This window comes from Pongo pygmaeus, chromosome 12 (genome assembly GCF_028885625.2).
Source record: "Pongo pygmaeus isolate AG05252 chromosome 12, NHGRI_mPonPyg2-v2.0_pri, whole genome shotgun sequence".
In the NCBI taxonomy this organism is placed as follows: domain Eukaryota; kingdom Metazoa; phylum Chordata; class Mammalia; order Primates; family Hominidae; genus Pongo; species Pongo pygmaeus.
In genome coordinates, this window is record NC_072385.2 from 37778943 (window position 1) to 37923121 (window position 144179).

Consider the following 144179-nt stretch of genomic DNA (forward strand, 5'->3'; position numbering starts at 1 on the left):
AGTTTGGTCCTTCCATGATCTCTAATTGGATGGTTCATTTGTTCTGTCATTTCAAGTGTACTATAGGCTTCTAGAGGTCAGGGATGTTTTCATGGTGCTCATTCCAGGGCTGTGGGAAACCCCAGTGCTAAAGCCAGACATCTGACTGCCAAGCCTTTCCTGTGTACCAGGCTTTGGGCAGGCATCCCACCCTGTGCCCCATTCACAATGTAACATATATGCACTGCACTGTCCTTTCTTAAGGAAATGCTGATGGTACTACAATTCCTTTCACTCCTCTGGAGTAGGAACCATTCATTCCCCAAGAGTAGGAACCATTGCTTTCCATCTACCAGCCCACCTCTTCTCCTAACTGACTCTGGGTGGTTAACAGAGCATGCCACTCTTCAGTGTGCTGGATATACTGTGTTCTCTTACTTCCCTTGGATCCATGTTATTAACTAGTGTGGGGTAAACAAGAGAGAGAACAAGCACTGGTGTCCATTGGACAACTATTTGCACATACTTGTATCTCTCCTATGAGATGCCCAAAGAGCAGAGATCTTGTGTTTCTCTTCTTTGAATGTGCCACCTGCTAGAATAGTACCTGATACACAGTACATACTATTTGAAGGCATCACACCAAAATCCACATAAAATTTTTCAGATGAATTCAGTGCTGATTATTTTCCTTTTCTGATATTTTCTTTCTTCTTTGTGAGTGATGAAAACTAGTATACTATTCAATAATTATTTTAAGAGTGTAGTTAGAATGAAATGATCAAAAATGAATTCAAGACTGATGGTCTTAATCGGGGCACATTTCATAAACAACAGCAAATAAAATCTCCATGGCAATTTTTAATATTTTTTCTCCTAGTGTTAAAAATTGTGGCATGTCTTAATAGGCATGCATAGATGCAATAAGTGCTCATATGAATGCAAAGCTTGCTCTGATAATTACATATTACTGAGTCACAGTGATTAGTGAAGTGCACAGAAAGAACACTAAGAACAATGCTATTTCATAATAGAGACTAAAGCTGCTGAACTTTTGCTATAGAACTTCTGATAAATGATGAATGATATGAATAGAATTGTAGCAATAAACTAAGCCGAGATTCTAGTTTGAGTCTTACTTTAAAACTCAATACATGACAAAAAGCACACATTGTGTACCTTTTGTGTGCCAGGCACTGAAGATACAAAGTCAATGAAACACACAAAAGCTAATAAAAAACTCAGAATACTTAGATCTTTGACTTTCCATGATCAGGCTGGAGTTATGTAAAATAAAAGAGATAACTGTTTGAACACAGCTCCTTTGGAAACAGCCAGGGCAGTGGTATTGTCTTAGTCAGTTTTGGGCTGCTATTACAAAATATCACAAATCAGGTAACTTACAAACAATAGAAATTTATTTCTTACAGTTTTGGAGGCTGGAAAGTCTAAAAACAAGGTGCCAAAAATTTGGTATCTGGTGAGGGCCCATTTCCTGGCTCACAGAAGGCATTTTTTTGCTGTGTCCTCACATTGTGGAAGGGGCAGGGGGTCTTTCTTAGGCTTCTTTTATAAGGTCCTTAATCCTGTTCACAGTGATAATTAGGAATTTGTGGGAAGGCACAAACATTCAGGCCACAGCAGGCATTTATATGCAAGTAAAGGAGTCAATTTCAATTTCTTTCTGATACTCGGCTTTGTAGGAGCTGGGAGATAATTCTCCAGGGGCAAGGATCTTTTCAAATGTTCTTTAAAAACATGGAGGAAAAAACAAATGAACATTTATTGAGCATCTACTATTGCATAGACAAATAGCTCACAAATGCTAGTGATAAAGATCACTAAAAGACTTGTTAACAATACAGATTTCTGGGCTCCACAGCCAGAGGTTCTGACTCAGGAGTTCTAGGAATGTGGCCTAAGAACCTGTATTATAATATGAGTGGCCTGAGGGTGGCATTATGAAAAAATAGATCTTGGTGGAGATGAGAAAGATGAATCTGAAGCAAATGTCTGCTATTTCTGGGCTCTGTGAAGCTTGGCTGAGATCAACAAAATGTGGCTTTTCATTACAAACTAGATAGATGTCTGGTCTCAGACTTCTGTTTCTGGCAATGTGGGGCAATAGGTACCCTGGGAACTCTCACTCTACAAAATGCCTCTAAATACTAGGTAAAATAGAACAAACACCACCTACTCGTCTTTTATATGAATATTTAGCTCTTCTCAGTATTGTGTAATACTAATGTAGCTTCCAACCTGATTACTGCTCCCAAGCCATTCTTATTTTAAAATTTTAGAGATTCTGGAACCACCTGTAGTAGGCCTTTTTGCCTGACTTGACTGGCTGACTTACTGACTGGCTTGGTTCTACCTCAGATGTCACCTCTGACTGTCTCCCACACTCCTTCACTGAGCTTACATGGGTCTTGTTCTGGCTTTAGTCAAAGAACAAACACAGGTTTGTCCCAAGAGAGTGGCTCCCGAGTCTCTAGGTTCCCACAGCTTAGTTATTTGCTTTTTAAACTGTTTTCTCCCACATCCCTGCTACTTCTTTATGATTCTGTTTATTCCCAAACCTAGTTTTCTCATCCCCTCAGCTACCAGATGTCTGCTTCAGATGAAGATCAACTGTTAGAAATGACTACTGCCTCACCCCTAACTGGCTCTGCCATTGGATCCTACCATAGGTGCTTTTGCTGTGGTGTTCCCAGGCCCTCTCCTGAGTGACAGGTTCAATTCCATGTCTGCTTCTTTAACCAAAACTCTCCCCATCTGGGTCCCCAGCTAGTCTTAAGTTTTCCATTCAAGCATGATGGAATCACACCCTTTTCACCCTTTGAAGGGTGAATTCAGACCAGTGGTATTTTCAAATGAATATGGTCTCTTTAAGACAACAATAACAGTCACATTTACTGAACATACAGAGAATACACTGAACACATATGGAGAGGTCCAGAGTACGCCACTTCAAAATATGCTACTTTGGCATGAGGACTATTGTGAGCTAAAGGCAGTTGAGAATCAACACGTGTAAGAAAGGTTCTCTGCCTTCCCCTTTCCTTTCTTTCCTTCTTTCTTTCTTTTTTCTTTCTTTCTTTATTATTATTATGCTTTAGGTTTTAGGGTACATGGATGAAATTGGAAATCATCATTCTCAGTAAACTATCGCAAGAACAAAAAACCAAACACCGCATATTCTCACTCATATGTGGGAATTGAACAATGAGAACACATGGACACAGGAAGGGGAACATCACATCTGCCTTCCCCTTTTCTGCCTAAAAGCAGAGCATAAATTTCCCTTTGTGCAAGTGGCCTAAAACACCCCCAAGCCCAGTCCCCACACCAGGATGGGGAGAGCGACTCTTATCACCACAAACGGAGAACTAGAGCTAAGTTTACATAATTGAACCTTACTAAAATAACTCTTATCTTCCATTAGTTTTCCCCCACATATTCCCTAGTTCTCTTCCCATAATTTATTGACCCTAGAAGCCCAAACCCTCCTTCCTTTTTCTAGTCACTTCTCCACAATTTCTCACCCTTTCTTAAAATTTTATAGTAGCCCTCAATTCTAACATTCTTTGGGTTTTTACTTCTTTTCTGTGAAGCCTCTCAGCACATAACAATATTATAAATACTGTATGTCTTTTCTATTATTAATCTTTTGTCAGTTAATTTACAGTCTACAGGTTTGAACCTAAGACGGCAGAGAAAAAGCTTTTCCCCATTACACGTATTGCGTATCAGGCACTGTGCTCAATATGGGCTAGATTTTATTTTAGCCATTCCTCACATAGCCATGTAAGGCATTTCTGCTATTAACCCCCATGGTTTTGAGACTCAGGAGCTTAACTGCTTTGCATGAGATCAACAAGAAAGTAAACTGAAGAAATACCCAACAGAGGAGCTTTGGGTAATGGAGCACAAAGGGGCTATGTGGAGGAGAGAGAGGCCATACAATTATTGGTAAAATTGTAATTAAATGCATATTTATAAGTTCAGTCTTGATTAGTGGCCTAGGGAATTGGGAAACTGGGAAAACAGAAGGGGACAATCAGTGTATCATTTAGAGTAATGTTAGTTGGTTAGTTGGAATAATACATCAACCCCAAAATACACATTGGGTTAAGACAAGCTTGCTTCCTGCTCATATTGCAGTTCTTAGTAGTTCAGGTCATTTGGGGAGCTTGGCTCCATGCAGCCATTCAGGAAAGAACCTGGAGCCTCATCACACATGAGAAGTGTTTATAGACCAGCCCAGTAATTGGTACCTATCACTTTCAGTCACATTCCATTGGCTAAAACTCAGTCATGTTGCCTCATCTAATTGTAAAGGAGACTGGGAGATACTGTCTAGCTAAGTATACAAAAGGCAGAATAGAACATGAAGTCTGGGGTGATGCCAGAAGCCTTGGTCCTAGTCCATCATTCTGCTCCCCAAATATCCATTCATATCCTTATTTCCATCTCTGCTCACATTCTACTGGCTAAACACAGTCATGTGACTACTGACAGTTGCAAGGAAGGCTGGGAAATGAAGGCTTTGTGTGTACCTTGAGTCAAGGCTCCTGGGAAGAAGGTAGAGAAGATACCTTCTTCTCTCCCTAGAGGAGACAATTTAAGACCTATCCTGATACTACATCAAGTTTAAAGTCCAGGTTCTCCTGGTTATGTGCAGTCTACTCTATCAGGTCTGAAGGTAGCTTTGTATGGTTTGACAAACTAAAAGACAAGTTATCCTCTTCCTACCCTGCTGGGCATCCTCCATTACACTCACTCCTAATGCTGAAGCAGGAATAAGATAACCACAACAAAAATGTCTCTATTGAAAAAGGGAATGAATGGTTTTGCACACACAGCAGTCGTTGGTCCATAGCAATAATAAAATCCTCACAGGCAGGAATTGCAAGCCTCTGCCCTGGCATGGGGCAAAGTTCTTGATACAATCCTGTTTCTATGTAGCGGAACTTCCCTATCCATCAATTTTTGTGCTTCTGTCCTCTGGGAGGGCTTTCTTGTTCATTATTTTATGTGTTCACAGCAGAAGGGAACTTCAGAGTATTAGAGAGGATATCCTTTTAGGGACCATGAACTTTCACTGCCCACTTTTTGCTCATGTGAGTTTGAGGAGCCAAGGTTGCAGTAAGACTCAAACCATCACAGGCGTTTGTTTTTGTTTTCATTTTGTCCGGCCTTCTTGGCAAGGTAGTTCTTTCAAACATCTGAAGCCTTCTGTCTAATCTGTGTGATTCCACTCTGTTCTGTGCAGGAACATAAGACTTTTCCTAGATGTAATTATCAAGTCTGAATTTATTTTCTTCCTGGACTCCATTATAGCCTCAATGTAATGGCAGCTGCTATGAGGCCATTTGAACCACTGGTAAGGGTAGGGGAGAAAAAGCCCCACCCTTGATCTGATACTTGCCACAGGACAAGCCACTTAACTGAGAAAATTTAATGGGTCATTATTGCTGGAAGCCTTTTTTAGTCTTTTTCCTAAAAATGTGTGATCCAGCTATTTTCTGCTCCTTTTAACCCTGCTAGACCCTAAATTTATGCACATTCTCTATTCTCTCTGATTTTTTTTTTTTTTTTTTTGCTTACAAACTTGCCAGAATTTCCCAAATTCATCTCTTTCTTGCATCATGTTAAGTGCACTAGCAGGCAGCATTTTAGCTGATTTCCCTCCTTTCCAAGTTGTGTTAAGCAACCATTTTACCAAAGTTTTTGTCCGACCTAACGGGGATGTATATCGCTGTAGAGCTCAGGCTGATGGAAGATCTGTCATTTTCAAAGAGTGGCTTCCCAAGGTCACATGGCCTTTGTCACTTGGTTGCAGAAGGGGAAAGAACTTGGACATGCAATGTGGCAGGTTTGTAGAGGCTATGGGCGGATATGGTGTGCACCATCTCTGCTCACATTCTATTGGCTAAACTCAGTCATGTGACTACTGACAGCTGCAAGGAAGGCTGGGAAATGAAGTCTTTGTGTGTATCTTGAGTCAAGGCTCCTGGGAAACTACTCATGCCCAGTAACTTCCCACTCACTCTCGTAAAACCCGAGGCTGACTGCTTTTTAGCCCCAGGAACACATCCTTCTATTGGAGGATTCTCTCCATCCTTGCCCATTCCCCAATCTGAATGTCTCATACTGACCTACTTGCTGGCCTCAGACATGTGAAACTCTATGAGAGCTCTGAGCTCTCACAACCCAGATTACCCAAAGTTCCCATACAATCCCCTCCACTCAGCATTTTCCTTCCTCTAGGATGTAACACCTTGCACATAAAGACTGAAACGTATGTTTTAGCCTCAGAATAAAATTATTTTGTACTCCAAAAGAAAATAACCTGGATTTTGGAGAGCACTAACAATGCTGACCACAATTAGAAAGAGAAGCTTGTTCTCAGCACTTTTGGGTAGGGCACAGGATATCAAAGAAGATATTTTTGATCTCCTGTAGCCTTGGAGTTTTGCTTTTGTTATTTTTCTTTGTGGAGTAAGGACTGGGAAGGGGAGGCTTTTCTCCATCAAGGCTGTTCACATATATCCAGGTATTCCTCTCTGCCATTGAAGTACTGTCTGCAAGTAAAGCTTGGGGAATATAATACACTATCTGCTCACTCCTTTGGGAAAGGAATTATAGACTTGACATTTGGGCTCATGAAGTTTTTAATCTCAAATGCTGCCTTTTAGAAACTCCAGGGTCAGCTGTCCATGTCACTACTATGCTAAGTCCCCCAGGAGCTGTAGCAGTACATTAACTCTTAACCTTCCCAGAGCTCCTTTCCACGGCCGCTAGCTAGCAAAGATATAAATCAAAATGTCGAGGCTTGATCCTGCATACACATCCCATTAGCACCTGCATCATTCTTGATAAGCATTTAATTGAGCACAATAAATGGTTTAGCACTGAATCATGGCAGATTGTACACTTGCGGTCTCCTGTAAGGTATCTGGGGAGGGAAGGAACATGGGCAAGGCATGGGTAGTGGTTACAAGCCTGAAAGATCTTCAGTCACTTCTCAGTAATGTGCTAGAATCCACTGCCAGACTCTCACTTAAGGAGGAAACATCAAATCCAAATGGAGATTTGGGTGAATCATCTAGGCTTCTTTTGGTTGTAAGAATAAAGCTTCAGTAACAAAAAAATTAATTTGTGGCCTTTCCTTTAAATGCAAAATGTCTTTCATCAACAAAAAAATAAGGTTAGAAAAATGCATGACTTGACATAGGCACATCTATTCATGCTCCATTGGCATCAGGAGTCCCATAACCAACGTCCAAGATCAATGAGGTGGAAATGGGGAGCCAATATTTTGTTGGCGGTTTATGGGAAGTTGCTTGATCCATGTATTCTAGTTGCAGGCAAAAATGACAACATATGTTGATCTCTGGTCACATTGCTGTTAGCTTGTTGATGCTACAAGTTGTAGTGATAAGGTGTATGGTAAAACCAGTGGATTCCATAGGTATAAGCTCATCACACACTTCCTGAATTATAAAATGAGTTACCTGGTCAGAAGACTTGTCCTGTGGATGGATGAGGACGAGGCCTTCTAAAAGTCCAATAGAGGCACCAGCAGAGGTACTTCAGGCAGAGAATGTGAATCCATATTCAGAGGAAGTGATAATTCCAGTGAAGGCACATAGCTTCCTCTGCCTTGTGAAGGCACAAGAGGTAGGGACCTCTTGTGATGGGGGAGGGGGTCCAATGTATCCAACCAGCTGGCCAGCTGACTGCCAGAAAGAAAGCTGCTAAATTAGAGGGCTTGGTGTCACCCTCTAATGTGGTCAGGGTCAGCACTCAGGAGATGCTATGGCCAGGTCAGCCTTGGTGGGGGAAAGCCCATATTGTTGAGCTCACACTTGACCATCAAACCTGCCAGTATGATCACTTCACATGCAAGTCTAGTGGGCCCACTTTGGGGAGGTGGCAAAAAGAGTGACTGATAGCCACTCATCAGGTTACCTTATTCTGCTGTTTGATAAGAGCCACCTCTACGATAGTTGGGAAGAATTTCCAAGGGGCCCAAGTCCTCATGCTCTGTGACTTCAGAAAGGTCCATTCAAACACTGTTTTCCCAGAGCATTGATTTTTCACTTCCAAGTCCCTGAACATCCAGTGATGCCATTGTGCGTGACCTCTCACTCAATGTGGTTCCATACCTCTGGCCCCTCTCCTTGCAGGTATAGTGAACAAACCTGGGAGGTCCCCCCTTTCCACTGCCCTTGAGGTCACTCCCCTGTGGTGCTGTAGAGCTGCAGCTGCTGGCTTTCAAAGATGCCAGCAGAACCATATGAAAATGAAGTCAAGGTTTTTTTTCTTCTTCTTCAATCCCCTGGTCACTGGGAACTTCCTGTTGGGCCACAGGTGTGAGTTGAGGTAAAGGTATCAGTGCAAGAGCAGGAGGTGCACAGAAGTTGAAGCCACTTGTTTAAGCAACTTACTTGTGCCTTTAAGCCCAATTTCCCACACAGCAGTTCAACTTGATGATGGACAGCAGCTACCATGCCCAGCTTTGTGGCTCAGTGACTTACAGCAGGGCTTCCCAATCCTTGGGCCATGGACTGCTACTGGTCCGTGGCCTGTTAGGAACCAGGTCTCACAGCAGGAGGTGAGTGGTGGGTGAATGAGCTCTATCACCTGAGCTCTGCCTCCTGTCAGATCAGCATCATCACTAAATTCTCATAGGAGCAGGAACCCTATTGTGAACCATGCAAACGAGGTATCTAGGTTGTGTGCTCCTTATAAGAATCTAATGCCTGATGATCTGAGGTGAAACAGTTTGATCCTGAAACCATCCTACCCCCTCTCAACCACTGTTTGTGGGAAAATTGTTTTCAACAAAACCAGTACCTGGTGCCAAAAATGTTGGGGACCACTGACTTCGAGAAGACGCAACTCTCAATGTTCATCTTGAGCTACCTAGATGCTACCAGGGTCCAGAAGCAAGTTAGGAGCCATTTCTTAAAAGGAGAGGAGTTATATGAAGGAGTGGATGATCTTATTCCAAAATTTTAAGGGATTTTCCACATGTAATCTTCTATCAGGGTCTGCTAATGCCCACCGTGGACCTGCTAGACATATGGCTCCCAAGTAAGGCATCTTGCCCAGTAGGCTAGATCAGCTACAGAGCCTTCTGTAACTATGGCACCCATTCAAATCTGGCAACCTGATGGGTAACTCGGGAAACAGGTTGGAACAGTATGGTCAAATAGAGATTTGACCAGGAATCTATTTCAGAATCTATTTCTATACGTAGTCCTCAGGTTACACTCAATGTAAACCAATAAAATTTTGCAATTATTTTGTTGCATATTGTATTAGTCCATTCTCACACTGCTATAAAGAACTATATGAGACTGAGTAATTCATAAAGCAAAGAGGTTTAATTGACTCACAGTTCCACACACTGCACAGGAAGCATGGCTGGGGAAACCTCAGGAAACTTACAATCATGGTGGCAGGTTGAAGGGGAAGCAAGCACATTTTCACATGGTGGCAGGAGACAGAGAGAGTGAAGAGGGAAGGGCTACATACTTAAATGACACGAGATTTGGGTGGCGACACAGAGCCAAACCATATCACATATAGAATCTCTTTTGAGATCACATTTTATACCTCTCCCCTTATGGTCCACAGTGAATCCATAGCTGTTATTAGACTCTACTTACAGATGTGAAAATATTGAGAGTTGGTGAGGTGGGTCTGAGGGAGAATTGTCACTCCTTGACAGCTAACTACTTCAGATGCAGTTATTATACAGTCTTCAAGTAAGAGGAGGCTCACCTACTCTGCTTGGGGAGAAAGGGTTACTCTGGAAGGTGGGGCTTGCTGGGACATGGGATTCAAGGTCCTCAGAATGATAGGAATAGGATCATACTGATCCCATTCTAATCTCAGGGATGTTCTTTCCTGATTAACACTTTAACTTTACATAAGATACCAGACAACACTGCAATTTCAATTTGTATTATAATTTAGCTACTCTTAGGATTCAATTTTGGCCTGGTTAGTTTCCCTGAGTCCTGGTTGTTTGGCTATGAGAAATAAGAGATTTCTTGAGGACAGCCATAGAACCTCTGTATGCATGCCTTAAGATGAGCATTTAAAGTGACAAGCATCTCACTGCCTTTTCCCCAAATCTTCAGTCCAGTGAGAAATAACCATTAAGCCCCACAATAAACCTTGGACTCTTCATTTCCATCAGAACATTCCATGTAGCAGCTGCTCAATTTCCCATATTTGGCCTTCTATAGGCACTTGGTTCCAGGCAACTAACTGCATTTGAGAACTTCAATGGCTTTGCCACAACATGTCATGGGTGGTAAACATCCCATTTTCCACTGGCAATAAAGTCTCCACTACGTTCATATTTGGTCAGATCTGAGGAATCCTCTGGTAAGAAAAACTGTATCCTTCAACATTCAGACAGGGAACAGAAGCCACGCTATGCTCTCAAGGTTTAGAGGTTTTAATGTAAGGAAATAGTGGCTTGCACAAACAGTTGGAAGAACGATGAGTGAAGGTTAGGGAAGCTGCCACCAGTGATCTCAAGCTGGCACACCCGAGGGAGATTCTTAGGTGCACCCCAGGAAGACCCCATAATTCTCCAGAACTTCTAGCAAGCTCCTACCATTCTCCCCGTAGAAGCAATGAAATAGGGGGGTCTCCAGACGTTGCTGGGAAGCCACTGTGAATCACGCATCTGCTCACACCTTTGCCACCAGTTGCCTCTAGAAACTCCTGGCCCTTCACTCTCTTTTATCTTTGAAATCTCCTCTGAGTGCCTCTGATTGACAGTCTTACCCAAACCCACATGGAGTGAGGATTCTGGGGAGATGGGGTGCACAGCTTCTTTACTGCAGAGTAGAGGGGACCCCAGGGTGCAGCATTGGCAATAGCTAGTCAACTGCAGACTGTCATGTGCGAGAACATCTCTCTGCTTTTCTACGGGTGGGGAATCTTGCTCCCAACTTGGATAAAGTCATGGGAAAATGGAAATACAGTGACTTGGGCAAGGAGCAGTTGGCTTGCAATGGAAGAACTGAGGGCCACACTCAAGTGTGGTGAGCTGCTCTACAGCCACAGATCATTCCATCCTGACGCATGTCCCTTTTCTGAGGTCATTTTGCCACCTTCTCCCTTTTACCCTCTTAGGGCTCTACCTCGAGGTCTGCTGGAAGGGAGCCACTCTGGCTCACTGGAGCCTGGGCATCTCCATGGAGGAGAAAGGAGGGAACCCAGGCGATGGCCAATGCCACCTGTTGGACAGGTGAATGTGACCATCTTGAACCGTCCAGCTCGGCTGCCTTTCCAGCTGAACATAGCTCCTGGAGTGTGCCAGGAGAAGCAAGCAGAGAAACTGCCCAGCAAAACCTTGGAAGCATGAGGAATGACACATCCTTCTTGTTTTGAGCCACTATGGTCTGTTGTGCTGCAAGATAACCAATATACCACAGTGGGAAAGCTCCAATACAGTGCGAAACTGGAAAGAAGAGAATGCAGAGGGTAGCTGTACTGTTTACAACGCTCCCTCTGTTTGCTAGTTTCATTTTGTTTAGTGAGTGTGCATATTTTGACAAGGATCATTTAGACATGTTTGACCCCGTCCTTGGAGCCATGAATCGGAGACCTCTTGACAGCAGGCACAGATCCTCTATATGGAAAAAACAAAACAAAACAAAACAGAATGAAACAAAACAAACAAAAAAACACAGGACAAGAAAAAATGTTGAAAAACATATTTACCTATATTTCTCGTTTCATGAAAAAGGATTCCTGCAGTTTTGTTTAGAGAGCCTTGAAAACAAATCATCACCGCAAAGACTTGGTTTTATTTCACTTTTAAAATTTAAGCAGATGAATCTTCCCTGAAAAAGCAACCATCTGCAACATCTAGCATTCATCAGTGTTCTCCTCTATTAATTATTTAGATATACGGGACTGGGGAGATCGAAATATAATAATAATAATACCACCAACAATTCATATTGACTAGGTGTCAGACTGTGTTAAATAATTTACATGCTGTGTCTAAATTAATAATTGCAATAATTCAATGAGTAGGTACTGTCATTATCTCTATTTTACACATGACGAAACCAAACTCAGAGAAAATAGGTAATATACACAAGGTCACATAGCTAGTTTGGGAGGCATGGACTGACCCATGACTTTCAAATCAATAATGTGATCCCAGGTGCTTGCCCCAAGGGCTTGGATATAGATGCAATTCTGGTCACTGGGTGTTATGCAGTCTGTGTTGCTGTGGACATTTGGGGCTCTGGCCCTCATCACACTTGGATTAAAACAATGAATAAACCAAAATCAGGATGCGGATTTTTCTTTCTGATCACTCACACCATTTATCAGAGCCCAGTTTCTTTTCACTAGACCCAAAGTCTTCCCTAATATTTTTTAAACTTGCTTTTTAAAATTTGTGATTATATTTACTGTCCTTTTAAAAATGTGCATAATATAAGGTATTAGGACAAGACAGAAAGTACCCTTTTTCCCCACTGCCCAAAGATAATTATTGTTACAATTATTTTGGCATCTTTAAAGATTTTTTTTGTTTGTTTGTTTGTTTTGAGACGGAGTCTAGCTCTGTCGCCCAGGCTGGAGTGCAGTGGCCCGAGCTTGGCTCACTGCAACCTCTGCCTCCTGGGTTCAAGTGATTCTCCTGCCTCAGCCTCCTGAGTAGCTGGGACTACAGGCGCCTGCCACCACGCCTGGCTAATGTTTGTATTTTTAGTAGAGACAGGTTTCACCATGTTGCCCAGGCTGGTCTCAAACTCCTGACCTCAGGTGATCTGCCTGTCTTGGCCTCCCAAAGTGCTGGGATTACAGACATGAGCCACTGCACCTGGCCACCTTTAAAGAAAGATTTTTAAGTCATAGAAGTATATAGGTATGACTCATATACATATATCTGTGTATAAATTTATAAGAAATATGTGTGTCTATATGAATGAGAAAGAGATTACAACATAGATACAGTTTTCTATCCTACTTGTTTCCCTTAACATTACATCATATTAGTTCCCGCATCATGCACTTTTGTTTAGACATGGCTTTAATGGCTGCATGGAACTCCCTAAGGCTTTGTTGCAGTCATTCTGTGATGTTTTCTCTGAGATAGGACATAAAAGAGCTAGAGTCTAAGACAATCTTCTTGGAAATCCCATTCACGGTGGATGTCCCCATGTTTTTGACACAGGCAAGCCCCCATCTTTATACCTGTATTCACTTTGTTCCTTACGCAAAGAAGTGGGGGGCGAACATATTACAGACTTGAGCAAAAGGACCTGGGCTCATATCCTGCCCTGCCACAGTGAACTTGATCAAGGAAGAGAGCCTCCTAGAGCCTCTATTTCCTTGTATATCAAATGGGGGTGATGATATCTATCTTCCAAGGATGTTGTGAGAATTAATCAGGTAATGTTGGTGCAGCATCTGCTACATAGTGGGTGTTCAGTCTCAACATGTATGTTATTTTCTACTTTCCAGGCTTATTTTCCTTGGGGAACGGAGACAGAGGCTAATTTTTGAAAGCAAATTATTTGTCTCATATTGTCCATTAAGTATGGCTGTTTAGTATGTCTGGTGGCTAATAGGGCTTTGTGGCAGGCTCCTTTTAACAGTCGATAACACAGTAATAGCACAACAAAGGGATCAAGGGCTATAGAGCCAGCTACCTGGATTGGCTCTGTCCCTTACCAGCTCTGTAACCTAGGTTATTTCTCCATGTCTCAGTTTTCTCGTTTGTCAAATGCAAAATCAATGGTACTTTGTCTATAAGATTAAATACATCATTTCATGTGGTGTGATATGGCAGGACACTGGGCAGCATGAAGTGCTTAATAAATATTAGCTCTTACTATTCAACATCATATTCCAAATCCGGTAATATACACAAGGTCACATAGCTAGCATGTGATTGATTTCAGCAGTGTGCAGAAGTCCTGCATACCATCCCAGGTTAGGCCTGAAAGTGTCCACGAGGTCCTGCTACTCTCTCTCCATCTGGTGGCTCATGCAGAGGCTGCAGTGGGGGGCGCTGCAGCCCTCAGGCAGGGGGAATAGCCTCAAGGTGTAGAACCTGTATCCGCATTCCCCATGTGGAAGGATGTTGGCCAAACACCCTATTGAACTATCATGGATGCACAACCCAAATCTTATACTTGGGAGTTGTTACAACAACAACTTGCTTTATTAATATAGCAATCATTTCCTCATTTGCAGGGGTAAAAACTATGATAATTGCTAAATTTTTCTCAATGTAAAGTATACCGTCCATATTTTTCTCTTAAGCGGTTGGCCCCTCCTGTTGTCTGCTAATGATGCCAGCAAATGACAAAACTATTAAGTCATGAATGAAGATAAATTATAACTCGAGGAATTAATTATCATTCTTAGCTCAGAAATTTGCTTTGTTGATCTTCAGGCATACTCATGGTTATAATTACAGAATGTACCAGTAAGTTTAAAAGAAAATCCTGGAAACAGTCGTGGAGTGCTCTTTAAAACTAGTGCATTGCTATTGCTTCTGATGGTGGAGAAGACAATTTGGGATAGAAAAAAATCATAGAAATTGGCCAGGCGCAGTGTCTCACGCCTGTAATCCCAGCACTTTGGGAAGCTGAGGTAGGTGGATCACTTGAGGTCAGGAGTTCAAGACCAGCCTGACCAACATGGTGAAACCCCGTTTCTACTAAAAATACAAAATTAGCCGGGCGTGGTGGCGCAAGCCTGTAATCCCAGCTACTTAGCCGGCTGAGGCAGGAGAATCGCTTGAACCCGGGAGGCGGAGGTTGTACTGAGCCAAGATCGCACCATTGCCCTCCAGCCTGGGCAACAGGAGAGAAACTCTGACTCAAAAAAAGAAAGAAAAAAAGGAAAAAAATCATAGAAATTAATGACTCATTCAAAAAGTGATTCAGAAGAGAAATACTGTAAGTATAAATGTTTTAAGAATAATTTAAATGATCAGTTTCACACATATTGTGCTTTCCTTTATATCCCTTGGTGATACGTAATGAAAAATCTATGCCTAAATAAGTCTAAAATGCTTTTTTGACAAAGTTCGAAGTTACTATTGTTTACTGGAAATACATTGTGAGCAAACAATTTTAAATCTTCTAGTAAGCATGTTCAAAGATATAAAAAGGAACATCAGGCCAGACGCGGTGGCTCACGCCTGTAATCCCAGCACTTTGGGAGGCCGAGGCAGGTGGATCACGAGATCAGGAGATCGAGACCACCCTGGCTAACATGGTGAAACCCCGTCTCTACTAAAAATACAAAAAAATTAGCCGGGCATGGTATCGGGTGCCTGTAGTCCCAGCTACTCTGGAGGCTGAGGCAGCAGAATGGCGTGAACCCAGGAGGCGGAGCTTGCAGTGAGCTGAGATTGCGCCACTGCACTCCAGCCTGGGTGAGAGTGAGACTCATTCTCAAAAAAAAAAAAAAAAAAAAAAGAAACATCAAAATTAATCTCAGTAACATGTTTTTATTTGAAGAAATATATTGAAAATATCAGTTCAACATGTACTCAATATAACAAAGTTATTAAGGTATTTTACATTCACCTTTTCATACTAAGTCTTGAAAGTCCAGCCTGTATTTTCCACTTCACACCTCAATTCAGGACTGGCCACATTTCAGCTATGCCAAATTCACACGTGGCTCATGGCTACTGTGCTTCACAGTGCACAGCTAAGTGGGACAGGAGACTCATGTTCCAGTTTGATTACGTTTTTCTTTGTACTGGGGTGCAAAAGAATGGTGCATTTTATACTTAGTGATGTCTTAGATTAGATGAAATAGGGTAGTTTTTACCTTGCATTGAAAAGGGGATTCAAGGTAAGAAATAAATTAAGTTAGGGAAAAATATTTGTTTCTCACACACACCTACTATGTAGTTTTTAGAAGAAAAGTTGTCTGAGAATGCAATTGCTTGCACAATATTCCTAAAAATGAGTTCTGTGAGTCACCATCACTGCTGGCTCTTCCTCTACTTGGGCCCACGTGGGTGGCTGAGGTCCCTGAATGCCTTCTTCTAGGTTTTTTAGCACCCTCCTGGGCTCTCCCATACCCTCTTTAACCTCTTCATGCCAGCATTGTTTTAAAAACTAAAGGGCATGTTGCTGTTTCTATCTCCTTTTTTTCCCTTCCTTGGGATGGTAAGCCAGCAATAACAAGAGAAGACATATTTTCCAAAGTCATTGATTTTTCTTTTGCTTTGACTTTTCTGATCAGTTTCTCAGGGGGTTCCTCATTCTTAAGTACTGCTTGTTTCTCCAGCATGATGCAATGAACTAAGAGAGTGGCTGGGCATAGAGCTTGTAGAATGTCAATCCTTCCTGGTTGCTTTCTCTACACCACATCAGAGGCACTCTTTATATTAGGCTGTGACAATCATAGAGGCTACCTTCTTATAACAAAGTAATTGTACTTGACTGATACATACAGTTCAGAAAGATTCCAGGGCTCTGGGGATTTAGAAGACTGGAAAAGCCTCTGGAAAAGCCCAGTGTTAGTCTCCATAAATTTGAAAGCACAGTTTCTCACAATATTCAAAGTGCAATGATCCTCTGTAGAATTTTTTAGTGTTAGGGCAGCATCCCAGGGCAAGGCTGCTGTTAGAAGACTAACACAATGCTCCTGACCAAAGGCTTTGAAGCCAGTCAGAGATTGCGTGCCTGGCTCTGTCATTTCCTGGCTGTGTGTCACAGGCTGACACCTAAATGCTCTGACTTCAACTTTCCTGGGCTAATACACTACCTATTTTAGAAGGTGGTCTTATGAGGATTACATATACATCGTCTGCCACAAGACCAGCCTAAAGAGTTTTCCACAGATTGTATTCATGATCAGGGGTCAGCAAACTGTTTCTGTAAAGGGCCAGGTAGGCATGGTGGCTGCAAAGTCTCTGTTGCAACTACTCAACTCTACCCTTGTAAGGTGAAAGCAACAACAGACATGTGAATGAATGAGCATGGCTGCGTTCCAATAAAACTTTATTTACAAAAGTAGGCTGTGGGCCAGCCCATGCTCTAGGCAATGAGGGGCTTGCAGAGATCTAGTGCAGGAGGACCTTCTCCCTGCCACATTTTGTGCACCAGGGTCTCTTGAACATAGCACTTCAGTGCATTCAGTGGGGTTGACTGGGTATGCCTTTGGTTGTGAGGTAGTTCTGTTTCTGAGTTCATGATTTTGATATGCAAATGGCATCTGGGACCCCTGGACTTACTTTTCACTCCCTCTCACTTTAGCCTTCTCTCTCTCTACCCTGCTGTTCACTTCACCTCCTTCCCCTAGCTCCTGCTGTCTCTGAGGGCAACGTATCTTACACAATTCCTTTCTCTTCCTCTGAATCCTCCCAGCAGCATCTAGTCCTAATGGACACCAAGTCTCCTGTGTGTGCCCCTCAGAGTCCCTGGGGTTTGCGCATGCCTGGCTTCTCCGAGAGCATGGAACAGTATCCTTCCAGTGATCCACTCCAGCTCTTCCCGATCAGGGCTGGTGCAGCCATGTCTACCTTTTAATTAGCTGGAAGAAACTGGTCATCTTGTGGGGAAAGAAATACAACAACAGCACAAAGGTGGTGAGAGTCCTCTCTGATTCAGCACAGCTGTTTGAGGTGATGGATGACTCTGAATTTCCTACCTGCTCACATTGTCCTCACATCAAAAACCCCAAAGACTTCCTTGGTTTGAGGATTTCCTCACATTCTAAACAGAAAGCGCAAATGACCGAGAATTTCTTTCCAGGAGCCTAATTAACTGATTTTCCCTTCACGTCACAAGTATGAAAATACCAAGGCTAATTTGACATCGTGGTGGGTTGTAGGTGACTCAGCTGTCTTTAGGCTTTCCTCGAATAACTTATTTATGTTTTCCAAGACTTAATGCCCTGTCAAGCTGAGGAAGAGTCTCCCAAAGCCATGCATTCATCAAAATCTTGGGTTATTAAGTCAACATCAAGATTTGTTAGCCTAAATATGCCTTTTCCACTTGATTTCGCCACTTTCATTCTCCGGCATGTAGCAATTAATCCCTGGAAGAAAAAAACCCGCCCACCTGTGGTTTCAGGCCCAGCCTGCGTCCATATTCATGGCTGAAGGCCTGCTGCTGTTCCTTCTGTTGCCACTCAGTCTTCTAATCAGATTTCAGCTTTGCCATTTGTTTTCCTAGGGATGGATTGTTATTTTGCCACTTGCTCATTTGTATGTGTAACTTCTACGAATTAAAACAAGAAACTTCTAGACAAATGAAAACATGTTTTATTTACAAGAAAAAAGTCTGTACATTGTGTATACATAAAAATATACAAAACCAAAATAGAAAATATCAAAGTGTTAAAATGTGTACAAACACTTTTAAAATGCGACTCCTGGAAAACTTCAAGCCTTAATTAGTTTGAAGAGTACACATTTTATTTTAAAAATTATCATACAAAAGAATTCTCAAAGCTGTTAAAAAAGTTCACTGGTTTCCACTGGAAGAATTGTCTAAGTATTTCATCTAGAGTAAAACAGGATTTGTTATAAATGTTAGATTTTAACACCATCAATGCAATTTCTTTGTTTCAAATCTACCTAGCAAGAAGACTATTTTCCATAGAACCAGTAAATGTTTCTTCTAATCCTTGAAAGCCATGAGCTATAGCTAAGCTTCCCTTCAAAGTTCAGTGTTAAATCAGGCTTCTGACTAGGATAAAATATTAAGGTAGTGTTCTACCTTCATAGTGCCTTTTAAATAATTCTGTCAGACCATTTTAACGTAGCCAAGACGTGCAGAGTATGAGTGTGTGGGAAGCGGTTGGTGGAGGACTGAATTTTTTTTTCTTTTAACAGAAGGACATATATAACATTTGCTTCCTTCTCTCAAAATATTAGTGGTTACATAATTAAAATAAAATTTATTGTAAAGGTTTCAGTCAAAAATATTGATGAAAAAGCAATATAAAACCAACCATGTGTGTAGATATGTATATACACAATTATATAACTATATCTACTACATGTACACTTTTTATACTAAGAACTAGATCAATGTCTTTAATTCTTTAAATGTCATTAGCTCAAATTTGAACAGAAACATATTAGATTACTTTTTTTTTTAACTAAAAGGCTTCATTCATTTAATAAAACAAGAACTTACATTTTATTTCCTTGAACGGACAGAGAAATACCTTTCATTTATCAAGTGTGTAAATAATGCCCATGTGACAGAAACATGCATAATAATCTCATAAGAGAATATCCAGGGTATAAAAGACAAGTTGAAACTCAGGGACATTTTACCTAAGCAATTAATTTCCAGATGGAGTTGCCTTGATCAGTCATGAAACCACTGGGTAAGAGTTCTAAACTATCAGAAAGAGTTCTAAACTATCAGAATCAAAACAGACAATACAATAGAACATACTTGGAAGCTACCTGGCCAACAGGTTCGCTCATGTCTCTCTGATAATTCCCCTGGTCCCACCTCACTCCCTTTCTCTGTCTCTTACCACAGCTAAGCAGAAATTCAACCAAGTCACTGACCACATGTACTGTGTGTTGATCTATAAGAAAAACTGGAGAGAGAACTTGAATCACGGCATTTGTGTGTATGAAATTCTTCTATCACATACTGGCACTCATCTAAGACTGATCCCACTTAATGCACCCAAACGGGACCTACCTAATTAATTCAGGAGATGTGTTACTGCTCAGAAGAGTCAATCAGCAGCATAAGTATGATCTGTCCCAACAGAATGAACTGGCTCATACACATGTAAGAGAGTGACCCAGCTACTTTGATTTCCTAATTTTGAAAATGCTAATGATTATTTTAGCATTTCTTTTTTTGCAGATGCTATGGCTACAATGACTGAGGACTACTGGAGAGTCCAGGATTGATTAAGTGTCTGGCTGAGAGACCAAGAGGACCAGACACATGGGAAGTGCTGTTTCTCAAAGCTCTGCCTTCAGACAGACAAGGAAAGACCTGGTCATTCAAAGATGTATAAAAGCCCTCCCTTGCCCATTTTAATGCACAAGCCTGATGCTTACATGCAACTTTTAATTGACCATCCCTTGGTCCTGAGCACAAAGTTCTCTGTAAGAGCAGCTCTATAAGGACATAGTGGGAAAGGCCAGCTCCCTGGGATGAGCATTGGCATTCCATGAGAACACCAGGTCTGTTAAAGGTTACCTGCCTGCCTGGTGTGACTGGCTGGAGAAATAAGTTAGGGAGAATCTAGATGTGGTTGAATTGTCATTGCTGCTCAAAATTTGTTTCTTTGTGATAACAACAACAACAACAACAACAACAACGGGTGAAATTATCTTGAAATACAAAAGAATGTTTGTTGGTCCTGAGAGTGAAAAAAGGAATCCTTAACAGCTTCAGCTTGCACCAAGAGGATTTTTTTTTTTTTTTTTTATCAGCTTCCCTTCATAAGAGAGGATGGAGGATTTTGGAAGAGACAGAACCTGGGAGAAATTCAGTGAGCTGCCACTTATTGTTAACTACTCCACAGAAGAACTGTGTGTTTATTGGAATTCAGTAAATGTGGCATGTAAGGATTTAGTCAATGTCTGGCAAAATACTGCCACTTAGGACCCATTTGGCTAATACCAGAAGTAGTCATCACGTTAACTATAACTGCCTAACATTTTCTTAGAAGCTAAATAACTTAAACTTTTATAGAAGAATGCCCAGTCAGCACTATATTAATATGTGTATTACATTTATTGACTGTTGAACAGACCCTGATTCCCAAGAGTCTTTAAGGCCATAATAAATGCAAAAATTGTAATTAAATTTCCTTTGTACTCTTCAGTCTTTCTTGCAACCTCAATGAAACTGCAAGTACTATTTTAAAAGCACAATGATTACAACAAAATTCTATTTAAAAATCTTTAAAGTGTGGGGTTCTGAGGCTTTTGAACTTGAATTTTTACACTGACCCCAATAAATTCTCCTCTAACCAAGTTCTCATGTCAGCCAAGGGGGATTGTGCTGGATAGTAAGGATGTCTACAAGTAAATCCACTCGCAAAACTATAAAAGGAGCTTCAATAGTCAGGGGCATTTAATGGCCTGGAAGATCTAGAAAGATCCAAGGAGGGTAGGGAGTAATATTCATCCACCAGAGCCACCTCACCCACATTCCAGAGTTGCTGAACTTATTACACACATATAAACATAAGGACAAGACCAAGTTCTTTCAAGAAATTAGAAAGGAACAGCCAGGCGCGGTGATTCATGCCTATAATCCCATCACTCTGGGAGGCCGAGGTGGGCAGATCACGAGGTCAGAAGATGGAGACCATCCTGGCTAACACGGTGAAACCCCGTCTCTATTGAAAATACAAAAAATTAGCTGGGCGTGGTGGCAGATGCCTGTAGTCCCAGCTACTCAGGAGGCTGAGGCAGGAGAATGGCGTGAACCTGGGAGTCGGAGCTGGCAGTGAACTGAGATCGCGCCACTGCACTCTAGCCTGGGTGACAGAGAGAGAGACTGTCTCAAAAAAAAAAAAAAAAAGAAAAATTAGAAAGGAACATGGCTTAACCATGTCTATTTAGACATAAGTTAATATATAGGACAAAGTTACCTATCCCTTCTCATTGACTTAATAACAAAACTCTCAAAATGGGCTTTTATTGGATATTATCGTGATTAAAACTTTCCAATTTCTCCTTCACTATTATAACAAGCTATAGGAGATGTCTTGTTATCCAGCTCCATATCTGCTGAATAGACTAACCAAACAGAAGCCTTCAGTCTCTGTAAGCCATTCTTGCTCAAGAAAGTAGTCCTGAGAACAGTCTAGAAGAAACCAATCCTGAAACAAAGAAAACTTTTCCACTAAACTCTCCTGACGTTCATACACTTTGCAAGGGAGAACACATTTAATTAAGCTGCTATTGTCATTGCAACAAGTCTTAACTGTACCATGGAGATATGTTTTGGTTATACACTGAAATAATAGCATGTTTAATTAAGGTATTACAAAATGTTTCTGTTTCACTATATTCATAGCAAAAATTTTTCAATGTATTAGTGACAGTTGAGATTAAAAAAAAAAATCAACCCTGAATATAGCTAACATATTGGGATGAAAATTTCCCTCTAGCTGCCTTTCCCTCTGAAGCATCTACATATTTTCCTTGTTAATAAGCAATGCTTTCACATAAATTATTTAATTATATGGCTTCGTCATGCTGCTGACATAAAACATATCTGCAAAAGCAAGGACTGGATTCCTAAATGTCTGTAGGAAGATTTAGTGAAGATTCAGTGCTCATCACTGTGGAGTTCCCACTGGCTGATAAAAACCTACAAGAAACCTGTATAATAAAGACAGGCGTGCATCCCTAGAAGCACAGGGTGATGGCTCCAAAATCTTTCCTTCTAGTTTGGAAGGAGCAAGGTGTCTCCTGTCTTCCCCAGCACAGCTGTGCCAATTGTCAAGTGTGTCACTGACTATGCAAAAGCTGCAGGGTAGATCTGCAGGCAAGGAGGTACAAGGCAGAAAAGCCAGAACCGGGGAGTGTCCAGGGGCACCTGCAGCCCTGTGATTCTATGTTACTTGCCAGTGATGTGCCTCCTGGTGGATGTGATACTAATGCTCCTGGTTGAAATACTGCAGGGAAACAAAGGGCCTCCTCTGTGGTGCTATATGGAATTTGGCTTTTTCTTGGACCTTTCAAGATGGATGTTTTCTGGTTTTAGAACTCTGTCTTGATGCACAGAAAGCAAAGCATTCAGTGGGCAATGGGAGGCAGAGATGAAGAACCCAACGGTTGGAAACACAAGCCTTTGCCAGGATGTGCTGGGAATTTTTGCTGTTAAACACATCTGAGTGATAATTTCAATGTCTGTCATAAAACCCAGGATATTTAATGATGAATGCATGTATAACTGACACACTCGATGCTGTAAATGATGTCCCTCAATTTGAATGTTTCTAAACATAAACCACTTCATATGGTCAGGAACATCACCAAAACCTGTCATTGAAACCAACCCTGATGAGGGGTGCTCATAGCAGAAGAATAAGTTGTTATCATTTCTGGAGGTATCATACTCATGGTCATACACGTGTTTTCTTTCTAGCTATCCTTTGTTTTGCATCTTTCTTGAGCCTTATTTTTTTAAAAATCCATTTCTATGTTCAAAGCAGTAATACATACTCAATGGCTTAGAAAGAGAAGAATCCTCACGACCACCACTAAATTACAGTTTAAAGACTCAAAACTACATTGTCTAAAATCTATCTTCAAGTATTCTTTTGTGATTTTGAGTACAACAGTAGTACCTTATTGCACATTGATTCCCAAGAAACCATTTTTAAGAGTGTGGAATGACTGGACTTGGTGCAGGGCAGTGCACCGCCTGGAAGCCAGGCAGAACCACCTTGCCCTTGCGATGCAAATCCCCCTGCGTGCCCGTGTTCAGGCGCTGCACCAGGAGCTTCTCATAGAGTAGTGGGTGGTACGCCCCGAGGGTGCAGGCTGCGTCGTAGTACAGCTCGTGGTAGTGGCACAGCTCCGTCTGCCGCACAGATGGGATGTATTCATACACGTGCACCTCTCTGCACATGGACATCATGATGAGGATTCCTGACATGAAAACCAAAAATTAGAACCTAATGAACAACTCCACGTGAGAGGGATGAGTTTTTTGGGGGAGGGGTGGTGGTGATGGGATATGACTGTGGCAAGAGACACTTGCTTTGCACTCACTTTTTTGTTGTTGCTGCATTTGCAATGTTATAACTTCCATTAAGTGGTGTGTATGCAGTTCATGGAGTATGGGGGCATATTAAAATGTAATACTATATATATATCTATTCACTCATTCAAATTATCACTGTGGGCCTGGTAAGGAGAGATGAAAAGAAGTCAGTGAAGTTAAGGGAACCACACTCTAGTGAAGGACAGATTTGCAACCCCCAAATTAGAGTTTCCTGTATCACATTCTATACACATGTCCCGTCTGGTTTGCAATGATGGGACAGTTATGTTCCAAAGAAACAAATGCCATAAAAACTAAATTATAAAATAGTTGCTTGCTTATAAATTGACTATAATACAGTTGTTTGAGAAGTTGTAACATAAAACTGTACAATGGATCAGCTCTTATAAAATACTATAGTTGTCTGAATGGAAAGAAATGGAGTTAAAGGGACAGAGCTTAAGATTCATATTAACAAAATTATTTTTCTCACTGCACTATCAGTGTTAAACTTTTAATTTTTTAATGTTTTAAATAATCAGCTATAACAGCTAATCATCACTGAGTACATTTTACTCTTCATTTTTTTTTGAGATGGAGTCTCACTGTGTCGCTCAAGCTGGAGTGCAGTGGTACGATCTCCTCTCACTGCAAGCTCCGCCTCCCGGATTCATGCCATTCTTCTGCCTCAGCCTCCCAAGTAGCTGGGACTACAGGTGTCCACCACACGCCTGGCTAATATTTTGTATTTTTAGTAGAGACAGGGTTTCGCCGTGTTAGCCAGGATGGTCTCAATCTCCTGACCTTGTGATCCCCCCACCTCGGCCTCTCAAAGTGCTGGGATTACAGGCATGAGCCACCGTGCCTGGCCTGAGTACATTTTATTCTTTATCTAGACTAATGGCTTTCTTTCTTTTCTCAACACCACCATGCCACTATTAACTTGAAAGTTAAAAAAAGGCTTATCACTTTTCTGAAAGGGATATCCCTTGTTAGAAAAAACATAAAGCAGCACAGTTATTCTTGTTATAGCCAATATTTATCTGAAGATGACAGTAATATTCCCTATTTAACCAACCATGTGTGCAACACAAAAATCCCATACCAGAGGAGTCCTGTATAAGGGACACTGGGAGAGAAGAGAGAAGGGGCCTAATTTTGCCGAGGGGATCCGGAAAGGCTGCCCAAAGGTGGAGAAGTGTGAAGCTCAAGGGGCTACCTGGTGGACAAGGGGTAGAAGGAAACAGGAGAAGGGATACTGCTCCAGAGTCAGCAAGGATAGCTTGTGTAGAAGATGTCAGAGTCATGATACGGTATCATAGTTGAGAGTAAAACACACTCCTAACAAAGACAAGGGGATTATGCACTTCACATTCTATGCAGTCAAGTTGCTCTCAAGAGCGATGGTCAGAACCTCAAGTTACTGGGTCAATTCCTCTTGTTTTTCTCCCAGGTCCTTCTACAGTTTCCTTCCTTCTTCCACGGCTGCCTGGCTGCTGCCCCTCCCTTAGATCAGCCTAAAGCACTGTGATTCAGGCATTCCGGTGGCACCAATTGAAGAAAAGGAAGCAGTACCCCATAGATGCTCGAAGTGTCTGCACCCGTGGAGAAACACGAGTGCAGGTGGTCAAAAGTCTGCCTCCTGATTAGTAACGACTGCTCTCAAACATTTTTTCTCCCCTGTATAAAATCATATACAAGGAATTCACATGGTGAATGACATCTGCCCATGGAGAATTAAATTCTTTTATTTCAAGTCACTTGCTGACATGGTGAAATCCTGTCTCTACTAAAAATACAAAAAACTAGCTGGGCACGGTGGCATGTACCTGTAATCTTAGCTACTTGAGAGACTGAGGCAGGAGAATCACTTGAGCTTGGGAGGCGGAGGATGCAGTGAGCCAAGATTGCACCACTGGACTCCAACCTGGGCGACACAGCGAGACTCTGTCTCAAAACAAAACAAAACAACCCACAAACAAACCTAAACAAACAAGAAATGCTCTGGTGTGAATGTTCTCTGGTGGCTGAAGTTTTCCCAGAGCCTGTGTCTGTGGAGCTGAGGATGGCTTCATGTTTTCTAACCAGGGGCTACAGACCAAGTTGCTGTGCACTGCCCAACACTGGGGGCTCCCCCTCTCCTGGGCATGACATCTGCTCAGCCAGCTCTGCACAAGAAACCACATTAAAGGGGGTGGACTTCATCATGGGCATCATTAATCAATATGTTTATTACAACACTTTCCTTGTACATGGCAGGGGGGTGGCTTCAAGGGTGTCTTTTGCACAAAGTCACTGTATAACCTAGCAGTGGAACTGTACCCAGAAACCACAGTTCTTTGGTACTTGGGCATTTCTATGAGCTAATAACACAATGGCATCCATAAGGACTGGAGTCAATTGTGTTGGAGTTGTGACCTTTGCAACTCTGGTTCTTAAACTGGATGGTTTTCAAAAGCCAATCTTATACTTAGGGGAGTATGTTAGCCATGCAGTTGGTCCTCCCCATAAAGCAGTAGTCCTCAAAGTTCAGCATGGAAAAGAATGACACAGGCAGCTTGATCAAATGCAGGTTCCTGGGACTTGTCTTCATTTCCAGAAATTCAGGTTCTATTGGTTTGTGCTGGGGTCCAGGAATCTGAACTTTTAACAAGCATTCCCTTTAGGTGAAAGGCCAGTTAGAGAAAAGTTCCAACCTATCACAGACCAATGCTTTTGTAAAATACCATAATGAGGAACTACGAGAACAATGATCAACTATTTGGATGCCATGGCTATGTGAAATTGCTATAAGGTGTCTAAATCCTTCCATTTTCTACACTAATCTAGTTGTAGACCAGTAACACACGTTCCTGGACCAGTGTTGGTCTATTCTCCATGCTTGAAGGACCAGGTTGTTTTAACACACATATTTTTTGAAAACTGCTGAGGAATCCCTAAGTTGTCTCATAGGTAGCAAGACATTCTGCATGTTGACAGCTAATCTAGATTTGAACTGCTACCAAATCCAAGTAACTCTGGGGAGCTTCCCTATACATCCTTGCTATCCTCTTGGACTCGAAGAGCTATCAGATGCTTGAATCTGATTGTTTTTCCAGAGAAAAATTTTACCCTTGCTGCTAGTTAACCATTATATCTTAAATCATGTTATCTGCTAAATATACAATATAGATTTTGTCATAGACTATGCAAATAGTTATGCTTTCAATATATGTAAATAGGTACACTTTTAGTATTTTCTTATATAAGTACTCTATATTTAAAAAGAACTTCTTCAGCTTCAGAAATAGAGGGATTTGTCAGTTAGCTCATGGCAGTCCAAACTGAAAACCAATAGATGCTATGAGAGTGGGTGTTTGTCCTGAGTTTTCTGCACAGTTCTTCCTGATCTTTGCCTATCGGATAGAGATTTAGCAACAATGATTTCTCCATCTTGTTTTGTAGTCTCACAAACTTGTGGCTTCCTGAAACTATGAACCATGGCTTGGAGCATCCTAAAATTAAAGTAACAGTAGAATCTACCCTGAGTGTTTAGGTGGCAGCCAGCTGCAGCCACTGATATGGAATTGGTATGGAGGCATCTTCAAAAAAAAGGAAAAAATTAATTTAAAACTCGCTGTGGAGTAGGACGTGCAGTGGCTCACGCCTGTAATCCCAGTACTTTGGGAGGTCAAGGCAGGTGGATCACTCAAACCCAGGAGTTTGAGACCAGCCTGGACAACATGGTGAAACCCTGTCTCTACAAAAATACACAAAATATCAGCCAGGCGTGGTGGCTTGTGCCTGTGGTCCCAGCTACTCAAGATGCTGAGGTGGCAGGATCACCTTAGCCCACAGGTTGAGGCTGCAGTGAGCCATGACTGTGCCACTGCACTCCAGCCTGAGTGACAGAGTGGCATCCTGTCAAAAAAAAAAATAAATGGAAATTAGTAATAATAAAACTGTGTAATGTGAAAGGTAGACAAGGAGATTTATGGTGCCAAAGATGTAGAATATTCTTTAACATTTTAACTTTTTTTTTCAGGCAGCATCATCAATTCATTTAGCATATGCATACTTTGCCTTTTAATTTTCTTTAAGGCTGTTTTTATACATAAATTTGAGTTTAGATTCAGACTCTGTCATATAATAAATAGTGAAAATTATTAGTATTAAATTTGATTCCATCTACATATCAATTTTCCTAAGAGTTAATAATAGTACTTAGCAATACACAAACACCTGAAGAATAAATTTCTTCATACTTTGCAAAAAAGAACTAGGTAGATGTCAATGTTTGGACATATACAATAATATGTGGGCATGTGGGGAGTAGATACTACAGGCAGGCAGGACGGGGACAGGATTAGGGAAGAATAGAGTCTTTAAGTGCTGTTTGAGGCCTCCTCAATTAAATTCAACATCTATCAAGCTGACCACAGTACTAATCATGGGCAATTTAGAGCACCTTTCTTTAAAAACGTAACAAAATTAAATAAAACTAAAGATTTCACCTTTAAATTTAAAGACAGGTAGAAGGCCCATGACCATTCTTAGGATGGCTTGAAGAAAGTATCCTAAACGTCATACTGAGAAAAATGTTTATGAACTACCACCAGATCTCTCTGCAATGCCCCAATGCTGGGCCTTGTCATTCACAAATGACTACCAATAGCACACAGCTCTCAAATGAACTCTGAGTCACCACCATTAAGGTACTGTGTCAGTTCCCAACATACCCCTAGGTTCAATGATTCAGTAGGAAGACCCAGAATCTAGCATAGGGTTTTACTCACGATGATGATTTACACAAAATGATACAAAGCAAAATCAGCACAAGGAAGAAGTGCACAAGGTAAAAAGTACAGGGGGAACCAGGTGCGAGCTTCAAGAATCCTCTCCCAGGGAGTGGCACAGGGACTGAATTCCCCCAGCAATAAGTTGTGATCACTGCTACGAACTGAATGTGTCTCTATCCCCACTCACAGGTTGAGATCCTTCCCAATCCTTAATGTGATCGTATTAGGAAGTGACGCCTTGGGAAGTGATTAGGTCATGTGAGTGGAGCCCTCATGAATGGGATTAGCGCCTTTGTAAGAAGAGATGTCGTGGAGGTGATTTCTCTCTGCAACAACACCATCTGTGGAACCAGCAAGAAGGCTCTGTCTCTGAATCAGGAAGAGGGTCCACACCAGGAGCCAAATTGACCAGCGCCTGCTCTCTAACTTCTCACCTCCAGAACCATGAGAAATTTCTGCTGTTTAAGACATCCAGTCTATGGTATTTGTTATAGCAGCCAGAAATAATGGAGACAACACCACAAATGAAATGTTGCCAACCAGGGAAGCTTTTGAGAGACTCAGTACTCAGTGTTTCTATTTGAAACTGGTCATGTCAGCAGTCTCTGCCTGGCATGTACTAAAATTCCAGACTCTCGGAAGGAAAGCAAGTATCCAGCATAAACCACATTTCTTGCATAAACAGTACACACATAGTGAACCACGCTTATCAATTAGAGGGGTGGGAACCTTCCCAAAAAATCCAAGTTCCCAGACATCAGCCAAGGGCCAGTCTTATAAGCAGGCCTTCCTGAGGATAAGCAGTCAAGCTGGCAGTGTTGTCTTTTCTGCCAGATACCATATATGCATAAATTCAAAGTATCACATTACTTCATAATCATTTCCCCATGCCAGACTGATGTGGGGAATTCACATCTGGTTATGCTAAAAATGTTATTGATTCTTTTTTTATTTCCTCTCTTATGTGTGCTCAGGACTACATAAAATGCAAGAAGAATACAAATCATCTAATAATATGCAATTCAGCAAAGGACAGCTTTTAAAAAGCATTTAAGAAACTTTTATGTTAAGTAATTTTGTTTAAGAACTACGAAAAATTAACAACTTTAATCACTAATAGAAGTTTTACTGCTTTCAACATGAGGCTGGACTTTTTGATAGGCAGATCAAGATTTAGACACTTTTTAATGTATTTTTCCAAGCCAATCAAATGGGTATGGGGCCAGCTGTTTTGAATCTTTAAACAGTATGAATGTTAAGTTTCTTATATGGCCAGTTTTTTTTTGTTTTTTTGTTTTTTTTTTTTTTTGAGATGGAGTCTCGCTCTGTCATCCAGGCTGGAGTGCAGTGGCGTGATCTCGGCTCACTGCAAGCTCTGATATGGCCAGATTTTACAAATGAGTCTATATGAAGGATTCATTTGAAGAAAATAAGTATTAGTATTTTCTAGGCAATTATGACTCAAGAGGCATTCATTTGCTGAACTGTAGGCTTTTAAACGTCATATAATGCAAGATAATTATCAAACCAATTAAAAAGCATTTCTACTGGTCTTGATAAAATGTCATGTTATATGATTCAGCATAGTAAGCAGAATGGGCACTTATTTATTTGCTACAAAACCTGAATAAAAGGCAAACTTTAACACATGCTCAGATTATCACAAATTCTAGATGACTGAGGTTTCCTTTATACATCTTTAATTGGCATATACAGATATATTTGATGTGTTATCAGAGTCTAGTATAATCATTTAGCATTTAGCTTAATTGTGGTTGTGCCAAAACTATCTTGTTTTTCACTTGGCAGAATATTTAAAATAACATCCCAAATCATTGAGAAAAATAAAATTTTCTCCTTGATGAAAACAGCCTTTCATTAAATAGCAAAAATGAGCTCTGGATATAAAACAGAACATAATACAAGTAACAAGAAAACTACCAGTTTAAATCAATTCTAATAAACACTTGAACATAACTCACACATGAAGTAAATTAGCAGTTTCTAAGAGTCACCAATAGAACACTGCAGAACACTTTTCTGAATGAGGGGTGAGGGTGAAAGGCTAAGTGTATTAAATATGCCAGGCTAACAGAACTCTAGCAGCTGTTTTGTGGTTTCTCCTTAAATTCAATCATAAAATGGAAAATAATGACAGCTACACTTGAGATTCTTAAAGAGATAAAAGTGACTTTTTAAGTGGTGGTTCTAGAAAATATTTGTAACTAAAAGATGGTTTGGAAATTTGAACCTGATGTAATTTAAGAAGACTCTACCACCCTAAACAAAATAGTATAATGCAAGAATAATACTGGAAGGTCAATTTTTAGCTCATTTACACTGCATTATTTGTTGTTATCACACACTCAGGATTCATTATTTACAGGAAAATACAAAAAGTTGTTCCTAACCAACAAAACTGTGACACATTTGACACGATCCTAAATATAGATGTTAAGTAGCTTATTATTTTGTGTTAATGTTCTGAGTTTGGGTGACACATTAAAAAATGAGATTCCAAAAGCCAATATAAAATGGAAAAGAAAGAAGTTATGACATGTTTCTAAGCCTATTATTCTTGTGCATCTATAAATTAGCCTGAAATTACAGTGTTTGCACCTGTAAACTTCAGAACTATTAGTTATAATATTATGAGTAGTGGTTGCATTCCAAAAAAAAAAAAAGGCAGGGTGGGGGTGTTGCTGGCTTCTGCAATAAAAAGAATTGGCAATTGTACCTTAAAAAGGAGTTCCACGTCTGTGTGTATGTTGGGCAGAGGCCCTGGCTACAAGGCCTGTCTGCCTGTCAACACTCAGGCTGGGAGCCGGGGTGGGTGAGGCTGGTGCCTGCTGGTGTGCCTGGATGCCCTACTGCATGCAGGTGGCAAACCCATCCAGCTATGCATAAAGATCCCAGGTGAGATCACTCACCTATAAAAATATGTCATTACGTGGGCAAAATAAAAGCTACAGGACTCCAAGTAAATTATTCCTTATCCTCAGTCAGGCACAGTCAAAATGACTTCATTGCACTGAATAACAAGATAAAATCTCTAGTATCTGACTAGGGATGAAAGAGAGAAATGCTCTTCATATGTGAACAAGTAGCTCCCAATGGGCTGAGTGTAAGGAAGCTAATGAGATGGAGAAGTTGTTCCAAAGAAACGAGTCCTTATGGATCATCTAAATTACCCTGATTCATGTTACATCTTTTTAGTTTTAAAAATACATGTGCAGTCCAATAATAGGTGTATGAATTCCTTTATTGCTTCTCTAGAGAAGGAGATAGTACATGTAATACAATCCAATATATCTACTAGTGTACTTTCTTCTGTGAACCCAGAGGACAAATATGGAGTCTAATTAGAAACTCAACTACATAATTATTGGGAAAGCAATATATCAGTTCTTATCAATAATCACCAGAATGCTATACCCTTTGCACTGGCACTAATACTCCTGGGAATTTATCTTAAGGAAATAGTTTAAAGAAAAGTCTATATATAGTCACTTACTGCACATAATTTGTATGAATACATACATATAGTAATGACTTGTCAACATAATTGTTTGATAATATCAAGCACTATGAAACAACCAGAATATCAACAACTAAACAAAGGCATACATTATGATACACCTGTTTGATGTAATTATATGATCTCTGTAATAGCAAGGAAAACCAAAGTCTATTTTCACCTTGATTATAGATCTTAATGAAAGAACAGTCCTTTTCTGTTTGGGGAAGAGTCTTATTTGACATAGCATAAATTTTTAGATGACACACATTACAATAACAGCAAATAGTAAACATTAGTTATTGTGCTTAGGCACATGATAATTCAAAGTTAAAGGTACTATCAGTATTGTCATTTTACAGATGAAGGAACTGGGGTTTAGAGATGCTAAGTAACTTGTTCAAGGTCATATAGCTATTCAGTGGTAGGGCCAAGATTTGATTCTGATCTCTGTAGAATCTAAGGTCTTAGCCACAGTGCACACATAAAATGACAGGCCAGGAGTGTGGCCACCCTTCTACATATGAGACCAGTGAAATCAAAGGTGAGAGTCTATAAGATGACATGAATCACAGCCTCCCATTCATTCATTTTTTCAATCATTTTTTCAACACCATGCACTGTGCTGTGGTGCTTCACAGTAAGGGAGCCTTGTTCATTACAACAATGTTAAAATCTGGATGTGGTCAAGATTTGGAAGGGTATACACTAAAATAAAGTCAGGATGGCAGTACCAGAAAGTGAGGTGGAGTTATTTGGTGTTTTTAAAAATGTGTAAACATTTAGTTACATTATTATTTTGTTTCTTTCTATAAGGACTGCAAAGTTCTAGGAGATTATCCCAAAAGTTGCAGAGAAAAACTAATAAAGTAAGGCAGAATCATTCTCTTCCTTAAGGTTTGGTGAAAGCTTTGGACACATACTTATGTGAGGATAAATAGTAATTCTAAACCTACTCAGCCTTACATATGTTAATAAAATGGGATTTGTTAAAAAGCTAGTCAGGCTTTTACTGAATTCCAAGTAATAACCTTGATACAAAAAGTCAAAACGTATTTGCAAAGTTATGGTTTAAATGTTTTGAAAAATAATTATCAATAATTGGTATGCAACTTTGAGTCAGGTTTCCATGATTAATTGCAGTAAATAATCAACTCCAATAATGATTCTTCAGAATATTTTGTTAGGTGGAGTTGCTCAGTAATAACAAAAATCCGATGTTAAAAACATAGAAAACAAGATTTAAAAATATAATTTAGAAATTTGAGAGGGCTAACTTCAGTATACATTAGTTTTAAAACTTTAATAAGGATATAGGGAGGCAGAGCAAGATGGCCGAATAGAAGCCTCCACCAATTAATTGTCCAGCCAGCAGGAACACCAAAGTCAACAACTATCCACACAAAAAAGCATCTTTGTAAGAACCAAAAACCAGGTGAGTGATCACAGTACCTGGTTTTAATTTTCTATCACTGAAAGGAGCACTGAAGAGAGTCGGAAACTCAGTCTTACATTGCCAACACTGTGCCTCCTCCATCCCCCAGCAGGGAGGAGAATCTGTGCACTTGTGGGGAGGGAAAGTGCAGTGACTGGGAGACTTTGCAATGGAACTCGGTGCTGCCCTGTTACAGCAGAAAGCAATACCGGGCAGAACTCAGCCAGAACCTATGGAAGGAGCATTTAGACCAGCCCTGGCCAAAGGCAAATCATCCATCCCAGTGGTCACAACCTGAGTTCTGGCAAGCCTTGCCACCAGGGGCTAAAGTGCTCCTGTGTCCTAAATAAACATCAATGGCAGTCTAGGCCACAAGGACTTCCATTCCTGGGCATGTCCTAGTGCTGTGCTGGGCTCAGAGCCAGTGGACTTGGAGGCATGTGACCTGGCGAGACACAAGCTAGGGCAGCCAAGGGAGTGCTTGCACCACTCTTCCCTCAACTCCAGGCAGCACAGGTTGCAGCTCTGGAAGAGACTCCTTCCTTTCTTGTCAGGAGAGGAAAAAGAAGAGTAAAGAGAATTTTGTCTTGCAACTTGGATACCAGCTCAGCCACAGTAGGATAGGGCACCAGATAGAGTCCTGAGGCCCCCATTCCAGGCCCTAGCTCCTGGCTGACATTTCTAGACACACCAGAGCCAGAAGGGAACCTGCTTCATGGAGAGAAGGACTCAGTCCTGGCAGGATCCATCATCTGCTGACTAAAGAGCTGCTGGGTCTTGAATAATCAACAGTGGTACTCAGGCAGTACTCACTGTTGGCCTTGGGTGAGACTCAGAGCCATGTTGGCTTCAGGTGACACTCAGCATTTTCCCAGTGGTGGTGGCTACAGGGAGGGACTCCCGCTTGAAAAAAGGAAAAGGAGGAGTAAAGGGCACTTTGTCTTGCAGCAAAGGTACCAGCTTGGGCAAAGTGGGTTAGAGCACCAAGCAGGCTCCTGGGGTGCCAGATTCCAGGCCTTGGCTCTCACCCAGCACTTCTTCACCTGCCCTGGGCCAGAGGGGAGCCCCCTGCCTTGAAAGGAGAATCCCAGGTCTGGTAGCATTTACCATAAGCTGACTGAAGAGTCCTTGGGCCTTAAATGTACATTGGTGGAAGCCAGGCAATACTCACTGTGAGCTGGGCTGGTAGTGGCCATGGGAGACACCCCTCTGCTTGTGAAAGGGGGAAAGAACAGTGGGGAGGACTCTGTCTTGTGCCTTGGGTGCCAGGTCAGCTGCACTAAATACAATACCAGGTAGAATCCTAAGTTTCTGACTCTAGGCCCTGGCTTCCACATGGCATCTCAAGACCCACCTGGGGCCAGGGGGAACTCACTATCCTGAAGGGAAGGACACAAGTTGACTGGCTTCATCATTTGCTGATTGTAGAGCCCTAGGACATTGAGTGAACATAGGCAGTAGCCAGGCAGTGGTTACCATGGTCCTTAGGTGAGACCCAGTGCTATGCTGGCTTCAAATCTTATCCAGTACCGTCCCAGTGATGGTGGTCACAGAGGTGCTTTTGTCCCCTCTTCTCCACTCTAGGCAGCTCAGCACAGAGGGAAAGACTCTGTTTGTTTGAGAGAAAGTGAGGGAAGAGAACAAGTCTCTGACTGGCAATCCAGAGAATTCATCTGGATCTTATCCAAGACCACCAAGGCAGTACCTCTACAAGTCTGCAAGGGTCACAGTGCATTGGGGTGCCCCTTAATGCAGATACAGCTGAAGTAACCAAAAACTTAGATCATAATATCATACCCAACTCCTTTCAAAAACCTAGAAAGCCTTCTCAAAAAGGCTGGATACAAACAAGCCCAGACTGTGAAGACTACAATAATACCTAACACTTGAATGCCCAGACACCAGAAAACATCCACAAGTCTCAAAACCATCCAGGAAAATGACCTCATCAAACAAATTAAATAGGGCACCAGTGACCAGTCCCACAGAGAAAGAGATATGTGACCTTTGAACAGAAAATTCAAAACAGCTGTTCTGAAGAAACTCAGTGAAATTCAAGATAACAGAGAGAAGAAATTCAGAATCCTATCAGATAAATTTAACAAAGAGATTGAAATAATTAAATACAATCAGGCAGAAATTCCAGAGTTGAAAAATGCAATTGACATACCGAGGAATGCATCAGGGTCTCTTAATAGCAAAATTATTCAAGCAGAAGAAAGAATTCATGAGCTTGAAGACAGGCTATTTGAAAATATATAGTCAGAAGGGACAAAAGTAAAAAGAATAAGAAAGAATAAAGTACACCTGCAGGATCTAGAAAATACCCTCAAAAGGACAAATCTAAGAGCTATTGGTCTTAAAGAGGAGGTAGAACAAGATATAGGGGTAGAAGGTTTATTCAAAGGGATAATAACAGAAAACTTCCAAAACCTAGAGAAATATACCAATATTCAAGTACAAGATTATAGAACACCAAGCAGATTTAACTTGAAAAAGAATACCTCAAGAAATTTAATAACCAAACTACCAAAGGTCAAGGATAAAGAAAGGATCCTAAAAGCAGCAAGAGAAAAAAAAACAAATATTAATAACATATAATGGAGCTCCAATATGTTTGGTAGCAGACTTCTTAGCGGAAACCTTACAGGCCAGGAGACAGCAGCATGACATATTTAAAGTGCAGAAGGAAAAACAAATACACTTTTATCCTAGAATAGTATATCCAGCAAAAATATCCTTCAAACATAAAGGAGAAATAAAGACTTTCCAAGACACCCAAAAACTGAGGGATTTCAACAAAACTAGATATATCCAACAAGAAATGATAAAGGGAATTCTTCAATTTGAAAGAAAAGAATGTTAATGAGCAATAAGAAATCTGAAGGTACAAAAGGTACTCACTATAGTAAGTACATAGAATATTATAATAATTATAGCCTGTAAACTATTCATATATTGAGTAGAAAGACTGAAAAATGATCAAAAATAATAACTATAACAACTTTTCAAGACAGACGTTAAAAAAAGGTATAAAGAGAAACAACAAAAACTTAAAAAGTGGGAGGATGACATTAAAGTGTAGAATTTTTATTGGTTTTCTCTTTATTTATGCAATCAGTTTAAAATAATGAATTGAAGATATTATTTGCCAACCTCATGGTAACCTCAAATTGAAAAACGCACAACAGGTACACAAAAAGTAAAAAGCAAGAAATTAAAATACCACCAGAGAAAATCACCTTCACTAAAAGGAAGACAAGAAGGAAGGAAAGAAGGAAGAGGAGACGGCAAAACAATCAGAAAACAACAAAATGGCAGGAGTAAGTCCTTACTTATCAATATTAACACTGAATGTAAATGGACTAAACTCTCCAGTCAAAAGACACAGAGTGGCTGAATGGATAAAAAAACAAGACCCAATGATCCATTGCCTACAAGAAATACACTTCACCAATAAAGACACACATAGACTGAAAATAAGGAGATAGAAAAAGACATTCCATGCTAATGGAACCCACCTCCCAACTAAAAGCAGGAGTAGCTATACTTCTGTCAGATAAAATAGATTTCCAGCCAAAAACCTATAAAAAAAAGACAAAGTAGGTCATTATATAATGATAAAGGGGTCAATTCAGTAAGAAGATATAGCAATTGTAAATATATTTTGGACCCAACACTGGAGCACTCAGATCCATAAAACAAATATTACTAGAGCTAAAGAGAGAGATAGACCCCAAAACAATAAAGGCTGGAGACGTTAACACCCTACTTTCAGCAATGGACAGGTCATACAGACAGAAAATCAACAAAGAAACATTAGACTTAATCTGTATCACAGACCAAATGGACCTATAATTATTTACAAAACATTTCATCCAATGGCTGCAGAATACACGTTCTTTTCCTCAGCACCTGGATCATTCTCAAGGGTAGACCATATGTTAGGTCACAAAACAAGTCTTAAAAAATTTGAAAAAACTGAAATTCTATCAAGTGTCTTCTCTGACCACCATAGAATAAAACTAGAATTAACAAGAGGAATTTTGGAATTAAAAAGATGAATTTTGGAAACTATATAAACCCATGAAAATAAAATGGTATGTTCCTGAATGACCAGTGGTCCAGTGAAAAAATTTAGAAAAAAAAATTTAAAAGTTCCTTGAAACAAATGATAATGAAAACACAACATATCAAAACCTATGAGATAAAGCAAAAGTAGTACCAAGAGGAAAGTTTATAGCTATAAGCATCTACATAAAAAAGTAGAACAACTTCAAGTAAACAACCAAATGATGTATCTCTAAAAACCAGAAAAGCAAGAGCAAACCAAAACCAAAATTAGTAGAAGAAACAATAGAGATCAAGCAAAATAAATGAAATTGAAATGAAGAAAATGATACAAAGGTCAATGGAACATAAAGTTGGCTTTTTGAAAAGATAAGCAAAATTGAAAAATATTTAGCCAGATAAAGATAAAAAGAAAGAAGACCCAGATAAACAAAGTTAGAGATGAAAAAGGAGACATAATACAACTGATGTCACAAAAATCCAAAGGGTCATTAGAGGCTACTATGAGCAACTATAATAGTATATATGAAATTGTATATATATTAATAGTATATAATAAATTGGAAAACCTAGAAAAAATGAATACATTCCTAGACACATATAATCTAGTAAGATTGAGTTATAAAGAAATCCAAAACCTGAACAGACCAGTAACAATTAATGAGATCAAAACTGTAATAAAGTTTCCCAGCAAAGAAAGTCCAGGACTCAATGGCTTTACTGCTGAATTTTACCAAACATTTAAAGAAGAACTAATACCAATCTTACTCAAACCATTCTTAAAAATAAAGGAGGAGGGAATACTTCCAACCTCATTCTACAAGCCATCCTGATACCAAAACCAGACAAAGACACATCAAAAAAGAAAACTACGGGCCAATATCTTTGATGAATATTGCTTTAAAAAATCCTCAATAAAATACTAGTAAATTGAATTCAACAACACATTAAAAAACCATTCATCACAACCAAGTGGGATTTATCCCTGGGACGCAACGATGGTTCAACATATGCAAATCAATCAATGTGATACATTAACAAAATGAAGGACAAAAAACATATAATCATTTCAACCGATGCTGATAAAGCATTTGATAAAATTCAACATCGTTTCATGATAAAAACCTTCAAAATAGTGGGAATAAAAGGAACATAATTCAACACAATAAAAGCCATATATGACAGACCCATAGCTAGTATCATACTGAATGGAGAAAAATTGAAAATTTTCCTCTAAGATCTGGAATATGGCAAGGATGCCCACTTTCATCACTGTTATTCAACATAGTACTAAAAGTCCTAGCTAGAACAATCAGACAAGAGGAAGAAGTAAAGGGCATCCAAATTCGAATGGAAGCAGTCAAATGATCCTTGTTTGCAGATGACATGATCTTATATTTGAAAAAACCTAAAGACTCTGCCAAAAAACTATTAGAACTGATAAACATTCAGGAAAGTTGCAGGATACAAAATCAACATAGAAAAATCAGTAGCATTTCTATATGCCAACAATGAACAATCTGAAAAAGAAATCAAGAAGGTAATCCCATTTACAATAACTACAAATAAAATACATGGGAATTAACCAAAGAAGTGAAAGATCTCTATAATGAAAATTATAAAACATCCATGAAAGAAGTTGAAGAGGCCACAAAAATATGGAAATATATTCCATGTTCATGGATTGGAAGAATCAATACTGTTCAAATGTCCATACTACCCAAAGCAATCCACAGATTAAATACAATCCCTATCAAAATACCAATGACATTCTTCACAGAAACAGAAAAAAAATCTTAAAATTTATATGTAATCACAAAAGACTCATTCAATAGAATGACCCAGAGTAGCCAAAACTATCCTGAGTGAAAAGAACAAAACTGGGGAAATCACATGACCTGACTTCAAATTATACTAGGTTGGTACAAAAGTAATTGTGGTTTTTGCCATTTTTGCCATGCAGTTTCTCCATTAATAAGAATCTTATTAATATTGAAGTAAGCTTGTAATGAAAGCATAGTTTAATTTCATATTAAAATGTATTTATATTATGTCAATAATATAATTGTTCGCATGTTTTAGAATTCATTTATTGTAAGGAAAACAGAATCACTGTTATCTTTGATAAATTTTCTATGTACGTTAATTGCAAACTTCTGAAATCAGGTGTTTTTCCAACAATAAAATGACTTTTGGTGAAGAGGTTCTTAGAGTTTGCTTTCTTCAATGCTAGGTCAATGTGTTCTTCAAATTTTGAAACTTATTGTTCTTTCTCTTGAAGCAGAAAAGGAAGCCCTGTTATTTTCAGATAAAACAGGAAGAATTTATCTGGTTGCAAACTAAGTATTTCTGTCCAAATCTGATTTCACTAGGAAATCTGATTTTCTTCTCCATAGGAAATAATGCACAGATCTTACAGCAGCAAAGAAGCTCAGCCGTGCCTATGGGGTACTAGATGAATGACAATTCTGATGTCACAATATCTCCAGGCCTACTAACCAAGAAACATTCAGACTGGTGCACTGAACAGAAGTTGTTTCTATACTCCTTTTCCCTTTAATATTTATTGCTTTCCTTTTCCCAGCAGAAAACACACGCGCGCGCACACACACACACACACACACACACACACACACACACAGAGAGAGAGAGAGATTTCCTAATCCAATAAGGCAAGAGCACATGATGTATGAGCCATCAAAAAGACTACAGGTACTGGGCTAGGGGTTGCTAATGAAAGTGCCAAAAATATGTTATGCTTTTTGAGAGGAAGGTGTTGGCTGAATGTCTTATTCCATTTGGGCTGCTGTTCCAAAGTGCAATAAACTGGGCGGTTTATAAATGACAAGAATTTATTTCTCATAGTTTTAGGGGCCTGAAATTCCGAGAACAATATGCAGCAGATTCAATGTCTCGTGAGGGCCCACTTACTGGTTCATTGATGGCCATCTTTCTGCTGTGTCTTCACACAGTGGAAGAGGCAAATGAGCTGCCTGGGGTTTCTTTTACAAGGGCACTAATCCTGTCCATGAGGGCAGCTTCACCTTCATGACCTAATCACCTCCCAATGGTCCCACCTCCTAATATCATCACCTTGAGGGTTAGAATTTCAACATATAAATTTTACAGGAAGAAACATTCAAGTCGACCACACCAAATGCATCTGCCCAAATGTTAGTGAGAGAATGCCTTCCTGAAATCAATGAGAGTTGGAACTTTGCTTGCTTTTTACAAACTTATACCCCACTAATCAGCATATTCAAGAATCTGGGTCCCCATTTGATAGGAACAAACACAAATCCACTTTTAAGAAAAGGATTTACAGTTCACATTGTAATGTATGTCATTTCATAAGAAGTTTTAAGGACCAAAACTGAGTTCATTAGTAAAGCAAGTAAATTTTATAGTTATGTCTTCCAAAGAGACAAAAAGAATAATTGTATTTGTAGTTAAAACATCCAATAATGCTGGAATAGGCCAGGCACGGTGACTCACGCCTGTAATCCCAGCACTTTGGGAGGCCAAGGTAGGCGGATCACGAGGTCAGGAGATCGAGACCATCCTGGCTAACATGGTGAAACCCCATCTCTTCTAAGAATACAAAAAATTAGCTGGGCACGGTGGCATTCGCCTATAGTCCCAGCTACTCGGGGGAATGAGGGAGGAGAATTGCTTGAACCCAGGAGGTGGAGGTTGCAGTGAGCCGAGATGGCGCCACTGCACTCCAGCCTGGATGACAGAGCGAGAGTCCGTCTCAAAACAAACAAACAAACAAACAAACAGAAACATCCAATAATGCTGGAATATAGGATTTAATGTTACGGAATTTCAAAAGACGAAAATATATAAAAATGTTATATTTTTAGTAATACATTACATTGTTTTAACTAAACACAAATAAAAATAATTATCCCACTTGGGATTAAAGATTGCAATAAGTACATGATTAGTAGTTATTCAAGATTCCTGTGTCCTCCTACTGAGCCACATGCATATCACCTTGCTGGTACCTCCATCAGTACAGAGCCTGTGGACTAGACTTCTAAAGTACTTAAGATTCCAAAAAGCTAAAAGAATGGTTCTCAAAGCGTGGCCCCAGGACCAACAGTGTCAGTATCACTTGAGAACTTGTTCCAAATGCAAATTCTCACAACCTCTGGCAACTCAAAAACACTAGTGGTGGGCCCGGTAATCTGGTTTACAAAACTGTGACAGCCACCCTCCAAACTGACTCCATAATGATTCATGCCTGCTATTCATGCCTTTGTATAGTTCCCTCCCATAACAATGGTGCTGACTTGTGTATAACAAAAATAATGGAGCAGATTTGTTAGCTTATGACATCATAAAAACATTGGGCCTTCCTCGTTGCTCTTTCTCAGATCCCCTGTTCTCTGGAAGCCAGCTGCCATGTTGTGAGGATGCCCAAGCAGTGCTATGGAGAGAGGTTCATGCGGTAAGGAACTGAGGCCTCCTGTGCTCAGCTATGCAAGTGAGTCATCTTGGAAACACATTATCCAGCCTGAATCCAGACAGTTCCATTGTAACCTTATGAGACACTGTGAGCCAGAATCATCCAACCAATCTTCTCCCAGATTACTGACCCATGGAAATTGTGTGAGAGAATAAATGCTTATTAATCTTTTTAGTATCTAACTTTTGCTTTGCAGCAATGGTTTACTAGCATACAAACCTTTTGTGTGATTCTGACACATGCTAAATTTTGAAAAACATTGAGCTAAAACATGCATTCATTCACAAAGTAATTATTATTTGTATCTACTATGTACCAGGCTAACAGCAGAAATACAATGATGAGCAAAACAGACACTGACCATTCCTTGATGCATCCTTTTCTTTTCCTTCATTGGACTTATCATACTTTATAATAATTTTATTTATGTCTGTCCTGCAAGTTTTGGGTGGGCAGGACCCTTGTCTGGTTTCTTCACCACCAGGTTTCTGGGGCCCAGTCCTGTGTCTGGCACACAGGAAGTGTGCAATTAATATCCACTTGACAGTGACCCTTACCTTCCTTGTTCACCACCTTTCGCCTATATGAAGGATTCAGGCCCCAGTAACAAGGACTTGAATAGCACTAATAGCACTACATTTAAGGGGCTGGTAACATCTCCTTGGGAATCTAACTGCCGCTGGATAATCTCCATACAAAGAAATGTCTTTTGTGTTCAAAATAGTCAACTTTTAGAGTCTCTCTATTTCAAACATGCAGATTCCTAAGCATGTATAAAGAAAATGTATGCAGTGGATGTGTTAGTCTGTTCTTGCACTGCTATAATAAAATACCTGAGACTGGGTAAATTATAAAGAAAAGAGGTTTAATTGGCTCATAGTTCTGCAAGCTGTACAGGAAGCATAGTGCTGGCATCTGCTTCTGAGGAGGCCTCAGGAAGCTTTTACTCTTGGTGGAAGGCAAAGTCAGCGTTGGCACTTCACATGTTGAAAGCAGGGGCAAGAGACAGAGTGGGCGGGAGGTGGTGCCACCTGCTCTCAAATAACCAAATCTGTAGTCCCAGCTATTTGGGAGGATGAGGCAGGAGAATTGCTTGAACCTGGGAGGCAGAGGTTGCAGTGAGCTGAGATCGTGCCACTGCACTCCAGCCTGGGTGACACAGCGAGACTCTGTCTCAAAAACAAAAAAAAAATCAGAAAACAACCAAATCTCACAAGAACTCACCATCATGAAGACAGCACCAAGCCATGAAGGATCTGTCCCCATGATCCAAACACCTCCCACCAGGCCCAGGTGAATTGGGGATTACAATTCAACATGAGATCTAGGTGGGGGAAAATATCCAAACTATGTCAGAGGGTTTAGAAATATAAGTAATTGCATGGGAGACTATAAGGATGAACATATCAGTAAAGGTTTCAGCCAAAAATATTGGAAAATAAAAGCACTATGAAGCCAACCATGGGTACAGCTATGTGTATATATATGTATCTAATGAGCACATCAGTATAGGAAGTGGGGCACACTGTTTCACCTCCAGTGCAGCCCCTTGTGGATCAGAACAACCGGAGGCCAGGGACACTGCCAGGGTGACCTCTTGTGATGGTGACTGTCCTGCTGACCAGTGTACCCAGGGCTGAAGATGGGACTATGCAAACTGAAATGTTCTAATCCCTTCTAACAGCTCTTCAATGAGTTCTTTTGTTCAGGAGCTGATGTTAGAGGTTAGAGCACTTGGAAACAATGAGGTGCTGAGACAACAAGTCAATACCTTCTCAACATGACCTCAGAGCATGAAGGGGGCATTTGGAGAACACTTTTTGATAGCAAAAAAAAAACCAGTCACTGATTTTTAAAATTCTTATAGCAGACAGATTGAGACGTGGGTGACATCATTTTACTGCTATTTAAGGATGTTGGATAAATTATAAAACAGATTCTGGCTCTCAGCCTATTTATGATCAAGATCAAAGAAGAGGGGCAGAGACTACTGCAGTCTCGTGGGTCATCAGAAGGTGCTGGAGTTTTTCTGAGCAGAACTCATCCAAGCTGTCTCCACTGCCCATCCTTGGTGAGGGTTCTCACATGCTTCACCATGACAAGGCACAAGGGCCACAAATAAATTTAACAACGCCAGACCACATCTTCTGTTGCCTCTTCTATCCTCGCCCACCCCCAACCCTTACTCACAGAGCACAGCCTGCCCAGTGGGAACTGAGGGATTTCTTATCAACTTACTGTTTTTCATTCTTTTGTGACTAGCAAAACATAACAGTGCTGTCCTATATAACTTTCTGGGACAATGGAATTGTTCTCTCTCTGCACTGTCCAATATGGTAGCCATCAGGAGCACGTGGTGACTCAGAATTTGAGATGGGGATAGTGAGATTGAGAAACAAAAGGTTTCCTCTTATTTAGTTTGAAGTAATTGAAACGTAAGTAGCCATATTGCTCAGTACAGTCTTAGAAAATAATAATGATTATTAGTATTTCCATTTCTCATCTGTGAATATTCAGGGTCAGAGGATTAAGTAACTTGCCCAAGGTCAGAAAGCTAGGAAGCAGCAGAGGGGAATTCAAACTCAACCCACCCTGCACAACCTCAACTTCTTGCATGAAACTGCAGCCACTTCCTCATGTCAAAGAAGCCTTAAAGATAATCTTCAGCTTCTGAAACTTTAAATTCTCAGTAAATAGCTTTAAAAGGAAGCTGGCTATATATGGCATGATTTCTTTTAACAAAAACAACATAGGAAAGTACTTTTTTTCAGTTATGACTATCTAACTTGAATTTTTTAAACCCCATGTTGATAATAAGTGTATCTGACAGGCCCCTCTAACTGTGCTTTAAAACTTTTGCTCTAATCAAATATTAGCCACATGAATTCATGAGAGGGTGATGATATGAAAAAGACTTTATTAAACTTCTGTCACATCCTATTTTGCTGTCTAGGCATTATTCTATCCTGTTTATCCTTTGCTGACAAACTAGATTATACTTTCTTTCCTAAATCAACAAGATCCTATGAAACCACACAAAAGATAAAGAACTTAGGATTTCAAAAGAGTGATTTGGAAACAAAGAGTGTCAAAGGCACGAGTTTAAAAAGCAGAAAAAAAGCTGAGCTTAAGGAAAATAATATGCAGTCATATTGTAAATTTTGTTCTTAAATTATAAGTAAAATATTTCACATTATTACGATACCAAAACCCACTCTAAAATCTGCAAGCTTCAATTCAGGATACCTGTGTGTTCCGAATTCATAACCAAACCAGTGTTATATCCACAAATCTTTCCTTTATTCATGGGGAACCACTGTGCAGCCCAAGAAAGGAAAAGAGGTATAAATTCATTGAAATTGGGGAAGAGAACATTACAGTTCTTTAAAGACAAAACCAATACCCTTTGGTTCTTGTATAGGTTTTAATTTTGCCAAAAGGGTCTAGGATATTCCTTAATATTACCCTACTCAGGTAATATCAAAGAGACAATGGGGTGATAAGCTAAAACACAGATAAAGAAATGGGGTAAAACCCAAAAACTCTGAGGATCAAAGCTAGACTGGAAAACAACGTAGGCCCAGTGTGATGCTCTTGTTATATAAAACCATCTGTAGATGAAAGATGGTGTACTCTTCAGTTAAGAGAGCTAAATGAGGTACTGGAACTAGTCTCATCAAAGCCCGTACCTACTCATAATCTTGAAACACAACACACTATCCTGTTGTCACAGATTCAGCTCCACAACCAAGTATGGCATAAGCTATGTGAACAGGCATGGATGGTGGATTCACAATGCCGCACATTCCTGGACATGCTTCCTTCACTTCCCTCAAGAGGCGGGGGTCTATGTTCTGTCCCCTGGAATCAAGTGAGCCCTGCAGTGACTCTGGCCAATAGAATTGCACACGTGATGCCGTACCAGTCCCTAGGTGTTGGCCTTAAGATACTGGCAGTGGCAGAGAATTCAAATTCTTGAAATTCAAATTCTTGATTTTCTGTGTTTTCAAACATTCTCCCTAAGATCCATAAGCTGCCATTTAAGAAGTCTAATTACTTTGAGACCACCATGCAACAGAGACCATGTGCAGGCCCATGGTCAACTGTCCCAGCTGAGTTGGGCCTTTAGCCATCCCTGCGAAGGGACTGGATGGATGTGGGAGTGAAGTCATCCTACAAAGCAGCTGAATACACCAGATAACCCCCAGGGATGCCATATGGAACAGAAAGAACTGCCCAGACAGGCCCGTCCTGACCCATAAAACCATGAGAAAAATAAAACAGTTCTTGCTTTTACACCTTGGAATTTCAGAGTAGTCTGTTACACGAGTGTTTCTTTTTTCCTTAGTTAACCTACCCTCCCTCCAAAACACCTGTTAATGGCTCTTACTATACAGGTGGAACATGCCTAATCTGAATAACCAAAAGTTCCAGTGCTCCAAAATCCACAACTTTTTTGTGTGCCTACATGGCACTCAAAGCAAAGGCTCATTGAAGCATTTTGGATTTTTGGATTAGAGATGCTCAACCGGTTAAATATCTGCAAATATTCTGAAATCCGGAAAAAAAAAATCCAAAATTAGAAACACTTCTGGTTCCAGGCATTTCAGATAAGGTATTCTCAACCTGTATAACACGACTGTATATTTGTTAAATATTAGATCTCATCCTGTCTGCCCCCCAGTCATTCCAATTTTTAACATAACACCTACCAATGAAACCAGAAGATGGTGGGTTTGGTTGAATCTTCTCTTTAGTGTTCTCCTGGATAATATCCCACAGCTGCCATATAAATTTAGGATGAAGAATGTAAAATGGCTGATTTGGGTTTCTCTGACGATGCTGAATATATGGAGTGAACAGGTTGTAATCCGGCTTTTTGTACCACTAAGGAAAAAAAAATCAATGCAGTCAAGTAGAAAGAACTAAACTGTGAAAGGAGACAGGGCATGGCTGGTTGATTCGAGGCAGAGGGGCCAGGCCGGGGCTAGAGGATGGGGAAAGATCATGACTCATGACATCTACAGACACTTCCTCATTGGGATGAGGCGACAAGAAGAAAGAGAGACCAGGGCGCTAGCCCTAGCAGAGATAATGCTTTGTGCTTTAGTAAAATAAGGAAAATGGACTAGATCATCGATCACCATACTTCTTCTACAAAGGGCCAGATAATCAACACCTTGGGTTTTGCAGGCCATAGAGTCGGCCGTCTCTACTCAATGGTACCATTGTAGCATGGAAGCAGTCATGGACAATAAATACTGAATGGGCGTGCTGTGTTCTAATAAAACACTATTTATGAAAACAGGTGGTGGCTAGATTTGGCCCGTGGGTGTAGTTTGTTGACCCCTGGGGACTGGATCACTGTATTTCAAATATAAGTTTTCCAAATTTCATCTATAGTGACAGAAATTGTATCGTTGCTGCCTGGGCCAGAGTTGGGGCTGGGAAGATTGACTAGGATTGATTAACAAAGGAACTTTCTAGGGTGATGGAAATATTCCAGTTTTTCATTGTGATGGCAGATATATGAGTGTATAAATTTATCATTCATCAAAATGTACACTTATATTTGTTTACACAATGTATGTTATTGTATGAAAAATCAATAAGGATACTTCTTAAAAAGGAAGTTTTCAGAAGCATCTCAGCTGTAACCATGACATGGATTTGGAGAGGGTAGGGAGAAGGTTAGCTCATTGAACTCCCTTTAAACAGACATCAGGGATATATAATGGGTATATATTAAGATCACAGGAAATATTCCACTAATGAAACGGCGCTGTCACTTTAAAAGCTTTGAGAATGACTGGACCAGAGTATCTTTCATAAATGAAGCCCTAAGCCATGTGGCACTGGCAAGGGAGAAAGAGGAATGTGGGGCCAGAGGGAGAGTCGCTCCTTTACCCTCCCTCCTCTTGGGGCCTCACATGGCAGCAAAGGCCTTACAGAAAGTGGCCTTGTCACTGGGATTTTAGCACTGCTGGGTGGCCAGCTCTGTGCCCTGGGCTGGGCTGCTTTCAACAGAGGAAGAAATAAGGTCCAATAGCTAGAAACTCTCAAGTCTGTTCACAAATAGCAAGAGAGCTGTGAGAGCTTCAAACCAGGGAACCTCAGGCTGGAAAGGAAGTTGAAAAGTTCAAACACCCATCTGATGCTTGATTCTCAGTGGACGGTACATATGAGAATCAAAGAGCCCTCCCAAAAAATATACATTGAGGCTATATATATCGTACATTTCTGGAGATGGGGCTCTGACAGATTTTGAAAAATACTCTCCAGGTGATTTTGACTTGCCGGCCTGGTCAAGAATTGTAAGTAATCATACGAGGTAAACGTCCAGCCTTTGTCTCAAGGTCAACAGTGACCAAAATGCTCCTTCTCCAGGAGCCGCTTCTATCTTGGGAGGTTACCTCTCGGAGAAGCAAAGATCTTTCCCTGACACTGATCTTAAGAAGGTTGCATCCTCTCTGGTCTTGACTAAACAAGTCAAAGGCACTCATTTACAGAACTGACAGCATCTCTTACTAGGCTAAATACTATCCACCTTTTCCAGTCCTCATTGAAAAACAAGCATGCTGGCTTTTCATGAAAGGTTTCACCAAAAGTAGCTGGCTGCTTGTTTAGACAGGTAATGATTTACCAGAATTTCCCAAATATAACCTGTTTGTGTTTTTATGGCTAGTAATAAACTTGTTTCAGCCCTATTGCATAAAATTAAACAGATTCAGAAGCAGAGGCCAAAGAGGAACACACTCAAGAAGAGCCTGGAACAGGCCCCATTTAAATAAAAATGAGCTGTGGATTCACAAAGTTGAGATTTTCATGCCATCACTTTCAATTTATTTCAAAAGGTCTTCCAACTACTTGAAAGGTAATGTAGCCCTATCACAATGAAACAATTCTGAGTTTAATCAGTCAACCCTTTAGTGTAACTAGAAATTTCTGAATATTTAGATATTCTACATTTCCCCCACCCGGCTGCCCTGCCCACCAATTCTGCACAAAAGCACTTTGGCATTAGATGACTACTGCTGCTGTAACTGGGTATCAACGTGGTGTTCACAAACATGCATTAAATTGATATTGATGGGTACTTTCATTGTCTGTCAAAGCTTAATTAATCCTTGCCTTGCTCTTAGGATTAATTAGTCAAAGCCATTGTCTGACCGTTGGGGTGGGCGAATCCAGGGAAACACTTACCAGGTTAAGATTTGCGGAATATGGGGCAGGGTCCCAGGCCACCAAAATGACGTCTTTATACAGGGAACTGTCAATGAAGTGATGGCTGGGGTTGGTCAGAATCTGCAAACACACAGAAAAACCATTTCAAAGCCAGGGTTTGGTTTTTAAAAATTGCATTTTAAAAAGAGGTGAAAACTAAAAAGAACTAAGGCAAGAAAAAGGTGGCTCAGACATTGTATTTTCTTCTGGGGGAGGGAGAGAGACAGGCATTGCATGCAGAAGCACTTAAAGAATGTTTGAGGAAATTACTTTTTTAATAAAAAAACACAAGTTCTGACATTTTCACCAGCAATGTACTCATGTCTAGTGGTATTGAATCCAGATCCTGAAGGATGCAACTCCCTAGCTAATTCAAGCCTCACAATCTCCTCTACAATTGCCTTCACATATAATTTGGAGACAGACTTGCAGGTGTGGATGAAGTGAGTTCAGAAGGAGCCTCCAGGGTGCCAACCGCATCCTTCCCTCTGTGGCCCTACCTAGTTCTAAATGAGTTCTTCAATCTCAGCTGCCAATCATCTTTTTAAAATTATTATTTCAGGAAAAAACAACGTATTATTTTCCCTCAGTTTTAAGATCCTTTTTTTTTTTAACCATTATTACGATGTACTTTTTTCCTTTACATGTTAAAGTTTCTTAGAATGTATGTTACAGATGATATGTATTCTAATTTGGTGGCATTTACCTCCTCCTTTGTAAAAAGTTGTTATTAAATGAATGGCAGATTTTACAGTCAAATGACATCTCTGAATTAAGGAAATATGGTAATTGTTTCTTACCTTGCGGCAGGCTGCCTGGTGCAGTGAACTGTGCAGAAAGCTAATCTTTTGTTCTGTAAGCAACTCACCATAAATCACTCATCACCTCACTTTTTTCTACATATTTTGAAACTCCAGAAATTGTTGTGGTTTGTTCTGAGGATAATTTTGCTATAAATTTGCAAGGCATTCTTATTAAGAACGTGAAGAAATGAGGTATTTTCATTTCCAATTAAACAATTCCTTTTCATTTTTTAAAATTTCCAAATGGCAGACTAAAGTTGCAAAGATCTCCTATGAACTCTCAGATTTTATACTTTGCTTTTCTCCCCTTTATCCTCTGCTTTCTTTATTGCCATTTCTTCTAAGTTTAACTTTTGTCAGTTCACAAAATGCAACATGCTAAGTCTATGATTATAAATATATATATATTTCTATTTCTACTGATTTTTCCTTTTAATCTTATTCATTTCCTCCTATTCATGTCATGTCTAAATTCCCATTTCTCTGCAGTTTTCTTCATTAATTTCTATTAATTATAAGATTGATACAAATAAACAAGTACCATGGTCATAATTAACCAGGTAACTTCTCTTCACTCATCCAGTTAAACTCATTTCTGTTCACTCATCCAGTTAAACCTAAGAAACATACATCCATGAAAACACTCAATCTGTCTTACCTGCGAATTAATGATGCGTACGGTGGTTTTATTCCCAACATCTTTCTCATAACCACGTGTAGGAGCAGAGTTAAATCTCAAAACTGCATCATGAGAATCTAAGGGCACATAAGTGACAAGCTTACTTTTGTTCTCTGTAGAATCACATAATCTAGGAAAAAATGTTAAAGCAAATCTTTCAATACCTGAAGCTAATTATACACCATCAACAAAGTTAAGATATCTCCACATGATTTTCAGAGAATTTACTCTTCACTGAGAATGAGATCTTGGCTACAGGAAACATCAATATGGATATATATATATATAAAATCTGTTCAATTATGGGCGACATTGTATTATCTAAGTGATATTTAGATACTTGCTACCTTTTCAACATTCTTTACAAGTGACACGCTTGATGCAGCCATTCTCCCACAGCTTCCAATACATCTTGAGGGAGACTGTACTGGAGCAGATAAAGACACTAGAAGGCAAGGGCTGCTTTTTGGTGCTGGTGTATGCTTAAAAAGAAAGCCAGCCCTTAAGCAGAGATTCTGCATGTAATGTTGAAGAAAGAAAGAAAGTCAGCGCTGACTTCGACGCAGCCTTACGTACTGCTGCCGATGTCAAGAAGACCTGTGTGAGAGCAACCTTAAGAGCATTCTGCGTTAGCAGCAATAGCCTGCCAGACCACCGTAGCCCCGAGGATAGATGAGATGGAGAGACCACCAATGCCACCAGCTGCCAGGGCTCTTATGTTCTATAACCACACACCGTGCTTCACCAAACTTGAACTATGAATGCAACATAAATTTACATCTCACTTCATTCAACTTGACCGCCCAACTTGCCCAAGTTCTCTGAATGCTGGGCTGGGAGGTCCTGGATGAAAACAAGGTACCCCTATCCTGGAGGCTGACAAGGAGGTGAACAGTGGGAGGTACAGGAAAGTGGGTTCACCTGATTTAGCATTGGGACTAGGGGATATGTTCCCTTTACAGAAGGCAGCCTATAAACATACATGCTTCTTGAAATTCCTAGAAACCAGCCTGAAGCCAGAGTCAATGAGCAAGAAAGCAATTTTCTAAGGGCCATCTTTAGCTTTAAATATCTCATGCAGATTCCAAGCTCGGCCTGGAGCAAGGACAGTGCCTGTCTGTGAGGGAGAGGTGAAAAGAGGTATTTCTGTCATGCCCAAGGGGAGCTGCATTTATAGTCCCCGAGCCCGCACAAGTGCCTAAGGCAGCCGCCTTCTTCCCTGAGTCCCTGCTATCAGCTCCTTTGGAGTTGTCTTCTTGCTCCCCAAATAGCAGAAACTCACCATGCATGCCCCCACTAAAACAATGTTTAAAAAGGTGCCTTCACTGACAAACCCTAAACTTAAAAAATTCAAATTCCAGCTTCAGCACCAAAATTAATTCACTTTTGGAACACGTGAATGCGTAAAGTGTAGGTGGCTATGTCATCAAAACCCCGCAATGTTCTTTTAGGGGAAATTTTGCAGGAGTTGGCAAACTATGACCTTCTGGCCAAATCTGGCCTGCCACTTGTTTTAGTAAATCAAGTTCCACCATAACATAGACACACTCATTGTACACGCTGTCTATAACTGCAAAGTTGAGTTGTTGAGACAGAGACAGAGATGCAGTTCACAAATCAAAAAATATTTACTATCAGGCTCTGTAAAAAAGTCTGCCAATCTCTAGATTCAAGGGGATCTATTCTTTGTGTAAATGATGCCAAAATACATGAATGCCTCCAAATTAAAACCAGTTCTTTACTTCACAATTTAAGGATTTGTTCATACTTTATTGAGGTAATGGATTTCTTATTTATTTTTATTGAATAATGTTTTGTCAAAAAATTCAAATAATATTTGAGGTAGAAAAACCAGATTACCCAAAACAGTAGACTCTTGAAATTTATTGATAATCCAAACACTTTTTAGGCATATGGAATATATCTACTGATATTTGCCATACTAAAAAGTAAAATAGGGAATTTAAAAATGTTTATTAATTTATTTTAAAATAGCTTTTTTTCAATTTAAAAAACCCCTATATTTTCAAAAACCAAAAGAATACTGAGAAGACTGCCACCGTTTTAAATGTTTTCAAGTCTCTTTAAGGTCTGGTTTTTTAGAAAGTTGTTTTCTCATATCTGCTTTTGAATTCAACTTGTTGTAATATGTTGTTTTATTTGAAGTATATGAAGGCTCAGACACATTGTTGAATTGAGAGAGCTATTTAAAGAATCCTTCCAAAGAACTGTGAATATTCTTCTTTGATACGAGGGCTAGTTTCTTAGGGTTGGTTATAATTTGGAATCTGAAACCTATCAATGAACTTTTTGTGCTCTGTTACATTAAAACTTGTGGTCTATTTTTCTCTTAAGATGGATCTTTCACTCATGCATAATTGTATAATATTGTACAATGATCAGCTGGAAACTATCAGCTAGGCATAGTTATATATAAGTCTTATATATATATATATGTATGTTCGTCAGATCTTCCAACTAGTGATGCATTTTGTTATAAAGAGTTGAAACACTGGCTGGGCATGGTGGCTCATGCCTGTAATCCCAACACTTTGAGAGGCACAGGTGGGCGGATCATCTGAGGTTGGGAGTTCGAGACCAGCCTGACCACTATGGAGAAACCCCGTCTCCACTAAAACTACAAAAAAAAAAAAAAATTAGCCAGGCGTGGTGGTGCATGCCTGTAATCCCAGCTACTCAGGAGGCTGAGGTAGTAGAATTGCTTGAACCCAGGGGGCAGAGGTTGCAGTGAGCCAAGATTGCACCATTGCACTACAACCTGAGCAACAGGAGCACAACTCCATCTCAAAAAAAAAAAAAAAAAAAAAGAATTGAAACACCACATTGATTAGTATCACCATGGAGTTCACCAGTTTTTAAAGTCTGGAAAACTTCCAAGTTCATGGTTCAAAGCTTGAATTTTATCATCAGCAACAAATACTATTAGTTATTTTCCTAAAAGTGACAGGTTCACTTGATTCCTTTTTGAGAATATATCTGCCAAATATCCAAGTCTGAATAAACTTTTTTTTCAAGTTAAAATTGTATTTCATGAAAAAAGTGGCTAGTTCGGCTCACAGTACAATTACCCAAGGGCTTTTCCTTTGTGAACTGGCACACATAAGTGCTTTTCTCCTGTTTCCCCATGTGCCCCACTGAATCTGAAAAACACGTGTATTCAAAAGTTGAGCTTTGGGTTCTGCTGCCCTGACTTGTGCTAAGAAGCCCCAGTCTCATGCATTATTCATTGTGTTTGTACCACCACTGCAAATGTCAACAACTGAAAGGAAAAGAACTCTGAGTATACTTACCACAATAGTTTTTTCTCATGGACCCTCGAAAGGGCCTTGCAAAGGCTAAGGGTAAGCTTAGATCTCACTGTTCCCACTGCTAAGCTAGGGGGACCCTGTGGTTGCAGACAGTGAGAGGAGACTCCACCAGCGAGGTGACTGCAGGTGCTGGGAGGGAATCGGCCCTAAGCCAGAGAGGAAGTGTGATGCCAACAATACTCAATCTCAGTTCTGTCCAAACCACGCTGCCCACCCCTCAGACACAGCCTACCCAAGGGCCTCAAGCAGTGGGTGCATTTCTATTATTTGACTAATAAATCTGAATTAATTTCATCACCCTTGAAAACATCCCAGCATTTAAATGCCCATTGTCTTATTGTGGAGCTGTGCTCTAAACCATCCAAGGACTTCACGAGGCACAGGGCACAGAAAGATAATGCAGTGTAATTCCTTTGGAGGTGGTATTAGTCTGCAGAGTTAAAAGGCCACCTCCGTGGAGAGGGCAAGGAGGCAGGGTCATGTAGGCTTGTGGCTAGGCCCAGTGCAAGCCCTCTATGAACAGCCTCTATGAGCAGCGTGGGGTTGGGATGAAGGGGAGGGTGAGCTGAGACTGTCTGTCACACAGACATGTTTTGTAAACATACACCTGGGTGTGCATTCCTTGATAATGCACTGTGAGGATAGAAGCTGTCCATTCATATTTAGAAAAAAAGGAATAGGTCAGACAGCAAATACAAGGGGAAGAAAGTCAAGTTTCATTTCTGGAGAAGGCATTTCCAGGCCAGAACCATGCTGTGTTGACCTTGAGAATGGAGCCAGACAAGTGCATCCATGGAAGGAAAATTAAAGCCCTTCAAGGAGCTGCTGGGCCAGCACCCGGTCACTGCCCTGCCCCAGGCCCCATTCACCACATCACCCCCCTCTCCTACGCTGATGAGAAAATTCAAACAGCAGGAGAGCAAGCCTCCAGTCACTAGAGAATGGCCTGCCTAGGATTGGACAAAGCATTGCTTTGGGAGCTCCATCACCCTGGGAGCCCTGTTTCTCCCCAGGACCTGTAACCCTCACCTCTTGACGTACTTCCCTCGCACCCTCAAGTCCAGGCTCTGGAGTGATCTCTCTACAGTGACTATCTGCAATGGCTGCACATCATGGGCACAGGGGTGAGAGCTAGTGTTTCTGGAGACCCAGACTGGGGTTTGAATCCAGACTCTGCACATGTGACTGGAGGTACCTTCATTTCCTTATCTGTAAAATGGGAACAAAGTTATCTATCACTTAGGGTTGTAAGGTTTACAACAGTTAGCATATAAAAAGCATTTTGGGTTGGGCACGGTGGCTCACACCCGTAATTCCAGCACTTTGGGAGGCCGAGGTGAGCAGATCACTTGAGGTCACAAGTTCAATACCAGCCTGGCCAACATGGTGAAACCCCATCTCTACTAAAAACACAAAAATTAGCTGGGTATGGTGGCGTATGCCTGTAATCCCAGCTACTCGGGAGGCTGACACAGGAGAATCTCTTGAGCCTGGGAAGTGGAGGTTGCAGTGAGCCAAGATTGTGCCACTACACTCCAGCCTGGGCAACAGCGGGAGACTCCATATCAAAAAAACTAAAAAACAAACAAAAAAAAAACAAGAGCATTTTGAACAGGGCCTTCTCTGTACTATAAATGGTACCTATGATTTCAATGAAGTGAAGTCTAATTTTCATAGAGTGGCTTGCAAGGGCATCCAGGAAGATGATCTGCCTTCCAAGCCTGCTTCTCTCTTCTGTCCCTACGAGCCCAGGTACTCCCTGTAGCTCTCACCACCTGCACAACATGCTGTTTCTCACTTCCATATGATGCTGGGCCTTCAGCTTGGTCTCTTCTCCCTGGAGAAGAGATTTACAAATCTCTTCTCTCTACCAGCCCTCAGGGGAGTTAGGAATCCATTGTCATTTCTGCCTTGTCAGCCTACATATCTCTCTGTCCTTCTCCAACCCATAACACTGGAATTGTCTGTTTACCACTGAAGTGTGCCGGTATGGATAGTTGAGCCTGTGACCTATTCATTTTTTGTCTAGCACAGGATCTGGTGGAGAGTTGGTGATCAATAAATAATGCTAATTGGATGGGTATATGGACTACTTTCTTCTTTCTTGCTTTTTTAAAAGGTAACAGGACATGTCAAATCTCAAGCCCTCTCCACCACTCTATGCATCCCACCCCCAGTCTCTCCCTCCATGTCCCATTTCCCATGCACTTGCCAGAATTCGAGTTTCAAGTACACAGATCTTGGTTTCCCACATGAAGCCTATTACTGGTGGTTCAGAGCAGACCTTTCTCCTCTGTAACATGTTTCCACATGAATGCTAGTGGCACTGCATAGAAGCAAATTATTATTGCTTATATGCATGGGTGAGAACAGATCATCTTATGGCTCTAGGAAAGAATGATCCAGGTTTCCAAAACAATTAGTTTGTTTTTCAATAACATATTTATAGTGGAAGTGTTTACAACTGCTCTACTTTTCTAACCAAAACCAATTCCATTGTGTGACTCAATTCCAACAGAAGGGTAGGGGGATGGGGGCTACACTGCCAGTGGAGCAAACACCAGGGGGAGCGAAAGGGCAGCCAGTAAGCAAACCTGAGACTGACTGGGTCTCCCTTTGACATCAGCGTGGAGAGGGGTCCTCCAGGCAGAGCGTAGGTAGGGCTGATAAGCACTGATCATCTGAGATACTTTCTAGCTCTGCCTTCAATTTTTCATAAGATCGTGATCTTTGGTAAGTCTTTTGATCTTCATTTAGCCAATTCACAAGTAGATACTTAGGGGCCAACATGAATGTAGCTACAGCATGCCCCCAATATTCTAAGGCCTGAAGGAATTTGCTGCCAGAGTTTGTATTCTGCAAGCCATTCATAACTACATGGGTTTGCTTGCATATATTCAGGTGAACAGGAAGGAGCGAGGTTGGCACCTGGCATGTACACTGCTGATGCTGAGATACCAACTTATACAAATGAAACTTTTTGTTTATACAAATTGAGCCATGCTATGGTTACATGTTCTTAAAATAGTAGATACACAATCTGATCCAAAGGACCCTAGACAAAACAATAAAGAGAATTTTAAAGAAATTTCCAGGCATGTTCTTCAGTTGTGATTCTACAGTTCTAATCATAAAGACTTACACAAGTGCATGCCAAATAAATTAGATTTGGATACTAGAAATTAACAAAGATATAACCGGCATTTCAAGTTTCCCAGAAACATGGACTTCTCAGAGTCTTTCACACTCTCTTCCAAATTCTCAACAGAGTTTACAAGATTCTGGTCAGGGATATTTACGCAGAAATAAAGAACAAGGGACTGCTCACTGACATGCAAGAGCAATCCAGATCTTCACCTCTGATGCAGAGGTGTTTAAAACAAAACCAAACCGGAAGCAAGTTACTGCCTGCTTCAAGCATAATACTTAAATTCCTTCTCCACATTATTAATATTGGCTCTCAGAAATGAGAAAGAACTGTGGTGTTATTTCACCCCGGGGACCTCTAAACCACTGCTTCTTCTTAATAAATTGCAGGCTGCTCTGCTCTGGCTTTGGCTACAAGCTTATGTGACACATGGACTGTGTTATTATGAGCCTGCTGTAATGTCAGCACAGGGACACAGGGACCCCAGACCTTGATTCCAGACTCACTATCTTGTTTTTTTTTTAACTTTAAAAATATTTCTCATTCAGCCTCATGCCCAAGGACTTCTGCTGAGCTGAGGTCTGGGCTTCTGAGCCTGCCTACAGTGTGGCTTCACCCTATTCCAAGAGAACTCTGGAACATGGGCCACTATTCAAGGACACAGAACAACTAATGGATCCGCTTAAAATGAAGACAACAAAGATTACTTATTTGCAAAGAGGGAGCAACACTCCCTGAATGTCACTTCCAGACCAGTTATGCCCTAACACCGCCTACTGTGAGAGTGTACAGGACATGAATGTTTTATATCTGGACTTGAGGCTGATGCTGTATTTGATTCACATTTGTTTTACTGCTCCTAGTACAGAATCAAGCACATATTAGGGGCTAAACACATATTTGTCAAATGAATGAGCCTAAAGGGCCAAGCTGCTTGCTGACTGGTGTAGCAATGGAATTAGCCTGGGAATGGGGGGAGTTCTGGGAGCAAAGGGATCTGAAACTGCTGAGGGAGAGGCCAGCTACGGCAACACAAGAGCCTGGGTATCTCTGGCAAGACAGGGTGAGAGTCTGGGGCAGGTGGGGAAATGAATGTGATCCAGTGAAGAAGGGGAATTCTGAGGAGAGCCAGTGCAGGCCCATCTGGTGCAGAACCTACACCACTTTGCAGGAGGAAAATGTATTTGAACCCTGCCATGCCCCCATCAATCAAAAAAGATTAGAACTGGTATTTTACTTGAAAACTAGGAAGAAATAGTGATGGCTAATGTTGTGTGCCATCTTGGCTAGGCCACAGTGCCCAGCTGGTTGGTCAAATACTAGTCTAGATGTTGCTTGGAAGGTGTTTTTAAGATGTGATTAACAGTTAAATCACTAGACTTTGAGAAAAGCAGACGACTCTCAAAACGCAGGTGCACTTCCTCAAGCCAGGTGAATGCATTAAGAACAAAGACTGAAGTTTCCTAAACAAGAAACAACTCTGCCTCAAGACAGCAACACAGAAACTCTGCCTGAGTTTCCCATCTGCTGGGCTGCACTACCTATTTCAGACTTGCCAGCCTTCACGATCATGAGACTCAAGTCCTTAAAATAAATCTTTCTGTCTCTGTATAGACACATATCCTCCTGGTGTGAGTCTCTGGAGAATCCTGACTCATACAGGAGCTGGGAAACAGATGTGCTCCAGGGCTCTTGACAGGGATGTGAAGACAGAGCCTGGCAGGGAGGGAGGAAGCCCAGGTGTTGCATGTTATTTACCATCTTGGAGAAGGTCCCTGGTAGGTGCACTGGCAGTGCCCCAAAGGTTGGATTTGCGCCAACAGTTGAGAGGCCAGAACTTATTCTCCCATGGAAAAGATGTTCCCAACAGCAGCTGGGCTCTTCTCAAAGCCCACAGGAACCAACATTATCTTCATGCACCCTGCTCTTTGGAGCTGACGCCCTGATTGGGCAGCTCCTGCTTTCTTGCCTCCTCCTCTTGTTCCCTTCCCTTATTCCCACTGCAGGAAGGGTTCACCGGGCTTTCAGGGGCCACAGCCTGGGGGCATATCCATGTAGACTGCGGTTTCTATGGGATACAAAGTCTGAACAGTGAGAAGGACGCCGGGGGCAAAGGGCGGTGCTTTCCTTCCACTGCCTACTGGCATCAGCTGTGGGGAGGACCCTTCCTGCTCCCTAGCATTCCCCAAATCCCTGCTCTAAGAGTCTCCCGAAGAGTACTTCTGCTGTGACCCCAGACAGACTCATTCTGTGCCAGCAATGGGAAAGCACCTGAACAATCTCCAGCTAATATTAGGAACACCTGGTGGGGAGACCCCAGCTTGCCCCGTCAGAGATCCAGAGGCGCGCGCAGAAAGAACCGGCCCCCAGGGACACACTGGTTCAAGACAGCGCGACCTGGTCCCCCCGCTGAGACCTACCTATTTCCTCGCCCAAGGAAGAGTTGAGGATTGCGCCTGCAGACATGACGACAGCGCAGCTGCGCAGGCCGCGCGGGTGCAGCTGGCTCAGGGGCACGGCGGGCACCAGACGCCGCCAGCCCAGCGCAGAAAAGGGCGCCTCGGTGCCGTCCAGCGTCCGCACGCGCGCGCGGCTCCGCAGCTGGCACAGCAGCTGTGCCCTGCTCAGCCCGGCCTCCCGCTTCCCGCGGAAGTGCACCCCGTGCTTGTTGGCGGTCAGGTAATCCTTCATCGCCTTCTGCAGGCGCGGGTTCAGCATTTTGGAGGAGACGTTCCCCTTCCAGAGCCGGTACAGGAAAGCCCTGGACATGGAGGAATACAGCCTGTCGCCGTCGTCGCCCTCCTCCAACACGTGGCTCCTTCTCTGCCTCCGGTGCCTCTTCTTCAACCGCCTCCTCTGGACCTGTGCAGCAGGAAAAGCCCCCTCCCGCGGGCCTGGCTCCCCGGGGAAAGGGAATCCCAATGTCCCCTGAGTGTGGCTGTGCCACCCTGGCTGACCAGCAGCAAAAAAGTAGTCGTCATCCTCTGGGTAGAAAGCACTTTGAGATTTTCTTCCCACCTGGGATGAAAAAAACTCTTTCTGTTCAAACCCATCTTGGGACGGGGCCCATTTCTGCAGGTCTCCAGGCCCCGCGTGAAACGAACCGGCTGGGTGGGCGCGAGGCAGCGCCTGGCGTGCGTCCAGGCCCCCAGGCGGGGAGGGCTCATGCGCGGCGCCCATGATGGCCCGCTGCTTCCCCTGCACCGGCAGGAGCCTCCTGGTTTCCAGGAAGGAGAGGGAGCTGGGCACAGGCTCAGCGGGGTTGCTGTCGGTGAAGTAGATGAAAATCAGCAAAAAGAGGAGCCCCCAAGCGAATATTCCGAAAAGCATTCGTTGTCTCCATTGCTTCAAGTGTGGTTTCATGGCAGGTCTCTGCGGTCAGCACCTTGTGTCTTAAAGCAGATGGGTAGCAGAATGAACCTGAAAAACAGCCAGATGGCAGTTAGCCAACATGGGGCATCTGCTCAGATGCTGCTGGGGACATTCTATCTTGAGCAGTGTTTCTGTAGGTGGTGGGGTGGGGTTGTAGAAGGGACACTGGAAACCAGAATCATCCAGGAGTTTTAGCTAAATCCAGGTGTCATATCTGTCCCCTTCCACCCCCCCCCCCCCACCTCCCACCAACCTCTGCAAAACAAGGGATCTCACCATCTCAGGCGAGTCTTTGGAGAGAGGCGATGGATGAGTGTACATTTGCAAAAGCCTCCCCACATGACTCAGGGACACGTCTGCCTTCCCACTTTGATAGACAGTAGTGCCCCTGCCCACAAGTTCCCCCTACTTCTGAGATTATAAAATTCCAATTTGATAAAGCAAAGCCAGAGAGGTAAGCATGGTTTGCCCTCTTTTGTCTGCTTATCAGACCACCAAAAGCTCAGAGCTCATAGATTTTACAGCAGCACTGCTGTGCACTTCTAAGGAGTGACAACCATATCTGATTCTTCCTGTTCTCCCCAGTCTGGAAGGCTGCGTAGAACATACCAGAAGTCCACCGATGGCACTGAATAAAGCAATGCTTCAGTGACTGTGTCTGTGGGTGAATGTTATTTCAGGGTGCCTGTTGTCTTCAACAATGCCCCCAAGACTACCCTCCTACTTCACCCTTACCATGAACTTTTGGTGAGATAAGAGGGAAGTACATTAAAACTTTAAATAGGAGGAGAGATGAGGAGAGAGCTTGCTGATTCCAAATGAGACTCAGAGAAAGGGTAACAAAAGGGGCAGAGATGAAAAGTAAGATACAATGAAAGAGAATGAACCTCTCCTCTGTACAGCATTGCAACTAATATGTATTGCTATGTGGGTAGCACATGGCACTTGATATCAAAGGAAACAATAAAACATTAATAAGAAATGATCCTAACTTCAGGAACTTAAAGTCCTGGAAAGGGAAAATAACCTAAGGTATGTTTGTGGAATAATAACTAAGCTTGCTAGAACTTCAAACTGAGCACCAAACCAAGCACAGGCAGATATTCAATAAATATTGGCTGGGTAAATGATCTGAGCTTGTGTTTGTGTGTGTGTTTTGCAGAGGGCCTTGTGCGTCTGTGGCTATGATGGGTGTTTTGGTGGGGGTGCTGGAAGAAGCAGGACCACTGGAGGAAAACATAATTGGAAAGCTATCCTCTTCCAGCTGTGGAAGGTCTGGAGTGCCTACCTGGATGTCTGGGGCACATGCCGTATAAGAAATAGGAAGAGAGTGAAGTTCTGAGAGCAAAGGAGTTATGCATTGGTTCCATGGGCTTTCAGGAGATTCCTTGGTGGCAAGTAAGGCAGAGAAGTGTGCAGGGAGGCAACACAGACTGCAAGGAAGTCGTTAGTAGAAATCAGATACTCAGCAAGTAGGGTGATTCTGAGGGGAGGGTCTGCCAGGGGAAATGTGTGACCCCCACACTCTTTCCCCAGTACAGGCTGACCAATGCTAAAACACAAAGGCATGTAGGGCATGGCTGTAATACAATGGTGGTGTTTTCACTCAAAAAGATAGGAACTGAAATCGAAATGAATGTTCCTACCTCAATGTGGTCACCTTGGGAAGTCATACAATGTCACTGGTGGGAAAGGACATGCTAAACTAAGAAAACTACATTCCTTTTGTGGCTCTATGGCAGGTTAAAGGTGGACACAGATTCTTTGACCCTCCACCCAGAGAGAGGCAGGTTCTGTGTCTCCCCCTATTATATAAGGACAGGCTCGATGACTGCTTGGACTAGTAGAATATGGCAGTGGTGATACTATGCCAGTTACCAGGCCCAGGTCTAGCATTTTCCACTTTCTTCCTCTCAGGACATTCACTCTGGGGGAAGCCAGACACCAGTGAAGACATGTCCCTAAGCTTAGCCCAGCATGCATCGAGGAAGCCCAAGCTACGAAAGTCCACATGGAATGAGAGATACCCAGCCAGCCCCAAGCTGTTCCAGCCGTCCCAGCCCAGGCACCAAATGTGAAGCGCAAAGAAGTCATTCTGGATGTCCAGTCTGTTGCACTTTCCGATGACTCCATCTCCAGCCAACATCTGACTGCAACCCCATGGAAGACTGGATAGGAGAGCCGGTCTAGCCCAGTCGGTCAACGGTGAGTGATAATGATAGATTGCTGTTCTAAACCACGAAGTTATTTTTCATTTGTTTTGTTTGAGATATGTATAGATGTGTATAAATACATTTATATACATATATATGTATTTGTTTTGAATTTTAGATTCAGGGGTACATGTGCAGGCTTGTTACAGGGGCATATTGCATGATGCTGAGTAAACTCCTACATTATAAGGTGATTTGTTACATCAGAAGATCACTGGAAGAGGTTCTAATGGAAATGTTAAATAAGTTCCCAAAATCATCAGTAACATATACAACTATCTTGTACCTATAATAATTAAAAAGAAAAATTAAGCAAAAAAAAAGAAGTCCCAAAAATGCTTCCAACAATTGCAACATTTTCAGATAAGACTCTAGCATCCCAGAGGGATTCTACAAAATGCAACATTCGCTTACATGTATAAATTGTGGCTTTTAAACAGTGTTTTCTTTATTTTGTATTCACATGAGAGCAAGGCTATAGATTTTACATACAGTAATACATCAAACCTACATAGACAGACTATACTTTAACCAAGCCAGAACCACAGATGCCAAGAAGCGAACGTAGAAGAATACCCGCAGTTAGCTTACCATATATACAGGTCTGTGGTTAGCACTTGTTCTGGATTATTTTATTTGGTCTTTCCAGCATCGAATTAGATAGGAAATACTGTCATATCCATTTTCTAGACTAGGGAACTGAGTCCCAGAGCAATTAAGTAACTTGCCCAGGACCACAGAGCTAGCAAGCAGCAGATATTACATGCAAATCCATCTGCTTCACCCTATGGCTCACACCTTTCACACTAAGTTCTGATTCCATCTGGTCATACCAACCAAGGCTATATTTTCTAAATTTACACTCCCCAAATATCTGTGGTGAAGGATAATTTCCCCCCAAATTGTCACTGTGTGATATTTTAATATTTCCATTTCTGAATGTCTTGGCATTGTCCAATTGCTATGAAAGTTTCTAAATGCCTGCTCTCAAGTTCTGCAAACATCTTACCAGGAACTGGTAATGAACAGTTGTGGATGTGCATTAGTCTGGGCCCACACTTTGAGTAGCACCTCCCACATGATCTGTCTAAGCTGTCTACCCAGGGACAGTGCTTTGAGCTGTAATGACCAACATAAAGGTCTAGAAGCTGTTTCTAATATTTCAAGACTTCTATAAGAAATTGCAAAATTATCCTTAATAGCAGTTATTCTGTTGCATCCCACTGGGTGCACTGCAGTATAATTCTGACACCTGCTACTGAGAGTTAGTGCAGACCCCATGTGTTAAGGGCTCAGGCCTCCAGGACACTGCCCTCGTTTCACAAGCCAGCTGTGTGGATTTGCATGTAATATCTGCTGCTTGCTAGCTCTGTGGTTCTGGGCAAGTTACTCACAAGTTACTCAAAGCCACTCACACTTTTACCTGTTCAACTACCAATCCTCAGACTCTACGACACCCTTCAGGTTTGATAATTTGCTAACATGACTAACAGAAGTCAGGAAAGTACTATATTTATGGCTATGGTTTTATTGTAAAGGATGCACACAGGGTGAGATCTGCGGGAAATGCAGTTCCACCCTCTTCCCCTGTGGAATCTGAGTGTATCACCCTCCCAGCACATCAGTGCGTTCATGAACCAGAAGCTCCAGTGAACCCCAGAATCTAGAGTTGTTATTAGGGTTCCCATTAGATAGGCATGATTGATTAAATCACTGGCCATGTGAGTGAACTTAATCTCCAGTGCCACTCTTCTCCCTGGATGTCGGGCAGCCCAAAGTTCAAAAAGTTCAAACCCTGCAATTTCTTTTTCTTTTTCTTTTTCTTTTTTTTTTGAGACACAGTCTCGCTGTGTCGCCCAGGCTGGAGTGTGCAGTGGCGCGATCTTGTCTCACGGCAACCTCCGCCAACCGGGTTCAAGCGATTCTCCTGCCTCAGCCTCCTGAAACCCTGCAATTTCATCTGGTTGATCTTTCTGGTGATCAGAGCCCAAGCTGAAGCTATCAGGGGGCACAAAGTGAGTTCCCTCATTAGCAAAATGAAAACAGTCCTATCGCTAAGGAAATTCCAAAGTTTTAGCAGTTCCATGCTGGGAATACCAAGGCTGCAGCAGTTGATTTAAAAGACAGTCTTTTTGTTTCTGACTGGTAGTCACCATTTCCTGGTTTCCCTGCACTGAGCAACAGCTCTGGTGGGCAACTAAAAAATGAGAAATGCAGGTTTCTGATTTCAGCATTTGCTCCAGAAAATATTTTTTAAAAACAGAGGCAAAGATGAGATGTGTGCACAGTGGTGGGAAGTGAAACAACAAAAAGAAAGCTTTGACCTGTTGGGAGGAGCTCAAAATCTCTGGCCTAGAGGGCTTGGGGCTGAGAGCCAGTGCCCCCCACACCAGATAATCTAATATGACCTTGGTTTGATGAGTCAAGAAGCCGCAGGAACTTGACCTGAAAAAGTGAACTTGGGAAATTTCATGGCAGGATTCAAATTATCAGATGTAAAATTAAATAATTCAAATTTAAAATAATTCAAACTTAAAGCTATTGGAACTCAAAATTATCTTGAGCCTTGGGAGGAATGTGGCTATGCAGCCTGCATCAGACAGCTGCAGCTTCTGCCTTTTTGTTCCTGTAAATAATTAGAAAGACCAAGCAGCGCCACAGATAAGACCCTCTCAGATCATTGCACCTCCTCATGGAATAATAAAGTATTCTTGCTTAAAATGGAACAATCTGTAACCAATCAAACAGCCGTGGCACATATACCTGGTCTTGTATGGAAAATGCTGTGATTCTGCTGGAACTTCTCTGACTCTGCCTATATAATTGAAAGTTTAACTTCTCCATTTTGGAAACACTGACCCCATTCATCTGCAGCTGGTGCTTTCCCAGGTGGCCAGCCTCAAGCTTTGCACTCAAATAAACTCTGTACTTAATCATATTTCCTGAACCTCATTATTTAAGGTTGACACAGATGTAAACTGAAAATAAATTCCTAAGCGCCTCAACTGACCCAACAGACCCCCTCATGGCCAGATGGACCCCAGAGAAACCTGAAAAACTGAATTTCCAGTCATGACTGGAAGAGCGGTCAGACAGGCCTCCATATATTCCCTCTCCCTTTGATATTTGGACACAACTGACCAGGATTAATATTAAAATAGACATCATAAGCTGACCAAACTCTTTGTGGTGATAAGATGCCAAATTCCACCCTGACTCTGGTATAGCATCACGTGACAGTTAGAAGACCCTGAAGGAAATCAAAATATTTTACCCCAAAATATATTTCTTTGACATATTTTGAAATGGCCATGCAAAGCTGTCTTTTGTGGGGGAAATTTGCATTGGTAGAGAATCTCCATTAATGCAGCCTACCTTTCCCCTTCTAGGCCTTTCCTGGACCTAGGAGAGATTAAATGTGAGTGTAACACCTTTAAGGTCCCAAAAGAGACATGTACCATCTATCCTCTCTGAAGGACACTACCTATGAGGCGTCATCTCTGTAACAAGAACCTTGGCTTCCACAACCTCTCTTAACTCAAGCATTTATTTCTACTGACTTCAAGCCTTGAGACAAAGCTTAACTCTTTCAACCAACTGCCAATCAGAAAATCTTTGAATGTACCTATGACTTATAAACCCGCATTTCAAAATATCCCACCACTTTAGGCTGAACCAATGCACACCTTTCATGTATTGATTAATGATTTTATCTACAATTCCCGTCTCCCTAAAGTGTGTAAAACCAACCTGTGACCCAATTGCCTCGTGCACACGTTCTCAGGACTTCCTAAGACTGTTCCCTGGGCCATGGTCACTCACATTGGCTCAAGTTTAAATATTTTACAGGGCTTTTGTGTTTTTCTCTGCATCAACACAGACATAGCCTCCATTATATGAAACCGCCTAGTTTCTACCCAGAAGAAACTACCCTTGTTTGTCATGGGGAGATGACATACAGGAAAGGAAGGGAGAAGAATGAGAGGATGTCAGAGGACACACATAAGGAGAAGAAGCACCTGGCAGGATAGAGGGGGCTGCGTCGGTGCCAGGACCCTGTGGCAGAGTTTGCTCTCTCTGCCTGCTGTGCTGGGAAGTAGAAAGAGGCAGGATTTGTGAAGCTCTCTGAGCATCTTAAAAGGAGTATTACAATGCAAAGAATGAAGACTCTTCATTTGGTGGAGCTTAAGTGGCTCCTAAATGCACAGGAATAATAGGAAAGAGTGGATTTGCTGCACTGCCTCAATTTGTGATTAGGTCTCAACTTTTAATAATCCAAAAGCCTCCACTGCAGCCTCTGGAGCTGCAAACCTTCTGCTGCCAATTAAGGGAACATTCTCCAAAATGATTAAGTCTCAAGGCAATGTCAAATCCTCTGCTAGCAAAATGCTACAGAAATCACCATCTGCATCATGGGTCTCAGTCATCAGCATATCTGTAACAAATCCAGGTTACAGAGAGGCAAGGGACGTCATCAATGTTACAGCCCTGGATCATTGTTTTCCTTGAAATAACCATAAGCCTAATAGGAAGGCTTGGCTAAGCAAGAGAAAACACATCTTTTCCTCTGATATAGTATATCTGAAATATTATAATTATACAGCTTAAAGAAAGTCGTCGGTAATACTCACTGCCATATCCCATCATTAGCTGGTGTGATATAAATGACATCGGGGGATATGAGAGGCCCATCAGGCAAATCGTCTGTCCCCAGGCACCAATGGGAAAGTGCTCCTTAATCACACCTTCACATGTGCTTTGTCTACGATGGTTTAAGTGACTGGGGCTGTCGAGTTCTTGCCAGTTTTCCCCTGGGAAGAGCCCTGGCAAGATTATACTCATACTGGATTGGGTGTGACTTTCTTTTCCTTTCCACTGCAATTCTAACATTATTACCCGGCAATGCAAAGGTTTGAATTCCCAGTGGATGTTCTCTGACTATTTGGACTACTTTTTTCCATTTCCATTCTTTCTCCCTGTTCTCTGCCCTTTCTGGCCAGGCCTCTAGGGAACTTCTATTTTTAGAGGCAAAATCAAAAGTGCCCCACTGCTGGAAATCATGCTGATTGTTCCACTTGCTTGGGAAGGTCAGTACCCGTATCTTAAATACTAATGCCCAAAGACACGAGTCACATTTCTTAGGGATAGTCAAACTAGCACAAAAGAGTGTTTAAATTCTCCTTCAAATTGTTCTGAGAGAAATCACATTTTCCAAAAGGCACAATTTATTACGAGTTGTCAGATGAAACTATGAAATGTAAACACTGCCACAGAGGAACATTACAATGCAGCTTAAGGTTAACGCAGCTAACTTCTTATTTTGTTCAAGGGCAAAGAGAAGTTAATTCTAGGTCTTACCACTTTAACGATGTCCCTCTTAAGCCTTGTGGTTGACAAGCTTTATTGCCCATTTTCTTGACTGGAGAGTGTTTTTCTTTTCTTTTTCTTTTTTTTTTTTTTCACATTTTGATTGATGTGTCTGCTATTAATTGCCAGCTAGCCAGGTCTTCTGTGAGTCTGAGACACACTCACGTCCTTTTTTGTGTCAAAGAGTTGTCTGGACTAATGCTAAGTCTAAGTATTTATTTTAATGTTGAAATAATAAAGAAGATTTAGCATGTGTGCTGTGGTGAGATACTTGTGTATCTTAAGGGCCTTCACGAGTCATTTTCTTCCGAGAATCATTTTTTCTAAAATTAGCTCTTATCACATATCCAAGAAAACATCCAGTCTGCAGCAAAGAGGAAGATACCTCCCTCAGCTGGAATTATTTTATCTCTTAACACCCTTATTGGCACTTTTTACAAATGGGCCCTTCTCTTTTCTTTCTTTGCTTTTGGTAAATGTGAGAAAGTCTCCAGACTGCTAAAGGCAGAACACCAAGGAGGCACTCCCTCATTCATTATCCCTCTAGTTTCTGCCCATTCTTAAGCTAACGTCCAGAAGAACAGAAAGAAAAAGGTCAGCCAGGTCAGCGGAGCCTGTGGTAGCAGGAGGACATCCCCCTCTCTAAGGAGTACAGTCCTGCGGGATTGCCAAGTCCTTGCCTCCTCAGAAGGGCAGCCCCCCTGCAGGCAGTGCCCCCTCCTTGTGATGGCGCTGTTTGACACCAGAATGCATGGAGCAATCCCACCTGCTAGGAAGGGCACTGCTAGGGCTGGCCGACCCAATGACTCGCTTGGTTGAGGCATAAGTTTAAAACACTGGTGGCTGGGCTTCCTGTTAATGTAAAATTCAGATGTTTGAGTAACCCACAATGGGGATGCCTGTAAGGTTCCTGAAGGCGGGGACTACAGCTTATTCATTCTTGTATTCCCACCAACCAACGTGGGCTGGCCTGTGGAAGGTTCCCAATAAATATTCCTGAAATCAATGAATGTCTGAAATTAAGAAAATAAGTGGGGGAAATGTACTGTAATGGCATTGCCTGACCAGGGGCTGTTGGTTGGTTCAGGAGGGGAAGGGTTCCTCATCTACTGTGCTTCTCAGCCTGGCAGAGGTGTCTGGGTGGCTCCAGGCAAAATCATGCTTAGGCTATTGTAGGGTTAGGCCTGAGTCATTAATAGCAGTCGTGGCAGGAGTCAGGGGGCTGGTGGGTGCACGAGCAGCAAAGGTATCCCGGGCTGCCACTGGCCAAATGCCTGTGCTGTGCTGGGCACTGTATCTAGCACCTCACTCACATTGTCTCAATTCCTCATCTCAGTTTAATCTTGACAACAAATTCCTTAGTAAACATTATTTGTCTCCTCAGGCCTATGAAAGCTCCAAGTGGTTCCCTTCTGGTTTACTGTCCCAAAGCCCCTGTCTTTTTTTCACTAGAACAGGAAGCCAGAAAAAATTGCTGGGGTCAACTCAAGCACCAGCCTTAAAATTTTAATAAGATTTATTTTTCCTTTTGGCCACAAAGTACTATGTCTAATTTCACTCCAGCTCCCTACATTTAGCAGAACAAGTGATCCTCTGACATCCGTATCTTTGTTTGCTGGAGTAAATGCTGTTCCCAGTTAGGCTTTACAATCCATACTTTCGCATGCCCTGCCTTTGTCAGAGATAGCTTAGTCTTCGGACACCTGCCAAGCAGATTTTGCCTAGGCAGAATGGGCTACCAATTTACTAACATTTCCAAAGAGACTACAGGTGTTAGGCCCATGGTTGCAGGGGTTTTCTACCTCAGTAGGAAGGCAAAACAGTTCTGCCTTTGCTGTTGCATGGTCCCAGGACTGCTGAATAAATGACAAGCAATATGGATTAAAGTAAGCCTGGAAGGCTTCAAAGAAGAGGAGGTCCAGAGCTAGACATCGAAGGATGCATGGGTATGGAGGAGAATCAGTGATTTCAAGCCAGTGGAATGCCTGGGCCCAGTGTGCCAGGGATGAGAATGTGTATGCTGGACAGACTCATGATGAGCTAGGGCTGGACAAGGGTGAGTTGCTCTTAGAAGATGATACCATTATCTTTCTGGGTCAGGTCATTCCAGCAGTACAGGGTTTTTGCTCAAGAGACAGGGCAGATGGGAACTAGTTTAAAAGGCAAAGATCCACATATGTGAGCCACTCTGGGCAGCTCCCAGTTGAGGAAGGGGGAGGTGGAAATGATTCCAGACGTCTATCAGTGATTGTGCAGAGACACAACACAAGCTGCCTACTAGTTAGGGTCTGCTGGCTTCCAGAAACAGCATTCATCTGCTTTGGACTCAGTGGCCTGTTTGTTTTACAATAATTAGCATTCAAATATTTATACTTCATACCAGAAATGTGCCAAGGCTCATGACTGGAGCTGTAAATTCCCTTCAGTCCTGATGGCTAATACTAAGAAGATGGAAGATGTATACCTGCCATTGAGACTTGAAAGGTTAGGTGAACTCCTAAAATGTGCAGTGGGCTTTGAGGTAAAAGCACAGGTGGCCAGCAGGTGGCTTTTACAAGGAGGCTTCTGTACCAGCAGAGGCCACATTTCTTTCAGCGGGTGTTACAGAGTGAGATAGATAATGCCACCTATTCTGAGGAGTAAAGGCCATGCACAGTTGACCAGAAAGCCCTGTTGGCAGCTGCATAATTTTGGATAAGCCTTGATTTCAGATAAGCCTCAATTTCATTAAATATGAGTTGTAAGATCATCACTGCTTTATGAGATGAATGAATAAAGTAACGTGCTTAGCACTGTGCCTGGCCCAAAAAGAGAGCACAATAAATATTTTTCAGTCCAAGTTTTGAAATTCTGTAAAAGTGGAAAAGGTGGCATAACACGCATGGATTTCACTGTATATTAGTGTATTGTATTGTATGATATTACCATATATTATACTAAATAATTTAATATCTATTACATACAGTAATTTAATTTATATGTTACATTATATGTATTATAATATACTGTATTGGTGCCGTGTGTATAAACTTGATGGTTTACCAGGAGGCACCTCTCTTTAACTGACCATAAACTGACATGCCCCAGTTTGGATAAACACGAGTGTCTAACTCAAGCTAATAAGCACAGAATAAGGCCTGCCTAAATAAAGACCTCTCTCTAGTGTCTCAGTCATAAAAAGTAACCCTGTCAGGGACTGAATACCTGATAAATGTCTTCTAATGGGTTCACTGTGTTAATCAGCTTATTATAATTTATGCTGCTATGATTCAGCAAATATTTATGAAGTCTATCATAAGGTGGCAGATATAGCACATGATACCTTGCCCTTGGAGAAGTGACTTCATTCTTGGGAAGTATTTAAATTCTTGAGTAACAAGCGTGAACAAAAGGATACTATAGATTCAAATTCCAGAATCTCTCTTCAGTCCAGATCAGTGAGGCCTCTCACAAGAACCCAGGCAAGAAAGGGTGCTTAGGGGCACCCATTCAGAGGACTGCAAAGGATCCACATGGCATTTGTTTCTCTCTTTGGAAATGGTGTTTTATGTGGTAAGAGCTACTCTTAAAAAGATAAAGCAAAGCTAAATCTCTTAGCTCCATCTCTGTGGGTAAACTTCCTGTGTAACAGTTGAGAGAAAAATAGAGGCCGCAAAACAAACATACAGAACTGGGCCATTTATGTAAAATGTTTAAACACATAATATAAACCACCTGGTAGCTACCTCTGAGGAGGGAAGAAAGGGGTTTGGATGAGTGAGAGAGGGGATGCCTGCTTCATTACTAAAGTATTCCTTCCTTATAAAGAAAAAATTGGAAGTAAATATGGCAAAATATTAATATGTGTTACATCTAGGTATATAAACTCTTATTATATTAGTTTTTCTATTTTACCACATATTTAAAGCATTTAATAATTTTAAACAATAAAAATTTTTAAAAATAAAGTTGTAATAAAAGTTGTAAAAAGTTCTAAAATATGAGAAATCATTTATATTTACATCTCTGTTTCCAAATCAATCCCCTTAGGTGACAATTCTTGCTGATCTGGTAACACAAAACATACATCTAACATTTTACACTGAACTCAGATTTAGTTAAAGCTTTCTTCTGGTCTTGACATGACCAGTCAAGACAAGAATTACTGAATGCTATAATAGTTTATGAAAGCTTCACAGAGTGCTGAGCTTCTGGTGGAACAAGGATTACAATCGTGACTTCTACTATCCACGTAAGCTTGGGCAGGTTTCTTTACCTCTTTGCACCTTGGCTGCATCTTCTGTAAAATGAAGAGCATCCCACCTCACAGAGTTGTCATAGAATAACATATTTTAAAAGAGAAAATGCAAATAAAGTATAACTCCCATAAACAATAGATATGTAAAAATCCCAGCTCTGCTGTGTGCCTGCAGGCTGAGCTAAGCACTCACGTATTCCATCTTGGCTCCTAACTGCCTGGGATAATGGCATCTCTCCTCTTTCCACGTTGAGGGACAACCCAAGGGTAACAACCCTGGCTTCTCACTCCACCTTTTAATCCTTCCCACAGAAAAGGAGTCCCTAGTCCACTGAGAGACATGGATCATGGTGTGAGTCTCTGTAGACCCAAACTGTCCCTCAAATGGGTTTGTTCAAGATCTAGACTTGAGTGTGGAAGGGAAAAGGGAGGATTGGCTACCCAAGTTGTTGCTCACCTCCAGGACAAAAGCTTCACCTGGCTTTTTCACTAATACCCTTGAGATTTTACCTTCCTCTGTTTGACATTCATGGCACCAACTACGGTGTTGAGCAGTTACCATTTCAGTTTCCCTCACATCCTATGATTGAGGAGCTATGATCAAGCCCATTTTATGGATGAGAAAAATGAGTGACAGTGAGGTATTAATTACTTAAAAGCACTGCTTGTTACTGTGTGGTGAAGCTAGGACAGGACCTGGTATCTTTGAAGGCAGTCAAAGTAATGACATTTGACAATGACATCTGCTCTCATCACCTTCCAGTGTTGTTGAAAATAACCAAGAAAAAATGCATTGGCAAGAACATTTTGAATTTAGACATTCTACCAATTTGTTCAATTTTCATGACATGAGGAACAGTCAATATTTAGATTTAATAATATGCCACAGGCATCTGGGTCAATTTTTGGTTTCATAAAATAAGTGTAAATGAAAAGACGATCCTGGTATACACAAAAATCAGCTTGGCAGATGCAGAGGTGCCAGTGAAAGTCACCTCTGACTTTCCGGGCATGTGCAGATGGAAGCTGTTTGCTTTGCAAGGCTTTGTAAAGGCTGTGGTAGAGTAGTATCGACACCAAGTTTTATTTTTGAGGATGGAATTTTAAGACCTTATTCAAAGAAAATGCCAAGTTGCTAATGACCTAACATCTTGCTTTTTATGATGGGATACATTATCCATAGAAGTGACTGGAAAAGCCAGCCATGAGGTGTTGATTTTAATAGAAGACTTGGGCTGAGAGAAACTCATTAATTTTTATATTAAAACACATATACGGCCGGGCACCGTGGCTCATTCCTGTAATCCCAGCACTTTGGGAGGCCAAGGTGGGAGGATCACCTAAGGTCAGGAGTTTGAGACCAGCCTGGTCAACATGCTGAAACCTTGTCTCTACTAAAAATACAAAAATTAGCTGGGTGTGGTGGCAGGTGCCTGTAATCCCAGCTACTTGGGAGGCTGAGGCAGGAGAATTGCTTAAATCCAGGAGGCTGAGGTTGCAGTGAGCTGAGAGTGTGCCACTGCACTCCAGCCTGGGCAACACAGCAAGACCCCATCTCAAAAACAAAACAAAACAAAACAAAACAAAAAAAAACCACACACATATACACACATGTTCTAGAGTCAAATATAAAATCAACTTGAATATGTAATACAAAATATGGCCCTTCAAAGAAATTTCTTCGTGTAGGGTTTTCAGCTCTGCCCTCTGATCATCTTGAGCTGAGTGTTCTCTGTCTGTAGAGTGGCCTCTTTGGGCAGATGTGAGCAGCACGGCCTAAGGAGGTTGCTGGGGTGACACTCAAGAACAAGGCCTCACCACCGACAAGAATAACCTACACACAGGTCAGGTGTTTTCTCTCCAGTCTACTTGTCCAGTGTTCACTTTTCAATGCCAGTAAGAAAGATACTACTAGATTATGAGCAATTTCTGAATATTACAAAATAATTTTTGAGGTTTCTACCTCTGAGGACTAGCTTGCTGTCATATCTTCTTCTTATCAATAAACTCCAGTCATGGCCAGTGAGTCACTGTTCCCTTGTGAACAGCAGCATAAAAGCTTTTTGGTATATGTGCGCATGTGTACACATGAGCACAGAACTGATCATGCACTACACATTCACCTACTTTACTCATTTTACTTTTTTACTCGCTTTACTCATGTTTTTTACTCACTTTACTCATTTTTGCAGACATTGGAGCACCTGCTCTGTATTGAAGTCTAGGTAAAAATGCTGAGCAAATCAAAAAGAACTTCTCCCACACTCAGCTGACAGTAATGTGGCAAAGAGAGAAATTATACAAATTCTTCAGGATATTGTGTAATTTTACCTGACTTTTTTCCATTCCCTTTTACCCTACAACCTTCCTCCATTCACAGTGATAAACACAAGACTCCCCAGCCCTAAAGGATAATTGGGGCAAAGGAATCAGAGAGGAGTTATGTCAATTCTTGGCTTTTAAGTTCAAAAGCTGTGTTTCAAGGAGTGAAGGAAGATCAAAAAATGGAAAGAATACTTGCTAAGCCAGTTTTCTTTTGGCCAAAGGAAGATAAAAGTTATCTCTGGGCTGATGGAAAACAAGAGTGGGAGTTGAAGTAGATGAGTTAGATACCAGCAAGTGTCTCCAAAGAGGATTCCCATATCCTGCCAACACCAAACCCTCTTGGGCTGGCACCAAGAGGAAGAGGACACTAGAGCCCTAGGTAAGTTTGGGGATTGAATGTAGAAGGGATCGTGATCCACTCTGCCCCTCTGAATCTTAGATGTGAGGATCTTGCAGGAATTCCCCACCCCACTGGAAATGGAAGCACTGTGATGAATGTGTGAGCCAGAGTTGTCTGTGCTCAGAATGGCAAGGGAGGACAGCCAGATGGGCCCCAAAGAAGGAAAAATCTGCACAACGAAAGAAGAAGATGTGCAGGCATGGGAGTGGGGGCAGGCAACAGATGGCAGCACATGTTGTAATGCTTCACAAAGCAGGAGACCAGGCTGGCTGCCAATGCTGCGACAGTACAACATATGTGCAAGTGGATGCTAACTAAGGACTAGACAATCTTCCTGATGTCATGAGGCTGTCTATGCCCCCAGGAATTAGAGGGAGAATAAAGAACCTATGTTTACAATGTCAACTTTATTTAATCACCTAAAAGCGTTGGCTGAATTGACAGTAAAATTTCCCTGTTCTCAGTGGAATGGGGTCTCAAAATATAGCCTAAGTTGAACTTAGATAAAGTTGCATTTTTTGAATACTTTTGGAAGTGGATGGAAAATACACATCTGCTACACATATGCACAGTTATAATTGTGCTGTGTTCTCTATATACTGATGTTGATATCTATACCCTTGGTTTCTCCCCTGGACTGCAGATCCACATAATCAATAAACTATGTGATATCACCACTTACATGTGTTCTGAGAATCTCAAACTTAACATCCAAACAAATATTTGTTATTCTTTTTTCCTTCCTTAGTCTTCCCTATCCAGTAAATAGCATGGCCAGTCACTCAGTTGCCCAGGTCTAAAACTCTGGTGTTTTTCTTGATTCCTTTTTCCACTTACAACCACATCCAATCCCAACCACCAGCAAACACAGATAACCCTAACTCCAAAACACATCTAGACTCTGACAATGCATTGCCTTCTCCACTGCCCCCATGTGGACCTAGTCACCTCTCACCTGAACTATGAAGAACTTTCGAACTGGTCTCCCTGCTTCTATCCTGTCTTTCTTCTGTAGATGCTCCATGAAGCAGTCAGAGTGACACTTTTCGAATGGAACTTTAACATGGCCAATTCCTGTGCTCAACCCTCCATTATTCTTCCTTATACTTCAAATTAAAAAAAAAAAGATACCCTTTGCCATGGCCTACAAGGCTGTGTTCCTGCTTGTCTCTCTGCTCTCTTCTCTTACCCATTGCTCCTTGCTCCCTCCTACCCGACCCCTTGCTGCCCCTGAGTCAGCTCACACAGCTCCTGGGCATTTGCTTGGGCCCTTCCCTCTGCCTGGAACAAGCCTGCTTTAGAACCCGGCTTGGCTTCCTCCTAGTTTTGTTGAAGTCTTAGCTCAAATGCCACCTATTCAGTAAGGGTTTCCCTCCAGCACGTTTGCATCCCTTTCTCTCTACCTCTCTTGGACATCTTTGTTTGGATTTTTGGTACTGATGCCACTGGATATGCTTATTTGTTTACTGCCTTTCTTCTCTAGTGAGCTCTAAGCTCCTGCAGGGAGATCTGTCTTTCTGCCTGAGCATGCATCCTCAGAGCCTGGAACAGTGCCTGGCACATAGTAAGCACTCAGTCAGTCCAGGAAGGAGATTGAGGAGGAAATGCTTAAGGTGCTGTGGTGAGACAAAAGACTTAGGGCATAATTTCAATGGGGGAGCCTGGGAAGGTCTTTCACAGGCAGAAAAATTTAAGCAGGGAACAAATGGCTAGTGAGGGGTTAGGCACTTGGGGATGGAGTGCATCTCACATGGAGGAAACAAGAGCTGCAAAGGGTAGGGCAGCTGAGAGCTGTACACCATGTACTGCAACAGGGGCAGGTACATGGCTGTATCACAGGTTCTCTTTATGAAGATCAAACCACTTGTTACTGACTCCATAAACACATTGTGATATGGAAAGAAGCTTCTATGAAATAGACTAACAACAACTTTTGAAATATAATTTTAATGTTTTTATCACATCTAATTACATGAATAAGGTGCAATGGGCTTCAGCATCCCCATCCCAGATCAGTAAAGGCCTTCCCTCACAAATGGTTTTGGCTAAAACTCAACCATATACAATGGATATGGAAACTTAGAAGTATGTCTGAAAGTTTATTTTGTGTTGCATGGAACTAGAAAAAGAGAAAAGTGAAAACAGTAACATAGCTATACCCTCCTTGCTTTGACTGACTGCACAAAACTTTTGCTGGCTTCAGCAGTTTTACAGTCTAACACACTTAGGAGGCACCCGCACCAAATGCTGGAAACCGGAATCTGCTCTTGAAATGTCAGTGATAAAAATTAAAAGAAGAGTAGAAGAGTGAGACCCTAATTGTGGCTAAATCATCAGACTATGAACATAAAACTAACCAGGATGACACAGGAAAATAGCACAGCAAAGGGGAAGAAAAACACCATCTAAAAATTGTGTGTTTCTGAGATGACACCAAGAATCACAAAGCCTGAGGAATTCTGCTTTAATATCCATATTAAACAAGTAATCTGTTTATCTTCTCATCTCAGCCCATCCCGGCCCTTTTTCCTTACTGCCCTAACCTCTCTCTGACCTATGGAAATCTCTTTCTCCCAATTTGTAAATAAGTCATGGCATATAAACTGCCAACCTACCCCTTGATGAGAATACTCATTTTTATAAATAATTGTGTGTGTGTGTGTATGTATTAGACATTTATTATATATCCAGGCACTGTGCTAGATGGTGGGGATTAAAAAGACAATACAACATGTTCTTATCTTCCATGATCCTATAATTTAGTGGAAATAATTGGTGAAGTCTTCATTGTGCCTGTGTCAAGCCAAGAATATTTCATTACTAAATAAAATAGATGTTCATTTATTCTTTTTTTTTTTTTTGAGATGGTCTCACTCTGTCACCCAGGCTGGAGTGCAGTGGCCGTGATCTCAGCTAACTTCAACCTCTGTCTCCCAGGTTCAAGCGATTCTCTCACCTCAGCCTCCCGAGTAGCTGGGATTCCAGGTACCTGCCACCAAGCCTGGCTAATTTTTGTATTTTTTTATGGAGATGGGGTTTCACCATGTTGGCCAGGCTGGTCTTGAACTCCTGACCTCAAGTGATCTGCCCGCCCTTGGCCTCCCAAAGCGCTGGGATTAGAGGCATGAGCCACGGCATCCAACCTCATTCATTCTTATTTCATACTCTTATGTAAATATACAAATGGAATTACAATAAGGGTATCTGCATCTAATTTCCACGCTGATTAAATGACAGTTCTGTATCACAAAAGAAAGCACTAATCCAACATTTATTCACTCAACAAACATCTCTTGAAGCCACACAGTCAGACATGAAATTACGAGTGATCATTCCGTATATGATATGCAGCTTAAATGAAATGCTAATGCTGCTGCACCAGAGTCGTGAAGCAGTACCAATCTTTATGTTGCCTCTCACTCCAGTGTGCTTTTGCTCATTTCATTTCTGCTCTTGGCAAGATTTAAATAAAGGCTTTTTTTCTTTGCTCTACAAATGTTTGCAGCAGCTATATTACACTGACTTAACACAGCATTAACTACAGTACAAATACATACTCCCTAGATTGCTTTTCAAGAAAGGAAAATGTTTATGATCTCTATCAAACAAACACTGAATTCATCAGTCTCAAATTTATTTCAAGTGTCAGATGAATTTGACAAAAATCTATACCTAGAATTCATTTCTGAACAGTGTAGGCTTATTACTTTGATTTCAAAGAAAAAAAGATACCCTAAAAATGTTCTGGCTCTCTCAGAATGTAAAGTTCAAGTTAAGGCATGTATGGCTACTATGGGTTTACACTGAATTATGTGAAGAAAAAAAAAAAAGCATTTCTGGCTTGGTTGCTTAACTCAGAGTAAAATTATTAGTCCCAATTCTGCAATAAAACAAAATATCAGTCTAAGTGAAAACAAGTGAGAAGCATGGGCTGAGAGGAATTATGCTTTACTTTATGACTCAGGCACCAACCTGAGGCAGGGCATAGAAAAAACATTTCTAGACCGAGACAGGGCAAATCAGCCAAGAAAATGACTAAATGGTGGAGAAAACAAGTCATTGAGCTATTTTAAATCTAATTAATTTGATAAAATATGTTTCTATTTTTCCCAACCTAAAAATAAATGAATACAATAATAGAATCATGAGTGCATTGCTTACAATGTAAACGTCTTTTTTTTTTTTTCTATTAGAAAAGCTAAAGAACATGGTATTCCTGGGGATATTTTTCTCCCTTGGAAGTTTTCCATCATGTGTGTTACAGCTGGGACAGGCCTTACAAGGACTCCAAATTTCTTTCTACAAACGAGGAGCCCGTGGTCTGGAGAAACGAGGCGAGTTACCTATGGTTACAAAGCTAGCTGGAGGCAGACACAGAATGAGAGGACAGGTTGCCTGGTTCATGTTTGCTCTCTTGTTCTCCATCATTCAGTGATGGAAAGGGACCGAAATACTTAACAACCTACAGAAATCTATTCCACTCATGATATGCTCCTTGTCATCCAATGATACAGAACAGATTGGATCATGGATTTTTGCTTCTTGAATGTTTTGGAGTTCTGTAGCTAAACAGGATGCTGCAGAAACTGGGAATGAGGAACCTCAAGAACAAAACTACACACTGTAAAGTGTGTAGAATCATTCCAATGGGGTTCAAAATATTTTGGGAAGCACAGGTGACCCCCTGTCTAACGCACAATGTTTCTGAGGCTGGTTCCAGAGCAGACCACCATGAAGTGGCATCTGTAGAACGTGTAGGCAGTAGCCACTATGGGGCACTGTGCAACCAAGGAAATACACCTGCAAAACACTGAGAAATCTGGGTCCTCCATTTGCTAAAGGTAGGACCTGACACTACTTAATTAACCTCTCCCATCCCCAGTTCTCCCAACTGTAAAATAAGAAGAGTAATTAACTGCTCTGAACATCTCACAAGGTAATTGTGGGGATCGATAGAGACTGGGTATAAAAGATGATGTGGAGCTAGGAAGAGATATTATTATCATTACGTGCGTGTTCTTTCGTCTTACTTGGGAAGACAGCACAGAAGCTACAAAACAATATTATTTCTGGAAGTGCGGTGCCTGGTGCTGCCTCAGAACCTCTAAAGAGGTGTGTTTGAAATGCAACTACCTGGGTTCTATCCCAGACTCACTGAAACGAAATCTGGGTGGGCATGGCCCATGATCCTGTCATGTCAAAACTTTCCTTTGGATTGCATGCCCCTAGAAGCGCTGCACTAGAAGGGATCCAGGGAGTAAAAGCCAGAGGAGGCTGGGAAGATGGGCAACCGCATTCACAGAAACAATGTTCAACCCACTGGTTGGAATCTCCAAACTACCCACAGATGTCTGTCTGATCACAATCCTGTAATTCTTGTTACCTCTACCAAAACCAACCTCTCTCCCTGCAGCACTTCAAGCCCTGGAGACTACAGGCACTGCCAGACACACACCGGCAAGCCTATGCAAGGGTTGCTTTCTTAAGCCTCCTGCCCTGATGGGCCCTGGTCTTCTCCCCTGTTCCTGCAACACTTCATAGGTAACTATTCCTCCCTGGGCAGAACTTTTACATGACCAGTGATTGGCACATTTTACTTTCAGCGTGTGATGTACAAATACTTGAATGAAAGACAGAATATGGAATTCATTATACTCACAAAAATCTTACTATAGCATTTAACACTATTCTTTTTGCAAAATGTATTCACATTTCCCATTCAAGAAAGCAAAGATAATAAGCATTTGGATAACAAATACCTGGATTCAAATACATTTCCAACATAAGTTTTTTCATTTATTAGCTGTATCAACTTGGGCAGGTTATTAAACCTCAGATCAGTTTCTTCAACTGGAAGACAGATGTAATATCATACAACCTAGCCCGCCTTCAGGAAGATTTTAATTGGGCTCCATAGGAAAGGCAATTAATGTATTGCCAGGCACAGATGCTCAAAGAATCTTCATTCTCTTCTTGTCCTTTTCCCTTTTCACACTTTCTAATGGGTTCTCTAATAGTCTGCAATAGCCACAGCTTTTAACAAATCTTCCAAAAGGAACTCCAACAGTAAATTTGATTCCTACTCAGTAGTGTGCTATTAAATGTTTTACAATCATCTCTCAGGGAGGGGGAGTGGAGGAAGAACCCTGATTGTTAGTGTTTGCCCATTCTATGGTGTAAACACTTCCACTACAGCCAATTTCAGACTACCAATGGGATGTTACTGAACAGAACTGGGATGCGATGTGCAAGAGCTCATCATTGTATGAGTATTCCACCACACAGATACAATAAAGGTAAATAACTTCGAGAGCGCAGATAATATGAAATAAATTGCAAAATGAAATAAAATAATCAGAAAGTGATGAGTGTGGAGTATTTGCCCATGTTTGTTTTTAAACTGGCTCATAAAATTCCTGAAAAGGTACAAGCCAACTCCAGCACACTACTGTATCTTACTCCATCAAGAAAACTCTGCCCTTAGAAGGGTATTAATTCCAGGCATTTCAGCCTACCTAGAGAGCTTTATTTATGCAGGACCTTTAAACAGATGCACATGCTTAGAGTTTCTACAGGGGTGAAATGTGGCTACAAAACAGTATGTGTCTACCTGATACTGACATGCTGTACATGTGCATCAGTTCTGCTAGGGAAGAGCCTTGTCTGGGGAGAAAGCAAGCTGTACAGCGCTTAACACATGGAAACACCCGGTCAACAGGTAACAGTAATAGGTAGTAAGCAATAGTAAAATTTGTTACACCTCTTCTCTCCATGTCATCCTTATTACGAACATTTACTTATGTGGCTTAACTTTTACCTTAGGTCCATCCTCGTAAGACACTAAGCCATGATGTAACAATTTTTAGGGCCCATGTCAGACATGTGTGACACTCTCACTTTAGACACAAGGAAACGGAGGTACAGAGGAGGAAAGCAAGTTGCCCACACTTAAAGAGATGTGGGACTGGAATTCAGGCCTTATACTTTTATAAAATGGATTAGTTCTCCAAAGCCTTTAGGCTACTATATTTTATTTGCTTATTCATTTGTACACTGTTTTCAAGAGATAATAAAATATATTTGTGACTTGTAACATTTTGTTTGCAGCCTGCTCAGTTCTAGAGGTGACATTTAATGACATTTAACGACTTGCATTTGCATTAGGCTGTCTTTGCCATCACATTTGAAAACTTGCTCAGCAGTAGAAGTGGCAGGAATTAACTTTTATTAAAGGCTTATTAGGTACCAAGGATATTAGCACCTAAATTATAAAGATGGCTTCATTTAAACAGAAGAACAACCTATGAGTTAGGTAATAATATGGCCTCAATTTTATGATGAAGAAATGAAGGCTCCTTGAGGTTAAGAATCCATCAGAAGTCTCTAGGGCTGGCTTGCTGGGCATGTGACCTACGCAGTCATGTGGGACCTGACACCCAGAAGAGCCACACTTGTTTTAATGCTCTCCTGCCTCTGGCCTGAAGTTCTCAATAACTCTGTCTTTGACTTTGTATGCTGTACCTGAAGTCAGATGGGAGAGAGTGGAACGATGAAGCAGACATGGGTCATACGTGTGCCACATCCTGTCCACCGTTCCTTGCTGCCCACTAGAAAGTTGTCTAACATTCATGATGGCTCATGAGCACAGGACTCTGGTGAGGCCACAATGCTTGGGAGTTCAGCAGGACTCAAAACGAGTGCAAGGTGAGTATGGTACCTCTACAACAAGTGGAGGATCCCACAGCTCCCAGAGGCCATGCTTTCTGTTAGAACCAGAACTAGCTTCAAACACAAAAATAAGGCAATTGTACTTTAAGAAACACAACCGACCAAGGCCCTTATCACGTCCTTTCTTATTTCCTTGTATTGGCCAAACACTTGTGTTCCAAATGGTGACACAGAAGGAAAGCCCTGCCTTACTCATCAGGAAGCTGAAGGTAGAATGTGCTGGTAAAACACGCATGTATCAAGAAGTGAAATAAAAACAACAGAATTAGTTTTTGGCAGTGTTTCCTCTGGTCAGAAAGAAATACATAGGCATGTAATAGCTATGAAATACAAATTGTGTAACTTCAGTGATTATGCAAACAAGTTAAATGCTTTTAAATTTGCATTTAAAACTGGAACTGCACGAGTTAATAATAAACAGAAAAAAATCACACCAATAATTAAATTTTTAATTTTTCTTTACTTAGAACATTAAGAATACTGTGACAATTCAAGAGGCAAGGAAGAGAAGGGAAAGGAGGGCAGGGAAGCAGTGGGAAGGAAAGGGCAAAACATTTTGTTTTAGTACCCTGGAGGGCATGTCTTTCCTGTTTTTTGAATAAATGGCTCCACATTCTAATTTCGCACAGGGTCCCACAGCCAGCCCTGGCTGTCACACAACTTGGAAGCATCAGAGTCAGTATCTGAATCCAAACTGACTCCAAAGCTCCTTTGCTTTGACCCCATTTTATTCAGCCTTTTATTTTAAACAACAAGGCTCTTCAGTTTCAGAAAATTTTTGTCATGATTCCACTGTTGGCAATCTGGACATGTGACAATTGTTTATCCCTCTTCCTTTTTCTTATTTTTTTCCCCTTTCTCTGAATTATTTCAGCTGTGCTCTCTCCATTCATTGAACGAGTATTCACTCTGTGCCAGGGCCATCTAACTCTGTTACCCGGTGGTGCATCGGCAAAGCCTATGATTTTAGAAGACAACAAAGGCGAAGTCATTTCTAAGAACTTCAAAAATCCCAAATGACGAGGTTTATGGAACTTCAAAGTCCTTCTGCTTTTTTTTTCCTCCTAATACTTGATTACCTCTCTAAGCAGAGGCTGCACTTCATGCAGGTCTAATCTTTCAGAGCACAGAATGGTTAGGAACCCACCCCCTGCCCGACCCCCGCCGCCAAAATGAGCACTGGCTGCTAAGTAAGCATTCAGTTTCAAAGAGGGTTGGTTCCACTGAACACCAAATGTGGACTAGAAGCAGCAGATTAAAATTCTGTTTGCTTGTGTCCCACGGAGGACTCAAAGTCAGGGGATTTCTATCCAAGACTTTCTGTTTTTTTTTCCTCAACCGCTCCCTCCCCCCAACAAAAGCCACTGTCTGGGTTGTAAGTTAAATCAGTCATAAGTCATCTCAAAGAATAAGGTATTATATAAGAAGGTAAGGCAAGAGCGAAACTAACAAACAAAACCCTATGCCACTTACGCTGCTTAAGCAAGAGCCAAAAAATGTACTAGACATGCCAAGAATTCTTTTTCTTTTAATTCTCCTATTGTGTCCTAATGATAATAGCCATAAATGCTACCTTTGAGCCCAGCACAGGTGTTCTGGCTGGCAATTTAAAATACCGTTTGTCAAAAGGAACCAGATCATTTACTCTCACTTTACAGGGGAAGGAACGGAAGCCTGGAATATGGTTAATTTTTTCGTGGTTTGTTAAAACAAACAGAAAGAAAAGAAAGAAGGAAAGAAAAAGGTAACTCACACATATCCCCACAAGGTGCAGGGCCTGGAATCTGAGACTAAATCTGTGGACTCCAAAGCCCCGGTCTCTCCTCACAGGCTGCCCTCTACAGGTTACAAAGTGCATTCATGCACCGCGCATCTCAGTGCCATATGGATTTCAGATTAAATGTCCAATTCTGACCACAGTTTTACTGAAAATAAACTCTTCATAGGTCATAACTTTTTAGAACCGGCCATAATAAACTAAATATCTGTGTACAAGTCCCAAAGCGAAGATCGCTGTGCCGGAAGCCTCTAGCAGTGCTTCAAACATGCTTGCTGCTAACACTTAGAACTGCCGTTATCAGACACAGAGATGGGAGATGAGAAAGAAACAGATTGGGAGACTAGAAACTGAAGAATGCCAAGGAGAGAATCCAATATGACAAAACTGTCATCAATCTACCATCTGTGTAGAGTTTGGGGGTTTCAGAGACAACATCATAGGTCAATTTGTTTTTCAAATGTCTGAAATTGTGCCCCCACATGTGTGAATTGTGGCTAGACAGCATGAATCAGGGAGTGCAATACAAAAAAAAAAAAAACCACTTATGAAATGCATCATTGAGGGAGTGTCATTACATGCTGCTGTAAGCTGGTGTAAGATTCAAAGTAGACTGGTGGTGGGCCATTGCTAGGTTGTAATAAACCCACATCTATGGTGAAAGGAGTTTCTTTTAGTTAACAAACATCTATGGAAGAAATCTGCTAACCACTGGGGATATAAAAGCAAATGAGATGAGCTCCCATATCTTAAGAACTGGTGGCAGGGGAGGGGTGGTGGGCTTTGGAGGGGATTTTGGGAGTGGTGAACAGAATATTCCACAAGTACAAGACAGATACTCCAGGAGAGGAAGGCCTGGAAGGGAGCTGCAGACTCCCTAGAATTCTTCATTTGGAGGGGAGGGGCACCTTTCAAACAGGTACAACCAATGGGGAAAGGGGTGTAGGCTTCTGGCAGCTTCCTTGTGCACCGAGCTTGTCTTCTTCCATTTAGATATTTGGACAAAAACCAAACTAGGGCTACTCTGTTAATTTTCTGCAGCAAACTGTCACACATCTTGTTTCATCCTTTCATCTTCTCCCCCAGGAACTTCAAAATATCGACCGCCCTTTAAACTCAGGGATAACTGTTCCCATCCTAGGAAGCCCGCAATTTGGAAATGGGGCAGAGAGGCTCCAGCTCCCACCTAGTCAGGGAGGGCATCGGTTGACTGTTTACAAAGTGCAGACGTCCCCTCCCACTGCTGGTTTGGCTCTCTGGGCAGAAGCAGGGCCTTCAAAGCTGTCAGTCAGACCTTTGAGAACGTGAAAGAACCCTGGGGAGGGAAGAAAGGGTTTGTTTGTTTTTAAGCTCTTCTCATTAAGTTGACTGATAGGGAGGCTCACACACAGCAGTGGGGGGCATCCAAGTCTGATGTTTAAGCCTAGACAGCTCCAAGGGGACACCCGTTGGCTGTTCTCCCTCGCACCTGCCCAGGTGGCTGGGCCTCCAACTGTCCTCTCTGCACCTCACCCCTTCCTGACACCAAGCAGGACTGAACAGAGGGCCCTGCCCACACGGCACCTGACCTTTGAGCCAGGGAGACAGCCAATCCTTTATTTAATCGTGGAGACTGTGATGAGGCTAGCCACTGTGTTGTGCCACTTTCCACTTCACGTGGTGTGACGGACCAACACAACTAACAGAGGTGACGTACCTGGGGTCTGTCTGCAAGATGGCCAGTGAGAGGAGGGTGGGAAAGCCAGCTCTGTACAGGCAGTCACCTGGCAGGGATGGGGGGTGCTACACTCAGCCGCTTTTTGCACAGGAATCGTCTGATCCCCACAGAATGAGATTTTCCCCACCCTTCATTGGCCAGAGAGAGAGTCCTGGAATTGTGCAGAGCCCCCAGCCTGATGCTAGTCTTCTGTTTCCTGGACACCAAGAGATAGCCTTTCTTTCCAAAAACGAATAAAGATAGTTATTTTGATGTATAAACTGAATGTTTAATAGTAATTCACTAAGAGGGTGAAAAATGTGAAAACTTCCACTTAGCTCAGATAGTCATGAAACGTAAACAGGTAAACCCAGGCCACTTCTTCTTGTTAGATCCATATTATTTATTACCAGTTTTCTAGGAGCCACAAAATTGTGTTTACTTTCACTGCCTGAGAGTACACGTTCTCAAGGAATATAAACCAGTTGAAAAAGCAGTGTAACAAATAAACAAGCAAAACACCAAACTCATTACTAAAGGTGTGCCCAGGCCAAGTTCATCTCTTCTCCCAAAAGCCTGAGATCCTTTCAAATCCAGTGCCAATATCCAATGATTATGAGTTTCCCGAAGAGTGCAACATTCTTCAGGTTCACAGGTTGGTTTGAGCACAGGATGAGGGCTTCCTAGACATTAACATTCCGGAATACAGTCACAGACCTTTCTAACCACATCCAGTCATCTAAAAACTTCTCCAGGACAACAATATAATTAAAAAGTGCAGAGGAACCAACCCCAGCAATGTAAACCCTATTAAGATGGCATAGCACGGCTCATAAGGAAAATGAAAAGGGCTTGGGGGTGTGCGGGGATCTAAGATCATTAAGCAAAGTGAAAGAATTTTAAAAGATTTTTAAATTTAATGTAGTCATGCCATGCTAATGACAGACACATTCTGAGAAATGCATCCTTGGGCAATTTCATCGTTGTATGAAATCATAGCATGTACTCACAAAAAATCTAGATGGTACAGCCTACCGCACACCTAGGCAATGTGGTATGGCCTATTGCTTTGCTCCTAGGCTGCAAACGTGTACAGCATGTCACTGTACTGCATACTAGGCAATTGTGACACAATGGTATTTGTCTGTCTAAACATATCTAAACACAGGAAAAGTACAGTAAAAATATGGTATAAAAGATTTTAAAATGGTACAGCTGTACAGGACACTTACCATAAATGGAACTTCCATGACGAGAAGTTGCTCTGGGTGAGTCAGTAAGTGGTGAGTGAATGTGAAGGTCTTAGGACATTACTATATGCTACTGTAGACTTTATAAACACTGTACACTTAGGCAAAGTGTAAGTTTACACGAAATTTACCAAAAAATGATTTTCTTTCTTCAATAATAAATCTTAGCTTAAGATTAGTAATTTAGCTTAGTAACTTTTGAACTCTATAAACTTTTTATTTTCTTAGAACTTTGGACTCTTTTGTAACACTTAGCTTAAAACACAAACACATTGTACAGCTGTACAAAATATCTTTTCTTTATATTTATTCTATAAGCATTTTTCTATGCTTAAATTATTTTATTTTTCATTTTTTAAACTTTTTTGTTAAAAGCTAAGACACAAACACACAAATTAGCCTACGCCTACACAGGGTCATGGCCATCGACATCACTGTCTTCCACCTCCCACATCTTGTCCCACTGGAAGGTCTTCAGGGGCAGTAACACGCATGGAACCACCATCACCTATGATAGCAACGCCTTCTTCTGGAATCCTCCTGAAGGACCTGCCTGAGGCTGTTTTACAGGTAACTTTCTTTTTTATTAATTAGAAGGAGTACACTCTAAAGGAACGATAGAAGTATAGTATAGTAAATACACAAACCAGTAACACATGTATTATCGTTACTTTATTATCGTTTACAATCATTATCAAGTATTATGCCCTGTACATAATTGTATATGATAGACTTTTCTATGACTGGCATATAGTAGGTTTATACCAGCATCATCACTAAAATACAAGTAATGCAGTAATGCACACTGCAGTACAACCTTACAACAGCTACAAGTCTCTAAGAGATTGGAATTTTGCAGCTCCATTATAATCTCAGGAGACCCCTGTGTTATATGTGGTCTGTCACTGACTGAATGTTGTATGTGGCATATGACTGTATGCTATCTGAAATAACAGCAATGCTGAAATGCTCTAGGAACCAACTTAGGTTCCTAATAGAAGATGAAGTTTTCTTCTTTGCCTGGTGCATGAGTCCAGGGCCAAACCTGAGTTTGTGCTTATGTTGTGGAAATCAGGAACAGCCTCAGGCAGTGGTGGGGACTACCAGGCTGACACAGTCAGAATAACAACCACTAACAGTCAGCATCCATGAAGTCACTGAAGTCCTTTTAAATTGCTTATGAAGGTGACTTAAAATGATTTCCACAGATGTGAGGACATCCACACTTAGGTTCTTCTTTCCTCACTTGTACGAGAGGTCCCTGTGTCTAACGTAAATGGAGAAGTGACATCATTTATTCAAATGCCCCACATACATCCTTTTGTTATTTATTTATTATTATTATTATTTTGAGATGGAGTTTCGCTCTTGTCACCCAGGGTGGAGTGCAGTGGCATGATCTCGGCTCACTGCAACCTCCGCCTCCCGGGTTCAAGAGATTCTCCTGCCTCAGCCTCCCGAGTAGCTGGGATTAGAGGTGCCCGCCACCACACCCAGCTAATTTTTTGTATTTTTAGTAGAGATGAGGTTCCTTTTGTTTTAAACTTCATGTGCTTTCATTACATCCTGTGAACTTTTATTTAATACTGAAGATCACTTAATGTTCCTAACTTCAATCACTGGTATTTTTTTTTTATTTCGATTCTAGTACAGGTTCAGAGTAAGGAAAAGAGTCCTTTTAATTAACTGACATGTGCCAGGCATTCCCCTGATTTTAGCCTCGCCTTTGGGAAGCTGCAAAATTTCAAAAAACAAAATAAAACTAAACAAAACGCTCACTCAGAAGGATGTGAGTCTGGGAAGAAATTCTGAAAATATACAAAGTTCCACATAAACTCTAATGACCCCAAATGCTCACTAACCCTTCATCTCTCTCTGTAGATGTCCCCAGCCCTGTGGCCGTCTCCTGCAGGGAGTGATGGCAGAATGAGGTTGTGGCCATGCATCTGATACACACAGGCAGGGGACAGCACAGCAGCTTCCTGGGCTTTAAGCTAAAGGTGTGTGTTAGTTTCTACATCTGCCATGGGGTTGGGCTAAACCCAAGATCAAGGCCCTGCATTTATAATTCTTCATGGACAACTGATGTTGTATACTCCCCCTGGTGTAGAAGTACCTTTTTCAAATTTCATAGATGATTCTTGGGTGGGCAGCATAATAACAAAACACTGCTGAGCCCATTCATTCTGGAACGGGCTTATTATCACACCAGGTGCTGAAAATGTATGTAGTTCTAATTGTAAGATTTGTACAACATTTATGAATCCAAGACAAAGTGCTTTTATAAATTCTCCATGGACAGATCCAACCCAATATATTTACTAATTATTTACCAATTACACATGTCCGTTAGTTCCAAATGCTTTGCTGAAGGAAGAAACAAAGATGCTGAACCCTATTTTTTAATCATTTTCAACAGAAATGTGAATTTCAGGTTTTCTCCGTGAGATTCACAAGTGGCACAAAAATTATGAGGTTGAATGGTTTAGCAGTGATTTCCTAACATTGCTAGTAAATGTGTTTCTCCAAAGTGATTAGCAGCAACTCTAAAGTATAAGACAGTGTATGTGCAGAATGGCCCATCTGGGCTATGGTCTCTTGTCCTTAGAGAATGTTCTGTTTATAAATAGATCACAGAATTTGAGGAGCTCTATTCATGGCGATTCAACTTGAAGAAAGAGGGAAAAAATCCAACATACTCTCTTTTGTTTTAGAAATCACATTTAGGGAGTGGACAGCCATCCTTTCAGTCTAATAGGACTCTTAGATTCATTCATTCGACAAAGATTTATGAAGAACCTCCAGGGCTCAGTACCACACAACATGCTCAATAGCTGGGACACGGAGTTCTGGAGGCTGCCTGCAAGGAACTTACAGTTTAGCAGGGATGGGAAGGGAGCAAAGTCAATTATAACAGAGTAGCAAGTGTAGCAACAGAGAAATGATGCTGTGCTGCAAGTAGGGACCATTAAGTCATGTTAGGTGTGTGTGTGTGTCAGGGAAGACTTGCTGGTAAGTTAATGAGAGTTGGTGGAAGTTAGGGGTTGGGAGGCGGGCAGAAGGAGAGGGAAAGAGCCAAGTCCATAACAATCAGGTCAAGGAGAGATCCTGAAGGTAGTTGTGGCTAAGAGGGGAGTAGGAAAGTGGAGACCATGAGCTTGGATCCAAGCCAGAAGCACATGATGTTCTAAAAATGGCAGACAGTGTTCCGTATGCAATGGAGGACGACTGGGGAATCTAAGGAGAAGAGAATGCAGCACAATCGAGCTTAAGGTTTGGAAGGAGGACTCTTGGCCAAAGCAGCAAGGGATGGGTATGCAGGAGGGGCAAGAGTGTAAGGAGACATCTGTAAAATTAATTCTAATATAAAATGCTCTGTTAGCTATGAGCAGCGCACTGCTTCCACTCAATTTTTTCCTTAAAGAGTATGATAAACAGGGGATGCTGAAGCCCAAGAAACACTTCACCCTCTAGAAACTGTAAATGTCACTGTTTCCATAAGGGCAGAGACTGTGGACAAGCACATGAAGCATAATCACATATTTTCAAGCCACTTAAATAGCGCATGCCCGAGGGCACATTGTAGACAAGCCAGCATTTGCAGCAGCAGGTAGCACAGGCAGCTTCCTCTTCAGGAAACAGACACCAACTCATTAGAACCTTAACGCTGTGTCAGCTTTGGCTGCCAAATATGCAGCTCCATACCAAATGGTACCATTTGCATCTGGCTCTGTATTTAAGCCAACTTCTTTGGCTTTAAGAAAATTCTGAATTTATACAATCTAATATGAGTACATCTGATTTTCATCGGCAGTCTGCCTGTTCTCCTTTTTCACTTTTGAAATCACATTTATATTTCTTTTTCTCTTCCATTCTACTAAATTTTAAGATATCACTTTACTTTTTATCTTTCTTTTTTTTTTTCAAATGGGGTCCCACTCTGTTGGTCATCCAGCCTGGAGTGCAGGGTGTGATCTCAGCTCACTGCAACCTCTGCCTCCCAGGGTCAAGAAATGCCCCCAACCTCAGCCTCTAGAGTAGCTGGGACCACAGGCGAGTGCCACCACTCTTGGCTAATTTTTCTCTATTTTTGGTGGAGACGGGGTTTCACCATGTTGCCCCGGCTGGTCTTGAACTCCTGAGCTCAGGCAATCCACTCATTTTGTCCTCCCAAAGTGCTGGGATTACAGGCGTGAGCCACTGCGCCCAGCCCATTCTACTTTTTCTTTATATTCCTTTGAACTTTAGTTTTTGGTATCATGGACACATCTCTCAAAGCTGGTCAGCACACTCCAAGTACAGACCAGCAACTGATGGGGTACAAGACAGGCCTGGACTGGGTTTTTATATTTACATTCATTATTTCCAAACTGTAATGTAGAATTTCTGTATAAGAACAAAACTACAAGGAATCTATATGACTTTAATATTCCATGTCCTGATGAACTTTTCCTCATGAGCTAGTTCTTTAAAACATCTCCTAAGAGAATCTAATTATAGTATGTAGAAAAGCTTCTAGAACTGACCATATAGTAAACTTCCATATTATAATTGGGATAGAAATATATCATCTAGAAACAACAGAGATTCCTTGGGCTAAGAGTCCTATATGTCAATGTCCACTTGCAATATTAAATTTTTTCCAAATTTACAATTCAGAGGCTGCAAGTTAAATGCCAAATAAAATTGAACTCAGTTAGCAGATTTCTTTTTTTGTAAATAGATGAGGTCTTGTTCTGTCCCCAGGCTGAAATGCACCGGAGCGATCATAGGTCACTGCAATCTTGAACTCCTCTAGGCTCAAGAGATCCTCCTGCCTTAACCTCCTGAGAAGCTGAGATTAAAAGTGCAAGTCACCATGCCTGGACACAAATTTCATTTTTAAAGTGTGTTTTTTTTTTCATATAAATGTTATATGTCCAGCATTATTTTTAACAAACTGGAATATTTAAAAATACATCTTCAAGATTTAGAGTAAAATGTACTGGCTTGTACTACATTTTAAAATTTACTTTTGGTTTTCTGGTTATAGTCTACTGAAGGAAGATCTATAGCACTGAACAAACGGCAAAACTAAGCTCTTATAACAATCCTGGGGTTTTTATAATGAAATGAACTTCAGACAGCATGAAAGTTTCAATGATGAACAAATATTGAACTTTTGTATTTTAATAGCACAACCAATACTTCATTCCTGGTTAACTTTAATTATTTTTTAAAAAAGATAAATTGTTTAAAAGTTATTTTGTTTAAACTTTAAGTATAAACTGGTGAGCAGGTGACACAAAACTAATCTACTCTGATATAAATCAGAATGGTGAGTACCCACTGGGGGACAGTGACCAGAAGAGGGCATCAGGAAGCTTCTGGGGTGCTGGTAAGAATTGCTTCTTGATGTGCTGGTTATATAGGTATATTTAGTTTATGAAAATTCATCAAACCGTACACATGCTCTGTGCAAGTTGGCACTGGCAAAAGATTTAATAATTAATTTTTTCATGTAGCAATTTTCTGGTTAAGGTATGTGGCTGAAGAAAACAAGACAGATAGAGTAACTGCATAAAAGCCAGAGTAAACCTGTGCCTTGGAGGCAGCAGGTGCCACAGCTTCCTCCCTCCACATGTGGACACAAGCAGCACATTGGTGAGAAAGACATGTGCTTAGAGAGGCAGAAAACGAGGAAGAGAAACGTTCAGGACTCCAAAGAGTCTATTTAGAGAGAAAAAAGGTGGTAGGTGGGGGAAAGTAAAGATGACATGTTTCTTTGTACCCTTTTCTCCTCCCAAATTCCATTTGACATCATGCAGAGATGTTCATTTGACATTTCTGGTTTGAAGACTATGAGGGGAATGCATCCCATGGGCCAGTGGTTACTGACTACAATACCACCTTTAGAAAGTTTAGGAAATCCTCTTATGGCCTTCTGTGATTTTCAAGCTGAGGATATAGCCAAGTTGGCTTCTTGCAGACCTTCGATCCCAGAAGGTGGTTTGGGGGCAATATTCCACCTCAATCTTTTGTACCTGAAGTTGATGAAATCCGACATGTGAGATTACATGGAGCTGACAATGTCACATGAAAGTAAATCTGGATTAAAATATTACATATATATGTATATACACACGATAGAAGGCCTGCGAGCTCCACACCTTCGTTGTGTGCAATGACGTCACTCACCCAAGCGTCTGAACACATCAGCACCTGTGAGCTTCTTTTGGTAAAATTTAGTATCTACCTCCCGTTCTACCATCATAAACAATGGGGCCTGTGACTTAGTCTCTATTTCTCCCCCACCTTAGAGACTGTCAGTACCAAATGAAGAAAATCTTATTTTGAAGTACACAGTTGAACATGCCAAGAGGCTTCACCACATCTCTATAAAAATATTTGGTTGGCACCTACACAAGATAAACAAGAGTGCTCAAATACCTAACTGCATTCATTAATCCTTATTTTCTATCCACCATATATATATAAAACAAACAAACAAAAACAGGTGTGAGCACCTTCCTACAATCCTGTTCCCTACAACCTCTCCACACACACAAACTTGAATGTTACTTAAAGGAGAAACAAACCAATCAATATGGGTATGCCTTTTAGTTCAGTGAAGAACAGTTCTAAGGAACAGCCTTGTGACCAAGGTCCTACTGCCTGGGTTGAGCAGGGACCTGAAGGGCTGCACCCTGGTGCCTGGCTGGAGGTTGTGCCCACCACCCTGAAAATTCAGTGGCTATTGCTTAGGTGCTGAATGCACACAGTAATTCCCAAACCAAATCTGTACGCCAGTCACAGTTAACCTTCTGCATCCGCAGGTTCCACATTCACAGATGCCAACCACCATGACTCAAAAATATCTGGAAAAACAAATAAATAAATAAGAATACAACAATGAAATGCCAATAAAAATACAGTATAGGCTGGCATAGTGGCTCATGCCTGTAGTCCCAGCACTTTGGGGGTTGAAGCGGGAGGACTGCTACAGACCAGAAGTTCAAGACCAGCCTGGGCAACAGAGTGAGACCCTGTCTCTGCAAAAAATTTTAAAAAGTAACCAGGTGTGGTGGTGCACACCTGTAATCCCAGTTACTCAGGAGGCTGAGCGGGGAGGACTGTCTGAGCCCAAGAAGTTGTTGCTGAGGTGAGCCATGATCGCACCACTGTACTCCAGCCTAGGCAACAGAGTGAGACCCTGATTGTAAAAGACAAAAACCAGGCTGCGCGTGGTGGCATGTGCCTGTAATCCCAGCATTTTTGGAGGCCAAGGTAGGAGGATCGCTTGAGTCCAGGAATTCAAGACCAGCCTGGAGAGAACGGTAAGACCCCTGTCTCTCAAATAGAAATAAAAAAGCAAAACCAGCGTAACTGTTTACATAGAATTTACATTGTATTAGGTACTATAAGTAATCTAGAAACAATTGATTTAAAATATACAGGAGAATCTGCCTAGATTATGCAAAGATACTATGCCATTTTATATCAGGGACTTGAGCATCCATGGATTAGGGTATCCATGGAGAATACTGGAACCAATCCCCTAAGGATACTAAGGGATGGCTATATTTCTACATCATAAACCCACCTCTCATTTTCAACACAGTGTGGTAAGAACAAGATTGAGCTAATTTGGGCAGTTGAAAGACAGGGATCGACATGGAGTAAAATGAGTTTGTTTAGTTTTACCTGTAAGACATGCACATTAAGCACTTAATTATACTCATGGGCTTCCAAATTATAATTGGGATAGATACACACCATCTAGAAACAACCGAGGTTCCTTAGGCCAGGAGTCCTTCCATTACCCCTTAAGAAGCACATTGTGTGATACAGTCTAAAGCTTTCCTTTCACCCACTTCTGGTTCTACATCGAATACTGTGCTTAACAGTCATGAGACAATACTGAAAAAATGCCAAACAAAAAAAATTAACCCTGCCTTTTCTGTGTATGTATCCAATGGTGATATATGGGGTATTAATAGGATATGATGATAATACAGCATGATGTGTTTTAACTCTGGGGGGCAAAGTGTAGAGTGAAGCAAGTAACAAATGTTTAGAGTTAACTTATGGAAGCAATCACATTATTTTAAAGCCATACCTTTCTGACACTTTCCTACTACTATCAAGTCAACTTTGGAAACTCTCCCACCTCAAACAGTTAATGAAATAACCTACTTAAAGGCACCCCATGAATGTTATTCTAACATATCAAGTATTGAGTCAGGCCAATTACTTAATTAGTTCAACTTTCCCAGCTACTAATTTTGAACATCAGGCAGAAGAATGTTTTTTAACTACACTGTCACTCAGAGGGGGTAAGCTGCCCTTTAAACAACAGAAATTATAGACCAATTATATACATATCTATTATAGACCAATTATATACATATCTAATGTACATAATAGAAATTATATATGATAGACCAATTAGATTATAGACCAATTATATATTATTATATAGACCAATTATATATTATTATATATACATATAGACCAACTATATACTATTATACATATAGACCAATTATATACTATTATATATAGATAATTAATCTATATATAGATAATAATCTATAAACTATAATATATACATTATACATATAGACCTATATATACATATAGACAAATTATATACTATTATACTTATAGACCAATTATATACTATTATATATATACATATAGACCAATTACATACTATTATATATACATATAGACCAATTATATACTATTATAGACCAATTATATACATATCTAATGTATATAATAAAATTATAGACCAATTATATACATATCTATATATTGACATACTTTTAAAAGAAAACCATATTACACTTGTCTATTTCCCATTTATTCATAAATTATTTAAAATTTACCTTAGAAATTAGAGCATATAGTTTTCTTTTAAAATAACTCTTAGGCTTATGGTCTTAATTATTTTGCCTATGTCTATAGTGATTAAAAGACACTATAATTCAGGGCAATTCCAAATAGTCACCTGCTCTCCAGAAAAAAGATTGAATCACCTATAGTATTTGGTGAACTTCTGGCTGACCTAAAACATCTCAAGTGGTTCATCTCTGTCATCACAGAGAACAGCTAACCAATATGTAGGATTCCAGTCATCAGCCTGGGGCCAGGTTCCCCGAAGGACCCGCCTGAGAAGCCAATCTCAAAAGTTAGTCTCAACAGTAAAATGCATTCTGCATATCACCAAAGGGACCAAGAGAGTAGAGGTTCTTGCATGTTGAGCATGATGTCTGCTGTCATCATAAAGAACATTTACACAAACATTCACATTCACATATATGTACACATATAAGTATGTTTTCCATACGTATCCTATTTATAATAAACTAAGAGAAAGTTTAAACCTTAAACATTTTTGTTGGCTTCTCACAAGCCATATAATTTGGAAGATAAAACTTTCCCAGAGAGAAACCACATAGGAAAAAGAATGTTCTTCCTTCAGTCGGAAGGGCTAGGCTCTTGTCCTGATTTTGTTAGGCAACAGCCATGAATCCCAACAATTAATGCCGAAGTATCCTAATTCAAGTTCCCACTCCTGATTGCTGATGTAACAACCCATAATGCAGGAATTTATTCCTCTGGTACTTATTTGCAAGTGTGTGAGTGTGTCTGTGTGTATGTGTGCACATGTGTTCTTTTGAAAGACATTCCTCTTTTTCATATGAAAATTTCTTTTATTTATTTCTCTATTTTCTGAGATAGGGTCTCACTCTGTCACCCAGGCTGGAGTGCAATGGAGTGATCATGGCTCACTGCAGCCTCAAACTCCAGGGCTCAGGTGATTCTCCCAACTCAGCCTCCTGAGTAGCTGGGACTACAGGTGCACGCCCTCACACCCAGCTAATTTTTTAAAATTTTTTTGTAGATATGGGGGTCTTGCTATGTTGCCCAGGCTAGTCTTAAACTTCTGGGCTCAAGCAATCGCCTGCATCAGCCTCCCAAAGTGCTGGGATTATAGGCACCGCACCAGGCCCATACAGAGATTTCTAATGGGGTATAGTTTCCCTAATTTTAAAATATAATTTACATAGCAAGATCCCTCTTCTAACAGTAAAAAAAAAAATCCATTCATTTAATCCTATATGTACAGTTCCATTTTGTAACTGGGTTAGCTCTATCATTTAGAAAACAAATCCCATATTAACTGTACTTTTTTCTACCCATTTGAGGTCAGTGACACAATTATGGGTTTTTGGCACATAGCAATATACTTATATTTCAGAAAAGTCATCATTACACTTTCAAAGAAGCTACTTTTACATTTTACTTCTGAATAATAAAAGCTATTGGATTATCTAAGAGACTTACCCTTTCCCATATTTAATTTAAAGCTAAGTCATTTTAGAAACCACAATTACCAACATGCAAGAACCTCTACTTGAAAAATTTGTATAATTTGAACATGGAAAACCAATTGTTTTAAATTTAATAAAGCATTTTTCTCTCAGGCTCAAACAGTAGAAGCAGCCCAGAGTAGAACTTAATGTGTGAATTATAAACTTCTAAAAACAAAGACTTATAATCAAGATATTGCAGAATTTTTCTTTACAGTGTATTCGCTAATGCTTTAGCCAATGTATTTCTAAATGTCCCAGGAGACTACTTTTTGAACTTACTCTCCTTACCGACCCAGTAACTCAAAGCAGATGGATCATCTTCTTGAATCTTAGCCTAAACTTTTCCTTGGAAATTTCACTTGATATGACATGCTTCATATCAGCCCAAATTTCGTTCTAATATTGACTGCCTGGATATTCCACATTTCATAGCCCATTTTTAAGTTGCAGCTTAAACCTTTTTCTGCTTCCAGGTTCTGATGAACACATGCTTTCTGTATACATGGGCTCCCTGACATCCTCTTCCATCGTATACAATCTTCCCCATCCAGCAGGCTCAGCCTGGTTTGAGGACATGAAAACTTATAGTCTTAGTTGGTCTCTGGCCCCACACAATGACAGGAGTTGTCATTCTTGTTTTCCTCTGTTGAGTGGATCACAGTCTAATAGCATGGGTTTTGGACACCCAGACACAGGTTCAAATCCCAGCTCTGCCAAGGCACTTTACCTTTCTGAGGTTCAGTCTTCTCGCCTGTAAAATGGGCACAGTGATACCTCCCAGGATTGTGGCTAAAGTACACTTTGATAATCTGTGCAAAGCAAATGGCAGGATGTGGTACATCGTAAGTGCAAATTAGTTACTATTATTATTCTTTGAATTACTACTATATCCTGGGGCTGCACAGGAATTAGCTTTTAAGTATGCCACAACTTACAATTATCAATTTTGTGGAATCTCACACCAGAAGGCATGCTGGAAAGGATTTAATGTAAGCCTTCCTTTTCCAGCCCTGGAAACTGAGCTCTGATAAGGCTGTCTTTCTCCAGTGCTGGTTGCTGCAGGAGCACTGGCCAATAGCTTTCCTTGGCTCTATAAGAAAGTCCAGTGCAAAACTACAAACCTAGCCTTCACATACTTCTAGCTTTGTAAAGCCACTGCATGCCTTCAATTTGGACTTCTTCCCTAGACAAGACCACAGAGGGCAGCAGAAGCCAGGACGGCACAGAACAGTTCTGTCCAGATAGAAGTCCCCCACAGTGGGCAGCATGCCTCTGATGTCATTTCCATGCACAGAACAACTCCCCCAACCAACCAGTAGGCGCTGGGTACTGTGGGATAATCAGGAACCTGTAGGTGGCAAAGTGAAGATAATAGTCCCACAACTGCTGGGACCCTGCTTTCACCAGGACTAGGACCAATGCTGGGGCTGGACCAGATCACCAACTCCTGCAAAGCCTTAGGACTGCCCAGGTCATACTTCATCCCCTTTAAATGTATTTCACCTGTGGACTAGGTAGATTCCAAGTATTTTGAATTGCAACTATTCCCCTATCAATTCAATGGGAGGGGTGGGAGGTGGCTGGGACCAAGCAAGGGTAAATTTCAAATTTTGGAAGGGGCATAATAAATCCGTGTTTCTCTAACACTGATGTCTTTGCATTGTGTACTTAATAACATTTAGAAACAAATTTCTCAAAAGTTGGAAGGAGAGCTTTCGGAAAAATGGTAGGTATATTAAACTGAAAATGTGGTCATCCATGAACAGTGGCTGGTCATCTACAGCCCATTCAGTCTTTGCCATTGATATCAACAATTGGTGTAAGAACATTGAAAATTTCTGTGCAAATATGCACCTGTGTTTCCCTTCCACTTTCCAAAATTAGTACATAATTATATGCAATTATTACTTTTATAGTCATTTGTGAATTTCTTCCCATTTTTTTTAAGGGATGAGACTTCAGATTTCAATGCTTAGAAAATCAAAGCTTAACATACACCTGCCACGAGGGTACTATCTGACTCCCTTAGACATTTATGCATGCTGAATTAAGTACTTAATTTAATTTAAGCAATTAAATTTTAAGATCATATTACAGAAAACCCAAGAAAAGAAAAAACTCAATCAGGAATAACACAATACATTTAAAGAGCAAATGCATTAACAAAGACTGTCCTTATTATCATGCATAAGATATTTTTATTCAAAGTCTCACCAATGAGGTAGCAATCTGAAAACTAATTATGAGCTTCCCAGAGGACATATGTCTCCAAGTTTTTGGAAAGGAACCTATCATTTATTTACCTAAGCAGGAATGGCAGAAGCCTAGAAATGAGTTTGTCATTTCAGAAAAAGATTTAATCACTTGAGAAATGCTTGGATAAATTCTAAACCTGGAGGGTAAAATTTCAGTCAGTATCAGTATAAGCAATAGACCAGAGCCTCACACACTGAAATCATCTCAGAAAGAGGAGAAACTCGGGGGTTGGGGGGGTGGAACCTCCAGAAACAATGCGTACAGGAATTTTTTCAGCAGTCCCTTCACTATTTAACCAATATTTGCGGGCTGGATTGGCCACAACTCCCTAGACTCAACTTATGTCTTCACCCCACAGAGTAAACCTTTTCCCTCTTAATTATCCTCATCAGAAACTCAACACAGATAATTGTCCTCTTCTGCATAATAAATCATTCACATATTTTCAAATGTTAAATTGTCTCAACTTTGAATCCTCTAGTCTAAATATCCTGAATTTTGTATCCTTGCTTCCTAGATCGTGTGCACCACATAGCAAACTCACCAAATGTTGGTCCTTGCTCTGACCTCACTCTTTCCAGGAGTATCCATCCAAAGCCTCTCTAAACTGTGGAGCTCAGTACTCCATATAAAGCAATGACTCCTATCACAATCTCTACAAGAGATTTAACTCAAAACTCCAGAAGCTTTCACAGCACCAGGCAAAAAGGTAATATGCTACCATTTGTATCTATCGCTGTAAGAATTGGATAGAGTGCCTTTTTAACTTTGCAGTAAAATTCAAGGCACTTCACTTATTATTTTAGAGTTTCATCAGTTTTGAGCACAATATCCATTCACCTTTGCCAACAGTTTCTTTTAATGCATTACTACAAAATTCCTCAAGTGCTATAAAAATTTTGGTTGTCAGTTCCAGAAAAATAATGGGGGAAGGGGAGTGGGTAAAAACAGGTTCAAGGCCACACATCATTTTTCCTTTTAAAAGAAGTTTTAACCCTAAATTTGCAGCATATATATATATATACACACACATATATGCATAATATGTGTGTATATATACATATACATCATATACATATAGCACTTCACTTTATTGGAATTCTTCCTTAGTCATAAATTATATTTCAAGTTGGCAAAAAATGTTGATCAGAATTTCAAAAAATGGAAGCATCAAAGTAACCAGCATGGGGTTTTTCAAGTGTGCAGAAAGTTCTCTAAATACAAAATGTGCTGCCATCCCACCAAAGACCCCCTCACCCAAGCAGACAGTCCGCGGCGAGGAGGGCCAGCATGCCCCTTTATGGTCAGAACGGCAGTGGTGCAAAAGACAATGATTTCAACCAAATATGGTTTGCCTCTCGCCAAATTTTTCGCATGTCCAATAAAAGTAAGTTCACAAAAATCCAACCAAGCATTACTTTCCCCCAAAAAGTGCTTCTCAGATTACAAAACAGCTTTGAAAGTTCAGCCTGACAAAACAAATATGGTACTAGGAGGAGAGACCTGGAAGGCAATCACAAAAAGTCTCATTTAAATTCCTGGAAAGCACAGCTTCTCCAAACACAGCTATTCAGCTCTTTGGAAGGCAGCACTTGCGGGAGCCATTGAGTTTAACTTCACTCAGTCCCCCAACACAGAACCGGCAAATCCGAATGAGATGGACGTCACACTCCCTACTCAAAAGAATGCATCAAATATCCACTCCGTACACCGCGGAAAGTAAACCCAAAAGCGGAGTTTGCCGCCTGCCAACTACATAAGAATTAACACTCGGGTATTTAGGATTCTAAAGATCCCTACTACCCAACATTATAGCTACAGAGAACCAGAAATCAACAGAACACACTTTAACCTTTAAGAAGTGCAGTTTTGTACGGGGGTTGGCTGAAGAAAGACAAAAATCTTCACTCCCTTCCAGAGCCAAAAGAGCCAAAATAAAAGATCACCGTTACTGAGCCACACGGGCACAACTGTATCCGCCCGTCCCCAAAGCGCAAGCCGTCCTCCCGTTCGCTTCTCCAGAATTTCTTGCTTTTCCCCAAACCACCTTCAACATTCCCCACACAGGGGTCTGGCCCCTAAACACGGAGTGTAACTCCGCGCAGAGCAGCGCGGAGGCTGCAGCGCCACCAAGGAAGGCGTCGCCCACCCCTTACCCAGTGCCCTCCCTTACCAGCCTTCTCCCCACGCCGCGCCTCGAAGCGCACGACACCGTGGTGCTCGGCGCTCCCCCTGGCAGCGCGGCACTGGAGTCCGAGGCGTGCGTGTCACATTTTATTCCCCGGCAGCCGCTCGGGTGCGCGCGCCACGCGCTCCCACACTCACACTGACGCCCGCTAGAGCTGGGACCCTGGCCGGGGTCTCCCGACTCACGCCGCGGAACTTGGGGGCTGCAGAAGGCGAGTGCGCGGCGGGAGTCGTCCTGCCGCAGGCTCGAGTCCTCCTCCTGCCACCGTGGGGTCTCGGAGCTGCCCCGCGCTCCCGTCCCGGGCGGCCTGCGGGATCACCTCTCCGGGGCCAGCGCTGCTCCGCGCCCAGCGCTGCTCCGCGCCGGCGGCAGCTGCAAGCGCGGGCGGCGGGGCACAGAGGATGGCTCGGCCTCAAAGCCGGCGGGAGGCAACGCTCAGCCCCGCGCTGCACGCCTCATTGTTTCGGGCAGCGCGGCGGCGGCTCCCGCGGCTAGAGGAACCGCGGCCCCGAGCCCCGGGGAGAGGCGGCGGTTCCCGGCCCCCGCACCGAGGCTGCGCCGCGCCCCGCCCCCGAGCTCCGCTCGCCCCCTCCGCTCGCCCCAGAGCCCCCTCCCTCTCCGCCATCCCTTTCATCCTCCCGGCTCCAGGCTCACCTAGCTGGCGGGAGCCGGGCACTGGGAAGTTGGGCTGCCCCCTCCCTGCGCCCCCGGCCCGGCAGCTCGGCCCGCCGGCGAGCGCAGGCGGGGCGCTCCCTGGCTGCGCGCGGATCTCTGCTTCTCGCGGAGAGTGATTGCAGACTTGGGCTGCGTGGGGCGGTGCGGGGCAGCACGGCTGCCTAAAAAGGCGTGTTTCTCCCCGGCCGCAGCCTCCATCCAGCCCTAGTTCTTCCGAAGGTTACCTGCACAGTACCCGCCTGGCACCGCGCCTGGACTCCCCCGGGGCATTCGGGTCCCGGGCGGTGGCAGGGATGCAGGAATGCAGGAATGCGCACAGGCTGTGGGCGGCGGGGAGGGAGTCCGGGCGCCTGCCCCGGCGGAAGTGAGTCTTTGTGTACCCTCTCCAACACCTCCCCCCGCCAGCGCCGAAGGCCGGGCTACCTGCGCGTCTGGCAGCGCCTGGCAGCCGGCTGGGTGGGGCGCAGGGGGGCGCAGCATCCTCCCCGGCTCGCTCGCTCCCTTTGTTCCTCTAGCTCAGCCAGGCTCCGCGCTGCCGCCTGGCCCTAGCTCCCAGAGCTTCTCTAAGGATCTGGGATGGACTTGGGAGCGGGCCACCTTCCGTTTGGGAAGGGTAGCTCGCCAAGTCCTGTGACGGTGCTCCCTGGAGACCCCCACCTGTCCGCCCCTCCCCACTGCCAGTCCCCAACCCCAAGAGGGATGGAAAGTTCTTGGGGTAGAAGCCGGCGGGACACGTGGTGAAGCAGCCCCAGGAGCCAGTGGGTGGCTGCGGGCAGGGCAGCTGGAGCCTGCGGGCGGGGCCGCGGGGAGGTGCAGATCGAGTGTCCGTCTGGTCGCGTGCGGAATGTCCACTTGTCACCGCGGCCCTTGCGTTTTCTCGAGGCGGCGGCAGCTGGTCCTAGGACCCCGAACCCCGCCGCCCTTTGTTTGCTAGTAAATACTCTCCTCTGAACTTCAACGTGGCTCTCCGCGCGCACTCCTGGCATTGGGTGCCCCACCCCGCTGGTTCTCTCGCGGACCCAAAGAGCTGTTCAGGTGTAGGGGAATCCCAGGTAAATGGATAATATTGCTAAGGTTGGGCCCATCTCAGGGGGACTGGTTAGTCACCCCTCACCCCACCCCACACCCTCAATCGCTAGAAGGACACACGTTTTGGAGACAGAGATCTTCCATTAAATGTATTATTTAAAAATCCACAAGTACGTTTATTTAAGTAATTTAGACGTTTTTTAGGGGGGAAAAAGCAATTAACTGGCTACCCAATTCATTCAGCATTCATTAGTGCCTACCTTAGCCTGGAACTCTGAGCTAGACAGTGGGCGCCCAGAACTCCCTCAAAGCGTTTACAGAAATGTAAAACAGCACGGGAATTAAATTAAAATCGAGTGGGTATAATGCATTGTGTTCAAACAAAAGTGTGGGCCGAAAACGCTTACTCAGTATTTCCCCAATTGTATTAATTATGTCTGACACATGGAATTCTGCGGAAGTGCCTGAATGAACAATGTGTTACACAGATTTTTTTTAAAAAGAAAAATTATATTTTATAAATGTGAAATACATACAGTGTGGTTAAAAGTCACCAAAACAAAACAGAAACAAACAACCTGTTAGAGACCCATAGCTAGTGGGGATAGAGAAAGGAAATACTGCAGAAAGACTCACCCTCTTAATAGTAGAGGGGCACAGAGGGGGTTGCAAAGTCTGTGGGCTTCTGTTTCTCTTCTGTATGATGGATATAAAAGTACCTACCTTCAGCCTGGCGCGGTGGCTCACTCCTGTAATCCCAGTACTTTGGGAGGCCAAGGCGGGCGGATCACGAGGTCAGGAGTTCGAGACCAGCCTGGCCATAATGTTGAAACCTGTCTCTACTAAAAATACAAAAATGAACCAGGCGTGGTGGCACGCGCCAGTAGTCCCAGCTATTCGAGAGGCTGAGGCAGGAGAATCGCTTGAACCTAGGAGGCGGAGGTTGCAGTGAGCCAAGCTGGTGCCACTGCACTCCAGCCAGGGTGACAGAGAGAGACTCCCTCTCAAAAAAAAAAAAAAAAAATAGTACCTATCTTCAAGGTTTGTTGTAAGTAGAGAGCATGTGTTAAAAGCATCTCCCCCAGTACCTGACATGTTATACCTAATAAATTGTATTAATTAATAAATGACAGTGGCCATTATTAAAACACTTTACCTTGAAACAGAAAAAATTGTACACTTTTTATAGTGTATATGTATTTTATACACTTACTATACTTTCTGCGTAAATGCTGCTAACGTTGATATCTTAAAGAAATTTTAATGAGTTAAAGTGTCCAAATAACAGTCAACTTTATAGAAGTAGAAAAACTACCATCTTAAGGCAAATATGCAAATTACTGTTGTAAAACTTAAAGTGGATTGAGTTCATTTCTTATGATCGAGGTAGTAAATACACAGTCACTAAACCGACTTAAATCTATTGCTTCCCAAAGAAACCACAAAGCCGGTTTATATACAGGAAGCTATATGCTGATGACTGCTTCTGTCAAAGTGTAATGGTAAATAAAATATTTTGGCACCCTTTAGTTTAATTACTCAGAGACAAAAGGAGCAGATTATTTAATTATTTTATTGGTCTATAGATTCATGAGGAATTCCTGAGTTCCTCTGGCACTATAATATTATTTTCCTTAAAAAATCATCAATAACAACAAAACACAATAAACTTATTCCTACAGATGAGGCAGCATTCAGAAATCCACTTGCTGTTATCTATTTGCTCATAATAACATGAATTTCCGTTCTTTTTTTTTTTTAAATTCAGGGTTCCTCAATTCTCGTTTTCTCACCTTGTGTTAACTAACCAACTAAGCTTTCCCAGGGACAATTCCTTCCTGTTTCAGGAACTTGAAACACATCATGAACAATCAACCAAATCAGGAAGCTCAGTTATTCAGCTGAGAAGCATTCAGGTGGGGCAGGGATGAAGAGTAAATATTTTCTAACTCCACCATTGGTGAATCTGGGCTATTTTGTTTCACTTACCTATTGTTCATATAAATATATTTTTCTCCCATTCATTATGCCACTCAAATTTCACAATAAAACTATAGATTATTTTACAGATGAGAAAACTCACCGATAGAAACTTTCAGGACCACTTTCTCTAAACAAGATGCCTTCGTTTTCTGATTTACCTGAGATTTTCCATCTGTAGCATTGCAAAAACACATTGATTTCTTCCCTTGCTTGAGAAATTAGTACCTCGAAAGGAAAATCTTCTATATCTGGGCTCCTCCTATTTAATCAGTGAAACGAATTTTCATGTGGCCGATCAGTATAAAAAAAAAAAAGAATTTCAGATTCTTGCTTTTTGGAACCCATTATCCACTGACAAGATTAGGTAGAAACATTTGTTTCCTAGCCAACCCACAGATTTTTTTTAAAAAGTAGTTCCCTTTGTCTTTGGAAATGTTCATAAGGAAACAGACCACCATTAGAAAAAAAATGCTTCAGGTGTTTGTATATGTGTAAGGGCCAAAATCCTCAGCCAGCAGGAGCTGCTTCTACCTTTCTGTCAATGTTTTCAGGTGGAGAGAAAAACATTATTTTTTAGCATCAGGTATAGGAATGATGCCATTTTCAGTATCTGCAGTAGGAACGATAACACCAAAATGCAATTGGTTACCCTTAGGCTTGCTGACACCCGCGCTAGTCTGTGGGCTGCCGTCCAGGAAATAGAGTCTGGCCTCAGAGGCGGAGTCCTGGGACCACAACCTGACCTCAGCTGGCAATGAGCTCTACCAGACAGAGCAATAGAAAAACATGTCGGTATGTGAAAGAAACTATCCTTTCCTAAACTTCTCCTTGCAGCCCACTATCCAATATTAAAAAGACAGAACTGAAAGTTGGGATCTTTGGGTTTTAGTCCTGACTTTGTCCCTTTAGTGATGTTATTTGAACTTTCTGAGTCCAAAGAACCTCATCAGCAATAGAGACAAAGATCATCAGATAGCTGCACACAAGAATCTGAGTTCATATCCAAGCTTACAGACATTCACCAAACCACAGCACTTCACAGTTTATGTAAAGACTTTTCTATCCATTATCTCATTGGATTTCTCCAAACTCTGAATGATGAAGTGCAGGGATGAGGGAATTAAGGATAAGGGTGTATAGGCCAGATAGAGGTAGCCTTGCCACTTCTTAATTCTATGGTAATAATAATTACATCTAATCATTAATATTTTAAGGTCTATGTTCTAAATCCTTTGTAAGCATTAACTCATTTAATCCTCATAACAGGTTTTATTTTAATTTCTTTCACATTTAACTTTTTATTTTGAAATACTTTCTGATTTACAGAAAAACTAGATAAATAATACCAATTGTCCATATTTCCCAAATATCACCACTTTACTGTGTTTGCTTTATCATTCCTCAACTGTTTTATGTTTCCTCCTGAACTGTCAGAAAGCAAGTAACATACAACATACCCCTTTAACCCTAAATACTTCATTTTGTGTTTCCTAAGAACAGGAACATAGTCTTATGTAACAAGAGTGCAGTTATCATAATTAGGCAAATAGCATAATTAGGGAAATAGATAATAATACTGTTATCTAATCTGTTTATTAAAATTTCACCAATTATCCAACTAATGTCCTTTAAGAAAAACAAACAAGAAACCCCACATTCCATTCAGGATCCAATCCAGAATCATGTGTTCTAGTTAGATGTCATGTTTCTTTAGCCTATTTAACCCGAAACAGTTCCTCTGTGTACTGGTTACATGATATTAACATATTTTGCAGAATTCAAACTATTTGTTTTGTTAAATGTTCCTCAATTTGGGCTCATCTGTTGTTTCCCCCACGATCAGAGTTAGATTAAATTTAGGTTATGCTTTTCATCCTGTATCTTTGTCTTTTTCACCAGGAAGGCCACAGAGTGTTATGTTCCTCTCAGTGCATGCTTTGCAAAAGCCCCATTATGTTTGTTTGTTCCAGTCCTGGGTGAGGTTAACTGGTTACTTGGTTAAGGTGGTACCTACCAGTTTTCCCCACTGTGAAGTTATTAGTCATTCCTTTCAAATTAAAAGGTAATGTATGTGGACATACTTGGAGGCTGTCTCAAAGAGGAACAGAAAGTGAGAAACAGTCACTGCTAGTTTTAGCCACCATTTATGGTTCCACCTGCAACGCTGGTGATTTTCTACTTTCATTGCTCCTTTGCACTTTGTGGTTAGTGTTTTGCAATAAAGAGGAGTGTTTTTTTTTTCTTTTCTTTTTTTTTTTTTTTTTTGGAGACGGAGTCTTGCTCTGTCACCCAGGCTGGAGAGCAGTGGCGCGATCTTGGCTCACTGCAACCTCCCACCTCCTGGGTTCAAGTGATTCTCCTGCCTCAGCCTCCCAAGTAGCTGGGATTATAGGCACACATGCACCACCACGCCCAGCTAATTTTTGTATGTTTAGTAGAGATGGGGTTTCACCATGTTGGCCAGGCTGGTCTTGAACTCCTGACCTCAAGTAATCCACCTGCGTCAGCCTCCCAAAGTGCTGGGATTACAGGTGTGCGCCACCACGCCCCCGCCATGTGCAAGTGCTTTGTGTCACCCTCCTTTAAAGAGGAGTTCAGTTCTAGAATTTGTGGATATAGATGTTAATAATGGAACAGGTGCCTGCTCTTACTGTCTTGTATATTTTCCAGGCAACAGAGTAAGCCAAACATACCCCCCTAACCAATCACAGAGGAGGCCCTATTTCTAGTTAGTCACTTCTAGCTCCTCCACACCAACAGCCTCCAATCAGGGCATGCCTGGAGCCTTCCCTCCCCTCTTTCCACCAAGAAGCTTTCCCGCTCCTCTGCCTGCCTTTGAGTCTCTGCCAACACAGGTGATGGTGGCCAACTCCCTTGCTATGGCAAGCTCTGAACAAACACCCTTCGTTTGTTCTTATTTCAGTGGTTTTTGTTTATTTCCACATAGGGAGAAGGGAGACAAATCAGAAAGTTACCAGAAGGACACCTAACTCCACTCCAAGACCTTGAGAGGCTTTGAAGATGGACTGAAGAGTAGTCAAGAATTTTCCATTTTAAAAATAGTGCTAAGAGAACAAACAGCCCATATGTGCTGTTTCTTTGATTACCTTTTCAAAGACCTCTCCCTAACAAGCTAGCAATATAATTAATTAAAACCCACCTCAACTGCTGGGTAATTTTCCCTTGATTAGCCCTGCAATTTGTTGTACATCTCTCACAAAACCCTAATCACTCTAAGGTGAAGCAGCCTGTACTGACGCACAATTGCAGCAGAGTTGAAAACATTCCATTTCAGAAGTCTAAATCCTACAGAAATTTAAATTCTTTTCAGTCAATGATAGAACTGGTATAAAATAGCTTTAGTTATAGAAACTAATGGATAATAATGACGCTAATTTAAGAGATATCAGAAGCATGAGTACAAAGAAACTTTGGACTAATTTTTTTTTTCAGAAACCTCACACAGTTTTTTAAAAGTAGTACTAGATTGTCTCATATTTCTCTTGTTCATCTCAAGTTATTCCCCCCAATATATTTCTAGGTCTCCAACACAACTTAAAATCAATACATGCTTCCCAAGAGTATTCTTACATGATTGGGATTGATCATAAGTTATATATTAAATAGCACAATTTAGATATCCATAAATGTCTTTTTTATTGTTGTTGTTGTTTTGAGACAGAGTCTTGCTCTGTTGCCCGGGCTGGAGTGCAGTGGTGTGATCTCAGTTCACTGCAAGCTCCACCTCTCGGGTTCATGCCATTCTCCTGCTTCAACCTCCAGAGTAGCTGGTACTACAGGAGCCCACCACCACGCCTGGCTAATTTTGTTTTTGTATTTTTAGTAGAGATGGAGTTTCACCATGTTAGCCAGGATGGTCTCGATCTCCTGACCTTGTGATCTACTGCCTTGGCCTCCCAAAGTATTGGGATTACAGGCATGAGCCACCACGCCTGGCCTAGATATCCATAAATTTCTTAATTCAAAAAATAAACAAAACTGAAAAAAATACCAAAGTAAACTGCATTACATTACATGCAAGAAATAATTTTTAAATTTTTGAGTGACTTGGCTAGGGGAACTAATTATCTTGTGACATGTAGAAATATTAGAGGGAAAGAATCAATTTCAATTTCTTCTACCCTTTTAGTTCAGCTTAACTTATGGTGGCAGTATTGATGAGACATAATGAATAATTTGTTCTGAAAAGGTTAGCACTTTTTAAAATGTGCCCTTTTTTTCTAGTTTACATGCTGATATAGTTTGGATGTTGTCCCCTCTGAATCTTATGTTGAAATTTAATCCTCAGTGGTAGAGGTGGGGCCTGGTGGGAGGTTTTTGGGTCATGGGGACAGATACCTCTTGTTGAGTGCTATCTTCTGATAGTGAGTGAATTCTCAAGAGATCTGGTTGTTTAGAAGTGTGCAGCATCTTCCCCAACTCTCTCTCTTGCTCCTGGTCTGGCCGTGTGATGCACCCACTCTGCTTAACCTTCTCTCATGAGTAAAAGCTCCCTGAAGCTTCCCCAGAAGCTGAGCAGATGCTGACACCAGGCTTCTATAGCCTGCAGAATCGCGAGCCAGTAAACCTCTTTTGTTTATAAATTGCCCAGCCTCAGGCACTTATTTACAGCAATGCAAGGATGGTCTGACACACATGGGTGGTGGAGGATGCTCCGGATGCTCCTATCTATGAGTCATTGAGAGATGATAAGAGGAAAAATACACATACGTTCATGATTTTACTACTGTTGAGAATGGTAACGTCCATGGAAGAATGCTCTAGAAGGCACAGTCCAAAAATGTCAGCGTGGGCTGGCCACATGCAGGCAGGTTCTTGGGGCCACAGGCCTCTATGTGTGGCCAGGGGCTCTGGGGGTGCTCAAGGCCCTCTCCAAAGGGCTGGTGGAGTCAGATGTATTATTTTTGTAATACTACTAAGTATCATTTGCCTTTTTCACTCGCTATCTCTCGTGAGGCAACGTGGATTTTCTTGAGGTTGTAGCATGTGATACTGCAGCAGAGTGACTGCACATGCAGCCATGAAGATCTACCTGTTTTTTAAGCCAGACATTAAAACAGTTTGCAAAAATGAGAAATGATGTGATTCATCTCATGAGATTTTAAAAAATAGAGTGACTTTTCCACCAAAATATGTGCTTTCAGTTAGCATGTGCAGTATTCCTCCCTTAAACTTGGTTTTGGAGGTTTTAGTTACCTGCAGAAATGGTCCATCACTGTCTGAAAATAGTCAATGGAAAATTCCAGAAATAAACAATTTCTGAGTGTTAAGTTGTGCACTGTTCTAAGTGGTGTGATGAAATCTTTGCTGTACCACTCTGTCTTGCCCAGGATGTGAATCCTCCCTTTGTCCAATGGGTCCACGTTTGTCTCTGACACCCACCCCCTGGTCACTCAGCTGTTTCAGCGATCAGATACACCGTCTGGGTATTGCAGTATTTGTGTGCAAGAAACCATTATTTTACTTCATAATAGCCCCAAAGGACAAGAGTGGTGATGCTGGCAATTTGGATATGCCAAAGAGAAAGCTATAAATTTCTTCCTTTAAGCAAAAGCGAAAGTTTCTGACTTACTAAGAAAAAAATTAGATGCTGAGGTTGCTAAGATCTGCAGTAAGAATGAATCTTCTATCCATGAAATTTCAATGAAGAAAAAAATTGTACTGGCTTTACTGTCACATCTCAAACTGCAGAAGTTATGGCCACAGTGAGTGCTAGGGGCTTAGTTAAGGTGAAAAAGTCATTAAATTTGTGAGTGGAAGACACAAAGGGAAACATGTTGAGACTGACAGCTATCGGATTCTTATTTTCCTTGGTTTCAGGCATCCACTGGGGGTGTTGAAACAGATCCCCCACCAAGAAGGCGAGGCTACTGTAATAGCTTATTTTTGTTATTTTTAAATGAATTATTTTAAAAATTTCCCATTTTTGATTTCAAATACAATAAGTATCAATAGATAAAGCTGATAAAGCCCACACAAATAAAAGTTCTTTGGGGGCCAGGAGCAGTGGCTCATGCCTGTAATCCCAGCACTTTGGGAGGCTGAGGCAGGTGGATCTCTTGAGGCCAAGAATTTGAGACCAGTCTGGCCAACATGGCGAAATCCTTGCTGAAAAGGTGAATGAGAAAATCCAACAGGATCAAGCCCCTGGATATCAGGAGAAGAAGGAATAGCAAGAAGCAATGATAATAGAGGTGAGCTATTTATTAAATATTATAAGGCAGTAAATACTTTTAAAGTATAATTACATATATTCTTTGACATCTCTTTCCCTGCTTGAATCAACAATAGTGAGGATGTCATCTGTTGTGTTCTGTGTTCTGTAAATATTTGTTAGGCGAATGCCGAATGATCAGTGCTAGCTCTGCCTCTTCACCTGACATTCATGAGGTAGCTTCCATCTAAGTACACTATCCTCTTGCTTGTAAAAACTGGCTGCCCTTGCTTTAGTTTCTTTCCCTCAACCTACCCTGCAAATGGAGGCTTCCCTCGGCAGGGATGCTCAGCTCCTCAGCAGAACAGCAGGATACCAGCCTGCTCCTGAGATGATGTCTCCCTGTCTGGGCGGCACCTGCTGACCTCTTCCGAAGGCCAGATCAGGAGTGTGTCTGCCCACTGGGCACCTAGAACTCCTCAGGCTTTGACTGTGGTCAAACTCATTACCCCCACCCACACTCACCCCAACCTCCTTCTCCCCTAGCAAGCCCTGTCTCTGTGTTTAATGGGCAGTGTTTGCAATCCAGAGGGAAGGCGGGTGTTAACTGTTACCCATGTGTGCTCATTATAGAAAAGTTGTGTGGGTGCCTTTACCAATGGGCATAGGTTTGACTTAATAAAGCTTGACTTGAAAACAATATCTGAAAATAGTCTGGAATGTATAGTCATGGGCCCCTGAAACTCTAAAATTAGCAATATTCCATGTCTTCAGCATGGAATATGGTTTGGCATTGATAGAAAATGAAACAGCGATGGACATCAGCAATGATGTTAGAGATCAGCTGACACACAGACTAAACTGAGTTTTAATTTATCCACAGCTCACAGGAGTGAAAAGAATACAAAAGGCAGGTCAGGATATAGCTTAGCTAATAGCATCATCTTCCACCTAGGTGCCCAATCTAAGAAGCCAGGAGTCAGAGGATATGTACACATCACTTTATTTCTAATAGCTAACTAAATCCTTTGAATCCTGTATTCACATAATCTATTTAATATATTCTTTTATTTATTTATTTTTTTGAGACAGAGTCTCACTCTGTCAACAAGGCTGGAGTGCAGTGGCACGATCTTGGCTCACTGCAACCTCCACCTCCCAGGTTCAAGCGATTCTCCTGCCTCAGCCTCCTGAGTAGCTGGGATTACAGGCCCCCACCACCATGCCTGGCTAAGTTTTGCATTTTTAGTAGAGATGGGTTTTGCCATGTTGGTTGTCCAGGATGGTCTCGAATGCCTGACCTCAGGTTATCCACCCACCTTGGCCTCCCAAAGTGCTGGGATTACAAGTGTGAGCCACTACATCCAGCCAATTTAATATATTCTTGAAAAGAATATTTTCCTAATGCTTTGGGTAAGTTTCTTATTTAACTTGCACTAAAATTATTATATGGGCCAGTCTCCCTAACTATAATTTCTCCTCAATTCAATCCACCCCTCATGGCCACCATATTATGCTCCTAAAACATAAAAATAATACACACACACACACACACGAGTTTATCTCTATGCATAGAAATATCTATATATAAGCTTATCTATGTACAGATTTACCAATCCACTCTCTCCTCTTTAAAACTTTCTTTGAATCTGTGAGCTTCAGAACAAAAACTAAACACTTTCAAGATGGTATTCATTTGCTAGTTCAAAATTCATTTTCCAGCCACATTTTTGCCATTTCTTATAAATTTTCTATATTGGAAGAATAACCATATTGGTTATCTCTTAAACAGAATACAATTGACCCTTGACCACTGCAGGCATTATGGTGCTGAAACCCTGTGCAGTTGAAAATCCACATATAACTTTTAACTCCCCTAAAACTTAACTGTTAATGGCCTCCTATGGACTGGATGCCTCACTGATAATATAAGCTGTTAACTAACTCATATTTTATATGTTATACGCATTATGAACTATAGTACTATAATAAGCAAGCTGCAGAAAAGAAAATGTTATGAAGAAAATCATGAAAAAGAGAAAATATATTTACTATTGATTAAGTGGAAGTGGATCATCATAACAGTCTTCATCCTTGGCATCCTCACATTGAGTAGGCTGAGGAGGAGGAAGAGAAGGTATTGATCCTTCTGTCTCAGGAACAGTGGAGGTGGAGGAGATGGAGGAGGCAAGTGGAAGGGGAGGCAGGAGAGGCAAGCACACTCCACTTGTAACTTTTTAAAAAAAATTTTAAAGTTCTGGGGTACATGTGCAGAATGTGCAGGTTTGTTACACAGGTAAATGTGTGCCATGGTGGTTTGCTGCATCTATCAACCCATCATCTAGGGATTGAAGCCAGCATACATTACCTCTTTTCTCTAATGCCCTCCCTTGACAGGCCCCTGTGAGTGTTGTTCTCCTCCCTGTGTCCATGTGTTTTCATTGTTCAGCTCCCACTTTATAAATGAGAAGATGCGGTGTTTGGTTTTCTGTTCCTGTCTTAGTTTGCTGAGAATAATGGCCTCCAGCCTCATCCACATCCCTGCAAAGATGCATGCATGTGTATGTTCGTTGCAGCACTATTCACAATAGCAAAGACATGGAATCGACCCAAATGCCCATCAGTGATAGACTGGATAATGAAAATGTTATACGTATACACCGTGGAATACAATGCAGCCACTTGTAACTTTTATTGAAAAAAATTCATGTATACGTGCACCTGTGCATTTCAAATCTATGTTGTTCATTGGCCAACTGCGTTTAATTTCACTCTGTTTTTATACATTCTTTAATTAGACCCACAGTTCCCAAACAGTGTGCTGAGGTGCCCACGACGTCACAGCAAATTTACTAAGATTCTGCAGGATAGTTTACATTTCTACGGGAAGCACAGAATGCGCAATATTCCTGTGGGACAATGTAACTTACCAGTCTCATCATTAGAGCATGCAATATTTGTATTAATGATGTTATATCTTCTTGAAATTGTGTTTCCAGTGATTGCTGTTATTAAATGTATGTGAAAAGCAAAGTGGAACCAGAAATGAAGGTGGTGGTTCTCAATCTGATTCTACATTTGAGAGCGTGCGTAGCACTCAGCAAGAACACACATTCTTAAGCAATTTGGAATATTTAAGAATGAAGTAAAGGTATTGTTCAATTTACATGTATTGTTTTTCAGATAACTACAGTTAATTCTCATTATCTGCAGTAGTTATGTTCCATAAAGTCACCCCGGACACTGAATTAGTGAATACTGAACTATTATTCCTAGGGGAAATACAGGAATGGTTCCTGCAAGCTTCTGACCACAACAGTTTCATCAGCCAACCAATACATAACCTTGCTTTATGTGAACTTCTGTTTAAAAACACCTTATTTTATTTATGGTGGATTTATTAATTTAGAACTTTTGGCCAACAGCACAGTAACGTAACTCCTGCCTGAACAAAGAATATCTAACAAATATATGTTCTCTGTAAGGTACATCACAGCCTTCCTGAGCTTAGGGACACTAGAAAGCACTCCAATACTATGTTTTGGGTCATTTTAAACAGCAAATTCACTAACATAAAGCACAAAAAAATGAGAGAATGTGGCACCAAACCACAGAAAGGGCATTCACTTCAACAGGAAGACAGAGCAACGTGTTGTCACCTCTGCTGGGAATATGTGGCTCAAGTGACTCAAAATGTTCACTATCTTGTGCATGTCCCTGAGTGACTTGAGAAAGCACTGTGAGGCTTGGTCTTGGGGTTACAAACACGTAGCAAGTAGGCAAACAATGAGGATCCTCTGTAAGTTGTCAAAACAGATACTTTTTAAATTGTGCGAACTTAACTAATGATTAAATGGAGCTACACTATTAGATATTTCTTTTGGCTTAGATGCACCTTGAAGCATTTCTGAGACGCTAAAGGTCATGGTAAACTAAGTTTGAGGAACTTTCATTTAAACCTCTCTCCTCCCCAAGTTATGTATATCTCAGTTTTCTTTCCCAACCCAATGGAGCTATCCCTTCTTGACATTGGCCACTTCCTCTTTTGGCTCCCATATCATAACAGCTACCTCTATCATGAGACTGGTAACTCTCTGAAATCCAAGAAAGTATTTCCTTCTTTGCCCACCTTTTTTCTCCCCACTAGGTCACAATATCCTAGCATCATCAGCCCTAACAAGTGGAATTTTGCAAGCTCGTTTTCTGGTTCCTTATCGCTAGACACTTTGCATTGTCTCAGTCTTGCCCATTTTATTTCCAGGATTCCTGAATTTGGAGGAAGGAGGGAAGGGTAGGATCTCATTTGTGTTCAAAAAGCTTTCATGTGCTTCGGTCCTTGCTGAGCATTGTTTGCCCTTCAAGCCGTCTGTGCCTCCTTTGGGTCCTGGGGTTGGCACCACAGTTTGAGGGTGCTGCTTGCTGTTGCTGCAGTACACCAAAGGTGCACCAGGCAGCATCCTCACCGATGGACTTCATCCTTCTTCCAAAACTACACCATTTTTATGGAAACATGGTAGTGCCTTGGCCTCTCTCCTCCCTTGAAACAGGAAATTTCTCTGTACTGTATAAAAAAGGGTTCATCCAAAGACATTACTAAGAGAAAATGCAATTCACAGAATGGAAGAAGACACTTGCAACATTTACAAATGAAGAAGCACAGCAGCTCTATATAAAATAAGCAAGATTGAACAGGTGACTCACAAAAGAGGACATGCAGATGACCCACAAACCTGAAATGATGTTCAACTTCCTTTGTAATCAGAGATATGAAAATTAAATCTGTAATTATTTTCCATAACAGAATTCTTAAAATTTAATAAAAGACTGACGATACCAATAATTATAAATATTGTCACTGTATTATTTCTATTTATCCCAATCTGCAAGCATTCTAAAGTCCTTCAACCATAAAACATAAATAAAATATGATATATCCATATGTGGAATATTATACAATAATAAAAATAAGTAAACTATAGCTACATGCAACAACATGGGTGAGTCTCAAAAACATAATGTTGAGTGAAATAGTTCAGACAAAAAAGAATGCATGCTCTTTGAGCATTGCTGGATCATTTTACATTCTCACCAACAATGTATGAGTGATCCATTTTCTCTGTATCCTTGCCAGCATTTGGTATTATCCCCATTTTTAATTTTAGTTGCTCTGGTACATGTGTTCAGGTATATCATCATGGTCGTAATTTGCATTTTCCTAATGGTTACTTATGTTGAACATCTGCTCATGTGAGTATTTGCTGTTCATATATCTCTTCATGTTGTTAGCCATTTTTTTAATTGGATTACGTTTTTAATGTTGATTTCTGAGAGTTTTTTTATACAGTATAGATTAGTCTTTTGTTATATTTGAAATTTGCAGATATTACTTTGTCTTTTCATTTTAACAGGGTGTTTTGCAGAGCAAAAGTTTCAAATATTGTTGTAGTTCACTGTGTCAATATTTTTCTGTTAGGAATTATGTTTTTAGTGTTGTATCTTAGAACTCTTCACCAAGACCTAGGTCTCAAAGATGTTATCTATTGTCTTCTAAAAAATTTAATGGTTTTATGTTTACCATTTAAATCTACATTGAGTTAGGTTTGAGGCTTAGGTCTAGGTTCACGTTTTGCCAATAGATAGCCAATCGCTCTAGCACCGATTGTTAAAGACTAGCCTTCCTTCATATAAATGCATTTATGCCTTTGTTATTAGTTGTTCATAATTGCGTGGATCTATTTGTAGGTCTTTAATCTGAACCATGGATCTCTGTGTCGTTACTACCCCAGTCCTACACAGTCTTGATTACTGTAGCTATCTAAGTTTTAAAATTGGGTTAATTGATTCCTCCCACTTTATTTTCAGAATTGTTTTAGTTATTTTATCTAGTTTCTTTGCCTCTCCACATAAGTTTTAAAATAATGGTGTCTATATCTACAGAAATTATTCCTGGGATTTTGATAGGAATTTTGTTAAATCCATTTGTCAATTTGGAGGAAATTGACTTCTTGACTCTATTGAGTCTTCTAATCTATAAATTTGGTATGCCTCTCCATTTATTATCTGCTTTGATTTCTTTCATCAGTATTTTGTAGTTTTCAGCATACAACTCCTGTACATGTTTTAGATTTATTTCTAAGAATTTCATCTGCATGTTCATTGCTAATATATAAACATACAATGTATGCCTGTATGTCAATCTTGTATCGTGCAAACTCATTGAGTTCACTTATTAGTTCTATGAGTTTTTTTGTAGATTCTTTTGGGTATTTTCTACATAGACTATCATGAAATTTGTAAATATGGGCAGTATTATTTCTTCTTTATAATCTGTTTATCTTTTATTTCCTTTTTTGTCTTGTTGCTCTGTCTAGAACTTCTAGTAGTATGTTGAATAGCAGTGTTAATAGTGGAAATCCATGCCTTTTCCTGGTGTTAAGGGCAAAGAATGGACTCTTTCACCACTATGTATGATATTAGCTGTAGGTTTTTAGAAATGTTCTTTATGAAGTTGAGGAAGTTATTCTTTATTCATTGCTTTCTGTATTGTCAGTATTTGTCATTAATGAGTGTTATATTTGACTGTCAATTCTGTATCAATTGATATGATCACATAATTTTGCTTCTTTAACCTGTTAATATAGTGGATTACATTGATTGCTTTTTGCATATTGAACCAGTCTTGCGTCTTTAGAATAAACCCTGCTTGGTCATGACATAAAGGCCTACCTTGTCTTTATAATATCAACAATTCTATTTGCTAATATTATATTAAGAATTGTCACATCTATATTATTAAGGGATATTGGACTGTGGTTTTGTTTTGTTTTGTATTTAGGTCTTTAACCTGAACCAAAAGAGAAGTGATTCCTTCTCTTTTTTTTTTTTTTGGAATGTGTTGTGTAGAATGGTGTTAATTCTTTTTAAAACATCTGTTAGAATTCTCCATTCCCCTTTGAGCCTGGAGATTTTAATTGAATTAAAATTACAAATTCAATTCCTTTATAGTTGTAAGGCAATTCACATCTACTATTTCACATTGAGTAGGTTGTGATAGTTTGTATCTTTTGAGAAATAGGTTCATTTCATCTCAATTGTCAAAATTATATGTGTAGACCTCTCCATAGTATTGTATTTTTTAGTTCTAAACATTTTTTCTGGCTCTTCTTTATATCTTCAAATCTTTTCTGAGATTTTTCCATATTAAAAATTTGTTTTAAGTATTTTTATAATTGGCCATTGAAGCATTTTTATCATGGCTTCTTTGAATCCTTGTCAGATATTTCTCACATTGATCTCATCTTCGTGTTGGTGTCTATTGTCTTTTCTCATTTAGTTTGAGATCTTCCTAGTGTTTTGTATGACAAGAGATTTTTTTATTGAAACCTGAGAGTTTTGACTAATATAAGATTCAGGATCTTATTTAAATTCTGTGTTTCAGAAGGGCCCATCTGACACCATTCCATTGGGGAAAAGTGGCTGTCAGTTGGTTACTCTCAAGGTGGTGGAGAAAGCCCCAGTTCTTCATTTGGCTCTGTTGATAGCTGGGGTCAGGGTCAGACTTCCTGGTGTTGCTGGGTAGGGAGAAAGTTTAGGTATCCACCTAGTCCCCCCCACCATACCACCTTGGTACCCTGGCATATTATCCTTTCTAGGTATATTAAAAATGATAGATCTGAAAGTATTTCTCTGTCAACAATTAATCGTAAGGCAAGAAGGAAAATGTGAATTTAGACCAGATAACTATTCTGGCTGACCGTTTCTTGAAAGAATGAGAGCACACTTCAACAGAGAAGCCTTCGGAAATGCAAAGCCAGAAGTCATTTAGGCAGAAGAGAGTTTCTCCCCACAGACAACTTTTCCAACCCTCTTAGTTTGGTTTCCCCAGAAGCAGACCTTGAGACAAGCATGAGCTTGTTTGGAGGTAATCTCAGGAAACACTAATAGGAAGGAAAAGGAAGGCAGGAAAGAAAGACAGCCAAAAAGGAGTGCACCGTGAGGCAAATGACCAACCTGGGCATTGGAGCTCGATCTTGTTGAGATGCTGTGGGTACCAGCATGGTACACATAGCTCAGAATGTCGAGGAGCTGGGGTATGGATGCACGATTTTCTGTTCCTGTTAGGAGGAATGCTTCAGAACAGCTGGGGTAGGGATGCATGAGTCTCTGTTCAAGGGCTGCCTGGGGATGAAGGGGGTGTTACCAAGCTGGAGTGACAGCACTCCAGCTGCCAGAGAATGTTCCCTGGCACAAAGATGAAATAATGGCATTTGGGCCAGGTGCGGTGGCTCATGACTGTAATCCCAGAACTTTGGGAGGCCGAGGCAGGTGAATCATGAGGTCAGGAGTTCAAGACCAGCCAGGCCAAGATCGTGAGACCCACATCTTTACTAAAAAATACAAAAATTATCTAGGCATGATGGTGGGCGCCTGTAATCTCAGCTATTCGGGAGGGTGAGGCAGAGAATTGCTTGAACTCAAGAGGCGGAGGTTGCAGTGAGCCAAGATCGCGCCACTGCACTCCAGCCTAGGCGACAGAGTGAGACTGTCTCAAAAAAAAAAAAGGAATAATGGCATTTGGAAGTCAGCCTGGTGCACTACAGTGGCAAAGCCTGTTGCAGGTGGGCACAGTACCACAGCATCAGCAACATTACCTAGATGGTACCTGTGGTGCTCCACTGCCACATTTTGGTAGTCAGCATAAAATACTTGGATTTTAAAAAATGCCTCCTTTAGCTGCATCCTTCCTCCGTGATTTTTGTTTCTCTGTATGATGGGAACATTGTTTAGGAGGAATGCTTCAGCATCTCCACTGCCCTTTGTGAGAACTTTCCCTGTTCCAGTCTTCTTCAAGAGCATCCCCATGCTCTCAAGAACCCCACGCTTCATCTCTTTGTATAGCACTGGACAAATCCATGCTGAAATGATAGCAATTGAGTGTGTTATCGCTGCAGGCTGAGTTGCATTCTGAGAGGAGAATGAGGATCTAATGACATTTCAGGCATCTGAGCCTTTGAGAGTGGCTGCCTGTTGTGGGGTGAGAGGGAGATGCCAGCTTCGATTTTTTCTGGCTTTGATAACAGACATAAGCAACTGCAAATGGGTCGCCACCTACAGCTGTTCTGGAAGCAGCTGTTTTGGAAGCAGTCCACACCTGGCTTTGACTTAAGAACAAGCAGCGCCTCTCTGAAGATTTGATTAGGCAGGTGAGCAATATGGATGATTAAATTAATACTTAGGACCTGGTGTTCTAAAGCAAATGCCTGGGAGGCAGAGCTCTATCCTTCCTGAGCCACTGAAGGCTGTGGGGAAAATCATTTAACACTTCAGCTCTTCATCAAGAGATCGGAAAAAATATGAAACCACCACACTGGGACATTGTAAGAATCAATTAAAATATAATTGTTTAATTTTCCCTACAATCACATAGGATGATTTCCTTGCTGGGGACCCTATGATGTTTTGTAAGAGGGAGGTGCCATTTCTGCTCCTTGGTTGCTGCAAGCCTTAGAAACATGTAAACATATGAAGAAATGTATGGAAGAGACTGTGTCCCCTATTTTCTAAAGGATAACAGAAACTTTACCCTTTCTGCATGTTTTATCTTAGCCTGAAATGTAAGATTATGGAATCTGAGAAGGAATGCCCTTTTAAATGCCGTAAGTGTATCTGTCAAAATACTCGCATGGATAGAAACGTCTTACCCTATATAAGAAGTCTGAAATTTATTTAAAGATAAATATTCTCTTTTAAATTCTCTTTATCTGCTACCTCTAATGGCAGTCAAAAATGACATGGATTTTCACTTAAGAAATAGAATTCAAAGCCAATCAGTGAAACCAAGCCAGGACTTTCCCCAAATCTGGCTTAGCTTGAAAGAAAATATTTTTGGATAAACACCAAACATTTTATTGAACTTTCTTTTAATGTTAGACCAAGAATTAACACAAACAGGAAGCTGGTTTTAGGTATATACCTCCTAAAGCCAAAGTTTTGAGGTATATAGCTCCTAAAGCCAAAGTTTTGAATGATTCAGCAAACCACAGTTTTTATGTAGCATTTGTATTAGTTTTCCCCTGGAAAACTGTGCAGGGAAGTGTGGATTGGCAAAAACAAGAGCTAACACAATGTCTTAAAACAGGTCTCTGCTAGGAATTTTGGCAAGGATTGAGTCAGTGGCCAAAGAAAGAGTGAAGACAAAATTGCCACAAAACCATTGGCTTAAAATAATAGAAATTTACTTCCTCCCAATTTTGATGACCAGAAGCCCAAAATCAAGCTTTCGGTAAGATGACCACCTCTGAAGACCCTATCAGGGAGAATCCTCCCTTGCCCCTTTCAGCTTCTGATGGCTCCAGGTATTCTTTGGTTTAGGCTGTATCACTCCTGTCTCTGCCTTCATCTTCACAAAGCATTCTATATCTCTAGGTCTCTCTCCTCTGTGTGTCTCTTATAAAGACACTGGTCATTGGATTTGTGGCCCACCCGGATAATCTAGGGTGATTTCATCTCGCAATCCTTAATTCCATCTGCAAATGCCCTTTGCCCAAACAATGTCACAGTTATAGGTTCCAAGGGTTAGGACTCGAACATATCTTTTTAGGGACCATCATTCAATTCACTTCAGCATTTTTTTTTTTTTTTAGATGTACTTCCCAGAATTAAAGTTGTAATAACATTAGGCTATATTGGAAAAGCAAACATCTTTCATTCTCTATTTTTATTTTCCCTTTCCAGCACTTCTGCTCTCTGAAAAAACAACATTACTAATCCACTTAAAGGTTTGCAAATTCCTCTAAAGGTTTCCAAATGCCCGCTGTTCTCTGCTAGTGCAAGAAGCTTCCTCCACATGGCAGGGGACAGGGCTTCAAGAATTGAAGTCACCTTCTCGTTTGGTCAGCTCCACAACTGCAGAGATCAGAGGCCTCTGGTCACCTCCCACCCCTGGTCAGCTCCAGACAGACCCATCAGGAGGGAAGATCTTGATTGGCAAGACCAAGGTCCTGGGGCCATCTATCTCAGCCTGTGCGGGGAAGTGTGGAGTGGCAAAAACAAGAGCTAACACAATGTCTTAAAACGGGTCTCTGCTAGGAATTTTAGTGGCAAGGATTGAGTCGGTGGCCAAAGAAAGAGTGAAGACAAAGAATATTTCACTGGCTGACCAAAAAATCAAACTTCCAAAATGGGCCATTTCTCTTTTCCACTGTTGAGGTCCCTGTTTTCTTGGTATGTCTAGACAGCCTGATGAGTATTCTTTTTTGTGTGTGTGACAGTGGCCACTCCAGGCCACCCCAGACTTCCCTTTTCAAATGGAATAACTGTAATGCCACACAACTCTTTCGAGACTGGGTTGCCCAGGGAGCTTGTCTATACCAGAGTGGCTAAAATTATGTCTTTATCAGCTTAACTGTAAATGTCAGAGTTGGCATGCTGCATTCTGGTTGCAGATCTCTGTGTCTTCTGAATTTTCCAAGGGAGGGCCAACACCTGGTGAACTTTCAGGATTCATGCTTCTCATTCCCATGCAGATTGAAAACTGATTGTTTTCCACAAACATCCTGGCACCCCCTACTCTTCCCTCCTCTCTTACTATGTGCTCTCTGCACACATGAGCTCCCCTTCACCTTCTGCCATGAGTGGAAGCAGCTTGAAGCTCTCACCAGAAGCAGATGCAGGTGCCTTGCTTCTTATACAGTCTGTAGAACCATTAGTCAAATAAACCTCTTTTCTTTATAAATTACCCACCCTCAGGTAATCCTTTATAGCAACACAGATGCACTAAGATGGAAGTCTTCCCTATCCCATCGGATATGGCTAAGAGTTAGAGTTCACACTTTACAAAAATGGCTGCTAAGAGTCAACTCCTGATCTGAGGAAAATGATGGGCAGGTCATTTTTCATGGGATGAGCAGATACCTTAAAAAATGTCTGCTGGGGGAGAGGTTCCAAGATGGCTGAATAGGAAGAGCTCCAGTCTGCAGCTACCAGTATGAGCGACACAGAAGATGGGTGATTTCTGCATTTCCAGCTGAGCTTTGAAAAGAGTAGTGGTTCCCCCAGCACAGAGTCTGAGATCTGAGAATGGACCGTCTGCCTCCTCAAGTGGGTCCCTGACCCCCAAGTAGCCTAGCTGGGAGACACCTCCCAGTAGGGGCCGACTGACACCTCATACAGCTGTGTGCCCCTCTGAGATGAAGCTTCCAGAGGAAGGATCAGACAGCAACATCTGCTGTTCAGCAATATTTGCTGTTCTGCAGCCTCTGCTGGTGATACCCAGGCAAACAGGGTCTGGAGTGGACCTCCAGCAAACTCCAACAGACCTGCAGCTGAGGGTCCTAACTGTTAGAAGGAAAACTAACAAACAGAAAGGACATCAACACCAAAACCCCATCTGTACGTCACCATCATCAAAGAACAAAGGTAGATAAAAACACAAAGATGGAGAGAAACCAGAGCAGAAAAGCTGAAAATTCTAAAAATCAGAGTGCCTCTTCTCCTTCAAAGGAATGCAGCTCCTTGCCAGCAATGGAACAAAGCTGGACGGAGAATGACTTTGACGAATTGAGAGAAGAAGGCTTCAGACAAACGTTAATAACAAACTTCTCCTAGCTAAAGGAGGATGTTTGAACCCATTGCAAAGAAGCTAAAAACCTTGAAAAAAGATTAGACGAATGGCTAACTAGAATAAACAGTATAGAGAAGTCTTTATATGACCTGATGGAGCTGAAAACCATGGCATGAGAACTATGTGATGCATGCACAAGCTTCAGTAGCTGATTTGATCAAGTGGAAGAAAGGGTATCAGTGATTGAAGACCAAATGAATGAAATGAAGTGAGAAAAGAAATTTAGAGAAAAGAGAGTAAAAAGAAATGAACAAAGCCTCCAAGAAATATGAGACTGTGTGAAAAGACCAAATCTATGTCTGATTGGTGTACCTGAAAGTGACAGGGAGAATGGAACCAAGTTGGAAAACACTCTTCAGGATATTATCCAGGAGAACTTCCCCAATCTAGCAGGGCAGGCCAACATTCAAATTCAGGAAATACAGAGAATGCCACAAAGATACTCCTTGAGAAGAGCAACTCCAAGACACATAATTGTCAGATTTACCAGAGTTGGAATGAAGGAAAAAATGTTAAGGCAGCCGGAGAGAAAGGTCGGGTTACCCACAAAGGGAAGCCCATCAGACGAACAGCGGATCTCTCAGCAGAAACTCTACAAGCCAGAAGAGAGTGGGGGCCAATATTTAACATTCTTAAAGAAAAGAATTTTCAATCCAGAATTTCATATCCAGCCAAACTAAGCTTCATAAGTGAAGGAGAAATAAAATCCTTTACAGACAAGCAAATGCTGAGAGATTTTGTCACCACCAGGCCTGCCTTACAAGAGCTCCTGAAGGAAGCACTAAACATGGAAAGGAACAGCCAGTACCAGCCACTGCAAAAACATGCCAAATTGTAAAGACCGTCAATGCTAGGAAGAAACTACATCGATTAATAAGCAAAATAACCAGCTAACATCATAATGACAGGATCAAATTCACACATAACAATATTAACCTTAAATGTAAACAGGCTAAATGCTCTAATTAAAAGACACAGACTGGCAAATTGGATAAAGAGTCAAGACCCATCAGTGTGCTGTATTCAGGAGATCCATCTCACATGCAGAGACACATATAGGCTCAAAATAAAGGGATGGAGGAAGATCTACCAAGCAAATGGAAAACAAAAAAAGCAGGGGTTGCAATCTTAGTATCTGATAAAACAGACTTTAAACCAGCAAAGATCAAAAGAGACAAAGAAGGCCATTAAATAATGGTAAAGGGATCAATTCAACAAGCAGAGCTAACCATCCTAAATATATATGCACCCAATACAGGAGCACCCAGATTCATAAAGCAAGTCCTTAGAGACCTACAAAGAGACTTAGACTCCCACACAATAATAATGGGAGACTTTAACACCCCCACTGTCAACATTAGACAGATCCACGAGTCAGAAAGTTAACAAGGATATCTAGGAATTGAACTCAGCTCTGCACCAAGCGGACCTAATAGACATCTACAGAACTCTCCACCCCAAATCAACTGAATATACGTTCTTCTCAGCACCACATTGCACTTATTCCAAAATTGACCACATAGTTGGAAGTAAAGCACTCCTCAGCAAATGTAAAAGAACAGAAATCATAACAAACTGTCTCTCTGACCACAGTGCAATCAAACTGGAACTCAGGATTAAGAAACTCACTCAAAACCGCTCAACTACATGGAAACTGAACAACCTGCTCCTGAATAACTACTGGGTACATAACGAAATGAAGGAAGAAATAAAGATGTTCTTTGAAACCAATAAGAACAAAGACACAACATACCAGAATCTCTGGGACACATTTAAAGCAGTGTGTAGAGAGAAATTTGTAGCACTAAATGCCCACAAGAGAAAGCAGGAAAGATCTAAAATTGACACCCTAACATCACAATTAAAAGAACTAGAGAAGCAAGAGCAAACACATTCAAAAGCTAGCAGAAGGCAAGAAATAACTAAGATCAGAGCAGAATTGAAGGAGCTAGAGACAGAAAAAACCCTGCAAAAAATCAATGAATCCAGGAGGTGGTTTTTTGAAAAGATCAACAAAATTGATAGACCGCTAGCAAGACTAATAAAGAAGAAAAGAGAGAAGAATCAAATAGATGCAATAAAAAATGATAAAGGGGATATCACCACTGATCTCACAGAGATACAAACTACCATCAGAGAATACTATAAACACCTCTATGCAAACAAACTAGAAACTCTAGAAGAAATGGATAAATTCCTGGACATATACACCCTCCCAAGACTAAACCAGGAAGAAGTTGAATCCCTGAATAGACCAATAACAGGCTCTGAAATTGAGGCAGTAATTAATAGCTTACCAACCAAAAAAAGTCCAAGACCAGACAGATTCACATCCAAATTCTACCAGAGGTACAAAGAGAAGCTGGTACCATTCCTTCTGAAACTATTCCAATCAATAGAAAAAAAGAGAATCCTGACTAATTCATTTTATGAGGCCAACATCATCCTGATACCAAAGCCTGGCAGAGACACAATAAAAAAAGAGAATTTTAGACCAATATCCCTGATGAACATCAATGTAAAAATTCTCAATAAAATACTGGCAAACAGGATCCAGCAGCACATCAAAAAGCTTATCCACCATGATCAAGTGGGCTTCATCCCTGGGATGCAAGGCTGGTTCAATATACGCAAATCAATAAATGTAATCCAGCATATAAACAGAACCAAAGACAAAAACCACATGATTATCTCAATAGATGCAGAAAAGGCCTTTGACAAAATTCAACAACCCTTCATGCTAAAAACTCTCAATAAATTAGGTATTGATGGGACGTATCTCAAAATAATAAGAGCTATTTATGACAAACCCACAGCCAATATCATCCTGAATGGGCAGAAACTGGAAGCATTCCCTTTGAAAACTGGCACAAGACAGGGATGCCCTCTCTCACCACTCCTATTCAACATCGTGTTGCAAGTTCTGGCCAGGGCAATCAGGCAGGAGAAAGAAATAAAGGGTATTCAATGAGGAAAAGAGGAAGTCAAATTGTCCCTGTTTGCAGGTGACATGATTGTATATTTAGAAAACCCCATCGTCTCAGCCCAAAATCTCCTTAAGCTGATAAACAACTTCAGCAAAGTCTCAGGATACAAAATCAATGTGCAAAAATCACAAGCATTCCTATACACTAATAACAGACAAACAGAGAGCCAAATCATGAGTGAACCCCCATTCACAATTGCTTCAAACAGAATAAAATACCTAGGAATGCAACTTACAAGGGATGTGAAGGACCTCTTCAAGGAGAACTAGAAACCACCGCTCAATGAAATAAGAGGACACAAACAAATGGAAGAACATTCCATGCTCATGGATAGGAAGAGTCAATATAGTGAAAATGGCCATACTGCCCAAGGTAATTTATACATTCAATGCCATCCCCAACAAGAAGCTACAAATTTCTTCACAGAATTGGAAAAAACTACTTTAAAGTTCATATGGAACCAAAAAAGGGCCTGCATTGCCAAGACAATCCTAAGCCAAAAGAACAAAGCTGGAGGCATCACGCTACCTGACTTCAAACTATACTACAAGGCTACAGTAACCAAAACAGCATGGTACTGGTACCAAAACAGAGATATAGACCAGAACAGAAGAGAGCCCTCAGAAATGGTACCACACATCTACAACCATCTGATCTTTGACAAACCTGACAAAAACAAGCAATGGGGAAAGGATTCCCTATTTAACTAATGGTGCTGGGAAAACTGGCTAGCCGTATGTAGAAAGCTGAAACTGGATCCCTTCCTTACACCTTATACAATAATTAATTCAAGATGGATTAAAGACTTAAGTGTTGAACTTAAGCCATAAAAACCCTGGAAGAAAACCCAGGCAATACCATTCAGGACATAGGAATGGGCAAGGACTTAATATCTAAAACACCAAAAGCAATGGCAACAAAGGCCAAAATTGACAAATGGGATCTAATTAAACTAAAGAGCTTCTGCACAACAAAAGAAACTACCATCAGAGTGAACAGGCAACCTACAGGATGGGAGAAAATTTTTACAATCTACCCATCTGACAAAGGGCTAATACCCAGAATCTACAAAGAACTTAAACAAATTTACAAGAAAAAATCAAACAACCCCATCAAAAAGTGGGCAAATTATATGAACAGAAACTTCTCAAAAGAAGACATTTATGCAGCCAACAGACACATGAAAAAATGCTCATCGTCACTGGCCAGCAGAGAAATGCAAATCAAAACTGCAATGAGATACCATCTCACAGCAGTTAGAATGGTGATCATTAAAATGTCAGGAAACAACAGGTACTGGAGAGGATGTGGAGAAATAGGAATGTTGTTACACTGTTGGTGGGACTGTAAACTAGTTCAACCATTGTGGAAGACAATGTAGCGATTCCTCAAAGATCTAGAACTAGAAATCCCATTTGACCCAGTCATCCCATTCCTGGGCATATACCCAAAGGATTATAAACCATGCTGCTATAAAGACACATGCACACGTATGTTTACTGTGGAACTATTCACAGTAACAAAAACTTGGGACCAACCCAAATGTCCATCAATGATAGACTGGATTAAGAAAATGTGGCACATGTACACCATGGAATACTATGCAGCCATAAAAAAGGATGAGTTCATATCCTTTGTTGGGACATGGATGAAGCTAGAAACCATCATTCTGAGCAAACTATTGCAAGGACAGAAAACCAAACACTGCATTTTCTCACTCTTCGGTGGGAATTGAACAATAAGAACACTTGGACATAGGGTGGGGAATGTCACACACCGGGGCCTGTTGTGGGGTGAGGGGACAGGGGAGGGATAGCATTAGGAGATATATCTAATGTAAATGACAAGTTAACGGGTGTAGCACACCAACATGGCACATGTATACATACGTAACAAATCTGCACGTTGTGCACATGTACCCTAGAACTTAAAGTATAAAAAAAAAAAGTCTACCAGGCGTGGTGACTCACGCCTGTAATCCCAGCACTTTGTGAGGCCAAGGCGGGTGGATCATGAGGTCAGGAGATCGAGACCATCCTGGCCAACTTGGTGAAACTCCGTCTGTACTAAAAATACAAAAATTAGCCGGGCGTGGTGGCGTGCACCTGTACTTCCAGCTACTTGGGAGGCTGAGGCAGGAGAATCACTTGAACTTGGGAGGCAGAGGCTGCAATGAGCTGAGATCGCAGCACTGCACTCTAGCCTGGGTGACAGAGCAAGACTCCATCTCAAAAAAAAAAGTCTCTTTTATCCCACTCACTCTGTTAACTAAGCTTATAAACGTTCTTCTTTTGAAAGTATTGTTTTAATACCTAGGGGGAAAATGGGCCTGAAATATTTTAAGAAGTAGACGGTTAATTAAAAAAAACAAAAAATGAAGGAGTAGATTATGATACCTTTTTCCTCCAAAATATTTGTGGAGTGAATATGTTATGATTGTTAATATCACACTTTATTGTAATTATTCATTTGCATCCCATGTTCCTTCAGTTGCATGGTAAGCTTTGTGTGGGTATAATTGGGCCTTAATAATCTCTATGTCTTCGGTTTTCGGCACAGAGCAAACTGAACTGGGCTTATATGTGTTACTCCAGGTCAGTGCTGCACAAGTAGACCTTCTGTGAAGATGGAAATAGCCTATCTTTGCACTGACTGATATGGTAGACACTGGTCATAGGTGCCTCCTGAGCATGTGAAAAGTGCCTAGTGTGACTAAGGAATCCAATGTTTAATTTTATTTATATTTAATTTATATACACTTAAATTTAAATAGTCACATATAAATCAAGGAGGATGGCAAATATTAATACACAACGAGAAAAATAATTTATGTTTAAGGTTTGTGGTAGAGATGATGAGTTCCTAATCTAAAACCAGTCACTAACTGTGGCATGTCTCTCTTGCTTCTTGCTAACCCCAATTTTGTTTGGGTATCAGGAGGCCTGTGCTTCCAGAAAGCTTGCTAACCCCAATTTTGTTTGGGTATCAGGAGGCCTGTGCTTCCAGAAAGGCCAGGCTGTCCTCCAGCTTTTAGGGTGTAAATCTTAATTGATCAAATCCAGAGGTTCTCAACTTTGGCAGCATAATAGGAACACCCTGGGAACTTTTAAACCTCCAGATGCTCAGACTGCACCCCAGACCAAGAAAATCCAGATCTCTGGGGATGGGACCTGGGCATCAGTATTTTATAAAATGCACCAGGAGCAATGGTTAATTTTATGCGTAATCTTGTAGGGTAATTTTGGATGAGATTAACATCTAAATCAGTGAATTCTGAGTAAGAAGACTGACCTCCATAATATGAATGGACCTCATCCAATCATTTGAAAGCCTGAATAGAAGAAAAAGACTAACCTCCCTAAACAAGACGAAATTCTCCAGCAGACTGCATTCAGACTTAATCTAGTATAGGCTTTTCCGGGCTTCCAGCCTCCTGGCCCACAACTGCATATTTTGAACTCACAAGGCTGCATAATCACATAAGCCAATTCCTTATAATAAACTTCTTTATATGTATGTGTGTGTGTATATATATGTGAGTGTGTGTGTGTATGTATCTATCTACAGATACATGGATATGTGTGTATATATATATACACACATACATATACAAACATATATACATATATATATAGAGAGAGCAATATAGGTGTGTGTGTGTGTGTATATATATATATATAAATTATAGGTCTTATTTTTCTGGAGATCCTTGACTCACAGGGATTTTGGAACCAAAAACCGTTATAGAGAAATATAATTTTAAGTATGAGTTTTCTGAATTTGCTCTGGGGTTTCTGGAATTTGCTCTGTATTCTGATTAGATATAAAATTCTGATGACTCTGTTTTCAGTACTAAGGAGAACTCTGATTGTTCATGGTGTGATCTGGCAATAATAATATGCAATATATCTGCATGGGTACTCTTTATGAACCACTTATAAGAAGCAAGAAGCTGGGTAACTGTACATGTAATATTTTTAAACATTTTTGGAAAACTAATGAACATAATAAGGTTGCCTAATTGCTCTTAATGTCACTGGATAAAGTGGTGAAAGAAAAGGTTGAGCTCAGCGATTTGAATTCCTGGCTGCAGTCCCATATAAATGATTCAAAGGCTTTAATGTGTGCCTGGAAGGAAATCCTTATCTCCTGTAGTGGCAGAGCTGATATTGCTGAAAATCAAATGCAGAATCTCATCTTGTCACTGGTTGAACTGAATCCCCTGCCTCATAGTGTTCTACTGTTAGATTGAGAGCATTGACTGAGAAAGAATGGGACCCTATAAGTTGAACTGGGGACATGTAGGAAAGTACTGGTGAAGTTGTGGAAATTGAGCCCCTAAATTCTGAGTCATCTTTGCTAGTGAAAGAAGTCTCCCCACCCCTGGTGGAAAAAGCTACTCCATCCCAATGGCAGCAGCCCACCCTTAGTGATATCTGCCTTTACACCCCTATTTCAGGGATATAATGCTGTGTTGCCTGAGTAAAGTGGAATGGCCTCTCCTCAGGCAGTTGCCATGTAAGACAACACTGTTTCTCCTCAGTACCCACCACACCATCTCTCATTGTTTCTAGACCATTACTTCAAATCCCAGAAGACTCCTAATGGTACAAAGTATGACCCATGACAAAGTGTGTTTTGACCCATGACAAGATATGCTTTGTACCTTTGATCCAAAGGGAATGGGAATGGACACTAAGAGTGTGGGATAATGGTGGAAGGAAAATAAATTTGAATCAGGTCCAATTTATTGATATGAGCTCACTAAATAGAGATTTGGCATTAAATATTGCAGTTCGCAGAGTCATAAATGGTTCTGTCTGGTTGGTTGGCTGAAATACAGACCAAAAGATGTCCCATGGTGAGCAACTTGAAAATGTCTAGTGCATCCTAATTTAATGTGGAGGAAGGGATTCAAAGGCTTACAGTGGAATGTTATAGTGGATATGTCATTTAAGACCTACTCATCCACATTGGGAGGATAAAGAAGACTTGCTTTCACCAGTACTGTGAGAAATATATTTGTGAAGAGAGCTGGATTATTGTTGATGAGCTCCGTAATTGCTCTTCTCTGTAGACCAGACCTTTCAGTGGGAACTATGGCCACTTAATTGAGAAACCTAAATGCAACGGGTGTAACTGAATCCCAGGGTGGCAAGGGCCAAGTGGGAGCTGCACTCAACCATCAAAGGCAAGGTGAGCATGATTAAGGCAACGGACAGTAGAGTCAAGGCAGCAAGCAGAAGGGTTTGACTACTGCAGACTTAGGGCATGGGCTAGCTGATGATGGTGTTCCTAGAACCAAAATAGAGAGCAAGACTACTAAATGTTTACTTGATCTGTATAAGCAGAAAATTCTAGGTCAAGTGAACAAAAATCTAACCTAAACTATAAAAATAGAGAGTCACAGTCCCTCAATTGATTACAGACTTGAGTCAGTTTACAGACCTAGAACCTATTGGATGAAGGGGAGGCTGCATTGCATCCTGTTGAGGAAGGACCCTTATACACCACCAAACATTTATATTGTTAATCTTTCTCCTATCTTTCTTTCAGTTTTTTATTAGGGTAACAGTGCACTGGGGAAAAGGAAATAATCGGTTATTTTGGGAGCTGCTGGACAGTGGCTCTGAACTGACACTAATTCTAGGAGACCCAAGCATCACTATGGTCTATCATTCAGAGTAGGGGCTTACAGAGGTCAGGGGATCAATACAGTTTTAGCTCAGATATATTTCAGCGTAGGCCCAGTGGGTCCCCAAATTCATCTTGTGGTTATTTCACCAGTTCTGGAAAGCATGATTTGAATACATTTAATCAGCAGCTGGCGGAATCCCCACATTGGTTCCCTGAGCTATGGTGTGAGGGTTATTACGATGGAAAAGGCCAAGTGGAAGCCACTAAACCTCTGCCTAGAGAAATAGTAAACCAAAAACAATATCACATTCCTGGAGGGTCTGTGGAGATTAGTGCCACCATCAAGGACTTGAAAGATGCAGGGGTGGTGATTTCCACCACATCCCCATGTAATTCTCCTATTTGGCCTATGCAGAAGACAGACGGATCTTGGAGAATGACAGTGGATTATTGTAAGCTTAACCAGGTGGTGACTCCAATTGCAGCTGCTACACCAGATGTGGTTACATTGTTTGAGCAAATTAACACATTTCCTGGTGCCAGATATGTAGCTATTGATCTGGCAAATCCCTTTTTCTTCATCCCTGTCCATAAGATCCACCATAAGCCGTTAGCCTTAGGGGTTTATCAGTTCCCCAGCCCTGTGTCATAAGTTAGTTCACAGAGATTATGATCACCTTTCCCTTCCCTGAGATATAACATTGTTCTTGACATTGATGACATTATGCTAACTGGAGCTAGTGAGCAAGAAGTAGCAACTACTCTAGACAAACTGGTAAGATATTTGCATGCTGAAGGATGCAAAATAAATCTGATAAAAATTCAGAGGGCTTCTACCTCAGTGAAATTTCTAGAGGTCCAGTGGTGTGGGGCACCTTGAGATATCCCCTCTAAGGTAAATGATAAGTTCTTGCATCTGGCCCCTCCTAAAACACACACACACACACACACACACACACACACACACACATACACGCAAACAATAGGCACAAAGCCTGGGGAGCCTCTTGGGATTTTGAAAGCAATGTATTTCTCATTTGGATATTTTGCTGTGGCCTATTTACTGAGTGAACCAGAAAGCTGCTAGTGTTTGCTAGTGGGTCACTAGGGGTAATGGTGAGCGGTGGGACCCGGAACAGAAGAAAGCTGTACAACAGGTCCAGGCTGCTGTACAAGTTGCTCTGCTGCTTGGGCCATATGATCCAGCAGATCCAATGGTGGTTGAAGCATCAGTAGCAGATAGGCATGCTGTTTTGCACCTTGGCAGGTCCCTACAGGTGAATCACGGTGCACAGATAACTATTCTTCTTTTGAGAAGCAGCTCTTGGCTTGCTACTGGGCCTTAGTGGAGACTGAACATTTAACCATTGACCATGGAGTTACTATGGGACATGTCCTGCCTATCATGAACCAGTGCAATCTGATCCACTACGCCATTAAGTTTAGCAGGCACAGCAACAGTCAAATAGAAGTGGTATATATAAGGCTGAACTCAAGCAGGCCCTGAAGGCGCAGGTAATTTATATGAAAAAGTAGCCCAAGTACCCATGGCCCTGCTCCTGCTATACTGCCTTCCCTCTCCTAATCTGCATCTATGGCCTCATGGGAAGTTCTTTTGGATCCATTTGCAGAGGAAGAGAGGACTCAGGCTTGGTTTACAGAAGGGGCTTCACAACATATGGGCACCAACTGGAAGTGGAAAACTGTAGCACTACAGCCTGTCTCTGGAACATTCCTGAATAGTGATGAAGGAAAATTCTCCCAGTGGGCAGAACTTTGAGCAGTGCGCCTGATCACTCACTTTGCTTGGAAAGAGAAAGAACCAAAAGTACAATTATGTGCTAATACATGGGCTGTGGCCAGTGGTTTGGCTGGATGGTCAAGAATTTGGAAAGAACGTGATTAGAAAACTTGGCAACAAAGAAATTTCAAAAAGAGGTATATGGATAGATTTCTCTGAATTTGGCAAAAATATGGAGACATTTGTGTGTCATGACTTCAGCCAAGGATTTTAATAAAGTGGATAGGACAACCCATTCTGTGGATACCAGTCAGCCTCTTTATCCAGCCACTCTAGTCATCACTCAATGAGCTCATGAAGAAAGTGGCCATGGTGGCACGGGTGGAGATGATGCATGGACTCAGCGACATGGACTTTCATTTACCAAGGCCAGTCTGGCTATGGCCACCACTGAGTGCCCAATCTGCCGGCAAAAGAGATCACACTGAGTCCCTCACATGGCACCATTCCTTGGGGTGATCAGCCATGTACTTGGATTGATTACACTGGACCATTTCATCATGTAAGGGGCAGCAATTTGCTCTTATTGGATTCAATATTTATTTTGGATAAAGATTTGCCTTCCTTGTATGCACTGCTTTGGCCAAAACTACCGTCATGGACTTACAAAATGCCGTATCTGCCATCATGGTATTCCACCCAGCATTGCTTCTGATGACTGAGTTCACGGCAAAAGAAGTGTAGTGATGGGCCCAAGCTCATGGAATCTACCAGTCTCACCATGTTCTCTGCCATCCTGAAACAGCTGGTTTGATAGAATGTTGGCATGGCCTTTTGAAGACTCAGTATGGTGCCAGCAAGATGGCAATGCCTTGCAGGGTTGGAGCAATATTGTCCAGGAGGCTGTGTATGCTCTGAATCAGCAACGATATACATCCTGTTTCTCTCATATCCAAGATTCACAGGTCTAGAAATCAAGGGACAGAAATGGGAGTAGCACCACTCACCATTACCCCTAGTAACCCACTAGCAAAATTTTTGCCTTCTCTCCTCATGACTTTATTCTCTGCTGATCTAGAGAACTTATTTCCAAAGGAAGAAATCCTTCCACCAGGAAACACAAAAATGATTCCACTGAACTGGAAGTTGACTGCCACCCAGCCATTTTGGACTCCTTATACCTCTGAATTAGCAGGCAAAGAAGAAAGTTACTGTGCTCACTGGAGCGACTGATCCTGACTACTCCACAATGGAGGTTAGGAAGAGCATGTCTGGAGTTCAGGAGATCCCTAGGGCATCTCTGAGTATCGCCATGACTTGTGATTAAAATCAATAGGAATTGACAGCAGCCCAATTCAGACTCTGAATGGTCCAGACTTTTCAAGAGTGAAGGTTTGAGTCACCTCACCAGCTAAAGCACCATGGCCAGCTGAGGTGCTTGCTGAAGGTAAAGAGGATATGAAATGCCAGCCTGGGCAACATAGTGAGACCCTGGCTCTACAAAAACTACAAAAATTAGCCAGGCATGGTCGTGTGTGCCTGTAATCCCAGCTACTCAGGAGGCTGAAGTGGGGGGATCATTTGAACCCAGGAGGTGGAGGTTGCAGTGAGCCACGATCATGCCACTCCACTCTAGCCTGGGTAACAGAGCAAAACCCTGTCTCAAAAAAAAAAAAAAAAAAAAAAAGAGAGAGAGAAAGAGAACATGAAATGAATAGTGGAAGAACGTGGTATGAATACCATCTATGTATAAGTAACCTGTTACAAAAATGAGGACTGTAATTTTTATGAGTATGTTCTCCTTATTTTGTTATAAATATGTGTATGTGTGTGTTTGTGTGTGTGCATGTATACAGTCATGTGTTGCTTAATGAGGGGAGTATGTTCTGAGAAATGCATTGTTAGGCAATTTTGTCATTGTGTGAACATCATAGAGTGAACTTAGACACATGTAGATGGTATAGCCTGTTATACACCTAGGCTACATGGTATAGTCTATTGCTCCCATGCTACAAACCTGTACAGCATGTTACTGTACTAAATACTGTAGGCAACTGTAACACAATGGGAAGTATATGGTAAAAATGCAATATCATAATCTTATGGGACCCCCATTATATATGTGGCTCATCACTGACTGAAACAGAGTTATGTGGCACATGACTATATACATATACATACATATATAACAAATATCTTTGTTTTCTCCCCTCTCTTTTCCCCTTATCCAGTAACATAAGTTGTATTGACTTTTTATCACAGTATTTAATTTATAAGATATCAAGAAGAGTAAACATCATCAAGAACATCAAAAAAGGACTTTTAATCCTTTTTGAGGAAAGCGGTTAGTGCATTTTTGGTTGCACTCAGGGTAGGTTGAAGTATGACTGTTTTTGTGTTTATTAGGAGGTTACGTGTGGTTTAAAGAGATGCATGCAAGTGCCAAGTTGACAAGTTTAGACTTGTAGTGGATAATTTTCTGTGTCAACTTGGAGGGTGTTTTTGGATGAGGTTAACATTTAAATAAGTGAACTTTAAATAACCAAATTGTCCTCCATAATGTGTGTCAGCTTTATCCAATCAGTTGGAGGCTTGAATAGAAAAATAAAAAGATACCTCCCCCTCCCCCGAGCAAAGGGAGATTCTCTATCAGATTGCCTTCAGACTGGAAGCTTATCATTGGCTCCTCTGAGTTTCCAACGTACTGGCCCAGACTGCATATGTTGTAACCCCCTGCCTTCATAATCATGTAAGACAATTCCTCATAATAAATCTCCATACACATCCCCATTTTTCTGTTTCACTGGAGAATCCTGACTAATAGGCCAGATGACTCGAATGTCAGGAGAAATTTAATAATCAATAGTTGAAAACAATTATGGTCAGCCCATTCTTCTTACCAGAGATGGCTATAGGAATGCAAATATATTTCTGCCCATTCCTATAGCAATCACTGATAAGAGAAATAGAATAACCATAATTGCAAAATTCAAAACTATAAAACTTCTGAAGGATAACAGGATAAAATCGAGGTGGCCTTGGGTTTCCTGATGACTTTTTAGATACAACACCAAAAGCATGATATGTGAAATTTAAAAAAATGAATAAGTTGTATTTGATTAAAATGAAAAAGTTTGGCTCTGTGAAAGACACTGTAAAGAGAATGAGAAGACATCCATGGCCTGGGAGAAAATCTCTGCAAAACACATATCAGATGAAGGATGGGTGTCCAAAATATTCACAGAACTCTTAAAACTCAGCAATAAAAAAACAAACAACCCAACTTTTTTAATTCTTTGAGACGGAGTCTCGCTCTGCTGCCCAGGCTGGAGTGCAATGGCGCGATCTCGGCTCACTGCAACCTCCGCCTCCCAGGTTCACGCCATTCTCCTGCCTCAGTCTCCCGAGTAGCTGGGACTACAGCTGCCCGCCACCACGCCCGGCTAACTTTTTGTATTTTTAGTAGAGACGGGGTTTCACTGTGTTAGCCAGAATGGTCTCGATCTCCAGACCTTGTGATCCGCCTTCCTCGGCCTCCCAAAGTGCTGGGATTACAGGCGTGAGCCACTGCGCCCGGCCAAACAACCCAACTTTTGTACGGGCCTAACATCTGAACAGAATTCAACATTGGTAGTAGCAGTGCTGGGGCTCTCTGAAAAGGGTTCCTTCATTATTAAAAGGTGGCATGAAGAAGGGCCATTCTCTTTCTAGGTCTTGGATGTTGCTAGGTGAAGGTAGGATGCCTCACCTTGCTTCAGCCTTCTTGCAGCCGTGGAAGGGACAAGTGAGGTGGTAAAAGTCAAATAGCAGAACAAGAAGTGGAGAAAACCTGAGTCCTTGGGGAAGCTGTGATTCTCAGCCAGTCGTCAAACTACTTTGCACCTAGACTTCTCATTTTATGGCATAATAAATCTGTTTATTGTTTAAGCGAAATGGCTCAAAGCATTCTGACTCAGTTTTTATTTTTATTTTTTTTAAATTGCTTGTGCTGCTTGGATTTTAACAGTTAAGCTAGAAAAGCATTATAATTATCACACAGCAGCAGGTTCAGAGATGGTGCCCTGGGTTTAGTTTCAACCCCCAAATCCTCTTTGGTGAAAAGATTCTGGGCACAATTCTGTCACCATTCTCCTGACTTATTTACAAATGAGGACACTGGATGATATTCTTAACGTTTGGTGATGCTAACTAAAGTTCTTTACTTGGCCTTGATTTACTTGCTAACTAAAGTACTTTACTTGGCCAGGTTGATGATAGCAAGCTGAAATAGTCTACCTTTTCCAGGTAAACAAGCCCACATGAATTCCTGTTCTCAGCTTTGTGTGAATCGTGAAAAATGTGAGGATGACATAAATACCTGAAAGTCATTTTCGCTTAGTGTAAATCTGAAAGGGAAGTCAGGACACTATAATGAAATACGCTTCTTTTTTTTCTAAAAAGACAAACCAAAAGATCTCATCCTTAAAAAGAAGGAACTTATATTAATATATTATAGTGTAAGACACATGCATAGTAAATATTAGAACACTGCCTGCTAACATTTAAGAATGTATGAGTTGCGAAGATCATGGTGAATAAAGTAAGAACCAAAATCCCTCTCTTCTGTTGATTTTCCTGTGTCTTTTTTCAATTTATTCAGTACTGTTAATAATTGAGTAAAAGAGCTCTTACTGCTGAGCTGTATGAGGACAGGGAGAGGAAGGAGAGATGGGATGAAATTATATGTGGTCATGAGATTGCTCATAGATGCATTTATATGTAGTACCCTTGAAAACAACCCACAGCGAATGTCCAAAGGGACAGAGGCTCAGTCTGATGAGACACAAATGGACCACCTTTGAGGAGTCCTACTTCTAACTTGGTGTACTTTAATCTTTTATTTTCTTGGGGGTATGTGTAACAGGATGTTCTAATTCCATTATTGGAGACAGAATTTTATGCTTGTTTATGCCCCTGGATACATTAAACAGGAGAGACATATATGGACATCTAGGAGTGAGAGAGTGTAAAGCTGGCCCTTGTGGGCAGAAACAGATGACAAATTCCTGGACAGTATTTTTGTTTTTAAAGTGAATGATTTTTAAAGTTCTGCAATGCTTAAATTAAGATATAGACTATAGTATACAAACATGTGGAAGAACACATGAATGCCAAGGGGGACTTCTAAAACTAGGGGTCTTCATAGGAATAGACGACATGTGGGTAGCATGGAGCCACAGAGCTCAAAAAGACATGTATTCTTATCTTTGCTTTCTTTACAAATTAATTAATTAATTAATTTTATCTGATAGACTTTATTATTTAGAGCAGTTTTAGGTTTACAGAAAAATTAAGCAGAAAGTACAGAGTTTCCATGCACCTCATTCTCTCTTCAATGTCCTCTATTATTAACATTTTGCATTAGTGTGGCATATTTGCTACAATTAATAAACATGGATACAATACTGTTAACTAAAGTCCACAGTTAACATTAAGTGTTGTATATTCTATGGGTTTCAGCAAATTCATAATGTCACATAGCCACCATTATAATAATGGTTTCACGGACCTAAATATCCCCCATGCTCCAACCATTTATTACTCTTCACCTTCCCCTAACCTCTAGCAACTACTAATTTTAAAAATGTTTTTTTGGCCAGGCATGGTGGTGCGTGCCTATAGTCACGGCTACTTGGGAGGCTGAAGTGGGGAAATCGCTTGAGTTTGAGGCCGCAGTGAGCCGTGATCGTGCCACTGCACTACAGCCTGGGCGACAGAGTGAGACCTTTTCTCAAAAAAAAAAAGGTTATTTTTATATGATAAAAAACATATAACATAAAATTTACTGTCTTAATTGTTTTATTTTATTTTATTTTATTTATTATTATTATTATTATTATTATTATTATTATTATTATACTTTAGGCTCTATGGTACATGTGCGCAACATGCAGGTAAGTTACATATGTATACATGTGCCATGCTGGTGCGCTGCACCCACCAACTCGTCATATAGCATTAGGTATATCTCCCAATGCTATCCCTCCCCCCTCCCCCCACCCCACAACAGTCCCCGAAGTGTGATGTTCTCCTTCCTGTGTCCATGTGTTCTCATTGTTCAATTCCCACCTATGAGTGAGAATATGCGGTGTTTGGTTTTTTGTTCTTGTGATAGTTTACTGAGAATGATGATTTCCAATTTCATCCATGTCCCTACAAAGGACATGAACTCATCATTTTTTATGGCTGCATAGTATTCCATGGTGTATATGTACCACATTTTCTTAATCCAGTCTATCATTGTTGGACATTTGGGTTGGTTCCAAGTCTTTGCTATTGTGAATAATGCTGCAGTAAACATACGTGTGCATGTGTCTTTATAGCAGCATGATTTATAGTCCTTTGGGTATATACCCAGTAATGGGATGGCTGGGTCAAATGGAATTTCTAGTTCTAGATCCCTGAGGAATCGCCACACTGACTTCCACAAGGGTTGAACTAGTTTACAGTCCCACCAACAGTGTAAAAGTGTTCCTATTTCTCCACATCCTCTCCCGCATCTGTTGTTTCCTGACTTTTTAATGATTGCCATTCTAACTGGTGTGAGATGGTATCTCATTGTGGTTTTGATTTGCATTTCTCTGATGGCCAGTGATGGTGAGCATTTTTTCACGTGTTTTTTGGCTGCATAAATGTCTTCTTTTGAGAAGTGTCTGTTCATGTCCTTCACCCACTTTTTCATGGGGTTGTTTGTTTTTTTCTTGTAAATTTGTTGGAGTTCATTGTAGATTCTGGATATTAGCCCTTTGTCAGATGAGTAGGTTGTGAAAATTTTCTCCCATTTTGTAGGTTGCCTGTTCACTCTGATGGTAGTTTCCTTTGCTGTGCAGAAGCTCTTGAGTTTAATTAGATCCCATTTGTCAATTTTGGCTTTTGTTGCCATTGCTTTTGGTGTTTTAGATATGAAGTCCTTGCCCATGCCTATGTCCTGAATGGTAATGCCTAGGTTTTCTTCTAGGGTTTTTATGGTTTTAGGTCTAACATTTAAGTCTTTAATCCATCTTGAATTGATTTTTGTATAAGGTGTAAGGAAGGGATCCAGTTTCAGCTTTCTGCATACGGCTAGCCAGTTTTCCCAGCACCATTTATTAAATAGGGAATCCTTTCCCCATTGCTTGTTTTTGTCAGGTTTGTCAAAGATCAGATAGTTGTAGATATGTGGCATTATTTCTGACGGCTCTGTTCTGTTCCATTGATCTATATCTCTGTTTTGGTACCAGTACCATGCTGTTTTGGTTACTGTAGCCTTGTAGTATAGTTTGAAGTCAGGCAGTGTGATGCCTCCAGCTTTGTTCTTTTGGCTTAGGATTGACTTGGCGATGCGGGCTGTTTTTTGGTTCCATAGGAACTTTAAAGTAGTTTTTTCCAATTCTGTGAAGAAAGTGATTGGTAACTTGATGGGGATGGCATTGAATCTCTAAATTACCTTGGGCAGTATGGCCATTTTCATGATATTGTTTCTTCCTACCCATGAGCATGGAATGTTCTTCCATTTGTTTGTATCCTCTTTTATTTCCTTGAGCAGTGGTTTGTAGTTCTCCTTGAAGAGGTCCTTCACATCCCTTGTAAGTTGGATTCCTAGGTATTTTAGTCTCTTTGAAGCAATTGTGAATGGGAGTTCACTCATGATTTGGCTCTCTGTTTGTCTGTTATTGATGTATAAGAATGCTTGTGATTTTTGTACATTGATTTTGTATCCTGAGACTTTGCTGAAGATGTTTACCAGCTTAAGGAGATTTTGGGCTGAGACAATGGGGTTTTCTAGATAAACTATCATGTCATCTGCAGACAGGGACAATTTGACTTCCTCTTTTCCTAATTAAATACCCTTGATTTCCTTCTCTTGCCTAATTGCCCTGGCCAGAACTTCCAACACTATGTTGAATAGAAGTGGTGAGAGAGGGCATCCCTGTCTTGTGCCAGTTTTCAAAGGGAATGCTTCCAGTTTCTGCCCATTCAGTATGATATTGGCTGTGGGTTTGTCATAAATAGCTCTTATTATTTTGAGATACGTCCCATCAATACCTAATTTATTGAGAGTTTTTAGCATGAAGGGTTGTTGAATTTTGTCAAAGGCCTTTTCTGCATCTATTGAGATAATCATGTGGTTTTTGTCTTTGGTTCTGTTTATATGCTGGATTACATTTATTGATTTGCATATATTGAACCAGCCTTGCATCCCAGGGATGAAGCCCACTTGATCATGGTGGATAAGCTTTTTGATGTGCTGCTGGATTCTGTTTGCCAGTATTTTATTAAGGATTTTTGCATCAATGTTCATCAAGGATATTGGTCTAAAATTCTCTTTTTTTGTTGTGTCTCTGCCAGGCTTTGGTATCAGGATGATGCTGGCCTCATAAAATGAGTTAGGGAGGATTCCCTCTTTTTCTATTGATTGGAATAGTTTCAGAAGGAATGGTACCAGCTCCTCCTTGTACCTCTGGTGGAATTCGGCTGTGAACCCATCTGGTCCTGGACTTTTTTTGGTTGGTAAGCTATTGATTATTGCCACAATTTCAGCTCCTGTTATTGGTCTATTCAGAGATTCAACTTCTTCCTGGTTTAGTCTTGGGAGGGTGTATGTGTTGAGGAATTTATCCATTTCTTCTAGATTTTCTAGTTTATTTGCGTAGAGGTGTTTGTAATACTCTCTGATGGTAGTTTGTATTTCTGTGGGATCGGTGGTGATATCCCCTTTATCATTTTTATTGCATCTATTTGATTCTTCTCTCTTTTTTTCTTTATTAATCTTGCTAGCGGTCTATCAATTTTGTTGATCCTTTCAAAAAACCAGCTCCTGGATTCATTAATTTTTTGAAGGGTTTTTTGTGTCTCTATTTCCTTCAGTTCTGCTCTGATTTTAGTTATTTCTTGCTTTCTGCTAGCTTTTGAATGTGTTTGCTCTTGCTTTTCTAGTTCTTTTAATTGTGATGT

The 144179-nt window shown here is 41.1% G+C and overlaps 1 protein-coding gene across 8 annotated transcripts; it reads right to left on the reverse strand.

Moving 5' to 3' along the window:
- Positions 1-18254: 18254 nt before the first annotated feature.
- ST6GAL2 (ST6 beta-galactoside alpha-2,6-sialyltransferase 2) lies at positions 18255-103585 on the reverse strand. Of its 8 annotated transcripts, none has more exons than XM_054475940.2 (7): positions 103012-103417; positions 59605-60604; positions 50687-50784; positions 49205-49306; positions 46714-46888; positions 23308-23611; positions 18266-21506 (listed from the first exon to the last, which is right to left on the reverse strand). In XM_054475940.2, the coding sequence occupies exons 2-6, from the start codon at positions 60545-60547 to the stop codon at positions 23340-23342; spliced, it is 1590 nt and encodes a 529-aa protein (XP_054331915.1). In that variant the 5' UTR covers positions 60548-60604; positions 103012-103417; the 3' UTR covers positions 18266-21506; positions 23308-23339. The 8 variants fall into 8 exon arrangements, 7 of the variants coding, with proteins under 7 accessions (XP_063504574.1, XP_054331913.1, XP_054331914.1 ...); XR_010123027.1 differs by lacking the exon at positions 18266-21506 and adding an exon at positions 23735-23869 and having other exon boundaries at positions 23484-23611; positions 103012-103419; XM_063648504.1 differs by having other exon boundaries at positions 18255-23611; positions 103257-103417.
- Positions 103586-144179: the final 40594 nt, after the last annotated feature.

What these genes read in the sequence shown, in the direction of transcription:
- ST6GAL2 (XM_063648504.1), bottom strand. Translation starts at nt 60,547, where the DNA reads ATGAAACCACACTTGAAGCAATGGAGACAACGAATGCTTTTCGGAATA. An exon ending in TTCCTTGGGCGAGGAAATAG is followed by an intron (nt 50,785 to 59,604) that starts GTAGGTCTCAGC and finishes ATGTGCCCTTAG; the next exon opens with ATTCTCATGATGCAGTTTTG. An exon ending in ACCATCTTCTGGTTTCATTG is followed by an intron (nt 23,612 to 46,713) that starts GTAGGTGTTATG and finishes TTTTCATGTCAG; the next exon opens with GAATCCTCATCATGATGTCC.